This window comes from Perognathus longimembris, chromosome 19, assembly GCF_023159225.1.
Source record: "Perognathus longimembris pacificus isolate PPM17 chromosome 19, ASM2315922v1, whole genome shotgun sequence".
NCBI classification, from domain to species: Eukaryota; Metazoa; Chordata; class Mammalia; order Rodentia; family Heteromyidae; genus Perognathus; species Perognathus longimembris.
This window is the reverse complement of record NC_063179.1, coordinates 43,458,884-43,602,240: the sequence shown is the minus strand read 5'-3', so window position 1 is coordinate 43,602,240 and position 143,357 is coordinate 43,458,884. Positions and strand designations below refer to the sequence as shown.

Here is a 143,357-nt window from a genome sequence, read left to right as displayed (position 1 = left end):
CAGCGTCTCCACCCCGCACGGTGGCTCCCACGGGGCAGAATCCTCACGCTGCACTCCTCACTTAGGAGGTTCCCCCTCCCCACCAAGGCACATTTCCCAAAGGCAGAGTTCTTCTATCTGACTGGTTCGTTGCTAGGTCTGCAAAGCCTGGATCCGATCCCTGCCACCTAGCAGTCACTCAAGAAATACCTTTTGACCGAATGGAGGGGTGAGGGCCAAGGCTGGCAGCCTGCACTTCCTTCCTCAGGGCAGAGGGCTCTGTACGCCCTCCACCGCCGCCACCCCGCCTCCTCCCTGCGCTGCAAAGCCGAGAACGGAGTGAGCACCCGGGTTAATCGACCTCCCCGCCCCCCCGCACCTCTGCCCCCACCGCAGTGAATCCTCACCGGTTTGCTTTGGGCTTTATTTTTTAAGTCCCTTGGGCTAGATTGGAAAATGCCAATGTTTTCCCCAAATATGCCATGTGAAGAGGTTCAGGGACCTCTGTAGCACCCAGAAATGAAGAATTTCTGACCCAGATGTTCGCCCATATTTGCTTTGCCTATCTGCCTTTGAAATCAAATTTTTTGACTGCTCTAAAAATAGAAGCCATATCCAGAAAGAAATTGCAGAGCTGTTACAGCCAGAAGCAAAGTGAAATAGGTTAGAGTTCATCCTCCCACCTCCAGACCGCGGTGAACTCCCCCCTTCCCAGGAAAACTCCACTGCAGCGGGGCGGGGAGGAGGTCAGTACCTTGCATGCTAAAGTTCTTCCTTATAGCTCTCGCTAACCCCTCCTGCTGTAATAGGAACCAGATTTCAGGCCAAGCAGAGTAGTGCATGCCTATAATTCCAACACTCAGGTGGTTGAGGCAGGAGAATCAAGACCAGTTTGAGGCCAACTTGGATTAGATAGTGAGACCCTGTCTCAAAATAAAAGCAAAACAGAAACATGGTTTCTAGGATCAGATCTCTTGAGAAAGCAACGAACCAAGTGCTTATCTTGAAAACATTCGGATGCCTCCATGTCTTCTTCCAGGTCCTTTCAGGAAAAACAAAGTCTTCGCCTTTGCTTAGAAAGGCTGGAGGTCCAGCCTGAACTAGCCGAGGGAAAGGTTGGGAAAGACCCAGAGGAGCAAGGGCTGAAGGGAAAGGAGAGACTGGGGGGCTCCTGTCGACCCTCAGGGAGGGGCAGCAGTTTCCAACGAGTCATCTTCACGGCCTGGATATGTGGCAGGTGATGATGGAAAAACAAAGCAGGGAGTTTTCCACCAGCTTCCTCACAAGTCGATGTCCGGGGCACAGGGCTCTCCTGCCCACTGGCTATCAGGAAAGCTCACTTTCCGTTTGGGGACAGTGGATCAGCTGGTCATCTCCAGCTAGACGTTGGGCCAATGGGCAGAGACGATGGATCCGTCACGGTCCTCACAATCTCAGCTCTTCCTAGGCCATAGTCTTAAAGCCTTGGAAGTGCTTCACAAACTAAACCCACAGAGCTCATTTTTCTGAAGCAGAATAATAAAACTCCCTAGACCAGAACTAAAACCACCCCAGAATTCCTGAAATCAAATAAAAACATGACAGGCTGTGTCCTCCCAAAGTGAATCGCTTCATTAGGCAATGAAAAGCGGACGAGAATAACGCAGAGCTTATATTAAAATCTGACCAGAAAGTCTGGACAGAAATTACTCCATTAATAGTTTGGTGGTGGTGGTGGTGGTGGTTGTTTTTTCTCTTCAAGTTGCAGTTTATTTGTAAGGAGATAACCGACAGCCTTTGATAAATTGTGAAAACTTTCTAAAAGAACCAGAAGTGCACAATCGATAAAACAGAGGAAAAGCACAGTAACGTTCCTAAAGAAATGGGAGTCGGTTATTAATCACTAGTATCCGTCTCTTGCCACTGGAGCTAGTTGCAGACCTTAACTAGTCTCACCTCTCCCCACCCCCTCCATGCTTACTGAGTTCCAGCCTTTTCCCCAACTACCCCAAAGGAAGGCTACCTGAGAGGATTCATTCCCTCAAAAAACAACACACGACTAATGGAAAAGTCTCTAGCTCCCCAACTCTCTGCCTTTGTTCAGAGTTCTATAACAGCATGTGAGAGACTGGGTAACTGGAGCAACAGAAATGGATCCCTCCTACTTCTCAAAGCTGTGGGTCCAGTATGACAGCGCTAGGAGATCTGATGTTGGGTGATACTCTGCCTCATGGTGTTCAGCTGACCACATGTCCACTGCGGCTTTGGCTGGAGATCAGAAACCAGAAGCGGATGGTCTGGTGTCTCTTCTTTGGGGCACCAATCTCATAGAAGGACTCTACCCTCATGACCGCATTACCTCCCCCAATCCTCATCGCCAGATACCTTGGGATCAGAGTTCCAGTATATCCATTTGGGGGAGATGTACACAATTCATAACATCTGATTTTACTTTGTAGTAAGCTGCCCTCAGCTTCAAAGGTTACATGTTGCATACATTTCAGGACCCCAAACTCTTGAGGAATGATATTAATAATCATAAAGAAGTCAAATAATCCTTTGAAGAAGGTTGAATAACTTGGCCAAGCAAAACATATTAAAATATTCCATCCCTTCCCCTCTGACTTTAATTTCTCATGGCAGGGAGGTTATAATTGGACACACTTTTCATGTGTGTGGTTTTGGGGTTTGTTTGTTGTTGCTGTTGTTGTTTTGGCCAGTCCTGGGGCTTGGACTCAGGGCCTGAGCACTGTCCCTGGCTTCTTCCCGCTCAAGGCTAGCACTCTACCACCTGAACCACAGCGCCTCTTCTGGCATTCTCTATATATGTGGTGCTGAGGAATTGAGCCCAGGGCTTCGTGTATGCGAGGCGAGCACTCTACCAATAGGCCATATTCCCAGCCCCCTGAACACACTTTTCATAACCACATCCTTTTCCTTTCTGTTGGTTTTTTTGCTGCCCAGACTGATTGCTGTAGAATAACATTGTTACTCTAAACAGTGATGTGAGGAAGGAAAAACGACGACACTTGGAATATATTATAATTTAACCAAGTTGATAGATGTTTAGAAGGGGACTTTTTGAGTCCCAACTCACAAGGGATAATAATTTCTATATTCTTTCAAGTTACTCCATGGAGTCTCCAATGATACACTACCAAGTAGGGATGGTACACTCCGAATTTGGATTTAATTTTGGCAGCATCGGTTTGGTCTGAGGCAGAAACATCCGGACATGCCTGTGGCATCCGGAAGTAGATTTTAAACAACTCACCATACAGATGTGGGACCCTGTGGGGAGGGTTCAGGCCAACAGATGAGTCATCTTGTTGACAACATCACTCAGGGAGACCTTTGGGATGGCCACACCCTTGCCCAGATGCTCTATTTGGCTGGAGTAACTGATACTCAGGATACAGATGAGATCATCTTCAGGTTGTAACACGGAGGTCAGCTCTCTCTCCTAAACCACCATGGGATTGTGCGTGGAGGTAAATCTGATTTCTCTGGCCACAAAGAGGTGAGGAGAATGCAAACTAGATGGGGAAATTTGATGTTGCTCCCTACCTACTATTATAAAAGTCTCTACCCCGGAAATACTGGAACAGAGACGTTAACTCTCTTAATAACCAACCTCCCTGAAAGAGGTGATTAAGGAAATAAAGGCTTCGGGGACACCAAGCCTTTTTTAATGGGAGGGACTGCTGGAAATGGAATCTACAGAAGTCAGGATGACAGGGGAAGATGCGCCGGGTCAGCCCCAGCTTGGGGCTTTCCCTCTACTCTCCAGAACTCTCACTATGAACATGTATAACTCCTTCTTCCTCAACTCTGTTGAAGAATTGCTCTTCATTGTTTGGTTTAGAGAGATTCAAGGAATCCTTCCTTAAGAGAAAAGATCCATAAAATGTGTTCATCTTGAGGAATTTTAATAGCGTGTGTGTGTGTAGGCCACCACAGGAAAGGGAAATCAGTCTTCTCTTCAGCTTATTGCAGTTCCGTTTCCTAAAGTATCAAGGGTCATGAGGTTTAGCGATTGCCTATTGAGGTATCATGGACTAGGCTTCATTACAGTAAGTGAAAGTCTTTCATTAGGATCCTTTTTCTGAAAGAAAACCAAAGTGTGTATATGTAATATATGGGAACGTTTCTATACTATTTTATAGAAGTGCTGCTTGGTTTAAAATGTATTTCAAGTTGAAATGAACAGTAACTTCCCTTTCTACCACTGGAAATCAAGTGTAATTGTACACACCTATTGGGAGGTAGAGACAGGATCACTTGAGAGTAGGGCTTGGAAACCACTCCAGGCAATGTCACAAGACTCTGTCTCACAATAATGACAAGAAATAAGTGAATAAATAAGCAAATAACAAAAGTAATCAAACTGAATCTTCTGGAGCTCAGTGGTAGAATACTTGCCTAGCATGCTTAAGGCCCTGGGTAGGATTCCTGACATTACAAAATCAAAACATGTACAAAGTACGAAACAACCCTCCTAAAACTAGCTTTGTTGCCCTAGCCATCAGTCCTGCTTAACTCCAAGCTGTTCCGTTACCTGTGAAACAATTTGGAGAATGTATGGCTGTTTTGAACTAATAGCTATTACTATCTTTAATCTGATTTTTGTACCTACCCACTACAAACCAGGTCTTTATTTTGTGTCTTTATATCCTAGAACTAGAACTTTATACTATGCCTCACGGGACAGGGGCAGGGTAATGGTTAGAGACCTTGGGATCGTATGAGAGGAAGATGGCTAGGCCATTCTGATTATTGGAACACAGTCTGAAATCAGATATGGATGCCAGTGGATTCTATGCGGCCTTATAGGATACAACAAGTCTGGATGCTATTGCATCTAGGAGAGACAAGGGCGGAGGGAAGAAAAAAGATATGAAGAAAGAAATAAAGTCAAATAGTGGGTTTCGGATAGAAGAATATGGATGTGTGTGTGTGTGTGTGTGTGTGTGTGTGTATGGGTGTGTGTGTTTGTTGTTGCTTGTGGGGGCTTGAACTCAGGGCCTGTGCACTGTCCCTGGGCTTTTTTGCTCAAGGCTAGCGCTCTACCACTTTGAGCCACAGCACCACTTCCGGTTTTTTGGTGGTTAATTGGAGATAAGAGTCTCACAGACTTTCCTGCCTGGGCTGGCATTGAACCGTGATCCTCAGATCTCAGCCTCTTGAGTAGCTTGGATGACAGGTGTGAGCCAGCACAGCCTGGTGAAGATGGATGTTTATGACAACTTCTAGTCTACTAGAAAAAAAATGACAGGATGGAGTTTTTTACAACCTTAAAATTCAAAATTATGCATTAATATTCAGAGCAGCATTACTCACAACAGGCAAATGTGGAGACATCCCCCCTGGCCTCCAGCTGATGGATGGACAAGCAAACATGCCATAGCCAAACACGGGCATCTCCTCTGACAATAAACAAGGGGAAGTACTGGAAGACGCCGCAACATAGATCAGCCTCGAGAAAGCTAAGCTTTGCGGAGCCAATGCCTGCCATGGACATTGATGTACAATTTGCAACTTGGAGGGTGGTGAAAATAATGATTCCATATTAGGTGATTCAATTCAGAAATGTCCAGAAAATACAATCCCATATATGTGAGACTATGTTAGGACTCTAAACGGACCCTGTATTTCTTTTAAGTGGAGATGATGAAAATAAAGTGTAATCTAGCTGGGCGCTGGTGGCTCATGCCTGTAACCTTAGCTACTCAGGCTGAGATCTGAAGGTCACAGTTCAAAGCCAGCCCAGGCAAGAAAAGTCCATGAGACTCTTATCTCCAGTTAACCACCAGAGAACTGGAAGTGGCGCTGTGGCTCCAAGTGATAGAGTGCTAGCCTTGAGCAAAAAGAGCTCAGGGACAGTGCCCAGGACCTGGGTTCAAACCCCAAAACCACCACCACCAACAACAACAAAAGGCATAAGCAGATTGTGATGACAGTTGCACAATTCTATGACCTTACCAAAAATAATTGAACTGTACATTAAAGATGGGTGATTTCCGTACTATGAAAATAATACCTCAATAAAGCTGCTAATGAAAATGTTACTTTCTAACTGTATTAAGTACTTAAAGACACTTTTCTTTGTATAGGTGGGTTAGCCCTGGGGCTTTAACTCAAGGTCTGGACATGGTTTCCTGAGCTTTTTTGCTCAAAGCTAGGGCTCTACCACTTGAGCCACAGCTCCACTTCCAGCTTCTTGGTGGTTCATTGGCGATCAGTCTCATAAACTTTCCTGCTTGGACTGGTTTTGAACTGCAATCTCAGCCTCCTGAGTAGCTAGGATTACAGACCTGGGCCACTGGCGCCTGCCTCAAAGACACCTTTATACTGCGTTGTGAGGTTATGTTTGTGTTCTGATTTATTTTTTCATTGTAGGCAGCCAGGATTGTATGCAGATATTGCTAACACAGTAGAGCAAGCAGACTCTTGGTGTCCTGAGGAGATGTGGGCAGAGAAGAGGATCCACCTGCCTAACACACATCATTCTTGTAAGAAAGCCTCCTTTTCTCTATCATTGGAAACCCATTCCCATTCCCCAGAGGCCAAATGAGGTGTGGGAGGAGCTGGCTTCCACAGATGAGGGCTACTGAGGAGTGAAGCGGAAGAAAAAATGACTGCGAGGGAGGGAGGGAGGGAGTGCTGGGAGGTAATTTCAGTACTCACACAGGCCTGACAGCAATGACACAAAAGGATACCATCTCAAACTAGGAGAAAACTTCCACATTCCCTCAAATGGCATTGTGTCTTCAAGACAGATGGTTCTGAGTTGCTGAGAATAGCTTTACATTTACATAATGACTTTCCTAGTGTTGGTTTTTGTTTTTTTTTTTAATTACCTCCAACCAGTTGCTTTATAATAACATTGTTATTTCTAGCAAAGCCCTCCCCTTAGGAAATGGTGCCAGGCTAAGTAATTTTTATTCAGGCCAAGATACTGAGTTGCACATGTCAATCCAAGATGGCTACCCTGCTGGGCAAGTTGAGCAGGTGGATGGCGGCAGCAGGTAGGGAGGCACGGGCCAGAGGGAAATCGTGAAGCAGATGAAAAGACAAATGTAGTAATATCACAACCCCCCAGGTTTCTACCAACTTCTTAAACAGTATCTACTTTGACAGATCAGTCTGCCTTGGACTTACTGCTTCCCCTTGCCTAACAGCAAACAGCCCATCTCACCTGCAACACGGGCTCACACGGATGGCCGCTGGCTTGCCAGGGTTGGCAGCACCTGTGTCTTCTGAAGGTTTTATAAGCTTGCCTGGGAGGACAGGTGATTCGCATGATGACACCTGTAGCCTCACATGGGTGGACGGGTTGGTATTGCTTTGGGTAGTGCATACCTGCTTTCTTCGGCTGTATCTGTGAATAGTGGCCACTATCAACCAATGTAGTGATCAGAGAAAGGGAAAACTTTCCGGTTTGAACTCTTCAAGCTCTTATTTTGTTTATCTGTTTTGGAGAAAAGCTCTCAAGATGGAGCTCAAGCTCACCTGCCACGGTCTTCGTGCATCTGCCTCCCATTACAGGTGTGTTTCACCACACACCTAAGGCTAGCTTTAGAATGACATAGCTTCACATTGTTGCTCCAAGCTGTGTTTGCAGTGTGCGTTGAGCCTAGATAGTAGAAGATACTTAGGAAAGCCTTTTAGTTGCCTGAACTTCGCCTGGAAATTCATTCATTTTAAGTAAATTCATATATAAAATTTAAATGGTGAAAAAAATTGGAAGTAACATCTAGCTTATTCACCATATAAGCCTAAGCCTAGTGGTAATATTATAAACTTGGGGGTATTAAGGGTTGAGACAGAACCCTAGATAAGATAGAATTGGGGATAGCTGTTACCCCTTTTATTACATATCATAGTGAGGAAGGAGGTAGTGACCAAAGTTCGGTTTCATAGCTTGTAAGATCTTGATGAACTTTATCTCGATCAGATGTATATAAGAGCAAGAATAGGACCTGCCTTGCATTGAAGGGATCAGAACAGACCATTCCAATTTACAGTAGTGAGTCATCTGGATTGTGTTGCACTGCAGGAGAAACCGCAGACTCTCCATCTAAATGCAGAGCATAAATTCCTTGTGGAAAAGGCATTGACCTGCCAGGAGAACCTTCTGCTCCCCGGAAATGGTGAGTCAACACTGGGCCGAATCCATACAAACCTGCTGAAAGAGCCATTCCACTAAGTCCCCTCAATATGTCCTAGTCACATTTCCATAATAAACCCCTTTTTCTTCTGTTACGTCACAGCTCCCGAATGCATCACTTTTGTTAAAGTGGTAGATAAGCCCTTAGGCTTCTCTACGCCTTTGGGTCTTCATTTCTTATGTGGTAAGGTCTCTCCGAGTATGTGGAATCATTAATGCCATAAAGCCATGCCATAAAGCATGCCAACATTTGTTGAAGGAAAATGCCTCTTTCCCCTCTTAATCTGTTTTTTTGTTTTTATCAGTTCAATTCTTAGCCCGGAAACTAGAAGGTGGAAGAAAAGTCTTTTTTCTACTTATATCATGGCGCAATGGCCCAATGGCCGTACTCTTTCTAGTTATGCAAGGATTCTACAGCGCCACACAACTATAGCAGGTAAAAATTGTTATAAATCAAGCCCTCCTACTTATTGCTCTTACATCCTCCCAGACAGAACAAGACAGAGCTTCCTAACATGACAGCATATTTATTTTTAAAGAATGGAAGACATCTATCAATCTTATGCCAACCTCTAAGTCCTTGTTATTCTGGACTAAACAAATGTAGTATGCCAGCCATAACTCAAAGGACCTAAATGTTCCTTCTTGTTTAAAAGAATTTTGTTATTGCTATTCCTTAATATGTTCCTCGCCTTAAGGTACAATCTGAGTAAAAATGTAGGCAGTATCACCATCATCTTCCTCGTTAATGATGATGACAGTTATTCATGGGGAAAATGTGCAGTTCTAAGGAAGAATTTTATTTTATTTATTTATTTTTTGTCGGTTGTGGGGTTTGAACTTGGAGCCTAGGCTGTTCCTGAGCCTCTTTGTGCTCAAGGCTGATGTTCTACCACTTGAGCTACTTCGCCACTTCCAGGTTTTTCTGATTCGTTTGTTGGAGATAAGAGTCTCATGGATATGTTTGTCTGAATCAGGGAAGGGAAGGGGAATATCAAAATGGTGAGATCAAGGGAAAACCAATGTAACAGCGATACTTACAAGTCAATATGTTGGAAAGTAACTGTACAACTTGGGGGAGGGGGATTGAGAAGGGAAGGTGGGAAAAAATGAGGGAGGAAGTAGTAAGTTTGACCAGAAATGTACTTGATGCCTTATGTATGTGACTGCAATCCCTCTTGTACATCACATTGACAATAAAAATTAAAAAATAAAAGAATCTCATGGACTTTCCTGCCTGGGTTGGCTTCAACACGATCCTCAGATCTCAGCCTCCCCACGAGCTAGGATTATAGGCGAGAGCCACCAGCGCCCAGCTAAGGAGGAATTTTATATGGACCTATTGTTTGGGCTTATTTATCATGAGCAGACTGCTAGTTCCTTTCTAAACATCAATCCTCTCAACTCATGAAGCGGGGTAGGAGGAGGGAGTCTCTGCTTGCCTGTGGAAACCCAGAACATTGGTGAGATTATGTTTGTGGAGATGATGTCTTGCTACATAATGCAGGCAGACCTAAAGCTTGAGATTCGCCTTGCGCGTGTCCTGAATGCTGGGTTTCAGATGCACACCACCATTCCTGGGTGAGAATTTGGATTAAAACCATCGCCAGATGTCACCCAAAAGGAGCTCTGTCACATAAAAACTTACAAGAAAAAAAAAAAAAGGAAGTTGCTACCCCGCACTATGAAATGGGAAAACAACACGGTTTGTTCAGGTGTTCACTGAGAATGATGTGTCTACCAGTAAGAATAAGTAATGTGTCTTCTAATCCTTCCGCACTGGGGAACCACAGACAGCCCTTTCCAGGGGTGAGCCGGGCAGCAGCCCTTCTCCTCCTCCTTTCATCACCCCAGGTCTATGTCAACCATCCATCTCCCATCGGGGCTACAGTCCTGTGCCTGGAACACCCATCTGAGGTGTCGTGGAAGCTTTGATTAAACCAACTGTTGAGAAAACACAGGCAGGCATGATGTCTGCTCTCGCTTCCAGTTTGGTCTGTCGCACGCAGCCTTCAGGAATTGTGTCCTGGGCGTGTTTGGGTTCCTTTCACCACCATGCAGCCGAGGGCTGCTCTCTGTGTGACTCGCACGCTTGCCCCGTAGCCATGGGGACCGCTTTCAGAGCCGGTGGGGCTTAGAGAAGGAGAGGAGCTGGTCAGGTCAGGGGCCTTAAAAGGCTCAAATGTGCTGTGTAGAGGAAACATGGATGCCAGAAGTCAGTTTTCTTTCCAAATATATTTTATCTTGAACACATGTGGCAGGTGTGAGTCTATTTGGAAATGGCCAGGAATGTGAAGACATGCCAGTGCAAGGGCATGAAATGTTTAGTCTCGACAGCATTGGAAAGCGTATCATTGGTTGGCTTAGGTTATAAATGTTACATGTGCATGTGATATATAAGACTTAGGAAGTCTTTGTGTGTGAGAGAGTGTGTGTGTCAATACTGGGGCTTGAACTCAGGGCCTGGTTGCTGTTCCAGAGCTTTTTTTTGCTCAAGACTAGCGCTATACTATTTGAGCCACATTTCTACTTCTGGCTTTCATTGGTTCATTAAAGATAAGGATTTCACAGACTCTTTTGCCTGGGCTGGCTGCAAATACTTATCCTCAGATCTCAACCTCCTGTTTACCTAGGATTACAGGTGTGAGCCACCAGCACCGGGCTCAGGGAATCTTTTAATACCAGGACGTAGAAAACTTAAGGTGCGTGGAGGGAAGAAGGTGGGAGGATGCAGTTCAACGTCAATGTATAGATGACCAAATTAAGGAGAGCGAGGGAAGGGCTGGGCTGGGAGGGAGGGATGAGAACGTGGAAAGGGGTGACTGTGATCAGAATGTACTCTACTCATAAACTGCTTTGTGGAATGGCAACTCCTATATACAACTACTAAAAGATAATACAAAAAAAATTTAAAGGAAGTAGAAAACTTAAGGGTTCATGTCCTTTTTTTTCTAGCCACAATTTTGAAACTGCACCGTGGCAAGCTTGAATGCACTGCTCAGGGTCCGCAGGAGCACTCGGGCTTTCCTAGCCTTCAGTTCAGCCGTCTTTAGCATACTGACTGGGTTCCAGGATGAAGGGCTGTCAGGAGACTGACAGCATGCCCGTAGAAGAAGCAAGTAGGAAGGAGACAAGACATGGCTGTAGCAAGCTGTCCCTCTATATCGGTCCATTTATCTGAAAATAAAAGCCCAAATCCCCGCTAGCAGACTTCCCCTGTACATCTTATCTCATTAAATCCATGGCTACCTCAGTTCTAAGGAAGATGGGGAAGCGGCTATCTAACAAGGGTCCTGAATGACTGTAACTGGTTTAAAACAAAATGGAGATGCATAGAGCAGAGCGAAGCACATTGTCGTCCTCAGGGAACAGGATGCAGCGGTGGGAAGTGGCTGGTGGGCCTCTGTGATGGAGAGTAATGATCTCAGGAAGATTAAGCAGAGTCACAAAGCTTTGTTTCCTCTGGGAAAGACCCCGCCTCACTTCCCCTGGATAAGATCCTAAGGGGAGGAAAAGACTTCAAGGCATAACTGGGTCTTGTTCAAAAACTGAATCATTCACATAGAACCCGAATTGAAAGCTGAGGTGTATTAGGCAAGACTAGGAATGATTTTTAGCGCAAACGGTGCCCAGAGTACCAGAATTTCACATTGCTTCTCTGCAATGCAGTTTGGGAAACAAATAACAAAATTTTCTGAAAATGAGAACAAAAGCAAAACAGCATTTCTAATTCCTATGCTAAACAAAACCCAAGCGGACACGAAGGGCAGACTTGATGCTTTACCTCATGGGCATAGATGCAATGTTCCCTACATCGTTCAAATAGCTGTTCTTTAAAACAAAAGTGTAATGTCACTTCCATTTACAAGAAAAAAAAAACACACCATTAATTTGAAAAGGCAGTCACTCAAGGACAAAAAGAGTAAGCCCTTAAAACCAGCAGACCTGTACTCACAGTCAGCCTTCACTCCCATTACCAGGCCTGGCCTGTTCTGGGGCCGATGCAGCTCTTGCCTCCCAGAGCGCTGTGCGTCTCGAGGGAACCAATACACAGCCCACGTTCTCCATGGCCCGACTCTGACGGCGCCCATCTCGGCCTTTCCCTTGTTGTGTTTTGAATAAAACAAAAGCATTTGGGGCTAATTTTAATGATGAACCATAACCAATCATTTATTTCTGAGATCTCCTCCATCGTTGCTGACTGTAATTCAGGCAAGCAGTACATTTTGCGACCTCTTCCTATTGGTATTTTGTCAAGAAAGTGTGCTAAAAAAAAATACTCTCCAGGATACTTGGATAATAGCCTCCTAATTTGACGGTGACTTCACAGTGTCTATGGAATGGATTAAACCACATCTAGCAGAGTCCTTGGTATTTCCTAGGTGACGTTAAGCACTCTAGACCACTGGCCCCTGGTTCCAGCTGCTCATGTTGTCTGTTAACCCTGCACACCTTGGGCTGTAAGCTCAGATTCAGCCATTTGAGGTGGTTTTCTGGAAGTGTTGAGTCATCCTGGCCTTTCATCTCCATTCTCCACCAAGAAAGGGGTCTCTTCCCCCTCGTATCCTCATTTCTAGACTTGAAGAGCTCCTTTCTCAACCCTACGGTACAATGGGATCACACCATAGGGCAGCCATCTGACTTCAGTTGTAGGCTAGGAATCCATTATGGTGTTAGGACATGATATACCGGTTAGCCACTTGAGCTGCAGGAACCAAGAAAGAAAACTGCACCGTCAGCGCTGATGTGGGAACCTTTCCAAGAATGCCACGGGTTTTTAGATGACTGGGAGCTGTCCATGGGGGAAAATAAAGGTTCTCTATCTGCTTCCATACAGGTTATCCATCTTATAGAGCTGAACTCCACGAGATCAGAGACTGTTTACGTGTGTCTTCTGCTTTCTACCATGTCCCTAATTGCCTTTCGTGTCCTACCCATGGTAGGTGTGTTCAAGGACTATTTGCTGAAAAATGTCAACCTTTCTTCAATTCTGGAACCTGATTCCTGCTAGCCTGTGGCAGCTGGCCAGATGAAGGATAGGAACAAAGTGAACTGGGCTCTTCTAGCCTTGCTGTTTCAGAAACAGAGCTAAACAACCAGCAGCAGTTTGTCATTGGCTCTCTCTGAAGCTGCCAATACTCAGAAGGCATCCAACCACTATCCTTCTGCCTTATCTTATTCAGAGCCCCTCTCTGGAAGTGTGAGATCATTCCTTTACACCCCTCCAGCATTTCCTTCTACTGTATTTTTGTCAGAACATGGTACCCCTCTACACACAACAACACAACAATGAAGAAGGTACCGTTGTGTTATGCTGAGGGCTGAGTAGCTATGCCAAAGCATCGTGTAGTAGTTGCAATGCATTTGAACTCTGTATAAAAAGACTCCCAAATTGCAGCAGGTTGAACCAGGAAAAGGTTAAGTAGTTAACTCAGGCTCAGCATGGCAGTGATCTATGGTGTCAGGGACTCAGGCTGCTTCTGATTTGTTGTCCTACAGTATGTGATTTGGCCCAAGTTCACTTTAGATTGTGAGGTAAAACCAGCTGCATTCCAGAAGGAGTAAAAGAGGAAAGAGAAGGCCACTCCTCTTTATTTGAAGGATATTTTTCTGGAGCTGTACCATCCATCACATTTGCTAATATCCTATTGATCAGAGCTTTGTCATGGCCATAACTGGCTGCCAGGCAGACTGCAAACAATGTCATTTATCTTCTGAGCCAGTGAAATTTTTATTACTGTGCATTGAAATGAGAAGAACTCTTGGGACCATGGGTCCCAATAGCTGCGGCGTCTGGGCTGTCCACATCCTCCCTTTAGCAGATACTGTTCCCTGTACATCCTCAGGAAGCCCAAAGTCCAGAAGCACCCAGCCTTCCGCATTGAGCGCAGAAGATGACTCCTTGAGACCTGGGCCCAGAAAACACATATTCCCTTCACCCAATCCCCAGACGTAACGCTGAAGCGGGAATGGGAAAGTACAGGAAGACTTCGAATTTGGTTAGCAATAAAAAGGAGACAAGGGATGGAAAGGTAGAAGCAGACACTGGTCCACGACAGCTTTTCAGACCACGAGAAGAATGTACCCTTCCTGAGGGCTTTCAAGGGTGATGGAATCTCCTGTTGACAGTGAGGCCTATGATTTTATTGATGATCCCATTCCCTCAAAAAACTCAGAAGACTTCTGAGATTCCTGGCAAATCCTATGCATAAGTAAAAACACCCCAGGGTCTGGGTCTGGACATTGTTTTTAAGACTGAGCTCTTTTCCTCCTGCTCTCTTTACACTGCCCACCTCTTACCCCACCCTACCCGGAGTGAGACAGTGAGTTGGTGACCTAATCTGATCATATGCTCTTAATTTGATCTTTCTGGCTGGACTGGTTCCTACTGTCTAGCAGAGAACACTTCACTAAATGGGATTGGGAAAGGCTGGCAAAGCTGCCATTCAAATCCCCAATGTCTTTTATTTTTTAAATTTTATTTTATTGTAAAGGTGATGTACAGAGGGGTTACAGTTACGTAAGGGAATGGGTACATTTTTTTTGTCAAACAGTGTTACCCCCTCCCTCCTTTTCTATCAAATCCACAATTTCTCACTCCTTCATATTTGGTTTCAGAGACAGCAGACGCGATCAAACATGCAGTCCCTAAACTACATCAGCTCACCCACTGCCTCGAAGGCAAGGGGCCGAGAGTCCCGCCCCGCTGGTGTTGACACGCCTGTGTGTGGCTGCAGAGGAGGGCGGGCACCGTCACTGCGTGCTCTCGGGGGCTCCACCTCTCGTAGCTACCAGCAGCACACCCCCGTGCCTCTTGCTGCTGGGTTCTCTGTGTTCAGCAAGCCGCTCTCTTAGAGGCACACTTTCCAACAGCTGCCCTGGGCCGGCGTCCGGGCCTTCCAGTCACCCTCTGCCTGATCGTGACCTCAGTGGCTCTTTTTCTGGCGGGTCAGACAGTCCTCTCCTTTGTGTGGAGTGCCAGAGTCTCTCTCTGGGACACCCAATGTCACAAAGAAGCCCCCAAAGAAGCCAGAAGCGGCGCTGTGGCTCAAGTGGCAGAGTGCTAGTCTTGAGCAAAAAGAAGCCAGGGACAGTGCTCAGGCCCTGAGTTCAAGCTCCATGACTGGCAAAAAGGAAGGAAAGTACATCCACAGGTTGGGAGAAAATATTGACAAATTGTATAATGGATAAGGGTCTGCCACTTAGATCATATAAAGAACTCTTACAACTCAGCAAATAAAGAGTCTATTAGTCTTCTTAGAGAAGCATTGGAATATCCATTTCTCCAAAGACATACAATGGCCAATAAGCAAATGAAAATGTTCTCATATTCTTAGTCCTTAGGGCAGTGCAAAGAGATCCTACTTTGCACCTAGTAGAACAAAAATAACAAAAGTAAAAATAACAACTGATAAATCCCACCCTTCTCAAGGTGTGGGGATCTAAAGGAGAGCCTCGAAGGTGTCCACAGGGTCTGAAGAGGAATCAGATTTTTGGTACAACCTTAAGAATAGTTATCTATCTATCTACCTATCTACCTATCTATCTATCTGGTATTCCTGTATCTATTTATCTATCCATCTATCTATTTATTGAGATATCGAGATGTCAGATAGATAGACATCAGAGGTTTTGTTATTTTCTTTTTTTAAAATCAAATCTTGGAAAATCCTGAATTGTCTTTGAGGAGCAGGGACAATGTTGAAGGTTGAAAAGAGCCAATCAAGAAGAACAGAAAAAAATTCGGTAAAACTGCTGAATTGTGTGATGTATTCACATTATAAAGACCGCAGTGAGGAAAAAAGCAAAATCAGTGCCTAAAAACAAAAACAGCACATTTCTCTTTTTAAAAATGGGACTGAGCCTCCTAGTTGAGCCCATCTTTTCTCTGCATTAGATTGTTGCAAATAAGCATCCAAATGATAGAAATAAAGTTGTAATCATAATTTATCTTCACTGTTTATGCTTTAATTCTAATTAATCATACCCTTCAGTGAGACAGTTTACAAAAACATATCCATTTTTGTAAGTGTATTATGAATACCATGGAGATGATTTACTAATTTGAAATTTAAGGGCCATTATTTGACTGTAGAGAAACAAGTAGAATTTAACTCTCTACTTCTCTCCTCTTTCTCTCTCTCTCTCACACACATACACACACACGTATGTTTACACACATGCCCACATATACACCTAAGTTTAGGGGAGCAGGAAAACAATCATATTATATTAGATTTAATGGATGACTATAGAGATGATCTGATGAAGGACTTGTAACCCGGGGAAATCAGTCAGTTTCATGGGTGTTCTATGCGCTCCTTCAGTTACAGCTACAGTGTTACGGTCGTATACATGAGAATCTTTTTTCTTTTCTGGAATGAGAAGCTATAATTCTCAAGTGGTTGAGAGGCCATTGTGCTGCGGAAGTGATGGATGAAAAGCGTTGTGTTGGAGGCTTGAAGACTATCACCGAGTCCAGGGAATGGTGAGCCCAGTCACTGCCCAGATGGCCTTGGCTCCGCCATTTCCAAAAGACAGAAACAAAAAATCCAGACAGAGAAAGCAACATGGACCTGTCACGCACTCATCCACCCGAGCATCCGCGTCTTCTTGGGGGTACAGGAACAGAGCAGGGGGTGCAGGAGATCAAAGGTGGGGGGGGACTGTGGTTCTCTCGATGGAAGCTGAAGATCAACCACTGTCAGCCTGGGAGGCCTGGCTTTTAACATTTGATTTTCAGAGAATAGACAGAACATCCAGGTTTCGTAGTTCAAAAAAGAAAAAAAAAACCTCCTGAAAAGAAAGAAAGAAAATGCTGGGCACTGGCAGCTCACGCTGGCAAGCCCAGCTGCTCAGGAGGCTGCCATGTGAGGATCAAGGTTTGAGGCCAGCCCGGGCAGCAAAGTTCAGGAGACTCCAGTTAACCACCAGTAAGCCACTCGTAGCTCATGTGGTAGAGCACGAAAAAGCAGCTTTCAGCTTAATCAAGACTTTCTTTAATAGCGCTTTTATGATTCCCTGGTTAGGACCAAGTTACTTGAAGTAATCAGAAACCTGACAATTACTCATCGGAGAAACTGGAGGACAGTGTCCAGCGTGGAAGGAACTTACAGCCCCAGGTCTCCAGAACTCTCCCAGGGCCCAGGGGCTTGGCTACATGGGAACATGGGTCTCTTATAACAAGATAACTAAGTTAGGGCTAAAGGATCAGGTGGACTTGAGTGTGTCGACTTCATTGGCTTCATTTCTAAATAAAGATGACAGTGTTTGCTGTTCCTAAGTGTTGAGGGGAAAGCGGGCGAGGGAGTAGCTTGGTCCGTGTGTCACTCTCCAAGGTGCTGAAACATCAATGGACGTGGTGAAGGGGATCCAGTTCTCATGTAAAGATTCTTCCATCTTCCTGGGACCTGAGGCTACCCAGCTGGCGTATGTAGCCCCATGAGGTGGAAGTAGAGTGAGTAAGGGCTGGTGAAGGGTGGAGGAGAGAGAAGATGTCTCCGCATCCGGGTTTTTACCAAAGGAAAGGATTTCGAGAAGTGTCTGTCCACTCCGTAACTGTACAGCTGAGGAAACAGACGTGAAGAGAAAGCCACTAGTCACGTGTACATAGCATGCTCCCGTACCAATGTACCTTGAAATAAGATCGAACGAGGGAGAGAGCCAGTTGTCTGGGGTTCTTCCTCATGTTTTCAATAGAACTTTCTGCCTGTTGGGTTCTCTCCCTCACCATGGGACCTCCTAGTGGAAAAGCAACCTGAAAAACATGTTTTTGCTTGAGTGTGGAGAAGCTTGTCTTTGTGTGGCTGTCTTCCTGCTCAGGAAGGCTGTCGTTCTGCCACTTCATTGAACACAACTAATAACATTTCAGAACAGGGGGAGCAACCAGATGGCGAGGTACCCAATGGCCAGCTGTGAGGAGGTTTGGTGCAGTAAGAACTCACAACATAACCTGGTGGATTTTAACAGAAAGGACAACAGTCTGCAGAGAAAGGGAATCACACTGGGCATTTTCCTCGCCTGGAATTAGATAGGTTCGCATAGCTACATCCAAGAGGACATTCATGTGTGAAGAAGTTACACTAAACTTGCATTTAAAAGTTTTGTTCCTTTTTTATCAGCATTAATTCACTGTACAGGGAATTTTATTTTAGCATGTCCATCTATGCATAAAGTATATCTTGATCAGACTGCCCTACCTCCATCACGCTCTCTCATCTCCTTCCCCCTCCCTAAAATGATTGCTTCATTTTCACATGAATACTTGTCCATATTCATCTTCCTTCACGATCTCTATTTGCCCTTTCCCCTTTACCCCATCAAACACAAACAGTTTTACAGTCCCACCATTCACTCTCTTTCTCCATCCCCTCACCCCCTATTATTCAAAAGCTTTCAGTGAGTTTTATTTTCCATTTTTATTCATAGATATGATGTCTTTTGGTGTTTTTTTTTTTAAATTAAGTATGCTTTAAAAAAAACTGGGCTGACAGAGACATGAGTAACTTTTAAACGAGTGGTTTGTAATTGAGTCTTGATCTATAAATAGGATAAAGCCATCTGTGGGGGAGAGATCATGGCAGCTCCTGCTTGTCCTCCAGAGGCTGACAGGAACCGTGGGTCACAGATGGAGATGGCTCTGAGTGCCAGTGTCATGCGGCCTTGGTGCTCCCGTGCCAAGAGCAGGTGAGTCACACGCCCCGTCTCCCCAGAGCCCAGACAGCTCTGCCTTGAGACCTGCAATGCAAACAAAAGCCAGAAAAGGGGACTTGGCTAGCTCTTCAGTAGCCCATAATATACACAGACGCGAGGCTCGAAGCCCAAAGAAGACCCGCCCTTTCTTCTTCTAGCACCTCCTACCTACTGTGTCCAAGAGTGCTTCATATCCAGAAACGTTTTCCCCAGAAGGCAACACCAAGTGTGAGCTCAAGAGCTCACCATCATGCTGCGCAAACTTTGAACTGCGGATACGGCTCAGTGGTAGAAAAACTGAGTTTTTGGTAGGGTACAGTGCTGTTCAGAGAGAGAGAGAGAGAGAGATGGAAAGGAAGAAAGGAAGGAAGGAAGGAAGGAAGGAAGGAAGGAAGGAAGGAAGGAAGGAAGGAAGGAAGGAAGGAAAGAAAGAATAAAAGGAAGGGAGGGAGGGAGGGAGGGAGGGAGGGAAATTAAATCTGCACAGACTGACTCAGCCCAGCCCCTCCCCCAGCCTGGTGTTTTCTCTAATTGGCTCTCTCAGCTTCTGCAGCAACACCAGTGCTGCAGCCCCTCCGCCCTTCTCTTGCAGGAGAAGCACCTTCTATTTTTAATTTTCTCAATCTTCTTTTCCACCTGAGTAGACATATGATTTTCTTCCTGGTTGTAAGAAAATTCCCTCTTATGAACATGTGTTAGCAAATGGGGAAGATTCCTGACAGAGATGGGAACTTCTAGCCCTTTCTGCCCCATCCATGGAGAATCTGCAAGCTGAGATTTACCTTCGGGAACCCTGCCCTGCCTCCAGCCTCCGTGATCCGTCAGGGTCAGAGGGCAAAGGAGACCTCAACCCACCATGGTGCTCAGAGTTCCCTGCTTCAGGGTGTGTCTAACCACAGGGGGGCTGAAGGGACTTAATCAACACACTGGGGCATGATACGTGACAGGACTCGGCACTCACGCCCAGTGAGACCAAAGAAGGCTACTTAGAAGAGGAGCACTAACCTATGTGCAGCTGATCTTATCAAAAATATTTGTGTATTTATCGAAACGAACTCCAGGAAATGGACACGATTGTTTTTTCTTTGTTGCTGTGTTTGTTTCCTTTTCTTTCTTGTATGTTTATCGGGGGGCACAGAAATGGAGGGACAAAGAGTGAACACATGCAACCGTGGCACTCACTAGACATTACTGTATGTTGAAAGTGAATTATACAATGTATGGGTGGAGACGGGAGGGGAAAACTGGAAAAGAGCGAGGAAAGGGGTGACATGGTCCACAAAGACATGTATTCCTTACCTGCTTCATGTAACTGTAACCCCTCTGTACATCACCTTTATAACAGCAATTTAAAATTTAAAAAAAAACACAATAAAAAGTAAAACAAAAAAAATAATAAAGCAAACGAAATTGGTTGAGGGTGGGTGAGGAAGACTCCAGAAGGCTGAGCCTGGTTCCTGAGAGCTCCCCCTCAGGCTCCTAGACCAGACACCGTGCCTGTTCCCCCGGCAGCAGGCTGAAGCGGGCTTAATTGCTGCTGGTAATTAAGGCAGATCTATGGTTTCTGGGCATGCCCAGTGGGGGCGGGGCGGGCTGCAGGCAAGCAGTCAGAGCACCGCCATGCTCTCAGCTCGGCCTCGCCCAGCAGGGCCTGTTGCTGGGCAGTTTTCAGCACTCCCTGTCCTTGCAAACCTTTCTTTTGTGGGGGATGGAGACTTGTCTTCTCAAAGGCTCTCCAGGTAGAATTGAAGTCGTTAACCCTGAGAGTTTAGTACAGGTCTAGCATGGTGCGAAGCACTTTTAAGGAGCACAATGTGTGCATTTGTAATTGATGATACAAGATAAGATTACTCACTTAAGGTCCGTCGTGAACACAGAATGCAAAGCTAGTTCATTGGATTCCAGAGCCTGGACTTTTAGGCACCATGCTATTCTGCAGAGATTGCAAGCCGGGAGCAGATGGGCCTACAAATGCGCATAGTCCCCACGCTGCTTGAGAATATGAAACTTCCTCCTAAGTATTCCGAGTTGCTGATTTCCTTGGGAGGATGATGTGATCTGCCAGGCCCGGCCCAGTGTTGTGCATGGTAGGAAGCATTGGAACTGAGAGTAGCTGTTGTCCCATCATAAGCTCCAGTTTTTATTTATACTACTTTCTCTTGTCTAAATCCTAGTCCATGTTGCTCATTTGGGGAAGTTACCTGGCCCTTGTTGGCCTGTTGGGATTGTGACACTGGTTTCTCTTCAGCAAAATGGAATAAAATACAAAGGTAAGAGGTAGAGAGATGAGAAAGGAAGCAGCCCGTGTCTTTGCACTTGGTCACGCCGAGAGTAAAAGCTCTTCTGAGTCCAAGTCATCCCTAGTCTCCTTTCAAGCTCACAGAGGAGCAGAGAAGAGCTAGCTGGGGGAGAGAGGTAAGACTTGCACCAGAACCTTAAGAAGCATCGTGATCCTAAACAAGCAACTTGTCTGCTTTTAAGAGATTGCTTTTCGTAAAGCTTTGTCATAGCTCTGCTTTATCATCTCGGCCTGAGCTTCCAGCTGGATGGAATCCTAACGCTAAAAGCCCTGCAAAACCCTTTGTGGCTTCAAGAGAAGGAGCGTATTTGGCAGACCAGAGCTGCCCGCCAGCCTAGCCTGCTTGCTTCTGGGTAACCAGGTGGGAAATTCCATCCCAGAGTTTCAGTTTCCTGTGGGCTCAGTCTTCCCCAGGTTCTTGTAGAGTTCAAGTTCATCTCCCTACACCCACGAGCCTGACCATAAAAAGGCTCCAGTGGTATAGAGTAGGGGTCCAGTTTTGGAAGCCTTTGAGCTCTCAGTGAGTACCTCCAAACACAGGACCCATGCTCAGGTGAGATCATGAGACCTTACACAGGATGTTGCCTAGAACATACCCTCCGGGGTATCAGAGCAGTAATGAATCTGCTTAGTGACACTACAAGTACCTAGGCAGTTCCCTAACCATCCTGAAGGCTGCTGGCATTTCCACACTTTCCCCAGCTGCAAGACTCTGGCTTCTTCCACATAAACATCTGCTCTTGTCTCTTCCAAGGCTTAGGTTATCTGGGATTCTTTTCAAAGCACCCCCAAGGAAGGGCATCCTTCTTAACCCTACCGCTCTGAGCTTTCTCAGAGGCTAACTCCAATCCTCAGCAAAGACAGGTAGCAGATTTGTTATCATGTCCCTAACAGGCCCAAGGTTGAACTCTTGGTCCTTCTCTGGAGGAGCTGTTTTAGCAGGTTCTTGAGCGTTTAGGAGGTGGGACCTAACTGATGTAGGTCACTCGTGGGTGGGACCTTGGGGTTTCTTGTTCCTGGTATGCCCCCCCCTCTCTCTTCCCCTCTCCTCTTCTTCCTTTTTCTTCTTCTCCGTCTCTCTTTCCCTCTCCTGGCTTCCTGTCTGTCCTGAGGTAAACAGCTCTTCTGAACTCCATGCTTCCATCCTGGGCTTCTGTCCGAGCCTTAGAGGCCAGAGACTGAGGACTGCACTCTTGGAAATCACATTGAACTTGAACTTGAGCCACAGTAACTGTTTCCTGCATGAAGGTGTTTCTCTCAGGCATGTTGGTTACAGAGGCACAGAAGTGATTAACTCAAGACACTTATGGCAGGGGCGGGACTAGGCAGTCCTGAGTTTGGACTCGACTCTGCGGCTTGGTTTCCTATGGGCTGCTAATCCATGCACTTCTTTGGACTACTGAATCCCTCATTTAAGAAATGCAAACGACTCACTTCCTAGGGCCCAGATGGAAATTCCTTAAAGAAACGCAACAGGAAGACAAAGTGAGAATGGGTCTCTTGGCATTTAGCAAGTGTTTAATGAAGAATCTTCTTGAGCTGTGTTTCTTCCCACCCATCACAATCTAGATCACTGCTTTCCCTGGCCTTCCATGCTAGACCTCTGTCCTTCCTTCCTTCTTTCCCCCTCCCTCTCTCCTTCCTTCTTTTGCTCCTCCCTCCTTTCCTTCCTTCCTTCTCTTCTTTCTTTCCTTCCATTTCTCTTTCTTTCCTTCTTTCCCTTCCTTCCTCCTATCCTTTCTCCGTTTTTCATTCCTCCTTTCTCCCTTCCTCCTTTCCTCCTTCCTCCCTTCCTTTCTCAGTCCTTTTCTTCCTTCCTTCCTTCTTTTCTTTCTTTTTCTCCCCTTCCTTTCTTCCTTTTGCTCTCTTTCTTTCTTCCTTTCTCCTTCCTTCTTTTCTTTCTTTCTTCCCTCCCTCCCCACTCCCTCCTTCCTTCCCTTCCTCCTTCCCTCACTTCTTTCTTTATTTCCTTCCTTCTTCCTTTCTCAGTCTCTTCCTTTCTTCCTTCCTTCTTTTCTTTCTTTTTCTCCCCTTCCTTCTTTCCCTTCTTCCTTTCTGTCCCTTCCTTCCTTCCTTCCTTCCTTCCTTCCTTCCTTCCTTCCTTCCTTCCTTTGTTTCTTTCTTTCTTTTAAAGGGAATCCTATTACTTTATTTTGTTTTTGTTTTTTGTTGCCAGTCCTGGGCCTTGGACTCAGGGCCTGAGCACTGTCCCTGGCTTCTTTTTGCTCAAGGCTAGCACTCTACCTCTTGAGCCACAGCGCCACTTCCGGCCTTTTTCTACATATGTGGTGCTGAGGAATCGAACCCAGGGCTTCAAGTATACGAGGCGAGCACTCTACCACTAGGCCATACTCCCAGCCCCCCTTTGTTTCTTTCTTTCTTCCCTCCCTCCCCCTCCCTTTCTCCCTCCCTCCTTCCCTCACTTCTTTCTTTCTTTCCTTCCTTCCTTCCTTCCTTCCTTCCTTCCTTCCTTCCTTCCTTCCTTCCTTTCTTTCTTTCCTTCCTTCTTTCTCCTCTTCACTGCTAGGCGTGGAAGAATGGAACCCAGTGCCTGGTACTTGCTGGACATGTGCACTGTCCTGAGCTCCATCCTCAGCAACCAGCATGCGGTGAGGCAATGCCACAATCGGATTCTCCATCCACCCTGGGAGCTTTATGAGAGCAGGGCACACAACTGGAATCTCCTACTAGGAAGGAACCTGAGTCAGGAAGTAGAGTTCCCTGCAAAGCCCACCTGCCCTTCCATCAGGCCTGTGCCATCAGAGGGCTCCTGTGGCCAGTCGCTTCCCTTGTTTTCTTGTCTCTGCAGCTGCCCAGGAAAGCAGAGGCGCCTGCGAATGTTACTGGAGACTGAGAAGGAGCTGGGAGGCCGGTCTTAATTCAAGGTCACCCAGGGGGCAGGCACCTAGTTGATCAGGGATTAGCACAGATGTCACTGTCCTGCTAAGCTCACAGAGCTGGCTTGTTTATTTCAGAGGTAAGTTTATAGTCACTTAAGGGAGAAGAAAACCAATTTGAAGCAAGCTTTATTTTAGGATTAAAATGTGTGTGTGTGTGTGTGTGTGTGTGTGTGTGTGTGTGTATCTGGTGTATGTGTGTGTGTGTGTCTGTTTGTCTGTCTGTCTGTCTGTCTGTCTCTGTTTGTTGGGATGGGGTGTAGATCATGTCTTTAAGGGGAGGAACTCCTAAGAAAATAACAGTTACCAAAAAGTGTTTAAGGTCCCCAGAAGCCCCGAGACTCTCTACTCTCCAGAGATGGGGACAATCCTTTAAGCCAGGGATTCTGTTCTACTTAATGTATCATTTAACGTATTTGTTCATGTAGGTGATGACTCATTGCTTCTCCGAATTCTATTTTTAGCTGTTGCTTCTCGGTTGGATTTTTCCACATATCAGATGCTCAACTATGTGTCTAAGAGGACAAGACCTACCCAGGGCTGAAAAACAGACCATGTCATTTTATTACTTACAAGTTAGAAAAGGTTGTTGTGAAAATGTCTTTCCCTAGATGTGCTAGGATTGAGAAGTCAACTCAGAGAGAGGATACGAGGAAATGCTAATGGCTTTAAACTCGTGGTGAGTAGAGTCAGCTAGCTACCACCTATGTATTATAGTCTACTCTTTGGATGTAGGACTTCTGACCCCTGACCCTTGACTCTATATGGACTCTAATGGAAGCAGGAGCAGGAATAGGGAGAAAACAATCACAAGTGGCTGAGGAATGAGGTTGTGAAAAGCCAGAACTCTCGACAGGAACAGCGGCTTTGCTGAGTGGCAGAGGAATGACTGGAAAATGAGTCCCAGGAAGCCAGGAAGCTCAGTCAGACCCAGGAAAGCAGCTAAGGACCAAGAGCAAAGGGAGAAGGACGCTCAGCAAAGATCAAAATGGAAAGGAACCAACATGGGGGGCTGGTGTCACATGGCTCCTAGAAATAATTTGCTAGCATTCATTGTTCCTAATGTGTGCACGTATTTATAAATACATGCATAGAAAAGTTGTACCACCCACACACTACATCAAACTGATAACCGGTTCTAGAGAGGATAAATGGTGGAACTGGAATTAGTAAAAAATGAAAGCAATATTATACCTTTGGCTCTAAATAGTTCAGAGTTGTTTCATTGTTTCTAATAACAGCAAAAAAAAATCATATTAAATCCTTGTATTAAAAAAAGGTAATAGTGGTTTGATCCGTAGAACTTCAAAACAAAAGCCAGACAAGGCATAATTAAGAGGCAAATGGGAGAAGGCATAGACTTCATGCCAGCTGGACACTGCTGGCTACAATCCTAGCAACCAGGAAGGTGAGATCCAAGGATCAAGGTGAGAAGCCAGGCAAGGAAGAACACTCTACGTGACCCTTATCTTAAATTATCCAGAAAAAAAAAAAGCCAGAAATAGAGGATCAAATGGTACAGCAAAAAGTGTTAGGGAAAGCTGGGTGGCTCACGCCTGTCATCCTAGCTACTCAGGAGGCTGAGATCTGAGGATCCCAGTTCAAAGCCAGCCCAGGCAGGAAAGTCTGTGAGACTCAAGAAATGTACTCGTTATCTTGCTCACATAACTGTAACCCCTCTGTACATCACCTCTACAATAAATAAAATTAAATTAAAAAAAGAAAGTGACTATTAGATGTAACTTATGCTAATATCCTTTATTTCTATCCATTGTTATAATGAGCTTTTGTGAGGTTTTCCCCTTAGTCAGCCTAATTCCCAAATACTGTAAAATTCTGCTTTTAATATTACAACTCTATATTTCTTGTTGTATTTATTTTTTTTTCTTTGGCCAGTCCTGGGCCTTGGACTCAGGGCCTGAGCACTGTCCCTGGCTTCTTCCTGCTCAAGGCTAGCACTCTGCCACTTGAGCCACAGCACCGCTTCTGGCCGTTTTCTGTATATGTGGTGCTGGGGAATCGAACCTAGGGCCTCGTGTATATGAGGCAGGCACTCTTGCCACTAGGCTATATCCCCAGCCCACAACTCTATATTTCTTTCATTAAAAAAAATAAGCTGGAAGTGGAGCCATGGCTCAAGTGATAGAGTATTTATTTATTTATTTTGCCAGTCCTGGGCCTTGGTTGGACTCAGGGCCTGAGCACTGTCCCTGGCTTCTCTTTGCTCAAGGCTAGCACTCTGCCACCTGAGCCACAGCGCCGCTTCTGGCCATTTTCTATATATGTGGTGCTGGGGAATCAAATCCAGGGCTTCATGTATACGAGTCAAGCACTCTTGCCAGTAGGCCATGTTCCCAGCCCCTAGAGTACTAATCTTGAGCACAAAGAAACTCAGGGACAGCGCCTGGGCCCAGAGTTCACGCCCCAGGACAAGCAAAAAAAGAAAAAAAGCTAAGGGAAAATGCCCTAACCCTGAGTGAAAGCCCCAGTACTGGAACATTAGGAAAAAAAAAAAAAAAGACTACACGTCATGGTTAAAAACTAAAATTAGCTGGGGCTGGTGTCCCACCGCCTGCACACACACTATCTATGCCCAGTACTTGGGAGGCTGAGGCAGGAGGATCGTGAGTTGGAGGCAAGACGGGACTATCCAATTACATGATAGATGACAGATAAATGATAGGCAGGCAGGCAGATGGATAGAGAGCCAGAGCGATAAGAATATAGACATAGTATAACTAGGAGAAAAGAAAAACGATAGATAGTCTTGTACTTGAACCACATTTTTTTTTTTTTTCAGCCAGACTCAGAGTAGAGAAATTCTCCACCAGGAGAAGCCAGATAGCATGCTGAGAGGACTGGCTACCAGAAGGGAGGCTCTTCCTCAGCCAGCTAAGGCAGGCAGGCAGGACAGTGGAGCCCACGTTCGGGGATAAGAGGACCCCAGACGACGGAGTCAGGCCTGCCTACGAGGGATAAGTGTCACCAGCAAGAGGGGAGGCCTGCCGCTGGGCCTTGGCCAGGGGGGTGCTAAGAGACCCCAGTTCACACTGGCTCACACACACCTGGCCTAGCGCTCCCCCCTGGGCGGGGAAGAGCTTCTAAAGAGGAGGCTTCAGAGGTCAGTTAGCTAAGGGAAGAGAAGCCATGATGGAGAAGAATGACTCAGAAATTCAACAAGAGTCTGGAAGCAAGCGGGAGCGGCTGCTGGCACTGAACCGTGTCGGTGTGGCCTGCCCGGGCAGGGCAGGGGTCGGGGTGCTGGGCCTTCTTTGTGGACACTCCTGGCCGCCTTGGAAGATGACCAAGCACCACACCTCCATCCGCGATCTGGGAAGCGCTGGATCAAATGCCCAGCAAAGGAGTAGTGGGGGCTCCAACCCCCTCCGTTCTTTCCTACTGCGGGGACGTGGAAGTGGAGGTTCACACGGAGTCTGGTGCCAGAGACCCAGAGAACGAAGCCAAGTGGAAGGGCTCTGCGGAATGGGAGAAAGGGATGGAACCCAGGGGCACAGCCAACGGGAAAGAACCAGAACGCACCGCGTGAGGAGCAAGAAGCCTTTGCGCTGCCCCGGAGGGAGGGAGAGGCCAGGGACCCCGTGGGGGTCTGGGTGGAGACGCAGACAGCCAGGCCCGCCATGAAAGAAGGCCCCACACCAGTCCAGACTCCTGTGCTGTTGCTTGGAGAGTCCGTGTTGTTGTGAATGACTATCTTTTTTTAAATTTTAATTTATTTATTAATTGAACACAAATTTTTTTGACAAAGTGTTGTGCAAAAAGGGTACAGTTACATAGTAGGGCAGTGTGTACATTTCTTGTGATATCTTACGCCCTGTTTTTCTTTCCCTTCCCTAGGTCAGGTAGACATATATACAATACACAATGTACTAAGAACATATACAGTAGCCTCATAGCCTGCACCAAAGAAAATTCACCTAGGGCTTTAAATGTAAGGTCGACATTAGACAATATGTTGACAGTAGTCTTATATGAACGTACATACATAGCTTTTGAGCTATTGTATTCCACTGAGAGGTCAATTTTTGACCTTTATATGTTGAGTAGTTGTTTGGTTTTAGTTACATAATGTTGGGTCGCTGACCCCAATCCTGTGGGAAATACCATTTGACAAGCAGTTTTGGTTTCACAGACCTGGTCTCTACTGTCTCTCTGTCACCCCATCTTAACAGTCATATATCAGGGAGATCATGCCCCTTTGTTTTCTGTGTTCTAGGCTTGTCTCGCTCAACATTATTTGTTCAAGTTCTGACCATTTCCCTGCGAATACCAATATTTCATCATTCCTAATCACTATGTAGTATTCCATTGTGTATAAGTACCATATTTTTTGGATCCATTCATCTGTGGAGGGGCATCTGGGTTGTTTCCATATTTTGGCTATTGTGAATTGTGCTGCGATAAACATGGAAGTACAAATGTCTTTTTGATATCCTGGGACCTGCTGTTTAGGATAGATGCCTAGGAGTGGTATGGCTGGGTCATAGGGTAGGTCTATATTGAGCTTTTTGAGAAACCTCCATACTGTTCTCCAAAGTAGTTGTACTAATTTGCACTCCCACCAACAATGGAGAAGGGTTCCTCTTTCCCCGCACCCCCTCCAGCATTTGTTGTTGCCTGAGTTCAGAGTATAGGCCATTCTCACTGGAGTGAGGTGGTAGCTCAGGGTTGTTTTTATTTGCATTTCCTTTACTACCAGGAATGTTGAACATTTCCTCATATGTTTCTTTGCCATTTTTATCTCTTCTCTTGTGAAGTCTCTCTTTAGCTCCTTTGCCCATTTCCTAATTGGTTTACTGGGCTTGGAGGGGCTTAGTTTTTTGAGTTCTCTGTAGATGACAGATATCAGGCCTTTGTCTGTTGCAGTGCTGGTGAAGATCCTTTCCCATATGGTTGGTGTCTTTCTATTTTGGTGGCTATGTCCTTAGCTGTGCAGAAACTTTTTAATTTGTAGTAGTCCCATTTGTCGAGTCTCTCCCCTATTTGTTGTGCCCCTGGGACTATATTCAGGAAGTTCCTTCCTGTGCCTATAAGTTCTGGCGTCTTTCCTACTCTGTCCTTCAGTAGTTTCAAGGATTCAGGTCTGATGTTGAGGTTCTTGATCCATTTTGAGTTGATCTTGGTGCATGGTGATAGGCTTGGGTCTACTTTGAGTTTTCTGCATATGGCTGCCCAGTTCTCCCAGCACCAGTAGTTGAAGAGGCTATGTTTATTCCATTGTATGTCTTTAGCTCCTTTGTCGAATATCAGCTGACTGTAAGAGTGTGGTTTTATTTCTGGATCTTCAATTCTAATCCATTGGTCTTCTGATCTGTTTTTATACCAATACCAGGCTGTTTTTGTTATGATGGCTCTATAGTAGAGCTTGAAGTCTGGTATTGTGATACCTCCTGCACTGCTTTTTTTTTGCCTAGAATTGCTTTGGCTATTCTAGGTCTTTTGCTGTTCCATATGAATTTATGGATTGCTTTCTCTATTTCAGTGAAGAATGTGACTGGGATTTTGATAGGGATTGCATTGAATTTGTATAACAATTTGGGCAATATGGCCATTTTCACTATATTGATTCTGCCTACCCATGAGCATGGGGAGGTCTTTCCCATCTCCTTGTGTCTTCTTTGAGTTCCCTTATTAGATTTTTATAGTTCTCATTAAATAGGCCCGTCACGTCCTTGGTTAAGTTGATCCCTAGGTACTTTATTCTTTCTTTGGCTACTGTAAATGGAATTGTTTCCATAATTTCCTTTTCTGTTTGTACATTGCTGGTGTACAGAAAAGCTGCTGACTTTTGTGGATTGATTTTGTATCCTGCTACTTTGCCAAAATGGCTTATTAGGTATAGGAGTTTGGGGACTGAGTTTTTGGGGTCCTTGAGATATAAGATCATGTCGTCTGCGAATAGGGATAGCTTGATTTCTTCCTTGCCGATGTTGATCCCTTTGATGTCCTCCTCTTGCCTTATTGGTATGGCTAGGGATTCCAGCACTATGTTGAAAAGAAGTGGGGAGAGTGGGCATACTTGTCTTGTTCCTGAGTTTAGGGGGAATGATTTAAGTTTCTCTCCATTTAATATGATGTTGGCAGTTGATCTGTTGTATATGGCTTTTATTGTTTTGAGTAATGTTCCATCTATTCCTGTTCTCTCCAGAGCTTTTAATACGTATGGATGTTCTATTTTGTCAAAGGCTTTTTGGGCATCAACTGAGATAACGATGTAATTCTTAATTTTAGATCTGTTTATGTGGTGAATTACATTGATTGATTTACGGATGTTGAACCATCCTTGTGACTGTGGGATGAAGCCTACTTGGTCATGATGTATAATTTTCTTGATCAGTTTCTGGATCCTGGTAGCTAATATTTTATTGAGGAGCTTTGCATCTGTGTTCATTAGTGATATTGGTCTGTAGTTCTCTTTTTTTGTTGGGTCTTTGCCTGGTTTGGGAATGAGTATGATATTAGCTTCATAGAATGAGTTTGGAATTTCTCCCTCTGTTTCTATATCGCGGAAGAGTTTGAGGAGTATTGGTATTAGCTCCTCACTAAAGGTTTTATAGAATTCGTTGGTGAATCCATCTAGGCCTGGGCTTTTCTTTTTTGGGAGGTTCTTGATTACCTCCTGTATCTCACTGTAAGTTATTGGTTTATTTAGTTGATTTATTTCTTCTTGGTTCAGTTTGGGCAGTTTATACTTCTCTAAGAATTGATCCATTTCTGTAAAATTATTGTTTTTTTACTGAGTAGAGGTTCTGGAAATAGCTCCTTATGATTGTTTGAATATTGTGTGTACTTGTGGTAATTTTTCTGGTGGAGTCCTGATTTTACGTATATGAGTCTCTTCTTTTTTTTGTAAGTCTTGCGAGGGGTCTGTCAATTTTATTTATTTTCTCAAAGAACCAGCTTTTAGTCTTATTTATTTGTTGAATGGTCTTTCTATTTTCAATCAGATTTATCTCTTCTTTAAACTTTGTGATCTCTCCCCTCTTAGTCATTTTAGATTCGATCATTTCTTGTTTCTCCAGTTGTTTTAGTTTCATCGTGAAGTTATTCACCTGCTCTGCTTCCATTCTTTTAATGTGAGTGCTGAGGGCAATGATCTTGCCCCTCAGTACTGCCTTAGCTGTGTCCCATAGGCTTCTTTGTGATGTATTTTCATTGGTGAATGACTATCTTGGTAGTGCTGGAGTTTGAACTCAGGGCCTCACACTTGGCAGGCTGGCGTTTTACCTCTGAGGCAGGCCTCCAGCTCTGTTTCTCACTGGTTATTTTTGGCATGAGGTCTCATTTCCCCTTCCATGTACTCCTGGTCTGTGATCTCCCTGCTTTCAGCTTCCTCTCGTCACTGAGAATTACAGACACCCACATCCTCCTCTGCCTGTGGAGATGCAGCCTGGTGGACTTGCCCTCCCTCGGCTGGTCTGGGACAGTGATCCTCCCAATCTCAGCCTCCTGCATAGCCTGTGATGACAAGCCTGCACCGCTTGAAAAGGGAGTCTCAAGAGCTCTTCCGCCTTAGCTGGTCTCAAACCACAATCTTCCTATCCTCAGCTTCCCAGATAGCTAGGACTAAACGCATGAGCCACTCATGTCTGATCAGATTTCATGCTTTTTGTTTGTTTGTTTTCGTCAGTTGTGGGGCTTGGACTCAGAACTCAGGGCCTGGGTGCTGTCCCTGTGCTTCTTTGTGCTCAAGACTAGCGCTCTACCACTTGAGCCACAGCGCCACTTCTGGGTTTTGAGTGGTTTATTGGAAATAAGAGTCTCTTGGGGACTTTTCTGCCCAGGCTGGCTCTGAACTGTGATCCTCAGATCTCAGCCTCCTGAGTAGCCAAAAGTACAGGTGTGAATCACTGGCACCCGGCAATTTCATGTATTTTTGAGGATGATAAAGAAAGCCAGTTGTTGGATCTGCTGTGAACATTTTTTTTTTAAATATTGGGGCTTGAACTCAAGATCTCATACTTGCTAGCTAAGTGCTCTACAACTTGAGCCATACTCTCAGCCCTTTTTTGCTTTAGTTGTTCTTTTTCAAGTAGGGTCTTGCATTTGTTCCTGGGTCAGTCTAAGACTGAGCGTTCTACTTATGCCTCCTACATAGCTAGGACTGCATATATGTACCTCCATGCCCAATGTATTTGTTTCGGTGGATGTCTTACGAACTTTTGCCAAGGCTGGCCTCTCCTCTTGATCCTCCAAGTCTCTGCCTCCTTAGTCTCTGGGATTACAGTCATGAGCCACAGTACCCAGCTTGCTATGAATTTATAAAAGAATGTGCTCTTAATCTATTACATCATTAAGTACCTCTCGAGACAGGGCCTGCATGTGAATCTGCTGAGAAACTGCTTCATCTGAAGATCTCTTCAGACCGAATCACTTGGATGAGAAAGTTTTCAAATTCACACGGGATATAGATAGTAATTGTCCAGTAAACGTTGTTTCTCTTTTTAGATGTGCATCTCTAGGCTGATCAACAACTGCACAGCAACGCAGTGCTTGCAGTCTTGAGAGTGAATGTTCCGTTTTAAGTGAGAAAACACATTGCCTCTCTGGGGGCTGCTCAGATTTATTTTCCTAAGCAAGCTAACGGTTTGGGAATGTGTAATGAGCATTTTCCTCTAAGGCTGATCTACACAAAGATGCTCAAAGAGCAAATACTCCACTGAAAACATCTCTCTCTTTCTCCTTCTCTCCCCCTCTGTCTAATTTTATGAGACAGAAAACAGTTTCACATGGCAGATTACAAACGCAGGGTCTTGAGCTGGGGCTGTAGTTCAGGACCGAGTACTTGCCCAATGTGATGGTTTCCCAACATCACACGTGCACACACATATGTACATACACATGTGAACACACACGTAGGCACACACTTGCACATATACAAAGGGGAAGCCTGGGAGGAAACAATGGAGCTTTAGTCCTTAGTTCCATCAGAATGAAAAGAGCCTCTGTATCTTGTCGTTCTTCCATAGAGACTAGGGCAGACCAAGGAACCTGAGCAGCTCTTAGGTTCTCCATTCTGTGGGTTGCCATTGGCTGTGGAGACAGCTCTTCTGCCTCTCAGACACCAGAGGCAACCACAGTCATCAACCCGTGTGTGTGTGTGTGTGTGTGTGCGTGTGTGTGTGTGCGCGTGTGTGTGTGTGTGTGTGTGTGTGCCAATACTGGGGCTTGAGTTCAAGGCCTTGTGCTCTCACTCGGCATTTTTGCTCCAGGCTGGCACTCTACCACTTGGGTCACACCTCCAGTTCCAATCATGAACACTTTGTATTTATTTTTATTTTATTTTTTTTGCCAGTCTGGTCGTTTGAACTCCGCCTGGGCACTGGCCCTGAGCTTCATTTGGTCAAGGCTAGCGCTCTACCACTTGAGCCACAGTGCCATTTCTGGCTTTCTTGAGTAGTTGATTGAAGATAAGAATCTCTCAGAATTTCCCAGGCTGGCTTCAAACTGTGATCCTCAGCTCTCAGCCTCCCGAGTAGCTAGAATGACAGGCGTGAGCCTCTGGCTCCCAGCTGATGAACACTTTTTAAATGGCAACCTGTGCACACGCCCTGCAAATCACATCATCTTGTTTTTACAGATGCAGAAACCCAACCCACGGCTGGGACTCTCTCACCAAATACAGCTTCGGAAAAAGTAAACGACAGGTTGTTCTTAAGTATTGGAGTCGTGCTTCTTGTGCTTCTTGTTTACACAGATCCTAACAACGCCATCCGTCAATACACATATGTCGCATGTATATGCAAATATGTCTAGACGCTATACCGTGTAACTGTGTGGAGGGCAAAACACTTTTTTTGCCAGTCCTGGGCCTTGGACTCAGGGCCTGAGCACCGTCCCTGGCTTCTTCCCGCTCAAGGCTAGCACTCTGCCACTTGAGCCACAGCGCCGCTTCTGGCCGTTTTCTGTATATGTGGTGCTGGGGAATCGAACCTAGGGCCTCGTGTATCCGAGGCAGGCACTCTTGCCACTAGGCCATATCCCCAGCCCCGCAAAACACTTTTAAAAGTTAAACATGCCTTTCGGTGTGCTAGGGACCTACATTTAAAGCGAGCCAGAGGCCATTGTGTTGAGCACAGTAAGCCAAGCTCAGTAAAACAAATACTGTACATTTTCATTCATTTGTGGAATCTAAGACCAAAAGACATACACATTCATAGACATATGTGAATATTCATATATTTCACATATAATATACAATATAGTAGAATTATATATTTTATATAGTACATGTTATATATGCTATCATATGTATTCACACATCCCACACATACATACGTAGCTCTGAGACTTCCTGTTGCAGGCAGGGGGAAGGGAGAGGAAAAGGGAAGGGTGGAGGGCGAACCACATTGAAATACATGGTGTCTTCCTACGAAGATGGCATACGGAAGCACACTGAAAGCTGCTGAATACCGGGGACGGGGGGGCGGGGAGGGAAGAGGGGAAAGAGAGAGCAATCGAGAGAGGTTATTCTGATGAAAATACAGCAAGAGTCCATGTGAAAGGCTACAGTGGAAACCCATGGTACAATGAGTAAACTCTAAAACCGGCCACCAGTGGGAAGAAGGCGCGGGAATATGGTCAACACCCTGCGTGTGTGTGTGGAAAGCGAAGCACGAGACTGTTGAGATTGTGCTGAGACAGGGGAATGAGGGAGGGCTCAGCCGTGGGGGAGTACATTGTGCCCATCTGTGCAAGTGTCCCAGCGAACCTCCCCCCGTGTCACTCCTGTGAGCTGGCAAAAGAAGCCGAATCGCAAAAAAAGAGTCCACAAGTGAATTTCTTTATTTTTTTTTTAAATTGTGAAGGTGAAGTACAGAGGGGTTACAGTTACATACGTAAGGCAGTGAGTACATTTCTCATCCAACTTGTTACCCCCTCCCTTATTTCTCTTCCACCTTCCCCCGCCCAACCCCTCCAAGTTGTACCGTTGGTTTACCAGCATGTTGTCTTGTGAGTATTGCTGTTGCATTGGTTCTCCTTTTACCCTTTGTCTCACCATTTTAATGCTCCCCTTCCCTTCCCTAATTCAGACAGACATGAGTAAATTCCTTGCGGAGCCATTCGATGGGAAGAGTTGTGCGAAGCTGAAATGCTCAGGAAGATGCCCAGGTACCCCTGGCCTGCCGCGGGAGTGGGAGGAGCAAACGCCGGCGCCAGCCACTCCTTTATAAGCTTGGCTGATCAGAGGTGGACCGGGATCTGTTTATCTTGTTATATTGGCCTTCTGCTGGATTAAGTTAAAGGAGCTTTTAAAATAAACTGCAAAGCCCTTCAGACACCTCTAAACTGCGGCTGCACATACAAATAATTATGGGCAAGAACATCAACAGAGACAGCAATAGCTTTCTAAAGTCTTTTCCATGTGAAAGTGCTCCGCACATAATGACATCCTTGTTCAAATAAGATATTACTGTCTCGATCACGGCTGGCTAGAAACAGAAGGGACTTTTGCATCTGGGTATTGCTGAGGTTGCGCTGGGATCCTGAGCAGCAGAGAGGCAACAAAAGACCTCGGCTTGCGCGGCTCCGATACCCACTGGATTCGTCCCAGCGATTCAGACCAGCAAGGAATGGCCCATGCAAGTTCGCCCCGTTGGAACTTGTTTTTCTGTCCTCCCAGTCCTGGCAACCCAGAACCCTGTCAATTCACAGGGTTCAAAATCAAATCATTGCGGAGGAGCATCCAGTCCAACAGTCTTTTCCCTTTCTGGTCCGGAGTTTTATACCCCCCAGACACGAGAACAGGAAGCCCATCCTGCACCATCTTTACGGGCCCACGGGACAATCCCCTTTCGGGGACAGAAATTGCTAGACACTTTCCTCAGGGGAAGCATCCTGTAGACCATAAAAAATGATTTCTTGCCTTGATGCGTCCATTAAGAAATCGTTTGCCTGGAACCCACCCTCAGTCCCGCGATGGGCATTGTAGTGTTCTTTCAGTATTTTCCCCGGGCCGCTCTCTCCGCTACCGCTACAGAAGGCCCCTTGCCTCTGCTGTGAAGGCCAAGGTGCCGGAAGGGAGGAAGGCGAGTCATAAAAGACAAAGAGCAAGTCATTTACTCACAGGAAGACGTGCTGTGTTGTTTAGGTTTATGTGTTTTCCTATACGCATTTTTTTTTACCCTGATGATTTATTCATATTATTTCACTGAGTGGTAATAGATTCTTTAGCCCCCTTTTTCACCTTGACGTGACCTTGGATTTTATGGTATCATAACTGTGTCGATTACAGTCTCGTTGGACACAAATCAAGTCTGGGAGAGCCTGGCTGCCAGTGTGGTGGAGAGCTGCAGATAGAAAAGGAAGTGGCCGGTCAGTCAGTGAGCGGATGCACGTGGCCTGGGGGGCTTGCTGGGGACAACCTTCCTAAGAACCTTCTAGAAGGCAAGGGGAGCAGCAGTCCTGCTCTTGCTGACTCTTCCATTTGCTTGGGAAAATCAAAGCACAGTGCTATCCCTAGTCTAAACGGATCTCAGCCCCCAAGGCAAGACTTGCTGGCACCTGCAGGGCCCCTTTCCTTCCAACCCCTCTCAGTGGCAGGAGCGCCTGGGTTTTGATCCGTTTTACCCCGGCCCCTGGGCGCTCGGTCTCACCGTCGTCATAGGGGTGAGTCCTGACAAACGCAGTCTGCGGCCTGAGACTGGGCCAAGCTGGCTCAAGAGGGGGTCGGAATACAGGGGCCTTTCTGTCTTCTTCCCTTTCTTTTTGACCCCCCAAAAGTAAATTTCCGGGCTGTTCAGCCTCCTCAGCTGCAGCTTTTAGAGCTGATGCTTCCATCCTTCCTGGGGAAAAAAAAAAGACAGGAAATGCATCTGAACCTGAGCTTCTTTTGCATCTCCATCCACGGGTCACATGTCCTGATCAACCGCTGGGGTTGGGGTGCAGGGAAGAGGCATCTTATTCGAGCCCCTCAATATTGCTGAGATACGCTGAATCAGGAGGACATTTAGAAGAGCCCACGGCCTTCGGGGGCCTCTTTGCAGAGCAGCTGCCTCTAAGGAGCTTTCTGTTATAAGCCAAGGAATCCATTTTCTCCCTCAAGCACATAGAACTTGGAGGGCCTATTTGAGGCTGTGGTTTCTGAGTGCCCAGCTTTAGCCCCGTCCAGCTATTGATGAGCTGAAACGTCTTTTAGTTTCTACTGACACTATCATCTTTTGCTATTTATTTTCGGCAAATAAGGTATTATGAGACTACCGTGAATATCAGAGAATAGAAAGATAAAGCTCTGTTTCACCCCCAAAGAGACTCTCCTCTTAACTAACGAAGATGGCTCTAGTCATGTCTTTTGAGATTTTCAGTATCCAAGACCTTAGATCTTTCTCCTCCCTCCCTCCCTCCCTCCCTCCCTCCCTCCCTCCCTCCCTCCCTCTCTCCCCTCCCTCCTTCCTTCCCTCCCTTCCTTCCTTCCTTCTCCCCTCCCTTCCTCCCTCCCTTCTCCCCTTCCTCCCTTCCTTCCTCCCTTCTCCCCTCCCTCCCTCCCTTCTCTCCTCCCTCCCTCCCTCCCTCCCTCCTTCCCTCCCTCCCTCCCTCCCTCCCTCCCTCCCTCCCTGCCCTGAATTTGACTCTATTGTTTAGTTCCCCTTCCCAGCCACTTTGCTCAGCATGAGTTTCCGGTAGGTATCTCCCAGGGTCCCCCCCCAGACTCTCCCAGGACGCCAGGGAAAGGCAAGCTCCCTCCCTCCTCAGTCCTGGAGGCAGTTTGCTCTGCCCCCCTGCAGTCTGATGGTGGAGATGGGAGCGGAGCCCACAGCTGTCTCCAAAGAGGCTGCCAATCACTGCGGGGTTCAGAAAGCTGACTGGGGCCCCCCACTAGGCTTCTTTTGCTGGAACTTTCCTAGTAGCTCCCAATAAAGCCTGCGGTCACCATCTTCCCGTATCTTGGGGAAATTGAAAGAGAGATCCAGAAAACAAAAGCATCTTTTTCAAGGATCGAGACAACACACGATCCCCCCTGGCCTTTCTTCCTGTGGCTCGGCAAGGGGAAGTGTCCGCTCCGTGGCTGGATCCTCCTGGATCCTTCCAGAAATAGTTGATGCTTATGCAAATGGACATCTGTGTAGCTCCCGTGCTCCCCATAAATAATATACACTGTGATCACCGCTTGCTCTCTTCCATCTTACAACACGTTTTATTTATTTCTTTATTTATTGGGTCTTTTGAGACAAGCTCTCACTATGTAGCCCAGGCTAGCCTTTGAATTTTCATCCTTCTGTCTCAGCCTCCCAGAATGCCGGGATTACGTGTATGCAGCACCAAGCCCAGTTTTCTTATGTACAAAATGTGTAATATATAGAACATTATATATATATATACATATATATATATATCAGGGAGATCTTTTTATAGTAGTGCGTGAAGAATTCTCTCTTTTTATGTCTAGATAATATTCCACCAGGTCAAGGTGCTGTACTCTAAGGTTGGGCAATCATTTCCTGTGGTTTGTCTATTTAAATCCAGCATGGTCACTGCAAATCACTAAAGAAGCAATTGGAACTTTTAAGTACTTGGAGGTATTTTAAAATGAGAACGTTCTCAACATACAGTGGTTTATAAAATACTCAGGAGATAGGGTCCTTGACTGATCCTTTTGGACAGTGATAACGGCAGCTGAGAATTGGCTAGAATCTAGCTAGAATCTTCTATTCGTCCCCCACCCCAAAAAAAACTTCTATCCCATGCATAAAGGAGTGGTTGCTAAAATGAATTAATTCACACACTTTTACTGATTTCTTTTAAAAGATGATATTGAAAACTTGAACAAATAGCATCTTATAACAACCATGTGTGCTTCGCGGAAGGTTGTCCTAACATTGCTTTTAAAGTACTTTAGTTAACACCTTAAAGCACGAAACAAGTTGACACCTGTTCGATGCTGCCATTGCACCAAATCCGGGGTAATGCTGGCTTCGCTTTCTGGCACGCATTTCAAGATGCGGTAGGGAAGGACTCGTTGCCTTCTAATTTGGAGCTTTAAGGATTAAAACTGACGCTATAGTGAAGAACCTTAAACAACATTTTGAACGGGATTTAATTATAGTCTCCAGATCCACTCTGCCCATTTCTGGAGCTCCATCATTTCTACCACTGACATAATGACATCTATTTTTGATAGCTCTCAGGACTGAGCTCTGCCAGCCATCTTGTTGGAACAAAGGCTGTTGGAGCAAGTACTTGCAGGGAAAGGCAGGGAAGTGCTGCTGTCACTGAACTCCAGCGGACTGGAAGCAAGTGTGCGGAGGGCAAAGGCCACCCCCAGGCCTTGGGGTAGGCCCAGGTGCAAATCGGTGGCTCAGATTCCCCAACGTCCTAAGCTCCACGCTTGGTTTCCAAATGGCCTGCGTCCTGCATCCTCAACTCACCCGCTGCTGTAGCCCGTCGGAGGCCTTTGCACCCGGCCCGCCAGAGCTGGTGTTGGGGCCGCCGCCTCTGCCAAGCCGTCCAAACGCCCTCTGGGACTCAGCCCGGGACATGGCCGGAAGCAAATCAACTTCTTTCCTTCCTCTCTTCCTCTCCCCCTTCCTCTCCTGTTCCCTGTCTTTCCTTCTTTTTTTTTGCCAGTCCTGGGCCTTGGACTCAGGGCCTGAGCACTGTCCCTGGCTTCTTTTTGCTCAAGGCTAGCACTCTGCCACTTGAGCCACAGCGCCCCCTCTGGCCGTTTTCTGTATATGTGGTGCTGGGGAATCGAACCGAGGGCCTCATGTATACGAGGCAAGCTCTCTACCACCAGGCCATATCCCCAGTCCCTGTCTTTCCTTCTTTTCTGAAAGAAATCTCTGCTAGGTGGCTAAGCGCTCTTGGTCCAGTGCTTCAGCTAAGTAGATTCTCTTGTTTGGCATGTTCCCGTGCTTAATTACTGTTATTGACTTTCTACATTTTTTTGTAAACTCAACTTTCTGAATAATGAGGTTAATAAAACCGGTGAACTCTTTTACCATGGACATGGACTATTTCTATAAAATGCCAAATGTATGATTAGCTCAGATTTAATCATCTTTCCTAACGTCTTATAAATTTTTCTAATGACCCTATCCGCGTTTCCGTGAGGGCTTTACTTGCTCCGTGTTAGATTTTTAATTTCTCAGGACTTGATTAGAGTCTGTATATTTATAGCTGCTAACATTTCTGCAGTGAATTATTTCCCCAGTGAATTTGCATCTGAAATTCAACAAATCAGACATGCTAGAAGCCCTGACAGGAACGGAGATTAGCTCTGACCAACCTTGCGTCCGTCACCATCTTCACCTTAAAAAGTTTTCTGGCCACTTTTCGTTCACAAGGTCACCATGGCCCTAGATCATGTGAAATGTCCGAGGGTAGAAGGCTGGTCTTTAAAACTGCACCTTTCAGCCAGGCACTGGTGGCTCGCACCTGTAATCCTAGCTACGCAGGAGGCCGAGATCTCCGGATCCTCCTTCAAAGCCAGCCCAGGCAGGAAAATCCACAAGACTCTTAGCTCCAAGTAATCACAGAAGTGGCGCTGTGGCTCAAGTGGTAGAGCACTAGCCTTGAATGAAATAGCTAAGGGACAGTGCTTAGTTTCTGAGTTCAAATCTCAGTACTGACACACAAAAATATTGTACATATTCCCTCAGCAAACTATTAATTCAGAGCTTCCTGTAGCCCCAACTGTACACTAGCTTGAGAATTGTAAAATTCGCCAGCCAGATAGCGTGACTGCTGCGGTGTGGCTCAAAGGGCAGAGCAACAGCATAGCAAACATAAGGCGCCGAATTCACATTCTAGTCACACACACACACACACACACACACACACACACACACACACACACACAGCGCAACATAACACATTGTGGCTGGACCCACTGATTTCCTGAAGCTTATGTTCTACCAGTCCAGGAAGACATCTAAGAAACTTTTTAGCTGGGTATCGGTGGCTCACACCTGTAATCCTGGATACTCAGGAGGCTGAGGTCCAAGGATCGTGGTTCAAAGCCAGCCCGGGCAGAAAAGTCCGTGAGACTCTTATTTCCAACTTACCACCAGAAAACCAGAAGTGGCGCTGTGGCTCAAGTGGTAGAGCACTAGCCTTAGGCTGAAGAGCTCAGGTTCAGTGCTCAGGCCCAGAGTTCAAGTCCCACGGCCAATAAAAAGAAACAAAAAAAACCTTTCATCTTGTTTTCAAGAACAAATAGTCATTACCAATAGGTAACTAAATTTGGAGCAGATAAAATAAATAGTCTCAACTAGATACCATTTAAAAAAAAAAGAATCTAAGGGCTGGGAACATGGCCTAATGGCAAGAGTGCTTGACTCATATACATGAAGCCTTGGGTTCAATTCCTCAGCTCCACATATATAGAAAACGGTCAGAAGTGGCGCTGTGGCTCAAGTGGCAGAGTGCTAGCCTTGAGCAAAGGAAGCCAGGGACAGTGCTCAGGCCCTGAGTCCAAGGCCCAGGACTGGCAAAAGTAAATAAATAAAAATAAAAAAAGAGTCTATTTCTATATAAAGTGTAAATAAACCATACAAGTAGCATATACTTTTTGCTTTTCCCCAAGGTGAACACAGTCCTGAAAAAACAGCAAATCCTTTGGAGTTGAATTCCTGTATGTTGAAGAGCTCCCTAAAGAAGGAAGAACAGACACTGAAGGTCAAGATGGGATTCAGGGGAATGGACCAGGGAGAAGTTAGGGTTATCTGGGGGAGAAAATAACTATGAGCCCTGGTTTGATAAAGCCTCCAAATAAAGAACCTAGAGAAAAATGGAAGGTGACTTTAAGTGTACCCCATAGGTCAGCTGGACTGACCTGTGGCCAACACAGCAGCAGAAACGACTACTGCAGACGCAGAGTTGGAGCGGAAATGACTCGTGGCTTTCCCTCCGCAGCTGGGAAGGGGGCACAATGCAGAAGGAAAGTTCTTTGTAATTAGCATATGGAGTTTTCCAACAGGGGTTTCATTGTGACATTTCCACCCATGCATAAATGTATCTCAATCAACCTCTCCGCCCATCACTCTCCCCACTCCAGGACCCCATCTCAAAACAATTTCAACAAGTGTCATGGGTGTATTTCACACATGCAGGCAAGCTATTTGCACTCTTGTATCCTCAGTCACGGCTTCTTTAGCCCTTCCTCTCTTGCTGATGTTTATCACCAACCAAGCTTGCTTCACTTTTCTGTCATTCCTTTTTTTTTTTTTAATGTGTATTAATTACACCGAGGCTTTCACTGTGGTATTTGAGACATGCATATATTATGTCTTGCTCAGAATAACCCTCTCTGTTGGTTACAAAGAACTTCTAGGTGTAGGTGGGTAACAGAAACTCTAAGGAAGGCTACATTCAATTTGATGACCTTGTCATCAAGCCATTTCTAGGTACTTTAGTCACTTTGGGCACAGGGGAAAAATGAGGTACAGGGGAGAAATAATCTCAGCACCCAAGGCTAGCAAGATGCGGACACATCTCCTGCAATGATAATTGGTCTCCACCGAGGACCTCCTGGGGGCTTGCCACTGTGCTGAGCGCTTCAGTGGTTGTTGTTGTTGTTGTTTTAATGTCCCTCAGCACTCATTCAAAATGAGTACTCTTTTCAACCCTTTTAGAGATGAGGAACTTAAGGCACAGAGAGGTTAAGTAAGACGCTCATGCCCAGGTCAGCTGCTGAGTACAAGAAGCAACCTGAAGAAGTGAGAACCTCCGTTTATCTCCCCTGAGCTGTGGAGAGGGATTCTGCCTTCCAGAGACAAGGCTTTGCGAGCTGAGGAGAAGGAGCCGCTCCCTGCAACATCAATCCACCCGACCAGCGTGAGCGTTTCTGCAATAATGTGGCTGGTGCGTTTGAAAGAGCTAGTGTTGGACAGGGAGTTCCAACAGAAACCCGGGAAGATAAGGATAAACACATGCGCAAAAGCCCTCAGAAAAGGGCTGTTTGGGGATTAGTAACAAGGTCCCAGGGCAGCAAGGCCAGTCAGCCCGATTCTCAGCCCTGCCAAGGCCACAGGGAAGCTGGAAGGAAGGTGGCCCAAGTCACAGCACCGCAGGGTACTGTGGGCAAAGCAGCCATTTTAGAAAATGTGTTCAGGGCTTAGGGCTGGAAGAAAGATGGGGCAGGCCTTCTGGGACTCGCCTGGTTGCAGGCAGCCTGGGCAAAGAAAGGACTGGATGGGACCCATGTCCAAGAGAGTGGAGGCAACCCACGGAGGTTGACAGCCAGGGTGCCTGCCACCTGGGAGTGCCCCAACTGGCACCTCTGCCAATCCCATCACCACTCGGGAGAGGGGGGCCCGCAGTGGCCACTGGCAGAGCTGGCATTGGGGTATAATGGCAGAAAATGCTGACTTCCGTCAAGATTCTCCTCCGGCAGCCAGATCACCTCCCGATCAGTTTGCTCAGGGGCTGTGGAATGTTCCACGGTGGTGGAGGAAGATGCAGAGGAAGACGAAACCAGGAAAACTAAACCCTGAATGAGAGAAAACTTCCTCTTGCAAAAACACCAAATGCTTACAAGAGGTTTTCTTCGATTGGTCACGGTGGCCCATGTTGGTAATCCTGGAACTTTGGGGGCTGAGACGGGAGGGTTACAAGTTCTAGGCCAAGCTGGTCTATCTAGGAAGAACTTGTCTCCAAGTTGGGAGGAGGGACGTGTTTCCTTGGACAGTTCTGAGACCACACAGTGGCACAGAGGGATCTAGGGATGCAAGCGCAGCATAGTGAAACAGGGGTCCTCGCGCTGAGCGCATGCTGCTTCTCCTCCAGCGCACGCCAGCCCCCGCGGCCCGCCCCGGGCAGGCCATGTGTGGAGCACCTGCTCTGAGTCTCATGCCCCGAGCTCGTGGCAGGGAGGGCTGAAGTCCCTTGTCAACCAGACTGACATGGATCTTTCCTCCTGGTTGGGTTTCCAGATGCTGAAGAGGCCCCGGCCATCATGGCTAGAGGCTATTCCAGCCAGCAGACTGGCCACCCAGGCTTGCATAGAAATCCCTGGCCTGCCAGGCACCTGTGGCTCACGCCTGTGATTCTAGCTACTTAGGAGGATTGAGGTTCAAAGCCAGCCCAAGGAAGGAAAGTCTGAGGCACTCTTGTCTCCAGTTAAGCAAGAGCTGGAAGTGGAGCTGGAGCTCAAGGAGTAGGTTGGTTGCCAGTCTTGAGCAAAACAGCTAAGAAACAGTGCCCTGAGTTCAAGCCCCGTACCAGCAATCACTCACAAAAGGAAGCAGCCACCTGGATATAGCATGTTCTGCGCTCTATGGAGCAAGTTGGACAGGCATGTCATGTTTGCTGACACCTCGATAGCCTGTGACTGGCCGTGGGCTTTGCACGCTCGTGGGGACCGTTACAGGATTGCGCTGGGAGCCGACAGGAGCTCAGAATCGCAGGATGTGACGGAGCGTCTCCAAGCCTCAGTTTCTTCATCTGGAGGGCAGGATGCAGAGAGTACCACCACGTGACTTTATCCTCGTCTAGCTCTTCAGCTTCGTCTCACCCCTGCTCTCCTCCCGCCCTCCCGCACACACTGTGTCCCTCACGCGATGTGCTCAACTCCCCACGTTTATCTGGAAGGCTCTGCCCCCATCTCTCTATGGCTGGCTTCTTCCCACCATTGGGTTTCATGAAGATGCCATGCCTACTTTCTGCCCCAGTCCAAGTCCCTTCTCCCCTGCTTCTTCTGATTCATTATTTCACAAAATTTGCTACTCTTTGAAATGAGTGTGTGTGTGTGTGTGTGTGTGTGTGTGTTCTGCAGGCTCAGTGAGAACTCTCTGACTTTACTACCTTATCGGATCCTTGCTTCTCCATTCCCTTTTTGGCTTTATTTTTCTCCTTAGCGTTTATTCTAAAACATATTCTGTAGTTTACTCATTTGTGTAATGTGTCGCCTCTCTTCTTCCCCCTAGAATGTAGTTTAGTGAAGGCAGACATTTGCATTTGCTTGCATAACTACTGTGTGTCTGATGGCTACCACAACACTTGTACATCGCAGGTAACCAACTATCGGGAACTTTCCAGATGAAAGTGAGATACTCCTAAGTTGGGTGTAAGTGCCATGCACAAAAGAAGAGTGCAATACAAATTAAAACATAATTTGTTATGGGAAATTAAGTTTTTGAGTCCAACATGGTGTTGTGCACTTGGAACCCCAGCTATTCAGGGCTTGGGTAGAGGCAGGAGAACAGTGAGATTAGCCCAGCCTGGGTAAAGCTAGCAAGACCTTGTGTCTATAAACAAACAAGCAACCCAACAAAACGTAAGGCTAGCTGCATATTGTGTTTCACTACTTGCTCATACGTGTGAGGCCCTGGCTTCAATCCCGAGTAATACCAAAACAAACAAAACAAAGAGGCTTGATGATGAACGAACCTGCACTCGCGTAGCTTGGGATTCAGAGCCCAGCGGGCCCCTGTTTTACACTGTGGGGTCTGGCTAAAGCTTCTCCTCTCTCCCACTTCTGGCTTACAGGGTCCAGGGAGGATGAAGCCCCTCACACTGTGGCCTGATCCAGGGAACACTTGACCTCTACTATTTTCATAGTACACTGAGTCTTTCTGTTGGGTCAACTGGAAAGCTAAGGCCCAACTGACAAGTATTATAATACATTATGCTAAAGTGAAGCATTGTGGGTTTTCTACCAACTGTTAGCTCCCTTACCCTTACTCTTTGGAACTTGACCAGCTTTTCGTTCAAGATGTACCTAGAAGGGCTTTCCCAGGTCAGAAACCTCCTGGTTCTTCCTATGGCTTTTCCTATCTATCCATGTTCACTGCTAGCTGTTGGTGCTCAGTGAGCAGCTATGTTTTCCTAAACCCAGGGAATGGCATCAGGCAGAGGCTTAGCAGTGGTAGAACAGTGATTTCCCCACAGACAGGAGCCAAGAGCCATCCCAAGACTTTCTTTTCCTTTCCTTTTTTTTTTTTTTTTTTTTAATGGTGCTGGTACTAGAGCTTGAACTCAGGGCTTCACAATCTTGCTTGCTTAAAAAAATTTTTTTTTCGTACGTTCATATAAGACTACTGTCGACATATTGTCTAATATCGACATTACATTTAAAGCCCTAGGCGAATTTTCTTGAGCTTGGCCACATGGATACTGTATATGTTCTTGATACATTGTGTATTGTATATATGTCTACCTGACCTAGAGAAGGGAAAGAAAAACAGGGCCTAAGATATCACAAGAAATGTACACACTGCCCTACTATGTAACTGTACCCTTTTTGCACAACACCTTGTCAAAAAAATTTGTGTTCAATTAATAAATTAATTAAATTAAAAAAAGTTTTTCCGCTCAAGGCTGATGCTCTATCTCGAGTCATACCTCCAGCCTAGCTTTGTGCTTGTTTGGCGATGGGGAGCTTTTCATTAGGATTGGGGGTGGGGGGGGCACAGGAAACTGTTTAGCCCAGGTTCCCAGGTTTGCCCATCTTCAATGGAGGTTTACCACAAGGCCAGGATCTGGACCTTTACAATAATACACTCCACCCTGCCGGAGACCTTGGGCAAGAGAAAAAGGAAATCCGTGAGCCCTCGGGAGTGGGGACCCTTTCACTAGAAGTATCCTTTAATGTGGGTTTTGTTGGTGTGGGTTGAAAGGCAAGATGAAAGGCGGCTGTCTATGTGTATATAGCCTTAGTTAAGGTATTCCCCTCAGTAGATCTAAAATCTGGACGACTCTCTCTCTAGCCTCACACCCTGGCCTTACCTCTGCAAGGAGAGATGTGGGACACAGAGGTTTCATGTGGTATTTTTTTTTTTCAAAGACCAGTAACTTTATTCTGGGAGAATACAACAGTCCTTCATATAGCAAGATTCAAAAATAATGCTTCTAGAATTTTTAGCAATCAGCGTTGAGTTGTATATTTAAAAAAGTTTGGCTAGCATTGGTGGCTCATGCCTGTAATCCTAGCTACTCAGGGGGCTGGGCCCTGAGGATCACAGTTCAAAGCCAGCCTGGGCAGGAAACACCATGAAGACCCTTATCTCCAATTAACCACCTAAAAGCTCAAGTGAAGCTGTGGCTCAAGTGGTAGAGCCTTGAGCAGAAAAGCTCAGTGACAATGTCCAGGCTCTGAGTTCAAGCCCCAGTTCCAGCACAAACAAAAAATAAGTTGAAGTTTATTTTGGAGGTAGGGGGACAAAGTGTGATCCACAAGGTGAGATTGAGTGAAATACAGTATGAATCGTGGTGCATTTTAAGGTAGATGGGAAAACTGATGACATTGTGACAATGTAAGTACATTCATTTTATCTAAAAAATGTTGTTGCTACAGCTCTGCAGGTGGGCAGACGTCATCGTCAGCATTCCACGAGTAAAAACTGTGGTACTGGGGTTTAGGAACTCAGTGGCTTGCACTTGCCAGGCCAGTGAAATACCATTGAGCCATACCTCCAGCCCCGATTCTTGCTGGCTATTTTTAGGCTAAGGTCTGGGTTCCTGCTTTTTTTTTTTTTTCTGCCTGCCTACTTAAGGCTTCTTATGGTTTCTGGAATCAGGATGGACTTGATCGCATGTCTCTGTTGTGGAGAGAAGTGTCAATGGTACGGTGGGGAGCGCAGACAGCTCAAGTCTCTTTGGAGAGTAAGGTGTCATGAGTCACGAGGTGGTCAACATGATGTTTCTCCAGCCTGTGTATCTCTGTGCTCAGAGATACACATGCGCACCTAAAAACACGGTCATTGCGGAAAAAAAATCCTTAAAGATCTCCTAAAGGAGCAGCAACGGTGGGATGGGGAGAATGAATTGTGGTAAGCCCAGGACAAGTGGGAAGGTAATCGTCACATATTTGAGAAGAGCATCAAAGGGAAAATGCTATTTCAAGAATAGTGTGCAAAAGATTCCATGTACAAATATGTATGTGGGCACACGTTCATACACAGAGTATATGTATATACATATCTATACTATTAGAATTGATAGTGTACAGATACACTTATATTTATGTCTCATATAAACACACATACACATGAAGATAGATAGTAGTTTGGTTGGATAACAGTTCCCCAAAGAAACCACTGTTTGTTGATAGGGTTTTGTTTTGTTTGTGACTGAAAGATAATCACGGAAGATACCAACCATGCAGCTGGAAGAAAGGATCTCTTTATACCACCTGGTGTGATATCTTTCCAGTGTTCCACCAGGAGAAAAGGAGGGCAACTGCTAAGTCAAGATAATTAGATATAAGAATGATTTCTTTGACTCTAGGTATGAAAAACAACCAATACTGACATTTCAGAAGTGTCCCTCATAGAACTAACCTAAAGGTCCCAAGACAACAGCGGCCCCCGTGAGTGACAGACAGCACATGGTCAGACTTTCAAAACCAGGTCCAGCAGCTCATGCGTTCACAAACCACTTCCCTAAGTTCTTCTTTCTTCCCAGACTGTTCCTTTTCCTTCAACCAGCTTAGATCTTAGAAAGAAAAGACTTCTCAATGTTGAGACAAGAAAGACTATTTCTTAACTCTTCAATAACATAGTGCCCGAAATTACATTCTAGCATGGCTTTAATTTTAAATAACAACATGCTGTTGGAGGTTCATTTGATGTGAGATTTACTTGGACTCTGTTCTTTCCCTGTCTTCTTTTCCACAACCATCACTTTGGCGTGCTTTGTTTCCTTTAATTTGCTTTTGCTTCCTGGCATGGAGGAAGGGTGTTGCTATGGCCTGAATGAGGTTCCCCGCCCCCCCAAGGCTCCATGGGTAGGGAGTAGGCCCTCCGTGTGGCCCTGGGCCTTGGTGCAGTCCTTCAGAAGGTGGGGTCTGGAACGTGGTCCTGGGGGCTAACTGGGAGCATGACCTCAGAAGGGATTGTGGGCTCCACCGCCCCCACACCCCACCATCTGCCATCAGCCCTTGCCAGCGCTGGGGCTACGCTGTCTGCACTCTCAGCCCCCCAAGTGTAAGCTCCATAAACCTACTCTTCTTAATAAATACCCTACCTCAAGTAGGAATCTCTCCTTGGGATCTCCACCTCCCCGGAAGCTGAGTTATAGGTTAATCTTCCTGATTCCTTTTCTTTAGAACTGTATGCTTTGTCTAGGGATGAAAGGGGCTACTTTTCTAGTTTTGGGGGTGTAACTTGCTATTCTATGTGTTTGTCAGAAGCGTTGGTGGAGGTGTCCTCCGCACAGTTTGTTAAGCAGTGTTTACTCCATTTTCTGTGGAAGTAGGATAAAATAGGTCATTTACTCAACCGTGCGTGCTATGTCTCAACCAATGGTTGCATCTATGTAAAGTCATACATTCTGTTCTTTATAGTTAAACACCTATAAAGACCAATGTCCTCCCACTGTCAAAAAAGAGCAACTTGGGGGCTGGGGATATAGCCTAGTGGCAAGAGTGCCTGCCTCGGATACACGAGGGCCCTAGGTTCGATTCCCCAGCACCACATATACAGAAAACGGCCAGAAGCGGCGCTGTGGCTCAAGTGGCAGAGTGCTAGCCTTGAGCGGAAGAAGCCAGGGACAGTGCTCAGGCCCTGAGTCCAAGGCCCAGGACTGGCCAAAAAAAAAAAAAAAAGAGCAACTTGCTTGTATGGTTATAAAGCTAAGGAGCAAAGCTGTGAGGTAGCAATTTGTGTTCCTAGTCTGGGTTTGGCCACTTGTGTCTGTTTTTCAAGGCGTCCGCAATGGTTTGGGTGGCTTTTGGCCGTTGGCATTCTCGGACGATCATGGTCCATACAGACTGTCACAGTGAGAGAACGCTCCTGCTGCATCTCCATCCAGTCTCTTTTGTGAAGCTAGATGCTAGTGTGTCCTTAAGACCTAACATTTGGCGAAATCTGTTTTTATCCAAGATGGGTAGGCCTCAGACTCCTCTTGAACAAATAACAGTATGGTTATTTCATTCTTCTATTTATTAATGACTGGTACTCGTGGCTTCATACGAATAGCAAGACCGGATTTTATTTCATAATAAACCTACCTAAAAAAAAGATAAACCGAGCAAAAGAGCACTGTGGTGGTTCACCTGGATTTGGCTGGGTTGGGAGACACCTAGAAGAGTCGTGAAGCACCTTCCTCAGGGTGTCTGGCAAGTGAGTTTCCAGAGACGAGGGCAGCAGGCCTGCCCTGAACATGGGCAAAGAACACAAAGAGAATACAAAGTTAACCCCTTAAGATAATTAGAGTCTCCAGGTTTTCTAAAGCCCTAACGCTCATTCTAGCATGGAAGCTATACCGATGCACATGGCTATCCGTTCCTCTTCCCGCAGTTTTTATGACAGATGCGCATTTTGTTCCTTCCTCCAGCGTCCCCTCCTTTCACTGGGCACACGTGTGAGAGATGGCTGTCGTCTTCAGAAAGCATTTCTGGGCTTTTCCAAACATAGACAAAGGCAGTACACATCCCCACAGCTGCGTGTTTTTGATGGGCATCGTTTCCACGTGAAGTGAGGTTGCCCGTGGATGCCCCTCCCCCCTCAGTCCCACCCCACCCGGGGAACCGAGGAGCCCACCGCAGGCCCCGCGCTCCTTCCCGCTGCGGGAGCTGCGTTGGCCTGGCGCCCCAGGGAAGGGATCCGTATCGGGGTGGGTGATCTACCTGCCTGCACCTCCACTGCCCCGGAGCCCGGGCGCCCGGTGGGGGCTGGCTGTCACCCCGTGTGTCCTTGCCAGAGGACACCGTGTGTCCAAAGCCAGAGGGGACGCAGCGCACCGGGGTTGGCAGCGCTGGGACTACACGGACGGACAGACAGACAGACACGCCTTCCCCCGCCCAGCGGGCCCGGGGGTGGGGGCGCGGGGCCTCGCGTCCGCCGTGGGCGTCACAGGCCCCCCACCGATCGTGGAGGGGACCCGGGCAGGGCGGGCCGGGGGCTTCGGACGCGGGAAATGCACAGTCAGTCCCCCCGGCTCCGGGCTGGGCGTCGGCGCGCGGGCGCGCGGGCGCGGGGCGCGGAGTCTTCCCGGTTCGGGGCTGCAGCCCGAGCCCTTGGGGTCCCCCCCCCCGGCCCCCCCGCGGCTCCAGGGCCCTGCCCAGACCATTGTCCACACGCACACACACACACACACACGCACACACACACGCACACCCGGCTTCCGGGCCGCGGGCGAGATGATTTGCTGCGGATGACATCAGCCCGGGGCCGGCGGCGGCGGGAGAGGGGCGGCCGGGGGCGCGCGGCGGTGCGGGGTGGTCCCGTCCTCCCTCCCCTCCCCCCTCCCCCGCCCCCCCCCCCCCCCCGGGCCCGGGCGCGGCTCCGGGCGCCCCCCCCCCCCCCCCCCCCCCCCCCGCACGCTCGCGGGCCCGGGGAGGGCGGTGCGCGTCGGCGCGCGTCGCGGGGAGGAGGGCGCACGCAGGGGGCGGAGCCGGGGCCGCGCCCCCCCCCCCCCCCCCCCCGCCCGCCCACCCCGAGCTCATCCTTTCTCCTGCCGCAGAGCGGAGCGGAGCGGCGGCGGGAGAGGAGCAGCGGTCGGCCGAGGGCGCGGCGGGCCGGCAGGATGGCGACCGTGGTGGTGGAAGCCGCCGAGCCCGAGCCGTCCGGCAGCCTGGGCGCCCCGGCGGCGTCCCACCTCGCCCAGCCTCTCGCACCGCTTCCTCGACAGCAAGTTCTACTTGCTCGTGGTGGTCGGCGAGACGGTGACCGAGGAGCACCTGCGGCGCGCCATCGGCAACATCGAGCTGGGTAAGCGCCCCGGCCCCGCCCGGCCCCGCCCGGCCCCGGCGCCCCGCACCCGGACCCCGCACGGGGCGAGCCGAGGCCCCGGAGGGGACGGGCCCCCGGTAACCTTGAGCCGAGGGTGGCCGGGCGGGCGGGCGGGCGGGGCGGGGGCGGGCCGCCGCCTCTCCGCGAGCAGGGACGCAGGTGCCCGGCGGCCGTGAGTGGCCCTCCATCGTGCTCCCCTCGGCCGCCCCGCCCGAGCCCCCCGGGGTGGGGGTGGGTGGGTGGGGGGGAACCGGGGCACCCAGGCCCCTTCCCTTCCCCGGGGTGACGAGGCCCGTCCCGGGGCCACGCCCCGCTCCCCCGCCCCCGCGGGGCGCAGGGATGGAGAGCCGCCCGCGCCCCGCGCCCCGCGCCCCGCGCCCCGCGCCCCGCGCCCCGCGCCCCGCGCCCCGCGCCCCACGCCCCGCGCGGAGCTCGCCGCCGCTCCCCGGGAGGACAATGGCACCCCAACTTGTGGGGTGGGGCGGCTTTTCCGAAGTCTCGGCCTCCCCCGGGGTGGATGGCATGGTGGTGGGGGGGGGGGGGGTGGAGGAGGGCGCGCTCTGCGGAGGCGGGGAGCGGCTCGCGGGCGGCGCGGGGCGGCGCGGGGCGGGGGTCCGTGGGCGCTGCCGGGGGGCGTGAACACGGACCCGCCCCTGCGGCCCCACCCCGGCTGCCGCAGTGCCCACCTCCCCCCCCCCCCCGCCGCCCCGCGCACCCGGCCGCCGCACCTGCGCCCCCCGCGGGCACCGCGGAGCTGGGGGCGGGCGGGGGAGGGGGTGCCCACCCCCCTCTGCCCGGCTGGGTCGCGCCCCGAGCCCCCCCCCCCGGGAGGGACGCCCTTCCCTCACCCCGGGCCCCCCCCCCCCCCGCTCCCTCCTCTCCGGGTGGTGCCGGCGGCGTGCGCGCCCGGGGCCCGCGGCGGGTGGGCGTGGTGCGCTCCGCACTGCGGTCTCTACGGCAGCCCGGGGCGGACAAAGGGCGCGCCCGCAGCCCTCCCGCAGCCCCACCGCGCGGCCGCCCCCTCTCCAGCCCGGGGCGGGGAGGGGGGGGGGACGGACGGACGGACGGACGGAGGAAGAACCTCGCTTTTTACATGGGAAAAAATAAGCCGCGTGTCACCTGCCCCCGCGCGTGGACGCGGCCGCCGGGCGCCGGAACAAAAGGCTGCGGGGCGGGGGCCGGACCTGCACGCCCGGGTCTTTTGTTTCACTTTAAAGCACGGGTTTTCCTTTGTGTGCGTGTGCGTGTGCGTGTGCATGCCTGCGTGTGTGCAGAAGGACGGGCACCTAGGTGCTCATTTTTAGAAAAGAGAGTTTTTCATTCAAAGAAAAAAATTTTTAAAATCAGATTTCCCGAGCGCAGCCCGTGTTCGAGCCTCTCCCCACCGCCCGTCGGGCTCCGGGGGGGCCTCGCCTCCAGATCCCTCCCCAGGCCTGGGTTCACGTCTCTCCTCGAAGGGGGAAGAGCACGCCAGCCCGCGCGCGCTGGCCCTGGGTGTGGCCGCTGCGGGACTCGGCGGCTCGGGGTGGGTTTTTTTTTTTCTTTTGAATGATCTGTCGGGGGAATTGCGGGGAAATCGTGTCATCCGCGCAGATCTCCCCCACCCGTCGGGGCGGTCCCGGGGCGGGTGGGGCGGGGCCCGTGCCTCCTCCGTGTCAGAGCGGAGGAGCCCCGGGGAGGCCGGCGGGGTGAGGGGACCGGCTCAAGGTCACACGCCGACGCGTCGGCCGCGTCCCGGGCACCGGTAGGGCGCTGCCCCTCCTTTCTCCTGCTGTCAGTGCCCACCGGGGCCTCCGAGGCGATCCGAGCGCAGCGGTGTGGGGGAGCTCGCCTTTGTGCCATCCTCCTCCTCGGGTGGGGCTCGGCATCCCCTCCCCTCCCCTCCCCTCCCCACCCCACCCTCCTTGCGGTCCGCTTTGTTACCCGGCCCTTCCTCCTGCCAGCCTCGCCCCTGCCCCCGGGGGTGGGAGGGGCCGGGTGCTACCCCGGCAGCGGAGCGGAGAGATGGATGCGCCAGGCCCTGCTGTGGTGGGGTGCAGGTCGCTGCACCTCCTCGCGTTGGGCGTTTGTCTTGTGGACCTTGAAAAGTGATCTTAAGCCCTGAGTAAAAGGAGGAAGGGCCTTGGACCTAGACTGGCAGCCAGGTTAAGAATGCGTCTGCACAGAATGAACACACCTGTATTATCCAGGTAGGAAACAGACGCTCCTGGAAGCCCAGGAGGACATCCCTCCTCCTCCTTCCTTGCCTCTGTGTTCTTTGCAATCACCGTGCTTTCTTGCTTTTTTAATTCCGTAATTTGGTCAGGTTTTTTTTTTGCCTGGGAGTCTGAAATGACTCTATCGATCCCATTAAGAATCCACCAAGTGATGGGAGGAGAGCCATTTCCTCTGGCGCAGTAACAGATGTTGCTGTTCCTCTGGAGATGAGTCTCCTGGGTCCCGGGGTCTCCAATACAGCTCACCCTGGGGGGGCCTTCCAGGGCTAAGGGAAAACACAGCTCTCCCAGCTTTTTTTTATTAGATCATCTGAGATGACTTAGCAACAGGGCTTGCAAGCTGCTTCCCGGAGCCCCATTCCACGTGATAGGGCCCTGCTGGGCCTCCTGCCGAGGTCACTGGAAGCCACCTCTGTGGTGACTGATGCCTGCCAGCCATGTTGTGAGAAACCAGGCGTGGCCCCCGGGGGTCTCTGCTCTGATTGTGGGCTGCATGTAGTCTGGGAAAGCAGTCTCTCGCTCATCTGTTACTCTTTCTTCCTATTTCCCTTTCCCCACCCTTCTTAACTGGGGACCCTGTGGTTTGGATATCTGCCATCTGATTACTAAGGACTCTCTGGACAGCCTAGAAAAGCATCTGTAAATCTGTAGAGAGGAGGTAGTGATGATGTTGAAAACCACCAGGCCCGAAACTTCCCATTTGTGGATGCTTCATAAATGCTTCTTGAGACCCGAGTCAAACAGATGGTCAATCTTATTTTCTCAATTGTATTCCAAAAGCACAATGTCAGGCTCAGAATGCCCAGAGCTCGAAACAATAATGGTTTCTCGCACTCATGTAGTGTTATTGGTCTAGTACACAGTACCTTACTCCAAACCATTGTGGCTACCATCACTTCTTTTACCCCTCCCTAATTTTACCTCAGCAGGTCCTAATTTTTAGCAGAGCACCTGCTTCTTAGGTTGATTTAAATATCCAGACTACACAGACCACACACACATAAGTGCCTTGCAAACCAGAGCCTTGTGAAATCCACTTTTCTTTGTTTCCTGTTATTCTTTTAAAGAGACTAAAACAAATAAGGAACAGTAAGTGTCCCTATGATGTTCTCAGTAGTGTTAAAGTGTATCTATTCCTCTAGTTAATGCTGGGAATCAGCCACATTTGCCCTCAGAAGATAGATGTGGGTAACATTTACTGCCCTGAATTTTTTAGATGTCAATCCAGCTGATTACAATTGTAACATTCTAATGTTGCTTTATGGAATGTTTTCTGTCTAAAAATGGTAAATTAATTAACCCAGGAAAGATTTGAGAATTAATTTATATTTTCTTCTAACAAGGAAAAAAAAGTCAGCCATTTGTGATAGGGCTTAAGTGACATGGTAGGAGATGTTAAATTTATTGTTATCTTCACACTGTGTCAAGTCAAAAGCAGATGAATTTTTTGCTGGCATTGCTTAATTGGTATCTATTAAGGTCTGTGATCTAAGCTGAAATACAAGCCAGTCCTCATTAAATTGATGATTCACTGTTAAGCTTCTCTGAGGGCTTACTTTAAAAAATAACTCTAACTTTTACATTAACCAATAAATTGTTAGAAATTACACTTTGTTGGCTTTTATTGTTAGGTGTTATCTAAGACCTTGGAACCATGTGTTCAGCATATAAGATACTGTCTGCATTACATATTACACATGTGTTATGACCATCAAGTTGCTGGCTTTGGAAGAAATTGAAGGTTAGCTCTAGGGGAAAGGTAGGGAATATTTTCTTTGAAAAAGAAAGTCTCCTTACATGACCATCTCCTTTTGGTTTCTTTATTTTTGTGATCCTGTTCCAGTTTCAAGTCTTTTTTTTTTTTAACCACAGTTTTACAAATAGAATCATATAGTTTGAGCTTGATCATTTAGATATTTGCAAAAAGAACCAAAACACCCAAATGCTTTCTCAAAGAGAACATCAAAAACCCATAGAAGCAAATCAACTCATCAAAGCCCCAATAAAACACAAAGGCCATCAACATGCAATTCAGGATCATATTATTCTCCTTTTTTTCCCCAATCTAGTTGGTGCTTCATTGTAATTGTTGGTTTTATTCAACAATCCTGTAAAGCACCGAATGATCAAGGTAATCTCGGCACGGAGTAGTCTCTAGACACCGAAGATTCCAGGCTCCTTCTCCCTTTCTACCCATACTTGTCCTATACAATGTTTCCACACCATCTCTTCTTCGCTTTTGCTCTGTAGATGGCATGTGCACTCGTTGGCCTCTTCTTTGTATACTGCTGCCACCTTTGTTACCCACTGGTCATCCAGGATAGAGCCCATGATAGTGCCTACTTCTGAGGGCTGAGCTGTCCCAATACAGCAACCTCAGGGGTGCCCTTTGGACCTAGATATTTGAAAAGTGGAGGTTCTTCTCCCAGTGCCTGAATCAGTAAGGGCACAATTCTAGGTCGCAGAGGATGCTAAGCCTTAGACAAGAGCCTTGTCCCTGTTTCCCAACCCTGGGAAGACTCTCAGTGAAGGGGGCAGAGTTTGCCTTCTCTCCTCTGCTCCCACCACAGAGTAGAATAATATTTCCTTATGAGCTTTAGAAGCTTTAGAAGGCCCGATGTTGGCTTCGTCTTAGGAACAAAGGGGAAATATGGAAGCTTACTAAATGTAAATGAACTATTACTGAAAAATAGTCTCTTTTTGCTAATATTATCCAGCTGAAGGTACAAAGTAATTACTATTTTATTTCTAAAATTAGTACTGAAAGTGACCCTGTTCCTAAATTTTCCTTCCCAATTAAAATAACCAGTAAGCCCATTTTAATCTTTATTTTATAAGTGGTAATGATAATAGTGCATTGTTAAGAAATAATTTGACTGGAAATTGCTCTCTGGGAAAGAGAATCCTGAATTGTTAGTTTCACTGAAAGTATAAAAATGAGAGATTATTTTTATCAGCTGTTTACTAGCTTAATTTAAAAATTATAAAATGGGGGCTGGGAATATGGCCTAGTGGCAAGAGTGCTTGCCTTGTATACATGAGGCCCTGGGTTCAATTCCCCAGCACCACATATACAGAAAATGGCTAGAAGTGGCACTGTGGCTCAAGTGGCAGAGTTCTAGCCTTGAGCAAAAAGAAGCTCAGGGACAGTGCTCAGGCCCTGAGTTCAAGGCCCAGGACTGGCAAGAAAAAAGGAAAAGAAAAATTATAAAATGGGTTTCTTAGTGATTAGCATTTTTCCCATTGCTAAGTTATAAATACATAAATTTATATCTATATTTGTTTACCTATCTACCATCTATTTGTCTAAAGTAAACATTTAATTGCTTGTGTCATGACTAGTTAATTCAAGCCAGGGGGGAAATGACAATCATGTAAGAGCTGGTGTATGTAGGACCCCAGCTGAAGTCATTCACATAATGTAGCAATTCAGACATGACTTAAAACAAAGATGGAAACGGTTGTATGAATTTAATTTAAATACATATGTCTCATTATTAACTTATTGACCTAGCTTGGCAAGCCAGAAGACAAAGTAGAACACACAGCCTGGAGCACAGTGAATTCAGTCAACAATACCAATTAGGCAGCTCAGACAGGAACTCAATGATTCTTCACACCAGGCTACTAGATAGTGGATATGTTGAAGTGAAATATTCTAATGAATTCAGACCTGTCAAGCTCTCCAGGAAACAAAAAGAACCCATTTATCATTCCTGCTCTAAAAGATCCACAAGATCACAACATGCCTTTCAGGTTAAAATTTAAATACTCCATTAGCACAAATACAAACTGAAGCCATTAATGTTTCCAGGGAGACCCAGGAAATTCTCCCTTATAATTTAGCCTGTCCTTAGGAATGTTAACTCTTCCATACCTGACTTCTTCCCATTGTTCCTTTGAGATACTGCTGCTTCTATTCAGTGGGCATATACCTATTTGTAAATATTCCTTGTGATTGAAAAGGCCTTTGCTATGTGATCTGAGGGTATTTTAGGTGGGAAGTAGGGTGAGTTGCCAGAACTTTTTTTCTTCTCTCTCTGTTTGATCTATCTACCTGTCTATCTATCTATCTATCTATACACATACACACACATACATCAAATATATACATAAATATATAATATGTAATTATATTATAATGCATTATTATATTACATTATAATGTTATATAATACTGTATTATAATATAATATGATATATGTTTAATATAATATATGCATAATATATAATACAATGATATATATAATCTTTGGAAGATAAGAAGTTTGAATAAATCTTAGAAGGGAGTAGATACAGATACCCATTAACGATTTAGAAGTATGTTTAGTTCATTTAACCCCCTCCCCCCCAAATATGATTGCAGAGTAATGACCAATTAAATGACTGGCTATTTGTTTAGAACAAATTCACTACAGTGTTGTACCCAGAGGTTCAGCCCCCTGCCATTGGAAGCTACACAGTAAATGTCTGTTATTCTGGAGACTTGGTCCTGGCAATTGAGGATGCTTTATACAGGTGTTCATTCATACCACCAACATAGCAATCTTTTTGGAAAAACATGAGTATATGAATTACTCACTTCCCAGAGTTCTGGGCTTCCTCAGCCTTCCCTGGCTTGCTTTTCCTCTCACATGTATGCTCTTGGGGTTTCCTTCTGAGCCATTGCCTCTGGGATGAGGCGGCGGGGGGTGGGGGGTGGGAGGGAGGAAGAGGCTAGGATGCAGGGCTTGGCACAGGAAACCTCTGTCATCCCACCGTTCACCTCTGTACTCCTTTTAGTCTAGTGAAAGGAAGTCTGATCCAAAACCAAGTTCACTGCTCCCAATTCCATCCAAGTTTTATAAAGTATAAAAAGTTAACCAAGTGCTGGTGGTTTATGCCTGTAATCCTAGCTAATCAGAGGCTGACACCTGAGGATAGCAATTTGAAGCCATGTGAAGCAGAATAGTCTTTGAGGCTCTTATCTCCACTTAACCACACAAGAAAAAGAAGGAAGGGAGGAAGGGAGGAAAGAAGGAAGGAAGGAAGGAAGGAAGGAAGGAAGGAAGGAAAAATAAATGCTGGAAGTAAAGCTGTGGCTTAAGGGGTAGAGTGTTAGTCTTGAGCAAAACAGCTCAAGGATAGCAACCAGGCCCTGAGTTCAAGCCCTAGGACTGGCACACACACAAAATAGGTTGCCACATTTCTTTCTTTCTTAATAAGAAAATTCAGTACCACAAACTGTGAATGACGGTATTTCCTGCCAGATTGGTCAGACAACAACAACAACAAACAGACAAACAAAAAAAGTCAAACGAAACAAAACCCCATCCAACTGGACATCCAACTTACTAGAGAGCACACCAATTCTGGACTGACATCCAAGACCAGAAAATAAGGATGAGTCAGAGAAAGAAATCCCACTTGCACAGGACAAGATCACTCCCCAAAGGCGTGGCTTGAGTGGCGGTCCTACAGGGCCTCTTCACCTGCAACTACTAGTTGAGCTCCAGAAAGTTGGTGATAGTGTGATGACTTCTTACTTGCTCTCTTCCCATTGGTTCTATTCCCTCCCTGGGGAGATAGCCTGCCATTGTCCTAAGAGCTGTTTTCCTTACTCTAACAGCCATGCTGTGCTTACGTTCTCCCAAGTTCCATTCCTTCCCGCTAGTGGATCCCTCCCCCGTGCCCTGATGGAGGGACCTCCCCAGCCTGCCCATCTTGAGGGCAGCCACTGGGAGTCACCAAGCTCTGCAGAAAAGCATTTCCCACATAAAGCCTGAGAAATGCTTTCAGGGACCTCTTCCAAGCTGCTGGGAAATGACTGTCAACTGTCTTCCTTTTCCTCCCTAGGAATCCGATCATGGGACACAAACTTGATTGAGTGCAACCTGGACCAAGAACTCAAACTCTTTGTATCTCGACACTCGGCCAGATTCTCTCCTGATGTCCCAGGTGAGGCTTCCTTCCATTCAGTATTAGCCTAGAACTTGACAGGACATGGGGAAAGGCCTCAGCCTGGAAAGCTTTGCCTGGGGCATGGAAATACCTTCCTCTTACTGTTGAAGGAACTTTTGTATTTGCTATTGCCGTCACAGTTTAAGAAAGTTGAGTCTACATTATTGCTGTGTGTTATGTATGTTGGGTATAAAAAAAGTTTAATTGAAACATTTCTTTCTTTATTGCCATTTCACTGGGATTGCAAACTGTTAAAATGTTTATTTTACTTCAGTGAAGTTAGGAACACAGATTGGTTGTTGCCAGAATCCCGCAACTCCCTATTCTAGAAAGAGACCATTTTGGCATTTCCAAATGAAAGAACATCTCCATCTTCCCTCTGCCCAACACTGCATGGTCACCCATCTTCCTTAGTGTGGGAAAAGAGTCTGATAGACTGGACTGTTGTCACAATAGCTTTTCTTGCAAAGATGAAAAAGAATACTGTAGGGCTGGGAATATGGCCTAGTGGCAAGAGTGCTTGCCTCCTACACATGAAGCTGTCGGTTCGATTCCCCAGCACCACATATATGGAAAATGGCCAGAAGGGGCGCTGTGGCTCAGGTGGCAGAGTGCTAGCCTTGAGCGGGAAGAAGCCAGGGACAGTGCTCAGGCCCTGAGTCCAAGGCCTAGGACTGGCCAAAAAAAAAAACAAAAAAAAAAAGAATACTGTAGAATCATTGAAGGTAAGGACACAGACATTTATCAGTGGTGAAGGAGTTCCTGCCTCCCTGGGGTGAGCCCTGTCCATGTCCATGATGCTCTCTGGCCATTTATTCATGCCAGCCTATCTCATCCTTTTGGTCACATGTGGACATAATCAAATAGCATATTTGGCCTATTAACTCTCAGGATGTATTTCTTAAAGGTTTGCCATTGAGGCGATTTCACGTCTTATTTCCTATCAGTAGAAATTCTTATCTGTTTACATGTTCTTGTTCTATGAGTACTAATTGTATTGGTGTCAGCAGAGCATCGGGAATGAGATTCAGGCAGTACTTTGGGTGATTAGATCCTATTCCATTTGCCTGCATATACTGAGACTTGAATCCTTGCCTTTGGGACTCCTACTTGGTTGCAGTCACATGCCAAGAGGACTATTCACACCGTTCTTGGCATACATTCCCATTATCCAAATAAACTGCAGCTTTAAAGCATGCATCTGAGTGGACATATTTAGGAAAACTTAGCAGAAATTGCTCATTTGAAGTCAAATTTGCTGCAAAGTCCTATGAAAAAAATCAGCTTTTAAGTGACTGCACTGGACAAGAAAGAGAATGAGAAGGAGCAAGAGACAGATAGAGAAAGAGGAGAGCAATGGAGACAGAGAGGGACAGGCATGTAGAGAGACAGACATATGGAAAGAGAAGAGAAAAAGAAGAGAGAGTACAAGAGAGAAGGACACAGACAGATAGGAGAGAGAAAAGAGAAAGACTCAGAGACAGTCAGAGGCAAACAGATACAACTGGAGAGAGAAGACAGTGACACATTGACAGTCACAGAGTCACAGTCATAGTAAAACCCCCCCCCCACCCCCCGTAACAATCCAGAGATTCTCAGGCAGCACCTGCTCTACTGAAAGAAAGGTACAGTATATAGTGATTTCTTTTGCTATTGTGTTGTATTTTTATGTCTTACAAAAATCTTTTTCTCCACACAAAAAACTAAGAGAAGCACTCTTTGCCAACAGATAGGTTTGTTTCAACATGTAAGAGCCAAGCTTTTGTTCTTTCTCAGTAGGTTATTCTGGCTTTCTCACTACGATGGTTTGTAAGACTGCCTTTTGTTTTTCTTGCGTGCTTTTGCAAATGGATCGTGCGGGTCTCAGTGTCCATTCATATTTGGAATGACTTTAGACAGTGACAACTGTGTATTACGAAAGGAGAAGCTTCAAGAACTGATGAAGACCGCTTTGTGACTAAGGACCTCACTGGTGCTATTCTGAAAGCACAGGTCAGCTTCGGTTTCAGGGAAGTTGTCTGAGGAGTAGGTTAGAGGGCAAGAATCCAAAGTTGGGGTGTGTAGGGATCCCAGGCTGATCCTCACATTGAGCCTAAGGAAACATTTAACTTTCCAGGTCTAAGGCCAGCTGTCTCCTCCCCACTCAGAATTCTATGAAGCTAAACTTTTTAACTCTCAGACCCCCCCTGACCTCAGGAGAGAGAAGTGCTTCATCACATAGAGACCAGCACAAAATCCAGTACCCTGCCTTTATTCTAGGCTTCAAACAGGTTTTTTATCGTGGGTTTGTTTTTGTGTGGGGGGTTTGATTTGGAGGTCACTGGTATAAACTGAAGGCCTTTCGAAGTGCGCTACCACTTAAGCCACACCCCAAGTCCTTTGGCTTTTAGGTTATTTTTCAGATAGGGGCGTGGATTTGGTCCAGGGGGCCTCGGGCTGTGGTCTTCCCACCTCTGCCTTCCGAGTAGCTGGTGTGATAGCTCTGCGTCCTCACGCCTGGCTAGTTTGGAGAATTGGATGCGGTGGTGGACAGCGGAGTGAGAGTAAAATGGCTTCCATGGTGTGGATTAGAGTTCAGGTGGTTGACTTCTCTATTTCATATTCATGTTAGTTAACTGGACCTTTTGATACTTTCAAGAACCAGAGATCACTTGTGAAACTAATGATAGCCACAATTTGCAGCTAGTAGAAGGCCGCACAGGGAATGACTAGGCTTGGTCCCTTGCATTCGTGTAGGCCTTGGCCCGGTGGGTTTCCCTACGTCATTTAGACATCTTGGACAAATACTCTTTGAACAGGAATCGAGAATGTAAGTACATCCTCATAAGGCCCCCCACACAGGTAAGACTTGCCATGCAAAACGTCAATTTATAGTGCTCTAGGGAATATCGCCCATTTCTCTGTGTGTGTGTGTGTGTGTGTGTGTGTGTGTGTGTTGGTGGCACTGGGGATTGAACTCAGGACCTCGTGATCGCTCGCATCCTCTGCCGTCCCAGGCATGTCGCCTCCCCTCCTCCTCGTACCCCTGTTCACTGTAGACTGAGCCGCGAGCAGGCAGCGCAGAGGAGCTGCCTTTCCTAGAGGGAAGGAAGTGCCTTAGGAAAATCTGGGGTGGACAGATACCATGTCAAAACAGCCAATGAATAAAATTGACTCCTACGACAGGGAGTACCGGACTGAAAATCTCTTGATGTTCTTTTTTTCCTTCATTTTACCCTTTCTATCTGCCTATTTAATAAATAGTTAAACTTTTCGATAACCCGGGCCCTCCCAACAGGCCAGCCTCAACACAAAGAACAGATTCTGGGGCCAGGCTTCCCTCCTGGGATTCTAGCTGTTCTATCTGCTTGTTGCATGGGTTTTTTGTTGTTGTTGTTGTTGTTTTGTTTTTGACAGTTTCTTAACCATCCTGGGCCCCAGTTTTCTTGTCTGTGAAATGGCGCGATTATTCCTATCCTATAGAGTTTCCCCGAAGGTTAAAGAGAATCAACAGATGTCAAAAGGTGAAATGATGCTTATCCCATGGCAAATGAAATATCAGTTCTTATCATCTCCTTTGTCGCAAAGCTAGTCGGTGTGCGCGCGGCGATTATTATCACCCGTGTGAGAGAGATATGCGTTATCTCCTTGGCTGTTTGGCTGGCTTCCTTGTGCTGTTTTCACATTTGCATTAGAGATGCCTCTCAGAGGAACAGTCGTCTTGCGCCCTGGGAAGGGCCCGGGGCTGCTGGCCCTGAGCAGGGACGGCTCTGTTCTGGAAGCGGGGTTTGGGAAGGTGCTTGGGACGAGAACACTGTTCTGGTGGCAGAGCGGGGCCGAGCAGGGCTGTCGGCTCTGCAGCTGCCGTTCCCTCTGATGGCCCATCCGTCCCTGCGCGCTTCCTCCACTCCACTCCTCCACTCAGAATTCTTTTCTGTTCTTTCTAGTCAACCTGTGGCTGCAGATTAACTACAGACATTGCCAATTATAAGAGTTAGCGTGGGGCTGGGAATATGGCCTAGTGGTAAAAGTGCTTGCCTCGTTATACATGAGGCCCTGGGTTCGATTCCTCAACACCACGTATATAGAAAAAGCCAGAAGGGGCGCTGTGGCTCAAGTGGTAGAGTGCTAGCCTTGAGCAAAAAGAAGCCAGGGACAGTGCTCAGGCCCTGAGTTCAAGCCCCAGGACTGGCAAAAAAACAAAACAAAGACTTAACGTTTCCTGTGGTTTATTAGCTGAATGAATAGCAGGACCTTTAGGATATTTACATTTTTTTTTTTTTTTTTGGCCAGTCCTGGGCCTTGGACTCAGGGCCTGAGCACTGTCCCTGGCTTCTTCCCGCTCAAGGCTAGCAACTCTGCCACTTGAGCCACAGCGCCGCTTCTGGCTGTTTTCTGTATATGTGGTGCTGGGGAATCGAACCTAGGGCCTCGTGTATATGAGGCAGGCACTCTTGCCACTAGGCTATATCCCCAGCCCAGGATATTTACATTTTGTCATTAGTTTTATAACTCCGAGATCACATTCACCAAAACCTCCATGGGAGGTGATTGAATTTGCACGCTCATGTGCACGCGCACACGTGCACACACACACACAAGTGCAGTTTTATGTAAAAATCTGTGCCTTTCCTGTCCATAGAAGATAAACAAACCACAGCTAAGCATCTTTTGATTCATGCTGAGAGACTGCTAAAAATATCCTTCTCAGAGATTGCTTTCTTAAAAATAGAGAATTAACAGTAGCCCTTAGAATTTCAGTCATGTGAGTCCTCCTTTCTTGGACGTTAATGAGGTTCCAACAACTAATAGTTGCCAGTAGAGCGATAAGAAAATGCTGAAGTGCTTCAAGAGAAGGTGTTAGAATATTTTTAGCCTTCTTTCTCGGTCTAGATGTGTATGTTTTGTCACTGTGGAGAATTATGGCTTAATTATATGTGCTTAGAATCCATTCCTTGTTGAATGATGACCGGGAGTAATAGATGTATTTCCAGCCTTGCTCCTTAGTTTTGAACTGTGGAATAAGTTCCATTTGCATTGGGGCTGACCTAACAACCCCGGGCACTGAGGGGCAGTGGATGCTGTCTCCCCTGTGCTTTGCCGGTGGCAGGTGCCGACACCCAGGCCTGAGTTCTTGCCGCTGCCCACGTGGCTCCTTCACCTTTTCCCACTGTGTAGGAAGTGCTGGAGAAATCCTGGGACTGGAAGAAAATATCCCAGAGCTGGACTTGGGTTGACGTAACCCGCCCTGCATTCAATATCCATGGAGGTCAAGGCTGCCTGCCTGGGAAAGAGGCTTATTTTAATGCAAATCTCTAGCCTTTCTCCTCCTGGCGGCCCCCTGCCCTGGGCCTGCCTGGCTGGGGGGCAGGGGGTGCAGCCGGGTCCCCAGCTCTGCTTCCTGCTGCTGCTGCTGGGCATCCCTTTGAAGTCATCAGAGAGCCAAGCCTTCCGCGGAGGAGGCCGGAGGCTTCTCTGAGTCACCACGCGAGGCACACTCGCCCCGAGGATTACAACTCCACATCCTCACACACTGATTTTTCTTTTGCTCCGTGCAGGTGTGGCCAGTGAAAAAGAAAAAAAAAAGATAACGTAGTGTTTCCTTGTTCTGTTCTGCAGCCCAGAGTAGTTAATGATGGCTCCCTCCCGTCAGGCGAGCGGCACCTAATCCTCTTTCTTCTTCTTTCTTTTTCTGAGGACGTTTGGGTCTGTGGATGGTCATGGCAGTCCAGCCGTTGCCTCACGGCCACTGTGCAGCTCCAGATGGACGAGCGTAGGCAGGAAGGTAGAAGGAAATTGGCTGCCTGGGCTCAGTAAGCCCTCCGTGACTCCTCCCACCCCACCCCAGCCCAGCCCTGAATCAGTGCCGGGCTCTGCACCTCCTTCTTCTGGATCTTCTTTCTAGGGCCAGTTTAGCATTTGCAGTCGTGTGCTGGGTGGAAATGCTGCTAGAGAGATTGGTAGAAGACGAGGAGTAAAGCACAGACAAAGTGATTCCTTGTTTGCATAAGATTTTCTAGTGCTGACTAATAAGCAAGGAAACAGAGAGGGTTATATGGACAAGTAAGGCATCTCTGCCTTCTGAGTTAGGAAAATAAATCATTAAGAGCTTTACAAACCCGTGTGTTTGTTTAACAAAGAGTATATGCTTAGTTTACAAAGAGAGAGAGAGATACAGAAAGAAAGAAGAGAGAGATTTACTCAGACTTCTGAAGACAAGAGGCGAGACTGGGAATTATAGAAGCTGCATTTTGATTGTCTGATGGTGGACAAAGGTTACCCAGGTACCAGCTCCCCACCCCCAGTAGCAGCCTAGGACTAATTAAAGGTTGCCAGGGTAACCATCAAATATCCTGTGCCATCGTACACTGGATTTTACCCCCTTTTCTTCCCCCTCACTGTTGTCTAAGGGTAATTTCGGTTACATATGAAGTCAGATTCCCGTGGTCCTAGAGACAGGTGGGGTTCTAAGAAAGGAAGTATGCTTTCAAATGGACCACAGGGCCAGGTGCCAGGGCTTCACTCAGGCCTGAAACCCTAGCTACTTAGGAGGCTGAGATCCTAGGATTGAGGTTCAAAGCCAGGGTGGGCAGGAAAGTCTATGAAACTCTTACCTCCAACGAACTACTAAAAAGCTGCAAGTAGAGCCGCACCTCAGGTGGTGGAGCACTAGCCTTGAGCGAAAGAAGTCCAGGGACAGCACCCAGGCTCTGAGTTCAAGTCCCAGGGCTGGCTGAGTGTGTACACACACACACACACACACACACACACACACACACACACACGCTGGGGAAATTACCACCAGTACGGAATAATAAGTTCTTCAAGTGTGAGTTAAGGGATTGCCTATAGTTAGGACTGATGAAGTAAATGCGCATAGAAAAAGCACCAAAGTCTATACATGACTTGAAAATAGAAGTAGGATGTATGTGATTTTGGTACCCTGGGTATTTTATATGTGCCTACCTGATCTAGGGAAGGGAAAGAAAAATGAGGGTGTAAGATATCGCAAGACATGTATTCACTGCCTTATGATGTAATTGTACCCCCTTTGCACAACACCTTGTCGATAAAATTTAATTTTAAAAAAAGCAAATAGAAGTAGGGAATGCTCAAGGTACACAGACTTTAAAGACTCAGACTGAGGTTGTCTAGGAAGTAGCTCAATGGTTTCTTGGAGCGGGGGTATCTAGGATAACATAGGACATCCCAAGGGCTGCCTTTGTTGCCATAAGAGGAATGAATGTTCTCCGCACTTGGACTCAGCTGTGAAACCAGGGGGTTGAACTCAGGGCCTGGTCCTCTAGCCTGCCTTTTCCCCTCAAGGCTAGTTCTCTTCCACTTGAACCACAGCTCTACTTCTGGCTTTTCGGTGGCAAATTGGAGATAAGAGTCACATGGCCTTTTGGGCCCAGGCTGGCTTCAAACCTGGACCCTCAGATCCCAGCCTCCAGAGTAGGATCGCGGGGGGTGGGGGGGGCTGAGCCTGGCGCTGGCCCTTTGTTTCTCAATCAGGCAGGCATCTCCCAGGGCTGTCCCCTAAGCCACGACTCATGTCTACGACACCCGTGGCCCCCAAACATGGTCCACCAGGACATGGGCCACACCCATACTGCTTTTGGTTCCTGAAATGTCACCTTTGGGGATGTTCAAATTAAATTTAAGATGGAATACATTCGGTGGCCTCAAACCAATTATTTATTCACAACTCTGGCTGAAGGAAGAACCTTCTGAGTCCTGGGAATTACCTGTAGGTTGCGTCGATTGTGCGGCATAGAGGAGTAAGAACGGCCTGCATTTTAATAGGTATGATCGACTGTGCCTGTCTTGTCCTGTGAACCATCAATTAGCACAGAGATGGGATTCTTCTCTTGTTTGCTTGCACTAGATGCCCATTTAGAGATGATGGGGGCAACTATTCTTTTCTCTAGAATTCCAAACAGTTTCTTAGTGGAAATAGTAGGAGGCTTTGACAATTTATTGATAGTGAAATTCCATAGAAGGAGGTGACATCCTAATCCACTGAAAAGGAGCTACCTTTCATGTTATGGTGTATCTTTATAGAAGGCGACCTGTTATCAGTCTGTTTATGTTCTACAGCAGAGCATACTCTGGCTCCTAGCTCTGTGAGTCATAACAAAACTTACGAACAAATCTTGACCTGAGAGTTGTTTACAAGTGAGTTCTTAAGTAAGATAACTAAGTTAGTCTAAAGGATACACAAACTAGAAATCTGAAAGGGAATCTCTGTCAATTCTCTTTGGGGGATATTTCAAACATTATTTGTGCATAAAATCTACACTGATTATAGTGTCTATATAAATTGGGACGTATGTCTAACAAATACTAATGCACTGAATTATAGTTATGACCTGGGAATCTTGAACCCAAAGTAAATGGAAGTATTCTGTAGCTGGAAGATTAGTTTTAAACAGGGCTGTTTGATTGAGTGGCTGTTTAAAAGGTTCATCTCCTGTGAGATCAGAGCTGCCAAACTGGGTGTATGGACTTTGTTTCCTGACTGTCCTCTTCCCCGATTTATTATTTATTTTTACCAGCTCAGGGCCTGTGTTCTGCTCCCTATTAGCTACCTATTAGATGGTCTGCCAATCATGGAAAAAGGTTGTGTTGTGTGCCATACTTGATGTTAGGGGAGGCTTGAAGTATATGTGCGTAAACTTGTTTATTAATTGATTTGTTTGTGTGTGAGCTGGTACCGGGGCTTGAACTCAGGGCCTTTGGCTGAGGCTTGTCTTTTCCACTCAAGGCTGGTACTGAACCACTAAGTGTTTCTGAAGTATAACTTTTGTCAGTCATTTCCACCGCCCTCCCCCCCCCCCCCCCCCCCGCCCCAGCCAGGTTTCTGTGGGAAACAATTTGGGAGAGGCTTTGTGTTCCATGATTTGAAAAGTTCTCAACCAAATTGCCCCGCCCTAGAAATGTAGTCAAGAGCTTGTCCTCCTTCAGTTACTTTGAAGGTAGGCTTTAAAATGCCAACGACACGATTTTCTTTAGAAAATCCTCCTGTCCTGTCTACTAGGATTTTCAGTCTTAGAGGAGACCCGGGGGCTGCGCTGCTCAGATGCGTTTTCCAGTCTGGACATTCTCGGTATTCACCGTTTCCCATCTGTCTTTACCATGCAAACAAACCAAGCAAGACAGAACTTCATCGTGTTTGCACAATGCCAAACACCTGCATGGAAAGTATTTTAAAAAGTCAAGTTCGTGGGTATTTTAACGACACAGTGCCAAATGGGAGATAGCTTCGTATTTTCCTCCACTAAGACGAGTGCATGCATGGTGGAGTTTGCTGATGTTCAGAGCCTACAATGAACTGTTTTCACAGCTCTTTGGAAGGAGGCTGAAGAGAGAATCTCATGAGTTCTGGAAACTGTCTGTAGGTTGAGTGTGTTAGAAGCCCGAGGCACGTTGTTTGTCATAGAGGCTGGAGAATGCCCTGCGTTTTAATAGGCATGATCAACTGTGCATATCTTGTCCTGTGAACCATCAATTAGCACAGTGTAATTTGACGAGTCAGTACACGCCAGACGTGAATGCCCTTGGGAAGCGATGCTCAAATAAAAGTGTTACTGACAGCATACAACTTGTATGTAGGTACTCATTATCAGCAAGCCATCATTATCCAGAAGGAAAAGTGATTTTTATGGTAATGCATCTTAGGTTTTATTGTTGGTATCTAATATCTTTATTTCTTTTGTTGTTGTTGTTGGTGGTGGTGGTGGGGCTTGAACTTGGGATCTGAGCGCTGTTTCTGTGCTCTTTTGCTCAAGGTTAGCACTCTACCACTTTGAGCCACAGCACCACTTCCTGTTTTCTGGTAGTATTAATTGGAGTTAAAAATCTCATGGATTTTCCTGCCTGGGCTGTCTTTGAACCAGGGTCCTCAGGTTTCAGCCTCCTGAATAGCTAGGATTATAGTCGTGAGCCACCAGCTCCCCCCATTTCTCTAGTAACCATGTTTTGCAATAAATGAATACATTTATTCATTAAAATATAGGTGTGTTTAAACTTTAGAGTGTCACAACCTTTGAAAGAAATAATTTATGTATATTGTTATGGATAACAATATTTCTGTGGTGACAAATAAGCAAAGAGTTTGGTTTAATAGGGGATTTCCAATACATTTTTGTGGAATTATTAGTTTTTCAAGTTTTAGAGTCCAGTGGAACAGTCATTTCTTTTAAAACAGATACCTCAGGTTTGTTTGGAGTTAGTTTAGAATTCCTAAACCAAGTTTGTATATTGACCTAAGCTAGACTTACACTATTTAAAGAGCATATGAACTTAGAAATTTATTATTCTTTTTGTTTTCAATTTAATTTTGTTGTAGAGGTGAGGTACAGAAGGTTACAGCTACATGAATAAGGTAATGCATACATTTCTTGCCAAACACTGTTACCCCCTCCCTCATTTTTCTTCCACTTTCCCTCCCCCCAAATCTATTATTCTTAAATTGATGCTGATCGAAATGAGCTCTAAGATACGGAGGGTGGGGAGGAATCTATTATTCCAGCTGGGTTGCTAGAGTCTCGTGCCACCCAGCTGTTCAGAAGGATCCGGGGAGATCTAAGGATCTCAGTTGGAATCCAGCCCAGACAGAAAAGTCTGTGACTCTGACCCACAAATTAACCAGCAAAGAGGCAGAAGTGAAGGGGGGGCTTCATAGAGGCACGGAAGGCCCCGAGTTCAAGATGTAGTGCCTGCATCAAAAACAAGAAAAGCAAACCCCGTTATTCTTTCACCTTCGGACATGGAATGCTATTTTCCAAGGGAAGGTACTGTGGGGTTTGAACGCGGTGCCTTGTGCTTGCCAGTGTAGACTCTGCCACTTGAGTCATACCCCAGGCCCTGGCCATTTTTTTAAAAAGGAGATAACACATTCTTTATTTAATCTTGGCCAAAAGGCTAAGAAGCAGTAGTGACATTGTACCATTTAAACAAGTACAAGCCAAGAAAGCCACTCTCATCCAAGAGGAGAATACCCCTTGGGCCTCCCCCCGTCCCCCCCGCCCCCAACTTGGAGTGAAGTCAGAGCAATCCACGTGAGTGCCCTCTGGGAGAGTCAGGCGGACGGCCTTTCCCTTGGGCCTCAAGGTCCTCGTTAGGATGCCTCAAGGTAATTACTCCGCAGACACGATGGGTAGCAGGTGCTCATTACTGAAACGTCGGTGAGCAAAACGTTCATGTGGAGGTAGCCGGCAAATGGCCATCTCGACACCGATAAAAATGGTATTTCCATATACAACAAGGGCTAGCCCAGGATGTTAGAGTGTGTGCGCGCGCACACACACACACACACACACACACACACACACGGGAGTCATGGGTTCTAGATAGAGCAGAAGAACCTAAAACCTAAAATAAAGGAAAAAGAAATATGGAGAAGAGAACATGGACATCTTTTTTTTTTTTTGGCCAGTCCTGGGGCTTGGACTCAGGGCCTGAGCACTGTCCCTGGCTTCTCTTTGCTCAAGGCTAGCACTCTGCCACTTGAGCCACAGCGCCACTTCTGGCCCTGGGTGCTGGGGAAACGAACCCAGGGCCTCATGTATATAAGGCAGGCACTCTTGCCACTAGGCCATATCCCCAGCCCGAACATGGACCTCTTTTAGGTAACACTTTGGAGACTATTCTGTCATGTCTACATTGTCCTTGTTTGTATATAATAGCTACATTTCACTAAGTCCCAACTGTTTTTCTGTCCTGCTTCCTAGTTCCGAAAAAGTTTTTGAGGGGGTGGGGGAGAAGATAGGTTTTTTGAGACGGGGACTTGCTATGTAAGCCCAGATTGCTCTAGAACTTTCTGCGCAGTTCAGGTTGGTCTCAAACTTTGTCTTCTGTTGAATGCTGGGATTGCATGTGTTTATTCCTCCATCCAGCTAAACATAATGTTTTAAATAATTGACGTCTCCACTGAATCATTTGCCTTCAAATAAGTTAGTAAACACAAAAATCCAAACAGGATGGGGAAGGCTGATGTTGACCAGGTGCTTTCCCCTCGGGAGCTGACATGTTGAACTGAGCCTCCTTGCTACAACTCCATAAAGGTGATTTTTGAAAAGAGAGAAAAATAATCCAACCAAGATGTAAAAGAAATGAGAAGTGAAATTAACTCAAAGGCTTAATTTTTTAAAAAATACTCTCCAATGTAGCTTTAAATCCTCAGAACAACGTTTTGTAGCTATTTGCATGCACGCATGTAATTGTCAGTCTGGGTGTAGGCATGTGCCTTTCTGAGTGTATTACTTTTCTTTTAAATTATAGTTACACACTACCTCATGACATCTTAGTCCATGAACATTCATATACATAACAGTTGACCCAAGGTAAGACTATAATAGAACAAAAATCATCTTGCTTGGTGACACCATAGCTGTCCTAACATCATAGTGGAATGTATCACTGTTGGTGTAAGCCAACTTGAGACACCGCCAATACATAAAAGTATAGCTCACGCGATTGTGTATAGGACATTGTGCTTGATAATGATCAACACCAGCTACGTTACTGGTTTATGTAATTTACTGACATCCAGGTTTCATCATTACTTTAGAATACACCCCTACCTAAGAGAAAGACCTTTACTGTCCATGAGAGAGTGTCATGGTTATGACAGCAGCAGCCTCAGGAGTCGGGCTTAGCTCCCTCTTCCTTTCCTTTCCTTTCTTTGTTTCCTTATAGATCCATCACTCAAAATTTTCCCTCTCACGCTTTCTCTTCCCCTCCTTCTCCTCTTCTGTCCATTGCTTTTCTTTGTGTGTTCTTTCTACTTTCCAATCATAGCCTTCTTTTCTACAAGTAATGTTAGTTTGGGTTATTTTAACACATGACCCATGAGATCAGTGTTTGCTTTTGAAAGAAGCATTACATTACGTATTAGTTATGCCTATTATTGTACTGTATCTTATTTTTGTTTTATTTTAGACATAGAGTGGAGATTATTTAGGGCCTTTGGAATAACATTCCAGCATATAAATATAAGTGAAATAATTTGGCAAATTAACTCACTCCAGGAGTCATCAAGAAATACAATTCCATCATCAGCTAGAAATTTTCTATTGTTGGAGTGCTTTACCAGCAAATGAATTTTCTATGTTCAGGAAGCAGACTCATAACAAATTGGAATCCAGTCAAAAAATAAAAAAGTTACCATTTATGATTTAGAAAGAAAAGATTAAAAAACAACAAGCTGGATGCCAGTGGCTCACGCCTGTCATCCTAGATACTCAGGAGGCTGAGATCTGAGGGTCACAGTTCAAAGCCAGCCCGGGAAGCAAAGTCTGTGAGACTCTTATTTCTAGTTAGCCACCAGAAAAAAAGGAAGTAGAGCTGAGTCTCAAAAGTGGTAGAGCACTAGGCTTGAGCATAAAAACTCAGGCCCTGGGTTCAAGCCCCATGACGGACAGACAAAAAGCAGAAACAAACCTGCAAGTAAACTAAACAAACTTGGAATGAAAAAAAAAAATAGACTTCAAAGAGCTTAATTGAAGGGGTAGGTTTGGGGGGATTCTAACTTTACAAAATAGCCCCCCCCCCCCCGTTGCAACTGGCTCTTGAGAAGGAAGGAATGAAGATATCTTTTAGCCATAGAGATAAGATAAAGCTAAAGAGTCTTGGGATGAGACTGAGAACACAAGCGTAGCCCTGTGACCGTGAATGAAGTGATGGGGAGTCGTGGTTTGGGGGACTCCTGCTATCTCTTCGGTTAGAAAAAGTGACATAAGAAATCTGACCGTTTGCAGCCATTGCTTACATTACAGCTTCTTTGTTACAGATTCCCATTAAACCTTAAAGTGTGGCCAAGTGTTTATTTACCAGCTCTCACTAGCTGTAGAGACAAACCCCCAGGCTCTTGACAGCCAGGGACGGAGCTCTTCGGGGGCGGGGCGGAGGGGAGATAGAAAGTCTCCGCTCTTGTCCCGGTCCTGCTGAGTAGATCTGGACTGTTGTGGACAGGTGACTTCGCATTTATAAGCCTTAGCGTGTTCTGAACTTTACCAGATCCCTCTTAGGTCAATATTCTGTGATAACACCCATCCTAGTGAAAAGAGCTGTTAAAACATGAAAAAACAAAACAAAACAAAACAAAAAACGATTGGCATCAAGAGTGGAAATGTCCCTCAAATGACACAGTGTCAACCTCAAGTGAAAAAGCGTGTGAGCGTGTGCGCGAGCGTGTGAGGCCCGAAAGATGGCGTCTGTGCAAAGTTCGCACGAAGATTATGTGCAGTACGCACCTTAGCCCGGCCCGGCCAAATGTGCAGAGCTAAGAAGCGTTTCTGTATGAAGTTCTTTGATATTCTGAGGAGGGAATAATCGGTATACTTCATGTGTTCACTTTACGTACAGACCACCTGACTGTGGACTCTGGTCCTGTGTCAGAGTCTGAGGTTCGAAACAGTGAGCAAAAGGAATTAAGGAGACCACCCCTGCACGGTCGCAGGGAGGAGACAGATATTAACACATAGCCACCAAGATGCATCCGAGACTGCCAGGTAGGAGGGAGGAGTACATACTGTGATTCACCAGCAAAAAAAAGTGGGCAGTGGAGGTATGGCTCAAGTGGTACAGCACCATCTTTGAGCAAAGCAGCTAAAGGACAGCCCCTAGGTCCAGAGCTCAAGCCTCAGTACCAGTCCAAAAAGAGTTTTTAAAATAACTGAAAAGAAAGGCAAAGAACACGGGAACTCATGATTCATGCTTTGGGCCGTTCATTCAAGGAAGTGAGTAGTAGAAACGTTAGCCGTGCTGAGAAGGCTGAGTCAGCATGAATCAGCCCTCAGACGGCTGTACCACCGGCCCTTCTACTAAAGAGTCAGCCCACAGCATTACTGCTGGACTGTGGTTTCTTCAGGACACGACTAGTTCACTATTGGAAGTTCCATAGAGCCAGATTTTTAAAGGTTCTCTCTCTATAATCAGGACCTTTTTTTTCTTCTCCTTGGTGCCCGTCCTGGGGCTTGACCTCAGCCCTTGGGTGCTGTTTCTGAGCCTCTTCTCTCAGGGCTTTTGACCACTTGGCATTCTGCCACTGGAGCCACAGCTCCACCCATGGCTCTTTTCTCTTAGTGGTTAATTAGAGATAAGAGTCTCGGGACAAAAGTTCAGGCTGGCTTTGACCATCATCCTCAGGTCTCAGCTTCCTGAGTACTCAGGATTACGGGTGCGACTCCGTGCCTGGCTAATCCCTGTCTTCCTTATGATGTGTGTGTGTGTGTGTGTGTGTGTGTGTGTGTGTGTGTGTGTGTGTGTTTAAATCTCTTCCTATAAGTTCCAGCTCCCACCAAAGATAGTACCACATTCACTCTTACCATTAGGGTAGGAAAACTATGAATTGCAGCTTTCTTTCTCTTTTTATTTTTGCCAGTCCTGGGCCTTGGACTCAGGGCCTGAGCACTGTCCCTGGCTTCTTCCCGCTCAAGGCTAGCACTCTGCCACCTGAGCCACAGTGCCCCTTCTGGCCGTTTTCTGTATATGTGGTGCTGGGGAATCGAACCCAGGGCTTCATGTATACAAGGCAAGCGCTCTTGCCACTAGGCCATATCCCCAGCCCAGCTTTCTTTCTCTTTTACCATAGTTTTTGCTGTTTGTTTTTCGTTTTTGTCAGTTGTCGGGCTTGAACTCAGGGCTGCTGTCCCTGAGCCTCTTTGTGCTCAAGGCTACTGCTCTACCACTTGAGCCACAGCACCAGTTTTGATTTTTGAGTGGTTAATTGGAGATAAGAGTCTCACGGAGACTTTTCTGCTTGGGTTGGCTTTGAACCATGATCCTCAGAGCTCAGCTTCTTGGATAGCTAGTATTATGGGCATGAGCTATGGGCACCTGGCATTTTTGCTATTTTTTTCTTCCCTCCCTCCCTCCCTCCCTCCCTCCCTCCCTCCCTCCCTCCCTCCCTCCCTCCCTCCCTCCCTCCCTCCCTCCCTCCCTTTTTATCTTTTTGTCAGCCATGGGCCTTGAACTCCAGGCCTGGGTGCTGTCCCTAAGCTCTTCAGCTCAAGGCTAGCACTCTACCACTTGAGCTATCACACCACTTCTAGTTTCTGGTGGTTTATTGGAGATAAGAGTCTCATGGACTTTCCTGCCTCGGCTGGCTTTGAACTGCAATCCTCAGATCTCAGCCTCCTGAGTAGCTAGGATTACAAGCGTGAGCCACCGACATCTGGCATTTTTGCTGTTTTTTGATTGTTTTGTATGTGCTCATCTTGTCTTTTGTGACACCTACATTTGATTTGATTGAATGAAATAAATGTAGTTTTACTTCAATGGTTTCTTAGAGACATGCATACGTAACCAAAGCCAGTCTCTGGCCAGTGTAGTAATCCTTTGGTTTGTGCTCCTTTAGTATTGTCACTGCATGGACTCCAGCACTGCATTCACCGGCCCATTGTTCTCTCCAGGAAGGCCCAGTAGGAAGGGCTCACCCTACCGCCCACCTCCCATATCCTGAATAGTAAGCCCTGCAATTACAGCACATACTGCCTTTATCTTCAGCCCCTGTGGAATGACGTCACTGCATGTCAAACAGGATTAGAAGGGAGAGAGAAAAGTCCTGACATTCTCATTCCCACTGAGCGTTTCGTTTTGCTTTATTGTGTTCATACACACAGTAGTTTCTGCTACTTCATAGGAAAAACTTTAAAACAAAACGAAGCTAAGCAAAACCCAAAGATCAAGTAAAACTCAAAAACAGACTTGCAGACACGCGCTGGCTTCATGAATAGAGATGTGCGCCTCAGTGCTCTGTCAGCCAGCCAAGCAGCCAGGACACAAGGCGTGCGGAGGGAGACGTTGCCTCCTGGTCTTACAAAAGCACAATGCCATTCTTCTCGACGCCCACGATGCCCTGGGACCTGCCGCTTGAAAACACCCTGAAAAATGAAGGCAGAGATGGGGCCACTGCGGGGTAGGATGGGAAACACAGGCAGCTGGAGCCGTCAAACCTCTGAAATAGTTCACTTTTTCAAGATGGCATTGATGAGCTGCATCCTCCAGTCTCATTTGTTATGGTTCATGGTTAAAAACTCAAGGCCTGAAGTGCAAGTCCAGGGTCACAGATCTGAGTCCAGATTTGATCGGATCGGTCATTTCCAACTCCTCTGACAAAAGTAAACATTGGCCAAGGCCTGGTGTCACTTGCCTGGAATCCTAGCTACTCTGGAGGCTGAGATCTGAGGATCACAGTTCAAAACCAGCCCAGGCAGGAAAGTCTGGGTGGCTCTTATTTCCAGTTAACCACCAAAAACCCAGGTGTGGAGGTGTGACTCAAGTAATATGGTACTAGCCTTGAGTGAAACAGCCAAGAGATAGCCCCTAGGTCCCAAGTTCAAGTCCCAGTACGGACCCATTAAAAACAAACAAACAAACAAACAAAAAACTTAGGCAGAAATTCCTGGTTAAAAATTGTCCCAAACACTGATGTGAAGCATATCAAATATCACTTATCTTTGGTATATTAAACGTTGCTGTTTATGAATTTGTAATTTTCCGTTCTTTCAAAGTTAGTTTTGCTTTTGGTACAACTGAAAAGAATATGCACTGGTTTTCAGAGTTTCACATTTGATCATTTCTGTTCATAGCTAGATTCCGATTTCTACATCTCCTCCTGCTCAAAGGATCAAGTCCCCCTTACTGTTATTGGGGACCACGTTTCTGGCACCAAATTGACTGGCTTACTTAGAGAGGTGATTTGGGTTTTATGTATATCAGAACTCTTGGGGATTGAGTAAAAATAATACTTTAAAAGTATCAGCCTGGTGTATTCCTAAACATGGCTTCTTTTTATGTGGCTTCTGTTTTCAACTCAGCGCCTTGCGCTCTTTCTTGGTGTTTTCAGCTCCATGTATGGCTTTTTGTGGTTTTAGTTGGAGATGAGGCTCTCATGGATATGTTTACCTGGCCTCGCCTTGAACTGTGATCCTCAGATCTCGGCCTCCTGAGTAGCTAGGATTATAGGCATGAGCCGCCGGCACCTGGCCGGCTTCTTAGAAGCATAGTAGCTTTCTGTTTTTATCTTCCAAGGGGTGTCAGTCCACATGATGTTGGATCCGGTACTTGGCTGCTTGTCTCCGTGTGTGTGAGTGAAACCATTGGTCCTATTACTGTGGTTGGGTGATCTTCTTGACAACCCTCGTTTCTGTAGAACCTTTGAGTGTATTGTGTTTCCCAGATCCATTTCCAATCATACAAATAAGGAGTGAACATGCATAGTACATAGTGTTTCACATAGGCCACAAATTAAATCCTAACTTCCAGTCCAATTACATGAAAACTTTATGATCCTTTAAGACCTCTCTGGTCAGATCCATCTTCATCCAGAACAACTTACTTGGGCAAATCAAGCAAGTACTGATTTTAAACTCTGTTGGAGAAGCTTGGTTTAGAGACGTATCTTTGTTAAAATAAATAGTAAGCTTTCCCCCCATTAAGCTGATTATTTCATTTGGATTTTTGATTGGTCTGATTTCTTAACACAAGATGTACATACCTATGTCCCAAACTGGCGCCAGAAGTGACTTTGAGATGATTCAGAGTTAACCCTTGGCTTTCGCTGAATAGTGTTTGACACAACCACAGCCCCTTGTTTAGGTGGAGAAAAATCTCAAAAGCATTTAAGTGTGATCAGAGATTCCTAGTCATAGGATCCATGGGCTTGAAATGTTGTAAATAGTTCCAGTCAGCTGTTTGTTCTTTGTTTCCAACATTTAAAAATAATTGGTATGGGAAAAGTATTAATAAGTTTCCTACTTTGGAAACAGGAAGAATTAACAACTATTCTGATTTTTACCAGCAGGTGGCATGGCTTTTTGCTATGTTGGTGATGATGTAAAACCAATATACTTTTTATTAACATTAAACTGTCCTACAATTATTTCCCAAAGCATTTTCCCATATGTAATAGTCAGAGGTTAATATCCTTATTATATAAAGAGTTCTTACAAATAAATGAGCAAAACCATAACCTTTCAGCAGAGAATTGGGCATAGGACATGAACATCCAGTCAACATATATGAGAGATTGGGAAAATACAGACACACAAGTGTTTCATAAGTTTATAAAAAAATTATAGCTTTAATCTGGGTACTGTGGCTCATACCTGTAATCCTAACTACTTAGGACGCTGAGATCTGAGGACTGGAGTTCAAAGCCAGCCCAAACAGGAAAGTCAGTCAAACTCGTATCTCCAACGAATCACCAGACCATTCAATCAATCAGTCAATCAATCAATAATAAGGAATAGCATCTATTAATGAAGCAATATAAATGAATACAAGAAGATACAAATTTGAACCTATGAATCACAGAGCTTTTTTTTTTAAAAAAAAGATCAAACTTGTCATTAGCAAAGAAGGAAAGAAAGACTCCTTCATATTTTGTTATTTGTGTAGAAACAACCTTTCTAGATATAGTTTTTAAAAATGTATATCAAGCATCTTAAAAATACTTACACACTTTTTCTCAGTAACTCCCTCAAGGAATTTATTGTATGGAAATAAGTGGAGATATACACAAAATTTATGTAAGAATGACAACTTCCACATTATTTATATATGGGAATATATAAATATATATATATGGAAAAAACTAGAGAACACTCTTGAAGTCCTCAACAATAGTGTGTAATTAATGATGGTAATCAGTAGGACTCGATAGTCAGCCTATAGTATAAGCCATAAATTAATGGCATCTGCTCTGTCGTGCAAAGTTGGACAGAAAATGTCCAGGACCCAAAACTTTGAGTTTGAGCACAATTTAGTACAACAAAGCATTTTTATATTTTCAGAGACCCAGATTTTAATATATAAGTTATTACAGCTATAAGTGAACAGTTTGTAGTCAGGAGAAGAATACAAGCATTTTCAAGAACAGCGTGCCTAGCTCGCATTTGAGGTCCGAATCTCTGTGGCTTTTGTATTTGTCTTGGAAATGAGATTCGATAGTAAGTTCTGGGTGTGTGTAGGGGGGAATTAGAGCCAGCTTGAGCCTGCCGAGGTTAGAAAACGCCTCTGATACTAACCTCAGAAGCCACAGACCAGTTCGTAGTGGAGCAAGGACAAGAGACCAAAAGCCACAGATGTCAGCCTGAGTTAAGGGCTTTAGAAGAGATACAGAAAATGGCCATGCACGGATGAAAACCAAACAAAACTCATCTAGGACCTCGGCTCTGGAAACCATGGGCTGAGCGGGCGCCTCTAGAAGGATCTGTGTCTCTCCAGGCCTGCTGCGCTGGGAGGGGACTTGCAAGTCTGGGTTTTCTGTTCTGGTTGCTCTGCAGTAACGTTTTGTACTTAGGTTTGGGCGAGTCACCCACCTCCCTCAGAACTCTTGACTTTTCTCCCAGTCACTGGGGTGACGGTGTTGCTGCTGCTGCTTCTCCTTCTCTTCCTCCTCCTCCTCCTGCTTGGCATTCTGATGCAGTTTCCGGCTCTATAGGCTGAGGTGTGAATCTGGGCGTCCGTGCGCTACGGAGGCAGATGGAGGCCTCTTCTGCATCAAACCCTTGGAGCTGGCGAGTCTGGAGTCCTCAGGCCCGGGTCACGTGTGAGTCATAACTTACCATGGCATACGCCTTGGACAGGGCTGTGGACGGTGAGAAAGGTAGGTCAGCTCCTTCCTGGGCAACACCAACCCAAAGCAGAGAAACAGGAAAGGAAAACAAGTCCTTTCTCTGGTAATCTTACTGTGATGAAGACAAAAATAATGTGGAAAAACCATGTGAAAAGATGAGATGTGAAGAGGTTGAGTGTGTGGTGTGTGTGTGTGTGTGTGTGTGTGTGTGTGTGTGTGTGTGTGTGTGTGTGTGACTCAGTGATAAAGCACTGGCCTACCATGCATGAGGACCTGGATTCTGTACCCAGTACCACAAAAGACATGCAGAAGGAAGGAAGGGAGGGAGGGAGGGAAGGAGGGAGGGATATATATGTCTTCACTGTTTTCAAATAAGAAGGATGCTTCTGAAAAGACCTGAAGTCCGCTCTAGAAGCCATCGTTCCCCACCTGTGCAGATGAATGAAATCACCATCACCTTTAGACTATGTGGAAAAATAAAAGAGCCAAGCCTTGGGCCTGTTCTCTTCTTGTGACAGCCCAGTCTTAGTGTTGGAGTTGTGAATAACGGGCGCCAGTCAGGCAGGACCCCGGGATGATGGCTGGGTGCACTGTCTACTTCCTACATCACTGCTGGACCACTCAGTGGTGTTGGGTGCCACCGGCACGCCCCCCCTCCCCCCCGACAATATCCTATGCGTTCTCTAGCACCTGTCTGTGTCTTTCAGGGCAAGGTAAGAACCAGCCAGGCCACTGCAGTGTGTAGTAATCCTGGGCCTGGAGTTTTGCTCCCACCTTGGGCCATGCCGCTTCCCGGGGTCCCTTCCCCCTGCCCTGTGTGCTCCCATTTCTTCCTCTTCTGTCCTCGCTCTGCCAGTGGCAGTGACATTGTGACCCCTCTGAGCCCTTCAAGCCCCCTTTGCGGGGTGGAGGGCTTAGTAGTGGTCCCTGTGCTCCATGATGAGGTGATTGGAACAGGACTCAGTAGCTATGAGCCTCGGATGCTCCACTGGAAATAGATGAGTCGACCTCAGTTCAGAACCTTTGTCGTCGTCGGCACCTTGCCAGCAGATCCACCTTGACTCTGGGCCCCGAGGGTTTCTTGGAATCATGACTCCCAGGGACCAGAAGGCAAGGTGGCCTTTGCCCACTCGTGGCCTGCAGGATCTGTGCAAGGCTAGGCCGGGCTGCCTGGGAGCACTCCGGAATCCTGACCGGGTGCAGCGGCCCCCGAGGCAGCACTTAGAAACGGTCGGTCTGGGAAGGCCTTATATGGAGAGGTTCTGAGACGATGGCATGTTTGGCTTGTAAGAGGATCACAGTTTAAAAAAAGAGAGAAAAGGAAGAAAAGCCCAAGGCAATGATATCATGTTACTAAGAGGCTCGGTTGAAAAATAAAATATTTCTTCCTGTCATTCCTGCCCTAATTCTGGATTCTGGTGATGGCAAAGCCCCCCACCCGCTGCTTCCGGCCCCGCCCCGCCGCCCCTGCCCCCCACAGTCTGTGTCTTGGGGCCCAGGAAGCTTGAGTGGCCGACACTGCCGGCCCGTTGGTCCCAGCGAGGCTCTGCAGAGAGGCCGTAAAACCGCAACGCCCTGCCACGTGGTTCTGCAAATGGCGGGTGCTTCTTTCTCTTCTTCTGGAACTCGGCCCCCCTGCCCCTCAATTCTAACATGCTGACAGGGCAAAAGAGAGCCGAGCGGCCTTCCCCGCCATGGGCTGTGGTCTTGCTCACCGTGGCTGACGTTCAGCTTTACAGCAGTGCCCGGCTTAAAGACTGGTCAGGCCTTCCTCTGCCCATCCTGTGACACCCCCCCCCCCCCAGCTCCTCAGGTGGCCGGACAGACGGTGACTTAGAGCTCTTCTGAGGCCAAGCGGAGGGGAGCGATTCACGGTTCCTCTGGGAAATACGCGCTGAGTCTTCTGTGCAGACAAGACTCCGAGGGGAATCCGTTCTGCCACTGGCTTGGGCCTGAGTTTCCACTTCCTCTTCCTAGTTGGAGGAGGGGGCCAACTACCTGGCCTGACACAATGACATGCTGAACCCCCCAAACCACCTTGATCGCCAGGACAGAGATGGAGAAACTGTACAAGGGCATTTCTAGGCCAAGGTATCAGAGCTCACCGAGACACAATTAAGTGGAAGCAAATATAAAGAAGAGATAATAAAGAGTAATAAGATATAAAGGTAATAAGAGATATAAAGGAGATAATTGAAAGGTGTTTTAATCTTGTGCAGTTCTTGTCCAAAGATGATTTTAGAAGACTTAGGACTAAGTAAGGAAATACGAAATAGAGAAAAAGAGGGGATTTCTCTAGGGGAAAATGTTACCATTGGAACAAGAGAAAATCTCTAGCATAAAAGAAAAGAAAACAAAAGACAGGAAAAGGTGAACTGCCTTTCAGCATAAGATGTGGAAATAAAGACTGGAGAAATAAAGGCATGGTGGTGCTCGCGTTTAACCTCAGCACTCGAAGGCTGACGGGAAGATCATAAGCTTAAGGCTAGCTAGTGAGATCCAGTCTCAAAACCAAACAAGAATCAAAGTGTAGGACAGAACCGATGGCTGATTTCTGTATGGGTTCTAGTTCATATTTCAGAAAGTTTCAGATGCAATTTTTACTTTCTGTTCCTTAATAGACAGTAGCGGGAATGTAGGCATAGAGTTTGTAAGTTATTTGAGAACAAACCGTACTTATTCTAAGGCCAACTTCCTATGTCTTCTACCAGAAATTAGATTTTCCAGTTCTTATATGAAATCCATACTGAAAAGCTTGATTGCTTTGGTATCTTTATTACATTTCTAATGAGTGATTCTACTCTGTATGGTCTTAAGAAAGGTGTGTGTGTGTGTGTGTGTGCTGTGTACAAGTGAAGCACAAAGACACATTCTAAGTGTTGACAAAGATCACAGATAAGCTGTATGGTTTGATGAAGGGTCACAGGAAAGAAAATGTAAAGTTTTAGTCCTGCGAATTGAGTAACAAAGGAATCCTCTACTGTGCTGACATGGCAAATAGAAAACAGAGTATTTACTGCTGCTACCCGAATAGCAAATGAGGACATTTCCCTAGTAGAGCCGAGGGGCGGGCGGTGTTGCAAGGCCTTAGGGGAACACAAAGCAGAATCCAGCTTTCTAGAAACGGAGTCCAGGTCATCCGTATGAACCTGGGCCACATCTGGTGCCGTCAGCACTTCCCGGTCTCTTCGGAGAGGACCTGTGAGTTCCCAGGAGACGACAAGATGGCTGGCCCGGCTTTGGTTCTTTACATCTTTGGAAAAGCCGGTCCCTCCTCCCTGCTGCCTTCCTTCAGTGGGTTCCTTTCTGATTTTCCTCCAGTTGCCACGCTCGGGTGGCTTCCTGGTGCCAGAGGGTCTGGCAGTCAGCATCTGAACGCAGCGTGTTGGGAAGGCTGGAGCTTTCTAGAGGTTCTGAGGGAGACTGCTCCTCCGTGGCGGTCTCCCCGAGTCCGGCGGCTGCGGGCCGTCCTGGGTGTCCCTTAGATCGCAGAGCCGTCTCCCCATGCATCTGCCCGTTGTCTCTTCTTGGGAGGACACCCGTCCCTCCCACGTCACCTCATTCACTCCAGCTGGTGGCACAGATAAAGACTACGTGTGACAACGTGGGATTGTCCCCGCAGGGTGCAGGGGGGTGTGGATTTGCAGGGGACATGCTTCCATTCAACACTCTTGCCTTCTACTTTGGTGTCCTTGAATCTGCTGTAGATCACAGAATCCAGTAGCTACGCCCATGATACACCCCCACCCGCAGAGGGAGAGGCGGCAGAGGGGACGCCTTGAGCCTTGGTGCCAGGGGTCTTCTTTGCTTGCCTCCTTACGGTTTAAGCGCAGTGACTTGGTCTCTCTTGCCTCCTCCAAGCCTTCTCCTCCACCCCTACCCTGTTCCTGTTCTGTTTTCAAACGAGGCTCTCAGATGCTTTTCTTTCAGTTGGAGCGGCCAGATGAAGGACTTCTGACACACCCAGGGAGTCTTGAGCTGGGGTCTTTCCGACAGTGCGTTTCAGGACACTAGGGGGGTGGAGGAGGGCTGGTCCTGATTCTTCCGCTCCCGAGCAGAATCCAGCATGGTGGCTCATGACGACAACCTCAGCTACCTAGAAGGTAGACATAGGAGAATTGGGGTCCGAGGCTGGCCCTGGGAAAAGTGTGAGACCCTATCTGGAAAGCAGGTTAAAAATAAAAGGACAAGGGACTGGTGTTGGTGGGTGGAGTGATTGCCTAGTAAGCAACAAGCCCTGAGTTCAAACCCCAGGGCCACCAAAGGAGCAGTAGGAAAGAAATGCCAGAGGAGAGGCTGCAGGGAGAGAGGCTATCTTCTGACGGAGACACAGGTCCCTCTTTCTCTTGGCCATCCGAGCTGCCAGAGACTGCTGCTTGTGTGCGATTCTAAAGGGCCCGTCCCTGCCTATCTCTGGCAGGCCCGTGAATTGCACACTGTTTTTGTGAGAGTCACACGCTGCCCAGCTGTGGGGGACACTGTCTGGCACAAACTTCTTCCACAGTTCAGTTTATTGGTATTTTTTTTGGGGGGGGGGGTGGGAACCACCTCGTGTAGACTTTACTCCCTGGTCTGTTGAAGGCTGGGGGGAGAAAGTGATGGGAAGCCCAGCCAAAACCGCTCCTCAGCCCAGGATGCAATTATAGAAAGATTCTCTTGGGGATTTGGGATCTCTTGCATCAACCTTTGTACTTCCCTGCCGAAGGAAAATGGGAAACCCCAGAGAAACGCAAGGGAAGCAGAAGATATTAAACAGAATGATTTTAATTGTCGGCAGCAGCTCACGTACTTTACACGAAAGAAGCGCCCCATTTTTACTGTCAGACACCTGTCATGACTGAATAGTTCTTTTTTTCCTCTCTTGACGGATGGGGGTCTTCAAAGCTGTTTTTCATTCGCAGAATGCTAGCGTGCTAAATGCTTTGTCGTTCTGATGGAGTATAACACACAGATGGGCGTGATTGCTCAGTGTTTGCGTCATCAGCGAGATTTGGAATGGGAATGTTGCACCACTTACAAGTGGCCTAATTTCACCTGACAAATATCCCAGTCAGACTTGCGGCAGCATTTCCCAGAGGAGCGGTGGCGGGCTGGTGGATTTCTAGATGGCCCCAGGCGGTGGTGGTGGGACACAGAGCCTTGCTGAATGAATCTCTCACCGATTACGTGATGCCCAGCGGTCCCGTTCAGGGGCGTACTCTCCATCTTGATGATGCTCACCTCTGTTGTTTTAGAAACGTCGTGTTTATTGTACATGGGGCGTGAAGGTCAATTAAGCCTTTAGGCATCCAGTCAGACCCTGAGACGCGGGCAGTTTGGTGGACTCTTCACCCAGCCATGAAGGCAGATAGATTGGGCCAAACGAGAGACTCACTGCACGTGGTTTGGGAGAGGCCGCCCATGTTCACCCAGACGCTTCTGTATTCAGAGAGTCGCGTTCACGACAGAGTCGCGTGTTCAGGGGAGCCGTTGTAAGAGCCCCGGCGATGTGTCATTTGCGAGGAAGGGAGGCTGCATTTTTTTCATGAACTCATTAAAATCAATTTATTCCAGCCCAGTGTGATGCTAGCGTGGAGAGTCTGAATAAAGCCCCAGGGCGGGCTCTCAGTCACCCAGGCCATCTCATTTGGACTAGATTCCTTTTTTTTTTCTTTTTCTTTTTCATTAACTCTAAAAATAATTTCAGGCAGGCCATCTTTCCAGGGATCTGTGTGCGTGACTCGTGTTCTGGCGTCGTGGGTTTGTTCTCAGTGGAGTTGGTAGTATTTCAGACTGGTGATTGACTGTGAGTCTCACCTGCCTCCATGGTTGTTTCCTTCCCTTCCTTCCCTCTCCCATCTTCCTTCCCCCCCACCTCTATCCCCACCGTTCTTTTTCTCTCTTCCTCCCCTTTCCTTCCCCCTCCATCCCTTCTTTTTATCCTCCCACCATCTCTTTGTGTCAGAGTCCCAACCTGTGGCCCCGGCTGGCCTTGAACTTAAAGACCTCCTAGCCTCCTAAATGAAATGCTGGGATTACAGGCATGAACCACTTGTGTCTGACTTTGACCTTGATTCTCTTTTTAAGTTTCTTTTTTATGCTCGTCATCTTTAAGTAGTTGTACCCAGGGGTTTTAATTCAACATACCCATCTATGAATGCAATGCATCTTGAGCCCTTGCTATTTACCGAACACTCACTGAGTGTGGGAACTGCCCGAAGCCATTTTATACACAACTAATATAATCTCCAACTCTCCTGCCCCCCAGATTAAGTTACCCCTCCCTATTTGACCACGAGAAAGTAGGGGCGTGGCAAGTTCACGGTCCCACAGTCAATGAAGAGGGGAGATAGAGCCCAGGGACTGGCAGTCTTGAGCCAGTGCTCAGTGTCCACTTCCAACAACCCTCCAATCTCCTGGGAAAATCATTGAGGAAGAACTCCTGAACCCCAAGGCGAGGCTCCAGGTACACCCTGGAGGTCTTGTTCAGCGGATGCAGGGCACAGAGACTGCTTCTCACCTGCCATCTCAGCTCCTTTCCTAGCCAGCTAGAGTCCCCAAAGCAGAGCCTGGTTGACCGTGGGATGTACTAGCGTGTGCTCTTACTACTGACTGATAGAAGAATACATTCCCATCAAGCTTTTCTTGTGTGTGTGTTGGTCCTGGGGCTTGAACTCTGGGCCTGGATGCTGTCCCAGAGCTCTTTTGCTCAAGGCTGGCGCTCTGCCTCTTCAGCCACAGCACCGCCTCTTCCGGTTTTCTGGTGGTTAACTGGAGATAAGAGTTTCGTGGACTTTCCTGACGGGGGTGGCTTTGAACTGCGATATTCAGCTAATCTTAGCTCAGTAGTTAAGATTACAGGCGTGAGCCACCCATGCCCAGCCTAAGGTTTTCCTAAAAAATAAAATAAAAACACAGCCTGGGACCCACCTGCTGGCATTGTTCTTAATAAAGCTGTGCCCGAAGGGCCTGGCTTTGTCCCTGGACCAACATCTAGAAGCACACCTGTGGCCCATCCCCTGTTCTCGGCTAGTGTGAGCTCCTGAATGAGCCCTTTTCCAGTAACTAGGGAAAGGAGGGAGACAGGCCCCGGGTGAGCCTGCTGGGGCTGGAAGCCCGGGGTGAGGCCGGCGGAGGACACTTTGGCCACACACTGCCCACGGGGGATGGGGTGGCCTGGAGTCGGGGCCTCCCCGAGGCTGCCCAGCCTCTCCCGCCGCACACGGAAGGCCCGTGGTGTGGCCTGGTGGCCAGCTGGGAGGGAAAGACTTAGGATAAGACACATCCACTGGGGATGGTAACATGGACTCGCGTTTGCAGCTATTGCTGGGGACACACGCTACCGGAAAATGCACCGGAGGGGATCAAGTGTGATGGCTGATTTGTAATTTTTGCTGTCTGATTTGCTGATTTATATAGACTGCAAAACAAAGTCCCCTTCTAGGACCCAAAAGGAAAGTGATTTCCTTCCTCCTTCCCTCCCTCCCTCCCTCCCTCCCTCCCTCCCTCCCTTCCTCCCTCCCTCCCTCCCTCCCTCTCTTCCTTCCTTCCTTCCTTCCTTCCTTCCTTCCTTCCCTTCCTCCCTCCCTCCTTTCCTTCCTTCCCTCCCTCCCTCCCTCCCTCCCTCCCTCCCTCCCCCCTCTCTTCCTCCCTCCCTCCTTCCCTCCTTCCCTCCCTTTCTTTGCTTTCTTTTTTGGTGGTGTTGCATCTTGAACCCAGGGCCTCAGATTTGTTTGTACACATGTATTCTTCCACCTGCTCTATGGCTCTCAGCTCTTTTGGCTTGGTTCATTTTTGAGATAGTTTCATCTTTTGCCTAGGCCAACCTGAACCCTGATTCTCCTGTTTATGCGTCCTGTTCCAGCTAGGATGGCGGGGCTGGACCACCCCACCCCGCTTATTCTTTTGAAATGGGGTCTTGAAGATTATTATTATTATTTTTTTTTGCCCGAGCTTACCTGGGATTTCAGCCCCTCTGGTTTCAGTTTCCAAGTAGCTGGAATTACAGGTGTGAGCCACCACACACAATTGGCCTTCTGAGGTCTTTTAATTATCACCATCCCATCAGACTTGAAAATAAATGTCCTGTTTCTAACCTGTTGATGCATCTTCTCTTGGAAGAATATGGTGGTTAAGCCTGTTGAGACCTTGGAGGGATGGTAAGCAAAAGCTCAGATGTCTCTTTTTCTCAAAGTAGACGTTTGTTTTTCCGTGTACTCTCCGCATGGATTTGATGAGCTCTGAATTTGACAGGAAGTGTCTGGCCATTTGTTGGCTTGGTGAGAAAGAGTGTTAGCTCATTAGTGAGACTCTCCGTTGAGATTCCAAAGACTGGAGAAGTCGACTTTCCAGGCAGAAGCCTTGCGGACGGGATCTGTGTGCTCTGCACGGGAGCCCCCGGCCGCCGCTGCCTCTGAACTGTGGCCATCCCCGGGGTGAAATGCGGGCGGGGCGGGTGAGGGCCTCCTTTCTGCTCTAGTTCCAGCTGCATCTGACTGAGATCCACCGGGGCAGAAGTGGGACTGTGAGACTCACGCAAGAACTTGAAATGATTCCCAGAGCTGACCTCTCTATGGTTACCTTTTCTTCCTAAATATTGAATGCACCGTGGGGAGGAAAATCCTCGGAAGGATGAAGTTCATGTTAGGATTTGGCTCTGTGTGTGTGTGTGTGTGTGTGTGTGTGTGAGAGAGAGAGAGAGAGAGAGAGACAGACAGACAGACAGACAGACAGACAGAGACAGAGAGAGGGAAGGAGGGAGGGGAGGAGAGAAAGGAGGGGGAGGTACATCACATGGGTGTTATTTTCCAGCGTAAGAGCTGGGCCTAAAGCAATTTCTGCATCATTTGAACACTTAGAGTGTCAGCCTTTTCTTTTAAAAATTGGTTAATATTTATTCCTACCTAGTTTTAATAGAAATGAATGTGTTGTCTTGATAGGCATTAAAAGGAGACCAACTCACTTTAGACACCATTATTTTCTAGATCTCCATATCTAGTTTTGACTGCATGCTAATTATTATTATTATTTTTTTTTTGGCCAGTCCTGGGCCTTGAACTCAGGGCCTGAGCACTGTCCCTGGCTTCCTTTTGCTCAAGGCTAGCACTCTGCCACTTGAGCCACAGTGCCACTTCTGGCCATTTTCTGTATATGTGGTGCTGGGGAATCGAACCCAGGGCCTCATGTATACGAGGCAAGCTCTCTTGCCACTAGGCCATATCCCCAGCCCTGCATGCTAATTATTGAGCCAGAGTTCACTTAATATTTTATACCGTTACTCTTCGAAGCACTTACTTTGAATTTCGGTTTAGGTTTTTCCCTGGTGGTCACTGGCATTTGGTTTTAAGCATCAGTAACTGGCTACAACCTGTTCTGCCTTCTTTTTTTTTTTTTTTTAAACCAGTGAGGGATAACCTAAGTCTAGAAAGAACAGATAGAGGCGGCATATCCACCTCTGTGGAAATAACTAGAATAACTTCAGTGCACCTCACCGTTGGCGGTGCCCTGGCCTGTGGTGGTGCGGATAGGCAGGAGACCCGTGGGCAGCTGCCGAGCACTGTGTTTGCAAAGCTTCTGATGGTTGTGAGGACGTTGCTTACCGTAGAATAGTACATGGAGAAATACATAGTGACCTCGCGCGTCACTGCGTAAAAATTGCCTGCTAGAAAACAATAGATGATGAAAAAGGAATAATGGCTCGGTGCTGGTGGACCGTACTTGCAATCTGAGCTATCTCGGAAGCTGAGACCTAGGGAGCTAAGGTTCCTTAAGTCCTAGGGCTTTTATCTCCAGTGAACTAGCAAAATGCTGCACTGGAGGCATGGTTGAAGTGGTAGAGTACCAGCTATGAACAAACAAGCTGTGTAAGTGTGAGGGTCTGAGTTCAGACACAGTATCACCAAACAAAATGGTCAGATACATAAATAAAAATTGTGAAAGATAAACACTAATGATCGTTACTGGGTCAAGTACTTGTTGACTTGAAGCTGCTTGCTTCATTGGTAGCATTGACGTAATCCAGAAAGAGACAGGAGCTGACCATTTTCATAAATCTTAGCCAGGTGCCTGTGGCTCACGCCTGTAAACGTAGCTACTCAGGAGACTGAGATCTGAGGAGCACGGTTTGAGCCAGCACAAGTGGGAAAGTCTATGAGACTCTCATCTCCAATGAACCACCTAAACAAAGCCAGAAGTGGGACTCTGGCTCAAGTGGTAGAGTGCTAGCCTTGAGCAAAAGAAGCTCAGGGTCAGTGCCCAGGTCCTGCGTTCAAGCTCTAGGGCTGGCACTCCCAAAAATAAAATTAAATAAAATAAAATGTATAATAACTCTTTAAAGTTTTTTTTTTTTTTTTTTTTTTTTTTTTTTTAGAAAAAGTGGTCTCTTAAGATTGAAAGCATCATGTTCCCAAACTGGTAGGGCTGAACTGGAGAGGGACACCAGGGCTTGGCCTCCCTCCCTCTGGGTTTTGTACTCTCCCCTTTGTTTGTAGGGTAATCAATAACCTCCGTGACATGACTGTATTTAATCACCTCTGTCATTTCAGGGGACTTTATTCTTATTTTTGTATGAATTTAGATTTATAGAACAGTTGCAGAGATAGCACAGAGTTCTTGTCTTCCCCTTTGCCCAAGTTCCCTACCCTTAGAACTCATCCTGTATCTTTTTAAAAATCAAAACTAAGAAATTAACATTAGTACAATGCTGTTGACCCAAGCACATATTTTGTGTCACTGTCTCTAGGTGGCAGTTCTTATATAATCAGGCAGGAGGAACGTGTGTGGTTTTTCCTTCTGTGGATCTGTTTTCCGTTTCCATTTCTCCTCCGGGGGTGCGGCGGGAGTAGAGCGAGTGGCAGGTAAACCTTCCCCCTCCTGAAATAAGATCTCTCGTTCTACACAGCCCAGGGCCGTGACCCCCCCCCACCCCCCCGCCCCACTCCCTGATCATTCTGTGAGGGAGCACATCCACGACGGAAAAACTGTAGGATAAGGAAAGTCTTTGGGGAAATTCCAAACTATTTCCGACTGCATTTCTTAGCCTAGTGTAGAAATGATGTTAAATGAGGAGAGCAGGGTCCACCGAGCCCTTTGCAAGCACGGTGGTGGTGGCAGCCCTTGGAGATCTTGCTGGAACAGAGAGCCGGAATGTGGGTCCACAGGGAAACCATCACGAAACCACGGCCGACCGGAGTCTGGGAAGAAAGCTTGTCTAGGGCCCCAGGAGCGAATAGAAGAAACCAGAATGTAGTCAGGAAATTGCACTGCGGCTACGTCTGGCGTCTGGACCTATATGCATTTTGACCAGACTGTAGCCACGTCGTTGCTGAACTCGCTTGTGTTTGCTTTAGATCTGTGTCTGCCGGGTCTTTGTGTGCAGATCTGTCTTTCTTTCCTTTCCCTTGCAAACATGAGACCTGCTCGCTGGGCTTGGTTACCTAGCGACGGGCTGCGTGGCGGGCGCTCCCTGACCAGATTCTCACGCAGACAGCCGGGGCCCGGAGCCAGTGGGGGTGCGTTTCCTCTCTGGGAAACGGCCGTGGGTACGCAGGGACCACGTTTGACTTGACAAGAATCACTCACCGAAGTCACTCACGTAAAGGTATGAGGTCTTTTTCTGGTAAGTTCTGGAACGGCAACGGCGATGGTGTTTTGCTATTTCTGTGGGTACGAATCTTCCAACACAATCTTACACAAAAGTCAATCAGAGGCAAGCAGGACTGAGTCGCTGTGGTGGTGACTTAGCTGTGACAATGGGTTACAAGTGGGTGTGTAAGTGTGACCACACACCGTGGAGGCACGTGGCTCTGGTGGTGGGTAGGAAGGTGTGTGCTTAGCAATACGAGCTCTTCACACAGAGGGTTCCCCGCTGTCCCCCCAATCTCAGCCCCCGCCCCACTACTGGCCTTCACCCATCCCCTCTTTTGTTCAAAGCCCACGGGGGTTGGAATAACAAATGAGAGTAGAAATGACCTAAACACATCCTGTTCTGTGCTGTGGGACCTGGTGTGCAGCATGTTGCACAAAGAACCCTCCAGAAGCCTTGTGCTATACTATACACTTAGGATCTCCACGTAAAAACATCTTCCCTGAACAAAAAGATGAAAGGCTGGGGCGTGGTGCCTTGCCTTACCAATTTGAGGCTCTGAGTTCAAATTCCAGCACAGCACCATACACATACACACATATATACACACACACGTATGTCTTCTGCTGTATGTGGCAATGCACTAAGGCTTATGGGTTCTAGGCCAGCCTGTCTTACATCGCAAGACCCTGCCTCAAAACAACAACGATTTTTCTCCCTAGACTGACAAGATGAACTTCAACATACAATTTCTCAGTTAAAAATATAAACTTAGATAAGAGAAAACAACTTCTGACTCACATCCACAGGTGGAATTTGTAGATGGTTTAGTGGTCCTGTAAATCTCTCCTTTGCTGAACCAAAGCAGGAACAAAACAAACTCAGGTTAGTGTGACATGCTGACTGTTTTTCTGTATTATTTTGCTTTGAGTCCCCCTGGGGAATCTCTCTCCTTTATTCCTCATCTCCTGTGCACTTGGGTCACATCTCTGTCACGTGGTGATGCAGTAGGCAGCACCAGTTTCTAGAAAAACTCTGCCTGTGAAGTGTTGTCCTGGGCAAAGCGAGCAAGCAGGACTTGGGTCCAGAGCCTTTGGATGGAACCCCTCGGTGCCCGTGCAGACGGGGGGACTTCTCCCCGAGACGTTGGGATGACGTGTTTTTGGACCAGTTGACTGTGTTGGTTTTGGTCTCTTTCCAGTGTACCATTCACAACTCGCTCTGTTTGTAAACAGACATGGAGGTGGTGGCACATGGTGAAGACAGGATTGACAGGTTGCCGTTAATGTGCCCGATACAGATGGCTATGGGCAGGGAGAGGCGGAACCCAGTGCTGCAAGAGTGACATTCTTCATCCAGCCAGGCCTGACAACTGCTCAGCCCCCTGCCCAGCGGAGGGACGGGCTCTGCCAGCCAGGATTTTTCTGACTAAACCAGCGGTCCCTGCTCAGATGCAGAGGTGCAGTGGAGCGAGGCCTCTGGGCCTGGCAGCGGTGTCACTCATGCTTCCTGACCGTTCCCAGCTTGTGTAAGTCAGGATTCCCAGAAAGCTAGACCCCATAGGAGGCCGCATGCGTAGATACTTTCATCTGTATGGATGTGTACCTCTTACGCACACACACACACTTATGTTAGGGGACACTAGCAGTCCCACAACAGGTTGTCTGGAGTCTTTTGGGTGTTGAAAGTGTGTGTCAGTCCAGCTTCAAAAAAGCCTCAGAAATAGGGAAGGGGCTGGGAATATATGGCCTAGTAGCAAAAGTGCTTGCCTCCTACACATGAAGCTCTTGGTTTGATTCCCCAGCACCACATATATGGAAAACGGCCAGAAGGGGCGCTGTGGCTCAAGTGGCAGAGTGCTAGCCTTGAGCGGGAAGAAGCCAGGGACAGTGCTCAGGCCCTGAGTCCAAGGCCCAGGACTGGCCAAAAAAAAGCCTCAGAAATAGGGAAGCTGGTGGTGTCTGATGCTTGAAGGCCAGAACAGGGTCGAAATCCTGCCGTCCCCAAAGCCAGAGAGTCTGGTATTCTGATGCTTGATGGTAGAAGAAGGTCCAGGAGAGAGAAAGAGACAAAGAAGGATGGACGGACACACACACACACACACACACACACACACACACACACACACACACACCCAGTTTGCTCTTCTGTTTTATTGTATGGAGGCCCCATTCACCTGCCTGGAGGAACGCGCTCTCCGCCGCCTCAGGAGAGAAGTCCTGAGTGCTTCATCTGCTCTCCAGGCGTCCTTAATCCAGCCGACCTGGCACTTCGCGTCAACCGTCACATCCACCGGGGGGGGGGGGGTGCCCTGCACCCGTGGGCTCGGTGTTTGCACAGGGAGGGCGTGGCTCGCCGGAGGGGGGCTGGCGGCTCCCGTGGACGGCGCGGGAATCCTCACCACGTCTCGTCGCTGCCTTGGCACTGGACCGTGAACTAGCATATTGTACTTTTGCAATATCTCATCGCCACAGCTGGCCTCACGGACCGAAGTCGTTGAATTCCTCACGCGCTAATTCTGTGTTTTTCATGTCTGGATCCTCCTAGACGGGTGCAGAGGACGTAAGTTCTGAGCTAGGAAGCTTGGATGTGACCCCGGGGGAACTGGCGCTGTGGATGAAGTCTTCAAAATGGAGATCGAGAATGGGACTTGGGGAGACTGCGTTGGCAGGAAAACGGAAGCTGTGGTTTTTGTGTGTTTTTGTCCCTCAAAGTTTCTAGTAGTTATACTAATAACAAAAAGATGTGGCGGGTCAAATTTTTTTTTAAAGAATCTCTCAGTCAGTAGGGCGTATGCAGTATCTAACTGTGCGCAAAGGTAATGTCCTTCGTTGAGAAATTCTGCGATCTCCACGTTGTACCCCTCCCGCAGTGGGCTTCTCCGTGTCCCCAACTTCAGCCATCGTGACGGCCGTGATATCCTGGTGGCCCCAGTGGAAACTGCTGGCAACTGTGTAAATCACTTGGTCGGCTGCCAGCCCCCCCCCACCCCCCCCAACACACACACACTTTAGAATGGCCTTGGGGGAAAATGGTGAAAAAATCCTAGAGGTGGTGGAAAGCTTTCATTTTGAATGTGTGTCTGGCCCCTGAGGGTGACCCTTCCTCTCCCCGCCTTCTCCCGCCGCCAACTTCCTGTGCTTCGGAAGCGCTGATGTTTCTTTAGGCCTCTGCAGTCACCCTAGCTACTGTTTCCACCGTCGATTGCACTGGCTTCTCCCCCTGTTCAAGATGGGAGGGGAGGGCGCCCCGGACAGGCAGGCGGAGAGGCCAGGCCCGCTCCGGGTCCGGCCGGTCATCCACCACGCCCTGCTCTGTGGCCTCCCTTCCTTCGGTGCCATGTTTCTTCAGCCCACTCTTGGGCTGAACCTTCCGCTCAGGAGAAAAAGGACGAACTTCGTCTGACTAAATGCCACATTTGCTTGTGGACCGAGGAGACGGGAAATGGAGGCAGGACATTTCCAAAGCTCATCCTCTTAGGAAGAAAAAGGCAACTTGACCATGAGATGACATGGCCACCGAAAAGCCACGGGGAGCCACGGGGAGCCGCAAGCGCACGGAAGAGGATGGAGTTGCTGAGAGCTGTAGGAGGAGAGCGGCTGATTTCTCATCTGCCAGAAGGGTGGTTCAAGTTCAAGGATGTTTGCGGCAAATCACATTTGTACGAATGCATGTTCCCAGGTCACCTCTTCAGGCCTCAGATGACCCGGCAGGTGAGAATCACCACGACTCCCATGGCATTCAAGGAAACCAGGGCGCGGTAAGATTCAGACTCAAACAGGATCCTGATTCTAGTCCCCGTGTGTGCATTGCTGTGTTAAGGCATGACCACAGCGTGTTCACGGACATGCATGGATGTACAGAGCAAGAGCAAAGTGCCCCGAGTTGCCTCTGGGAGCAGCACTGGGCGCTCAGCCAGCCCCGGCTCCGGCCCTGTGAGCCCCTCCCACTGCGGATGAGAACTGGGAGGAAGCCGTCCGGGACCAGACCTCGGCCTTCCCTGCCGCATCGCTGCAGGCGCTTCTGTAGAGGGTCCAACCGGCCCGGGACGCGGGGACCAGCACTCAGTACTTAGTTGAATGTCTGCGACACAGATGGGCGAATGAGGGATGCCTTTAGTTGTAACTGTACCCAAATCCGGTTTATTTCCTTTATTCCTGTCCTGACCTACTTTTCCTACCCGAAGATGTTGCTTGCGCTCAGCATGGATCAAGTGGGAAAACCAGTTGGTCGATTCCCAAGACCAGCAGCTGAGGGCTCCGAAGTGCCGGCGCTGGGATGATTGAGTTGCTTTTCTGTCCGATTGTAGGTTAATCAAAAGCCTTTGTCACTGCTGTTTTAAACACAAGTCTCCAATTTATTATTTAGCCTGTTGCTTTTATTAACTTATTTGAGATGCAAATAGCTGCAAAACACAGGCCCACAGCTGCAGCCGGGGCTGCAGAGAATGAGAGCCGAGGGGAAAGAGGGTGTGGGCATTCAGAGGCCGGCCAGCCAAGGGCCGCCTGGGGACGCTGCCTTCCATCGCGGGGGGCAGAGCCGGGCGCAGGGCAAGTCGGGGACAGCACAGAGAAGGAATTAGCGATCTCAGTCCCCGAACGCGGAGGGAAAAACATGGCTAGCAAGCCGATAGTTGCTTGGTGTAAGATTCCCGGCTGTCCCCTAATGGGTCATTGCTCTAAAAGCAGTCCCCAGCCTTTCAGTAACGGCTTCTGGGTGGTAAGGCACGAATGGTAGAGATGAGAGACATAACAGCATGCCGAGTGTTTCTTTAATGCGGCTTCGCACAGCGCCAGCAGTGGCGTTATTGAAACAGACACTAAATGTTCCTTCTGGTATTTGATGGTCGTCCCTGCCATCGTGTGACTCTTCAGGAGTGGTGGGAGGACCGCTAAATGATGCAAACGCAGGGCACCGTGAAATCTTGGTGGTTCAGACATTCGGGGGGAGAAAAGCGAGAAGTGGCCAGGGGCTGGTGGCTCACAGCTGTCATCGTAGCTCCTGAGGAAGCTGAGATCCGAGCACCAGTGTTCGAAGCTAGCCCAGGCAGAAGAGTCCACCAGACCCTCATCTCCAGATAAGCAGCCGAAAAAAAAAAGCCAGAAGTGGAGCTGTTGGCTCAAGTTGTAGAGCACCAGTCTTGAGAGCAAAAAGCCAAGTGAGACTGTGAAGGTCCAGTATTGGCGTGGGTGGGGGACAGGGGAGGGGGAGAAGAGTAAAAGTGTGTGTGTGTGTGTGTGTGTGTGTGTGAGAGAGAGAGAGAGAGAGAGAGGTGTGTGTGTTCAGAAAACGTGGCAAGGCTGGGATTTGAACTGAGGCTTCCCAGTCTCCGAAGTTCTTGCTGCTCCCGGGATAAAAGGAGTCCTATGCTATCAGGACTGAAAGGTAGGAGCGGATCCCAGGCGAAGAAGCGAGCCTTCTTTGGAGAAGCGTGTGTTGAGGATTCTAGGTAAAACCTTGTGTTAGGACTGACGATGCCAACCTTCCTCAGGTGGGTGCTTGGGTTCTCTTTGGAGAGGACACGGATCTCCCGAGTGCGGTGTTGCCGGGCAGGCGGGGAGTTGTGTCCCGCACCGGTGTGCGTCGCTCGCTGCTCACTTCTGCGCGGGTGGGAGGTCACGGGCCATCTCGTCTCCAGGCTGTGTAGATCCGGGTGTCTGCGGAAGTTGACCAGCTGGCGCGGTATGATTGGTAAACGCCAGTCCGGCAGTGATTTAACTTGCTCCTTCTCATTCCTGTAATGGGGCTGAAAAGTTGGCATGGATGGATCTTAGAGGAAGCCTTTAGGGCGGCCATCAAATGATGGGCGTGATAGCGCATTTGGGGAGCTCTGACCGGAGTGTCGGGGGGCCCCCTGGAGCAGAGAGGTTTCGTGTTAAATTCACATTTGCGTCTGAGTTCAGTTTTAAGGGGACCCGTTTTTCAGGACTGAGTGGTGTGAGACCCAGGGCTTAGGCGTCGTTCTTTGTGTCTTGTGCCAGGACCGGGGCTTGAACTGAGGGCCTTAGCTTTTTCACTCAAGGCTCGCGCCCTGCCACTTGAGCCACAGCTGCGCTTCTGGTTTTGGCTGGGTGATTGGGGGCAGTTGAGCCGTGATTCTCAGAGCTCGGCCTCCTGAGCCATTGGCATGGTGGAGTCCGCTCCTCCTGAGTCAGCCGCGTGGTTGTTCAAATCGAGGGGGCTGGCGGGTGGGGCAGGCAGCCTCCGTCCGCTCGTTACATCTTTGTAGAGGACAGGCTCCTCTAGAATTCCACCACACCGGGCTCCTTACCTGTCACCTTAGGCAGCGCCTTGTGCAGCCAGTGTTAGGACTCTTAGTCATTATGCAAGAGGGCGAAAGATGTTTCTTAATAATGGGAAGAAGTTCCAGTTACTTAAAAAAAAAATTCTTCTTCCCTCCTTTGTATTTTCATTTCCACTTTAAGTACAAATGAGAATTGAGAAGCCAGGAGAGAAGAATTTGTTTTTGTGGATTAGGGACAGGGAACAAAGGGTGGTTTTTAGCTCTATGTTGAAAAAACATAATAATAATAATAATCCTCCTTCCTAAACCCCAAACCATTTCCTGTAGCTACTGCCTAGCCATTTTTGAAAAGGCCCTGAAAAGGAAATAACATCTTTAGTCAGGAGCAATAGTAGTATTAGGTCTTTTACTACACGTTCTATTTTTTTTCTGTGAGCCTGTGCTTATTTTGCCAGCTAGAAATAGCTGAAGTTATTTAAACAACCATGACTATTGTCTAGGAAATAAGTGCAGGCTGGGAATAGACTGGCTGATTACACTGCTTGGAAATAAGCCTTTTTTTTTTTTAACTCCTTTTAGGTAGGAAGGGCTGGTGGTTGTGCCTGTGATTATTCCATTGTGACTTCTCTTCACATGGATTTGGTTGCCGAAAGCTGTAATCATTTTATTCTGTGTCATTGTAAGCCTAGTAGAGTAAGCAGGGCTAGTCTTATTCCTTGAGACAGATCAAAGTCTGATGGGAAATCTCTAATCCTCTGAAAGCAGAGAAGAGGCAAACAACAGGGCTTCCATCCCTTCCACCTTAGGGGCAGAAATCCTTGGTGTAGCTTGCACAGATTCTCACAGAATTTTGTCTCTGGGATCTTCACAAATAAACTATCCTGACCGTGGACATGGAGACTGAGTCTCTCAGTTACCTGGATGAATATGACTGGTTAGCTTTAGGTCCAGAGTGAATTGGGGATTTTCTCAGGCTGAGATCTTAGAAGGAGTCCTGATCTATTGCTTAGGCCTCTGACCGGAGCCGCACAGTGGCCCTGCGTACACCTGTTTCTTCTTCTTAGGGTTTTGAGAGACCTGCCTTCAAAGGACCCTAGGCCAGAGCCTGTAACTCCAGTTACCCTGGAGGTAGAGCGAGGACCGTGGTTCAGGGCCAGCATAGGCAGCAAGTTTGTGAGATCCTACCTCAAAGAAAGAATAAGCTGGGTGAGATCGTGCATGTGATGGTATATAAGCAGAGAGACTGAGGTTTAGGGTTGACAATGGGGAAAAGCACAAGACGACCTGAAAAATATAACTAACAAGCAGGAAGGGTAGGAGGCATGTCTGAAGTAAGTAGAGCAGTACTTTTTTAATGAGTAAAGAGGCCCTGAGTTCAACCCATAGTAACACACACACACACACGCACGCACGCACGCACACACACCCCCGCAGGGAGACAAAGAAGAGCCAGCTCCGAGGCGGCAGGGGAGTAGCTGAGGAACACAGGAAAGAAGGGCTTTGCTAAAACATAGTACCTGGGTTTGAATCTCAACTTGGGTGCTCCTCAGCACTGGAACTTTGGAGCAACATCTCTGCTCCCCAATATCTCCATGTGCTCAACGAAGGCAACCACACAAGTCATGTCAGAGATTAGAGTTAATATTGTAATAGGCAAAGAACATGCAATAAGCAGTCAGGAGAGAGTAGCAGTTCCGGCTTTTAGGATTTCTGGTACTGGCATTTCCTGTGTCCTTTACCGGTGGTCAGGATTGAGGCATGCCACTTAGCAAGCCAGTGTGATTAATTCATATGTGAGCTGAGGAGAAGGGAAGAATCAACGCAATAGCAGGATTTTATTTATTTATTTTTGTTTTTGTGATACCAGTCCCAGGGCTTGAACTCGGGGCCTGGGCACTGTCACCTCCTTATTATTATTTTTTGAGGGGGAGGGGTTGTGTGTGTGTGTGTGTGTGTTTATTCTCTCAAAGCGAGCACTGTGCCACTTTAGCCTTCATTTACAGCTTGTTTTTTAGTGCTTAGTCGGAGATAAGAGTTTCTCAGAGTTCACTGCCCCAGCTGTCTTCAAACTGTGATCCTCACACCTCAGCCTCCTCAGTAGCTAGGATTCTAGGTGTGAGCCACAGGTGCTTGGCAGACGTGGTTTCTTTCCCCCTTAACCTGACCATTTCAAGACCTTGGTGCCCACAGACTTGTTTTCTAAGTGACTGCTGAAAATCTTTGATGAAGGGGCCACGGAAGGTTTGAGAGAACATCTTCTTTCTCGTTTCGTGGAGGGGAGTTGAAGATGAAATGGCTTAAGAGAAAAGAGAGACACGCGAAAGAGTTAACTAAAAGCAGATGGCTCCTTTGTTGACGAGGCCCCATCCGCTCCCTGCGGTTACACCGACGGCCGTGGCGGCGCTGTAGAGATAGTGCTAACGGGGTGAGGATTCCCGAGGCCTTGGCTTCTTGCACGGCGTGCCTGCTCCGGTGACCCCAGGGTGCTGGCTGGGCACAGGCGTTGTGAGCCACTCCTCATAGGAGGGGCTTTGGAAGTAGTAAACCAGTGCCATTAAAACACACTTCCTCTTCCACTCGGAGCCCTTTCAGCTGTGTGAGTGCACGTGGGTAGAATATCAATTACAGCACAGTGAGGTTTTGCTCCGGCGTGATCATGCCACGGGGCTGGAAGCCTTCCTGCGTGGTGGGGAGGATTTTCATGTCGCCCATCACTGGGAGTTTGCCACAAGGGGTCTCCAAAGACTAGAGAGCAAAACGTAGAGAAGGAAATAGGACAGGCGTAGTGGGCATACTGTGTTAAGAGTTCCCTGCCCCCATTTGAAATAGTTTTGGGAATAAGGCAGTTATATTTTCTAGAATATTCCTCTCCCAAAAGCACGGAGGAAGTGTGACCAGCTCTAGGCCAACAGTTTTACCTAAGAGGATGAGATTGTCTGGTTTCGCCATCACCGCACCCAATCAGTAACCTAAGAGCTGACCTTAAATTGCTTTTCTTGAAGCTGATCTGCGGCTTTCAGTAAGGTGCAAAGTGATGTCTAAGTTAAGAGTCAAAGGCGCCTTTTATGCCACTTGCAATGCTATGCCTTGATAGGATGCTCCTGTTTCCCTTGCGATAGAGGACAGATGCGTCCAGGTCAAGTACCCTAAGTTCCCCAAGTCTTGTGGGAGCCACCACAGTCTCTGCAAGGGTTGTTTCCGGGGAGATGGACTTGGCTGTGTGATTTTGGCTCAATGACTTACTCTTTCTGACCCTTAATATCCTTGCCTATAAAACGGGGATATACAACGGATCCATTCAAAATTCCCATTTCTACAGGCCCGGGCTTTCTCTTTGGACTGCATTGCCCCATCGCAGAGGAGGTGTGTACCATGGCGTGGCACTTCCTTGCTGGCTACTTGCTGGCCTCGTTTGCTCCATGAGCCTTTAAGTCCTTTCTAGATGCCATCCGATGCAGAAAGCCTTGCAAAGCCAACCTCATCTCCACTCTCCCTTCTGTCCTTCTTAAGTGCTTTACCTTCCCTGCTACGGTTTGTTCCTGCCAGAAGCAGGGGCTGTCTGTCTGTCCCTTCATGCTGGCCTCCCCCCACCCCCTCCCGCCCCGGGGAAGGATGGCCCTGTTACTGTTTGGTGGGTTGAATCACACCCAGCACAAAATAAATAAAGCGAGGTCTTTCCCAGTTTGGGAGGTCTGTTCTTCCACTAGCCTCTGGTTCCTTTCCATACCTCATGGATTCTCCCTTTTCCTGGCATAGAGGTTTTTCTTCTTATCCCCAACGGCTTGCTTCCCTTCCTTTCTCTTCCTTTCCCTTTCCCGTTCCTTCCCTTCTCCTTCCTTCCTTCCTTCCTTCCTTCCTTCCTTCCTTCCTTCCTTCCTTCCTTTCCCTCCTTCCTTCCTCCCTTCTTTCTTTTCTGTTCTTTTCCAATTTGTGAAAAGCCTGAATGATTCCCTCATGTTACTGATCCTAATGGTCATTATATTGGTAGATGACATCACTAATTTAATTCAGGATCATTTTGAAGTCTAGAATTGTTTCCTTAGGATGCTGTAAGAAGGTGAGCCCACCACTCAACATAGAGCAATCTCTAGAACAAAGACTCCCAGTCTGCCTGGCGATCAAAATCTCTCCGCCCTGGGCTGGGGGTATGGCCTAGTGGCAAGAGAGCTTGTCTCGTATACATGAGGCCCTGGGTTCAATTCCCCAGCACCACATATACAGAAAATGGCCAGAAGTGGCACTGTGGCTCAAGTGGCAGAGTGCTAGCCTTGAGCAAAAAGAAGCCAGGGACAGTGCTCAGGCCCTGAGTCCAAGGCCCAGGACTGGCCAAAATAAAAAAAGGACACAAAATCTCTCCGCCCCAGCGTTGAACTTTCAGACCTCAACTCTGCCCAGAGAAATTCTGATCAGGCAGATCTAGATTAGGCCCAGGACTAAATACATCACTGTCACTGTCAGTCTCTATTTCTAATGGTCTCCAGGACCAGAACCATCATTCTGTCACTGCTGGTGGATTGGCCAACTACTTCAGTTCCATAGCTGTCTTCACAATGTATTTTGCTTTCTCATAAGGGGTCCGGCCCCATTCACCTAGCTCTGGCAGTATGACTAGACTGGAAAATAAATTGTCAATCAGATTTAGAAACCCATAGTTGAGGTAGAATCTAGCATATACTAGCATATCTAGTATACTTAATGACTAGATTAAACCAGAACAGGTGGACTCCTCGCTTGGGTATAGCTATTTTAAAAACATGGATGGTGATTTTGAACCTCTATCCGTTTGTGCTCGCATCTGCTCCATTTGTAAAGCCTCTTTAAAACTATTCAGCACCCTTTTATTTAATCCATATTATTGCACTCTTTTCAAAACCTAGAACCACAGTCTCAATTAGGAAGGTCTTTCCTCACAGTCATCCTTACTGATGGATAATTAATAAATGGCACACTTTTCTTTGTAAGAAAGCACCAGATGCCATCTTGAGACTTGATCTCCAACATCAGAGCCCTGTGGTATTTGTGCAAATACGAATGGCCCCAGGTGCCAGGCGCCAGGGCTCAGGAGGGTTCCCCGAAGGGGCTGAGCTCTGCAAAACCTGCACAAGCAGGGACAGACGAAAAAGATAGGAAGAGATGAGGATTCTGGGTAGAGAGCATGACATGTGCGAAGACCCAGAAAGACCAGCTAGGACGACGCAAGTTCTGGTAAGTGTCAGCAGTTTTCTCTAAGAGGAAGTTGAGGTGGGATGGGTGGGCCAAGTCCTGTCTCCTCCCCGGAGTTGTGTGAGCTTAGCTTGTCTTGAGGATACACAGGTCTACATTTCCCACGCGTCTAAGGAGCAGAGTGACAGGCGGTGGTGCGGAGCACGAGGCCTGTGGTTGTCCCTAACGCACATGGCGCTAACGCTTTAAAAAAATCCTTTTATTTACATACTAAAACAACTACTTATTCCTTCTATCACCCCCTGAGGGAGATGTTATTAGATGCAGATGAGGAGAGGCAGCTTACTGAGAAGTTAGGGCTCCTTCCCGGAGTTTAGCAAAGCCGGTAAATGGTAGAGCCGGAATTTGAACCCATCACGTCCGGTTCCAGAGTCCGAGCTCCTAACCATGAGTCAAGGCGCACATAGAAACATCTTTCTGGCTGTCGTTTGTAGCTTGGGCGGGATAGAGGCAAGCCAAGAGCCCAGAAGACAGACGAGAGGCCTGAGGATACTTACCGTGTGGAATACTTTTTGATGTTTTGAGCTGTGAACCTGTGGTGTTGTGTGAGATACCCTAGCTGGGTGACTGTCATTCTTTAAATCAAATGTCAGTTTGGAAATCCCTATGTTACGTAATAAAACCCTCCATTTCGGCCATGTCCTGGTTGCCTGGGGGTAGATGGGCATATTGTTCTTCTTCTTTTTTTTTTTTAAGTGTGCAAACCTAAAGTCGAGGGAGAAAAGCAGTGGGACAAGTATTCTAGTCCCATTTCAGTTAGGGATGCGCTCACAGATCCTGCTCCGGAGTGGAGTAGAATCTCTCCATTGACCTAGAGGTCAGGTCCCATGGAGGGGTCTCCTTGAAGTGAGAAGAATAACGGTCTCTTTTCTTCAAGAATACGTCTTGCAGAAGCACTGCCTAGACGACAGTAACTCTTGACACCTGCTGTCCATGTAGGATGGCCTTGGCTGAAGATGCCCAACGCAGGATTAGAGAGCGTGCCGGCATCGTGACCAGGGCTCTCTGGCCCCTGGCCTTCTGCATGCCAACCCCACCTTTAGGATCACAGCAGAGGGTTTGCCGTCCCGTTTAGGAAAGATTCCCAACTTCCAATGCAGCCCAGGGCGCAGGTCACGGTTTTCTTGGCTCAGACTTCCTTTGTCCTTGAATGAGCCGGAGCCAGGACCCGGGTGAGGCTCTGCCCGCTGGCTGCGAGTCTCTGAAGGCGAGGCCAGGCCTGGACCCTGCGGCCCACCCTCCCTGCATCCCGTTCTTGCTTCTCTGCCAAGCTGCCCGGAAGACGAAGGCCTTCTCCCTCCTCAGCAACCGCTCTGCTCACCCTCAGCTTTGAGTCTCTGTGTCTTTCTTTTTTCAGAGCTGGCTCGCTTACCTGTTGGCATTCTTACAGACAAAAAAAAATGGCCTTCCGACGTATGATACTTCATTTAGGACAGAGCAAAGACGAATGTATTCTAAGAACTTTGATTAGCTTAAGCTAGAGAACTGCATGCATTCCACGTATACACAAATACGTGGAACAGCCCATGGAGGAAAGTGTAAGGCCTAGAGAAGTCACTCAAGCAGGCTCCCTTTCTTATGAGAAATGGTCATGGAAATTCAAATGCAGGGACTTCCTCACGAACAAGTTTTCTCAAAGTCCTCGGATGATTTTCCTCTTTCCCTGGACTTATTCTACCCTGAAATTTCAGCCTGCCTCCTCGCTCTCTTCCTTCTTCCTCCCCTCCTCCTGCCTTCCCTGCCTTCCCTGCCTTCCTCCTTCCCTCCCTCCCTCCCTCCCTCTGGAAGCACGGGGAATGGAACAGAGCCATAGCCACAGCCTAAAAGAAGATGGAAAAAGTTAGACTTTGCTGGGCTCCTCCGCACCATTTCGGCCTCCAAAGTTTCCTATCTGTGTCTAAGAAGAGCTAGCTAGCATCTGTTGGCTCAGAATATGGTGTTCACTTAAAGATAAATTTAAAATATATTATTAAAGTGAAAAATGAACCTGTTTTGGGAGCACGCTGTGGAGCTCCACTAAGAGTGACCTTGTCAGACCTGGTACTTGAGTGTCAAGCCAAAGTGAAGGCTTTCTTCATTTGGGAGCGGAAAATGAAGGGCCGACTGAATAATGGGAGGCAATATCCAGTGTGTTTGTGAGGGAACCTGATACACCTAAGTCTTTCCTGGCATCTCTGAACATTTTGGGGTCCTAACCATGTAAAAAGAGTTGGATATTACCCAGGCACCAGTGGCTCGCACCTGTAATCCTAGCTACTGAGGAGGCTGAGCTCTGAGGATTCCATGGTTCAAAGCCAGCCTGGGCAGAGGCGTCTGCGAGACCTTTATCACTGATTAGCCACCAAAAAGCTGAGAGTGGAGCTATGGCCTAAATGGTAGAGCACTAGCCTCGAGTGAAAAAGCTAAGGGACAGTGCCTAGGCCCCGAGTTCAAGCTCCAGGACTGGCACACACAAAAAACAGCTGGGCGGTGTCACTTTGGTAAGTGACACTAAGGATGGCACGTGAATGTGTTTTTGGGGTCCCACAAGTCACCTTGTGGTCAGCTCACTTCTGAAGGCTGTCTGCATTCGTAGGGTAATCCTGTTCAGAAAGGGGATGGGTTGGGTTATAACTAAGGTAACTATAGTTTTGGTTGTCCTGTTTTGAAAAAGGCTGTGTTTAGCAGGCTCTGATCTAGACTCACACAGACTTACACAGAAATTGTTACCTTCACAGAAAGTTCAAGTGAGACACTGTCCATGGAGGTATGTGAAAGTATTTTGTTAACTGATATATCATAATTTTGTTGGAGATAATAATCCATATAAAATTTTAAGTACTTTGTATTGTTCAGTTATGGGATAAAGAGATACGTTAACCACTATCAGAATTGTGGGCAAAGAGACAACTCTAGAAGTTGGAGTAGCCAGAGTAATATTCCCAGAGGAAATAGCATGTGAGCTGGATCCGTTAAGAATGAATTCAATTTAAATAGATCTGATGTCTTAATTCATGTTATCATTAAAAATGCCCTGCAAGCAGCCTTCAAACAAATGATCCCACTGGGATAGAAACATGTATGTAATGGTGAATTGGCATTAATATCTGATTAGCATATCAGTATTATAAATTACTGGTTTATTTCATGTAAGCTATTAACATGCCTCATTAAAATGATATGCTGCTAGCTAAAAAAAGAACCAGAAAAAACAACTCAGTGGGTAGCTAGGCCCTGGTGGCTCATGCCTATAATCCTAGCTACTCAGGAGGCTAGATCTGAGAAGTGTGGTAGCCAGCCCAGATCTGTGAGATTCTTATCTCCAGCTAACCAACAGAGATCCCAAAATGGAGAAGTAGCTCAAGTGGTAGAGTGGCAGCAAAAAAGTCAGAAAAGAATGCAATGCCCTGAGTTTCAGCCCTAGCATCAGTAACCCCCCCCAAAAAAAGGCAAAAACAAACACCCTACTCCCCTCCCAATACACACACAAAACTCAGTGGCTAACTTGAGAAGTCAAGAGCTTACATTTGACCACCAGAGTCTACTTCATCATGGCTCTGAGTTTGCAGCAAGCTGGATTCTGTCTTTCTTCATTCTTTCTAAAAACAGTAGAAAGGGGCAGCAAGAAGATTTACCTGCATGTGATGTTTCTAAGAGAATACTGCATTTGTTCAATATTTTCCTGCTAAAATACCAGGCTGGATTTAGCTAAGGGAGGAGAGCTGAAGGGTTTAGTTGGAGAAAATTGTTCTATTTCCTGCCTCTCTGCCCACTGAGAGGAATCAGAACTACCTCATATAATTAATACTCAGTGGCTCAGTGACTGAAAACATGGTCCGGGCAGCCGCCTTGCCACTTGGTTGTAGGGTCCTCTTTAATGTTCAGTGAGAAGGGCTGAAATACCCACCTCTGGCTTTTGTTTGTGGAGCTTATCAAGGGTCCAAAATGTATTACCTTTCTGCTGCCACTGAGAACAACATGCAGAGCAGAACAGGTAAGGTGGAAGGGGGAGGGGCTTCTTTCTCTGCTTAAAATGAGACAAAGGATCACCTGGGCACTGGTGGCTCAAGGCCGAGCTCTGAGGGCAGAGGTTCGAAGTCGGCCCAGTCAGAAAAAGTATATTATCTCCAATCAACCAGTAAAAAGACAGAATGGGGACCTGGCTCAAGTGGTAGAGTGCCAGCCTTGAGCAAGAAAAGCTAAGAGGACAAGCGTGCAGGCCCTGAGTTCAAACCCTATGACTGGCACAAAAGAAAAAGAGAGGAGAGGAGAGGAAGACAAGTGAGGAGCGTAGGCAAGAGGAAGGAGGGAACCTTGAGCAGATGTGATGGTCTTCGTGGGGCTGTCGGTGAGCTGCGGTAGAGATCTTGAAAGACCGTCCATAGGCCTTGGTTTAAAGAGACAGGATTAAAGCTGGAAGGTCCACGCTTGGAATTCACTCACACCTGACTGAGAGGAGTGGAGAGCCAGGCTGCAGAGGGGAAATGAAAGGGCCCAGGAGCTCCACCCCTGGTGTGCAGAGAATCACCCTTCAGCCCCAGGCCAGGGAAGGCCGAGGTCAGTGAGCACCAGGGGTGCTGGGCTGGGCAGCCAAGCGTCCGGCCTTGGGTGGAGGGCATAGGCGGAGCGCAGTGTGCCAGTGCCCGAGGCAGGGCCGTCCTGCCCCTGTCCCCTGCCCCCCGCCCCCCATAACAAGTAATGCAGTTTCTTTTTTCAAGGCAACTGGCTTTGGGGGTGAGTAATCCTGAGATCATTTGTTTGTGGCAAGAACACATGAATGCACAAGGTCAACCGTTTCCATGGATTTGCTCAATAGCAGGAGTTTGATGGCAAATTAAATGCCAGATAGACCTGTCACATGATTTCAAGCATCAGTACTTGCTAGGAGAAGGGATGGGGGAGTTAATGACCCCATTGCCTCCTGAGGGAAGTCATCCTAGCAGAATGTTCAGGCACTGGGATCGCAAGTAACACACACCAACAGCGTGAGAATGGCTTGAAGCAAAGCCACTTACCATATTGTCGTTGTCAAGAGGAAATGTACCCTCACACTGACTTGTTTCTCAAAGAAGGGGTCCCCGAACCCATCAGCATCACTGGGAGATTGCCGGAATGCAGAGTCCCAGGCCCCCGCACCGCCCTACTGAATCCAGGTTGTGTAAGGGTAGGCCGCGCAGATTTGCCTTGGGTCCCTGTGGCGACCGTGGGAAATGCTTGGTCTGAGACCTTCCACGCTCGTTTTTCTCCTCCCAGGCCCAGAGCAGGGTAGACGAAGGTCAGACCAAGAGCGTTTAGGATGGCCTTTAAGACCAGGTATGAGCCGGAGGCCGGCGGCTCGCGCCTGTCATCCTAGCTACTCAGGACGCTGAGGTCTGAGGATTAAGGTTCGAAGCCAGCCCGGGCAGGAAATTTCAGGAGACTCATCTCCAATAAATCGATTCAGAAAAAGCCAGAAGTGACATGGTGGCTCAAGTGGTAGAGTGCTTAAACAAAAGGTCGGGGACAGCTCCCAGGCCCGGAGCTTTCATGCCCCAAGCCCCACCATTAAAAAAGAAAAGGACCAGGTATGAGTTCTCCTTAGATTATTTAATGTCTACCCTGCCTTGCCCCCAGTCTCCTCTGTGCAGACGTGACTTAGCCAGAGGTCAGGACAGCACTACAGGTACGGGTCCCCTTGGCGTGGGGCAAACATGAACTTGCTGTGTCTCCATCACCTTGCTCTTGCCTCCCCCGTAGGACCATTTCCCAAAGCTGTGGCCAGCAAGAGGTTCTTCTTGTGCTCTTCAAGGGCATCGACGGAATGCACGTCGTGCTCCCGGCCCTCTCTGTCATCGAAGCAGCAGGTCCACACGTGGGCCTGCTTACAGGGCCGAGTCACCTGGTGACCCCACAGGCCCAGGAGATACATAGATAGAAACCGACCTGGGTTCTCGCTGCCATCTGCCTACCTTCCTCCCTCTTTTAAAAGGGCAAAGCCAGGCCTGGTGGTCCAGGCCTGTAATTGTAGCAGAGGCAGGGAAGTCCATACGATCTAGGCCAGCCTGTACTGCGCATGTTAAAGGCCACTTTAGGCTATGTAGTGAAGGCCTTGTCTCAAAAACAAAGATTCAGGGCTGGGGATATAGCCTAGTGGCAAGAGTGCCTGCCTCGGATACACGAGGCCCTAGGTTCGATTCCCCAGCACCACATATACAGAAAACGGCCAGAAGCGGCGCTGTGGCTCAAGTAGCAGAGTGCTAGCCTTGAGCGGGAAGAAGCCAGGGACAGTGCTCAGGCCCTGAGTCCAAGGCCCAGGACTGGCCAAAAAAAAAAAAAAAAAAAAAAAAAAAACAAAGATTCAGCTGTGGTCCTGGGCTGCACAGCCTGCCACCGGCTTCTGTCCTAGGCCCACGCGTGACGGTGCAAACCTCTGTGCTGCCATTGCTTCCCGGCCCCGTTTTCCGCATCTGTAAAAGGGGAGCAGCGTCCTTCTGATCACACGTTAAATGAAGAAACAGACACACTGGCGTCTTAGGTCAGTGTCTGACCCACGGCAGGTGTTCAATAGAGCATAACCACTTGTATTATTTGTTCCTTTATCAAATATTGATTGAGCCTGTGCTGAGCATCAGACTCCGTTTCAGACCAAGATTTCCTGACTTAGAAACAGTCAACCACTTTGAAGCTGTACTCATTTCAGAGGAGGATAATGTCCCACTCACGCTTCAACCTCTGTACTGTGTATAAATGGATTACCCACTTTCCTGAATTAAATTCCAGAATACTGTGTCTGCTTTAAGTAATTGACAATCTCTGGATGACATCTCAGTACAAAGGTAGGAGAAGACCATTGAGAATTCTAAAACGTTCTCTGAAACCTACTGCCATCTCCAGAAAATTAGATCTAGGCAGGTGGGGTGGCTCACACTTTTAACACCAGCTACCCAGGAGGTGAAGCAGGGACAGGAGAATCAGTGGTTAGAGGACAACCCCAGCACAGTTACTGAGACCCCATCTCAGGGACAAAACACAGAAATGGAAGGGGTGGGGCGTGGCTCAAGGGGTGGAGCGCTTGCCTGCTCCTACCTGCAGGTAGGCCTGGTTTCACTCCTTAATACCATGGGGGAAATGGATTAGGTCTAATAGTCAAACCAGAGCTATGTTGGTAATTTCCTGGGTTTGCTCAGTACTTGGCAAAGTACCTAACAAATGGTAGGTATTCCTCAAACTACCCCCCCCACCCCCAAATATATGTCCCAAATTCTGGAATAAAACTTATCTCAGAATTCTAGTGAAAATATATCTGAGATAAGTCTTATTTTTTAAAAGTTGAGGACTTGGAGCTTAGACACCCCCGAGACCCTCGGAGATACAGCGCGGGCGGTGAAAGCAGCGGCATGGGTTGAAGACCCAGTTTCACAGGACATGGTGTCTCTGGGATCAAGACAGTCAGCTCCTCTCAGACAGTCGCCTGCCAGCCTGCATTCCCCTGAATGAATGCTAACCACTTGTCTCCGTAGCAGGCAAGGGAGATAACGTGGCAGGCAAAGTGATGTGACCTATTAGAAGGCCCAAGGTGCATCGCCAGGGTAGGGTTTGGCCTCCTCTCCTAGAGGAACCTACATTTGTAGGAAATGCCTTTGGCATTTGTACAAAGACAAGTGGGTCACGCATGTTACCTATGGCCCCTGCTGTCTCCGAGGCTTCCTCTTCTGTAGACACACACACACACACACACACACACACACACACACACACACACACACACACACACACACGTGTCCTCCCCTGGGCTCCCTCGGGCCTCCCATGCTTTGCCTTGAGGAAGTTCCGAGGGCTCACGCTGCCGGAGTGACCGGTTGCCTGGAGGCTGGTGGGGAGGGCGCCTCCTTCTGGCTGCTGGACTCTCCGCATCCGAGAGGCAGGGAAGGGGCTCTCTGCCTGTACCTGAAGGACAGGAGCATTTTCCTTGGTCTCCGGGAGTCTTGTTGAGGGACCAGGGCACTGAGAGCACCCCCTTCTCGCCTCAGTTGACGAAGCCTGCACACAGTAAAGCTCATGGTTTGTAATCACGAAGTGAGAAATAGATGGGTGCTGGTCTGGGCTGGGCGAGCCTGGGGCTGGCTCCTCTGGCAGGTTAAACACTATTCTGTACTAGTGTGCTTTAAAAATAAATTATAGTATCCATACATTGTTGAAGGTCTGCCCTCCAGGCTGGTACCCACATTGTTGTTGTTATTATTTCTTCCTGAGAGTGGGGCTTGGACCCAGCGCCTCACTCCCTTGGCTTTTTTTGCTCACAGCTTGTATTGTACCACTTGAGCCACAGCTCTAGTCCAGCATTTTGATCATTAATTGGAGATGGAGTCCCTCAAGCTTTTCTGTTCAGGGTTGGTTTTGAACTCTGCCTCCTGGATAACCAGAATTATAGACATAAGCCACCAGTGCTTGACTTGGTGCCCACACTGGGCCTTTATGTTCTTCTTAGGGATTCTTCAAAGTCTAGATTCTCATGCTTTTTCTTTGGGTCTTACAAAAAGAAAGGAAGAAGCCAGGCATCCTCGCTACTCAGAAGGCTAAGATCTGAGGATTGAGGTTTAAAGTCAGCCCAGGCAGGAAAGTCCATGAGACTCTTATTTCCAGGAGAGGAGACTTGCAGGAATATCGGTGGGAAAGGTCGGGGACAACTTGGCTGGTTGTTTAGCAGAGACAAAGAAGACCTTGGCTGGGGTGTGGAGGAGGCCAGGCACCTGCTGGAGGGGCGAGCCAGTGTCCTGCAGTCCAGCAGGGGTGGGCTGACCACTGGTCAGCCCAGGCTGTGTGTTTAACTGTGGAGGGCTTGTCATCAGCAACTTGAACATCTTGAGGCTGGACAGGACTGTATCCTAGTACCCCAGCCCGGATCTGTGAGTGACGTGGTAGAGTGACTTTGCTTTTCTAAGGAATTAGACTATTTGAGTTCTTCCTTGAATCTACTGCACTCCAGTGAATGCATTTGTATATACGTTCATACCATATTTACATATTTATAAGTTTATAAGCTAAATCTAGCTTCTACATATAGTGGAAAACATGCATCCTTTGTCTTGCTGGGCCTGACTTAATTTTTTTCTTTTTTGGTACTGGGGATTGAATCCAGGACATTGCACTTGCTAGGAAAGTGCTTTGCCACTGAGCTACCTCCCAGCTAGACCAATTTTTTCCTAGGTCTTTTCATTTCTTTACAGATGGCACAGTATTATTCCTTCTCTCTTTTTTCCAATATTCTTTCTAAGGGACAAACCAAATCCTCTTATCATCTGAAAGAAAACAGCCGAAAGCTCCAGAGATCATCCCCCTCCCAGTAAGCATCTTGTCCCAGTGGTAAACTGATGGCAACTTGTCCCAATGGGAAAGTGATGACAACGTCTCTGGAACATCTCCAGAGACACAAAGACTGAGCTAATAGTCTACCTGTGACCTGAGATTGTCTTCACTGCGTATACTTTTCTCATCCCCTACCCTGATTCTCCCCGTTTAACCTGAATCCAACGTCTGTCACCCCAGACGTTGGCTACCATGTATAAATCACCTTCACCAAGTCTTTTTATCTGGCATGGGGCAAGAGTGGTCTCCCTGTGGGCCTCCCGGATTTGGGACCTGGAGTCTAGAAGCCAAGTTTCACTATTGAATTGCCAATTGATCCAGGTAGGGTGGCGCCTCCCACATAGAAAGTCTTTCTATGAGAGCGTCCCCGGGCAGATCGACTTGTGCAGATGTTGACCTCTGCGGTCCCGGTCCCCTCTGAAACACCAGCCTGAAAACGTTGTTTTCCGAGTCTCAGGCTGGGCGCTGAAGGGAGGATAAATGGGAAAAGACGAGCAAGGTGACTTGAAGTCAAACTCCCTTCAGGGTTGAGAGCTCTACGTCCCTGGAGAGGGGCTGTGTCACTTCCTAGTAATGAGCTCCCCACTTTCTGTGTTGATACCGTTGGTCTTTGGGGATTCTGGCCATCGAGATACCGAGTCCCCTAGCACCTTTGTGTTTTGTTTTTTCCCCGGAGTTTTAGTGGCAGGGATAAAGAGACTGGGTTGTCTGCCCTGCTCACAGTCCTGCTGTCCCTTGGGGCCGAGGTGACTTCTTGCTCCAAGGAACAAGGAGATGGATCTTGGAGCGTCTGGGTTGCCTGAGCCTCTCCCGAGCCCTAACGCCAGGGCACCTGGGAAGGAGAGCTGCTAACAGTGGCCGCGGTGACAAGCAGAGCAGCTCAGGAGGACCAGGCTGGCCACGGTTCCCCCATGGCTGGTGCCTCCCTTGCCCCTGAGAAGGGAGCTTAGAAGCCTCTTCCTGCCGGGCCAGGGTCCGCTCAGGGTCACCAGTTTCATCCCTTTCCACACAGCCTCCATTTCTGTCCACACAGACCACACATCTGCTTTCTGTGTCCTGTGGGTCCTTGCGGGAAGGAGGCCTGGAGAGGATTTCCACTGAAAGCTGTAATTCCGAGCAGCTGGGGAACCTGTGTGTAATTACCTGCTGGTAATGTTCAGTTTCTGCACAGCACACCTTTCATTTCTTGCTTTTTTTTTTTTTTTTATCCATTTAGCTCCGTTTTACCTAGGGAGTGTAACGGTCTTAAGATTTCCGTGTCTCCGCGTTGGGAGTTTTGATAGTATTGAATCCCAATATCAAATGCCTTTACGTTATTATTATAATTTTTTTTTTTTGGTAAGAGAGTCTGCTCTGGTTTTCACCTGGAAAGAGGCTGGAAAGAAGGTGGTAGCAAAGGCAGCACCGGGGTGGGGGGGGGAGTAGAGGACCTCCCCAGTTCAGCCCTGTTCATGAGTGAATCGGGACCTTCACCTTTTCCCTGCAGAATAGAAATTTAAGGCTTTCTTTATTCTCCTTCAAGTGCGATTGTTAGAGAATGCTTGCAGAGAGATAATTTTTTAGGGAAAAAAGTTGTAGAAATATAAAGTTGAGGCTGGTGGTTAGCCATGGAAAGGAATGAAAATAGTCATTCTCGACACCCAAGGTTACCATCCTCTTCAGCGCAGGAGTGAGGCTCTTTCCAGGGTGGGCGCGGGCTCCAGCCCGCTGGCCTGGGGGCTGGCCTGGGGGCTGGCCTGGGGGCCGGCTGGCCTTCTCTTCTGTAGCTCTGGGCTGTTGCATTAGCGGCCACCTGCAGTGTGTCAGGCCTGCTCTGGCCCCCGCCCAGCCCCCGCCCGGCTGACGTTAGAGGCTTAACCCGAAGTTAGGATCTTCCAGCCAGTGTTCCAGGGCTGCTGTGTGGGAGAGAAAAGTCAGCCGCATGTACAAAGTTCTCAGCTCGGTGGGGTTTTTGGTTGTGGCTCTTTGCTGAATCTAACCGTAGTCAACTTCTGAAAGGGACCGAAAGAGTATTCTAGAATCTTATAAACATAGGAAATAGCATTTGGCTTTAAGACTTTTTTTTTTGCCAGTCCTGGGGCTTGGACTCAGGGCCTGAGCACTGTCCCTGGCTTCTTTTTGCTCAAGGCTAGCACTCTGCCACTTGAGCCACAGCGCCATTTCTGGCCATTTTCTGTATATGTGGTGCTGGGGAATCGAACCCAGGGCCTCATGTATATGAGGCAGGCACTCTTGCCACTAGGCCATATCCCCAGCCCAAGACTTTTTTTTTAAATTTAGTGATTCGTTTATTTGTTCATTTATTCAACTACTATTTTAAAATTACTTGCGTGTGCACGTGTGTGTGTGTGTGTGTGTGTGGTGTGTGTGTGTGTGCACCAGTACTAGGGCTTAAACTCAGGGTCTGGGTACTGTCCCTAAGCTTTTTTTGCTCTAGGCTAGCATTCTACTACTTGAGCCACACCTCTACTTTTGGCTTTTTGGTGGTTCATTGGAGATAAGTATCTCATGGTGTTTGCTGTCCAAGTTGGCTTTGAACCTTAAGCCTCCGATTTCAGCCTCCCGAGTAGCCTGGCTTCCACAGCTCTTTAAAGCCATGTGCAGTCATATGTAGATAGATGTAGTTTGCCAGACATCAGGATAACTGAAGGGCACACACAGCAGCGTGCACAGGGGGATTTCATGGCTGTATCTCCACACACGTTTACACCATATTCCAAACCATCTCATTCCGTCTATCACCCCCACCCCCAGTAGCATTCCCAACAGGTCTGGTTGTTTTGTTTTCATAGATGCAATGAATCTGTACTCCCTGCTAGCCCAGCTCCCTCCCGTCAGCCCCCCCGCAGCCCGGTGGCTCACCGGCAACCCCTGTGTCTCTCCGCATCGGTGCTGTTTCTCTAGGCGGCTCTCAAGTGAGCTTGCAGTGTGGCAGTTACCCACTTGTTTTCCATTCTCTTCTTGCTTTCTCCTCCTGAGCAGTCTCTAATAGTTTGCTTCATGTTCTCTGTTTAACAGTACACATAATTAAATCTATATTTCATAAAAGGTAGCACCTAGTATATGTTTGTAATGCACACACACACACACACACACACACACACACGTGTATTTAAGATCCTTTAAAGTCATCTTGGGTACTGAAACGTAAACTACTAAACTGGCCCCAGCTTGAAAAGCTTCCTCCGTCAGATGTTGGAGTAGAGACTCATTCCAGTGGTAGCCGACAGCGGGGCTGGCTTCTTTCTGAGCTGCAGACGTGGTGAGCACAGACAAAAGCCCCCTTGTCTGCCGGGACCTTGGTGCCTCCGGGGGCCCCCCAGACTTTCCTGCTTCTGACTGTGCGGGGGTGGGGGGGGAGGGCGGGGGGGGGAGCAGGCCCTTTCTGCCCTACCTCAACCGCCCCGCGGCCCTCACCCCACCCGCCCCTCACGCCACCCGGCCAGGACCGGCTACACGGTCAGTCACACGCAGCCTTGTTTAGGAAGACATTTTCTCAGGCAGCCCCGGGGGGGCCGGTCATTCCCTCCGCAGGCCCGGCCTGGTGGCCCTCGGGACGGTCTCAGCACTCGCTGGTGCCGCGCGGTGGCTTCCCCGTGGGGGCGGGCGAGCGGGGCGATGGGAGGGAGGTGGCTCCCGCTTCTTGGGAGCCCCTTGCTGGCAGGGCCGGCGGCCTCTCCTTCGGAAGGCCTGGCCTGGTTCCCGGTGTGAGGCACGCTGCAACTATGCCCCCCCCCCCCCCGTCACGGAGAACTGGCACCCGCAGAGATGTGGCTCTAGCAGGCACTGCCAACCGAGGCCTGGCCCCCGGGGACGTGGTCCTGGGGAGGAATCTGTGGTCAAGAGTTCAGCAGCCATGAGATCAGGAGGTCTCCCCACCCCGGCCCCCTCCCCCCCCCCCCCGCCCTTTGCAATTCCCTCCTCCATTTAAATCAACCCTATAAAAAGGCTTTTGTTCACGGAGCGGCCAGAGCTTCTTGGGGGCGCTGGTCATCCCTCCCAGGACCGCCACGACGGGCAGAAGGAGCACCGTTAAGTTGAATCTCTAGATAAACTGGCCCGCACGTCGGCTTGGGAGGAGAGCAGCTCACCGGCCGCTGTCACGCCGCGTCCGATGCAGCCAGGGAGGAAGGGGACTTCCGGCGGATGGTAGGAAGCCCTCCCTCCCTGGCCAGGAAGCGCCCGGTGCAGGGGGCAGGGCGGGCGGGCCGGAGCTGGTGCAGCTGGTGTTGCCTGTTTGTGGAGTTGTCAGGGTTGGAGGCTGCAGGTGGCATCAGGCAGGACAGGGAGGGGCTCTGATTCCTCTCGTGGAGGGGGAGGGGCTGCTTTGCTGGTGTCCTCTCGTTCCGCTTTGCTTTTGTGAATCCCTGCAGGGCACCAGGCATGTTCCCAGGCATGGTACTGCCCGACTCCGGTATGGAGAAATGACCATGGTCTTCTCTTCTGTCTTAACCTTCATCCTTCTTTGTCTCCACGGCATGCCACTACTTGAGCCATGTCTCTACCTCCAGCTTTTTATTGGTTAGCTGGAGGTCAGCGTCTCAGATTTGTCTGCTGGGCTGGCTTCAAACCGTGACGCTCAGATCTCCGCCTCCAGCGCAGCTAGGACTACAGGTGTGAGCCACCCATACCTGGCGTCAGCTTCATGCCTTTGCCTTTAGCATTTCGGCACGTGCTTATCAAAGACAAAAACAACCAAAAAGCCCCAAAGTAATTCCCAGCAAATTATCAGCTGTAGCATCCATAATGAATGAATTTTCCCCCATAGTTCAGCTTCTTCTCACGAGCTTCAGCTCTCTTCCTGAGTTCACTGTGTGCTGTTGTTCTGACTTCAAGTTTCTTCACCTTTAGGAGGTTGGACTAAGACATCAAATACCTCTACTTAACTTTCCTTTCTTTTCTGTAAGTGTCCTGCCCACCTTCATTTTTTATTATTGTCCCCCACCTTTCTTTGGTGGGGGTCAGTACACTTCCCCTTAATGCTTCCCAGTTTCTTGCTTCTTTGTGTGCATGTCTGGTTTTATTCCTTTGATCTGGTTCCCAGCTCCTCCTTTGGCATTGGATGTAGTGCTTGCTGCGTGTGTTTTTGCAAATCCTTCCCCAGTAACCCAGCGTAAGGAGGCCGCCAGGCAGCTCATCCAAACCCTCCCTACTTTGACCTCTTACTACTTACTTGTGTGACTTTGTGCTCATTAATTCTCTTCTTTTGACTCACTGTTCTCTCAGTGACTGGGGGTGGGGGGTGGGAATAAATGGTAGCACCTATGTCATAGAGCTCTTCGGGGATTATACAAAGTCTCAGAACAGTGCCCCACGCAGGCATTGTTGAGTTTGGGCTGCTGCCGTGTCTAATTAGCATCTACTGGTAACTCCTAGCTGTCAGGGAAGCAAGGAGGAGGAGAAAGGGCTTGCTTGATGGTGGTGCTGGTGTGGTAGAATTTCAGCTCTTTGATGATGTAAAGGAAGAAAGCTTAACTAACATGGGCTCCCTGAAGTGCTTGCTCTCTTCCTTTCCCTCCCTCCCTCCATCCCTCCCTCCTTCCCTCCTCCCCCTTCCCCTCCCTCCCCCTCCCCTCCCCCTCCTCTCCTCCCTCCCCTCCCTCCCCTCTGTTCCCTCTCTTCTTCTCCCCCTCCCCTCCCCCTCCTCCCCTCCCTCCCTCCCTCCCTCCCTCCCTCCCTCCCTCCCTCCCTCCCTCCTCCATTTCTCCTGCTCACCTGCATTTCCAGGCAGCAGATAGGCTCTTGTCCTTGTCCTGAGGAACCGCCTCCTCTGTTCCTTTTCAGAAACTCAGGCGACAGCAGCGCGCGTATCTCCCCAGCTGTGACCACGGCAGCGTGGCGGCTCCCGCCTCCCGGTGGAGCGCGGGAGGCACGGGTGGAAGGCCATCGCAGGCCTGGTCCGCAGGCCGCGGCCGGTTCAGCCACCGTCGAGGGCTGGGAGGGGTGGGAGGCCGCTTCTGCGTAGCCAGCGCCCGCCGTGGCTTCAGCCCTTGGTAGCCAGGCTTTCTCATCCCACGCAGCACCTTGCTTTGTTGTTCGCTACCCATTCTGCTTGTTTCGCAGGGAGGCGGTTCAGCCACTCTCTCCAGCGGCAGGCTTGTTCTCCACTTTTCCATGAGCAAGTGAATTCATTAATGAAAACCCCAACAAAACCTAAGCCTGCCTCAGACAGCCATTGGAGCTGCCGGGGCTAATTGTTAGTCCTGGTTCCTGGATGTCATTCATTTTACAATAAGGCTCCTAATTAATCTGGGCCCAGTTCTCACCAGAAGAAAGGCTGATAGGGAGACACATCCCCCATTACCATGAGAAAGGAAATGTCAAGAGCCCTGTTGAGTTTTTCTGGCATGCACTGCCTCGTCTCTGATGGAAACGTTCGGCCATTAGGGCCGGGGGCTGCTTGGGGAGTGTGAGAGCCTGGGGAGCCGGGGCCCCACAGCCCCCGACAGCCCGGGCTCTGAGACGGGCCCGCGGCCGCCGTCCGTCCGTCCACTCTCCGCCCCTCACCACCGCGTCTCCCGAGGCAGTGCCTGCGTGCGGAAGAGCCTGGTGCTGCGCGAGGGGCAGACATTCCCCTGCCATCCCAGCACCGGGAGGCGGCTTCCACCCAGCAGAGAGAGCTCAAGGCCTCTTCTTTGTGTGTTTCTGTGCCTGCAGGACAAAAGATCCTTCACCACCGAAGTGACATCTTAGAGACGGTGGTCCTCATCAACCCTTCCGACGAGGCAGTCAGCACTGAGGTAAGTCTGGGGGGGGGGGAGCCAGAGTGGGAAGCGGGAGGAGGGGGGAGTCCGGGGCCTGGGGGTGTTTCCGAACCCTCCCCCCCCCCTCCGCCGTCAGCTGGATCTCTGATCAGCGCCGCCTCGGATCATCACCCTTAATAAGGATGCTCTGTAGCTGGAGCCATAATGTTGTGTTGAGGCAAAGGAGAGTGTGGAACTTGGGGCGTCCGTGGGGCACCCCTGTTGTAGGAGCAGAGACAAGGAGGTAGCAGAGGAAATAGACTTTCAAGTTATCTATATCCTGGGACATAAAGGAGAGGAGCTTTTTGAAAAAGTAGCATCCCAGGTACAGGCTCTGGTGCAGTAGCTCCTCCTCCCCAGTGCTCCTTCTCCCCAGTGCTCCTCCTCCCCAGTGCTCCTCCTCCCTAGTGCCTCCTCCTCCCTAGTGCTCCTCCTCCCTAGTGCTCCTCCTCCCTAGTGGGATTCGAAGTGCCAAGTCCTCAGGGGGGGCCGTGGGATAGCAGGACTAAAATGCCAGTACTGGTTAGGGCTAGTATATTGTTAATTTTTATAAAGGTGATGTACAGAGGTGTTCCGTTATTATTGACACAAGAAATTATTGTTAGCGAGTCACTGGAGCTTTAGAGCCCGCTTAAGAACTTGGCCGAAGCCAAGAATCCCTGACGACTACCCGGGCCAAATTGCTGTTAGTTGCACATCTTGCAGACTGAGTTGGTTCTTGGACATTAAAGTAGCCAAGGGTGCTCGGAGCACTATTATCTATGGTGTGTGTTGCCCCTGCATTGATCCATTTCTGGTAATGTTCTGCCTTAAAAAATTGGAACATAATTCATAATATATTCATATTAGAAATAGCCTTTTAAAGTCTGTGACCCAATAATTTCTGGTTGATTTACAAAACTGTACAACCATCCCCACTAACTAACTCTTTTTTTTTTTTTTCCCCAGTCCTGGCCTTGAACTCAGGGCCTGAGCTGAGCACCGTCCCTGGCTTCTTTTTGCTCAAGGCTAGCACTCTGCCACTTGAGCCACAGCGCCACTTCTGGCTGTTTTCTATATTTGTGGTGCTGGAGAATCGAACCCAGGGCTTCATGTATACGAGGCAAGCACTCTAGCCACTAGGCCATGTTCCCAGCCCCTGGCTGCTCTTTTGAGTGTCATGATGTAGCCAATTTTGACCCATGGCTAACCTGCTTTAGCTTAGCAGAACCTCTTCAATAATCCAGCTAAGAATGAAGTTGCAAAAAAAAAAAAAGAAATGTTAGGATCGCAGTCTCTCTGTAGCTAACAAAACTCATAAGCAATTAGGATTGGAAGAGAGCTGGAGGATTAATATGGCTAGATAAAATGCCTGTGAGACATTAAAAAGTGAAAGTTTGTTGTTTTTTTAAAAGGGAAGTCCTGGCTTACCAGTAGATTGGATAGGACTGAAGCAGTTGCTTGTGTGTTCTATGATTAGTCTGGAGGGCTCTTGGGCACTGGGTCATGGTGTGTGTGTGTGTGTGTGTGTGTGTGTGTGTGTGTGTGTGTGTGTGTGTGGTGTGTCCCAGGACCTTACATTTGCTGGGCAAGCCCTCGACCACTTGAACGATGTCTTGGGCAATGGGTCGCGTGTGTGTGTGTGTGTGTGTGTGTGTGTGTGTGTGTGTGTGTGTGTGTCCCAGGACCTTACATTTGCTGGGCAAGCCCTCGACCACTTGAACGATGTCCGCAGCAGCCTGCTCACTTCTGGGCCCGGTGTGATGTGTGGCACGTTCGTAGCATGTGCGGAATGCTCGTGAGCTGGGCTCGGAACCAACGTCTCGGTGCTTCCAGTGGCGTTCCTGTGGACGTCCAACTGGCTTCCTGCCACTTGAAGTTCACCCAGAGTTCCTCAGTGAAAGCCGTTTGCAACTGAGCTTCCAACCTTGCTATTCAGGGGCAGGTTTTTGTGGTTCAAGTTCAGTGTCAGGTGCCTGGCTGACTCCCCCCCGGGGGGGGGGGCTGCGTGGGGGTCCATGTGCTCGCTCCGTGGCTGGGGAGGGCTGGATAGGACAGATGAGTGGGGGCACTACTTGAAACCTGGCCTTCCAGAGAGGACATTGGGGGACCTGGACTGTGCATGGTGATATTCACCAGGCTTTCCTGTCCTCCGGACGCCAGGCTGCGAGCAGATGCTTACCGACAGCTGTGCGACAGATGCTAGCCAGCTGTGGAGATGGCTCTTGAAACGGGGAGGAGAGTCGGGGGGGAAAGCCAGTCGCCACGGCGGTCGCGATGGAAGCAGAACTTGGAAAATGGCATTCACTGGGGACCCAGTGGCCACCCTCATTAATTCTGAGGCTAAGCCCGACAGCCAGGGCTCTGTCCAACCCTCCCCGCCCCCATGCCAGGGGACGAAATTAGACCCTCAGGAAATGAACGCCCTTCGTTGGTCATAAGCTGTGTGTTTCCAGGGCTGGTGCGGTGGTGGAGGGGGCCGGGTCGTGGCGGGGGTCGGGTCGTGGCGGGGGCCGGGTGGTGGAGGGGGCCGGGTGGTGGAGGGGGTCAGGTTGTGGAGGGGGCTGGGTGGTGGAGGTCGCCGGGTCGTGGCGGGGGCCGGGTCGTGGCGGGGGCCGGGTGGTGGAGGGGGTCAGGTCGTGGAGGGGGCCGGGTGGTGGAGGTCGCCGGGTCGTGGCGGGGGCCGGGTCGTGGCGGGGGTCGGGTGGTGGAGGTCGCCGGGTCGTGGCGGGGGTCGGGTCGCGGAGGTCGCCGGGTCGTGGCGGGGGCCGGGTGGTGGAGGTCGCCGGGTCGTGGCGGGGGCCGGGTGGTGGAGGTCGCCGGGTCGTGGCGGGGGCCGGGTGGTAGAGGTCGCCGGGTCGTGGAGGTCGCCGGGTCGTGGCGGGGGCCCGGCCCTGCCCACGCTCACACGCGGTGCTCGCCGTTGCAGGTGCGCTTGATGATCACGGACGCCGCCCGCCACAAGCTGCTGGTGCTCACTGGCCAGTGCTTCGAGAACACCGGCGAGCTCATACTCCAGTCCGGCTCTTTCTCCTTCCAGAACTTCATAGAGATTTTTACCGACCAAGAGGTGGGTTCCAGTTGCTTGGTGACTGTTTTGCCCCAGGCTGCGCTTTGAAAGGAGGGGAGGGGGGAATCCCAGCCCCTGTGAAATCCACCGCGGTGTGACGCGTGCCGTGGTCCTGTGAGTGGGTGCCGGGGATTGGAGGGGCCTTGCTGGCAGGTGGTTGGAAGCGCCTCTGCCGTGCCGGAGACAGAGATGGGGCGGTGAAGGGGCTGAGCTGCCCAGCACCGACAGAGAGCACACGGGATAGATATCTGTGACAGAGCCCCAGGGGAAAACCCAGGCTTCCTGTTTTCTGAGAGAATATTCCAAAGATCTCGTGGACCTTTGGTAGTCTTTCACCCCCTTGGTCTTTTCTGGTACATTCACCTAGTTTTCTTGGTCTAATTGTTTCTAACTTCTCTTACTTCTAATGCCTGGTGTTGGGGTTTGAACTTGGGCACGTGGGTTGTAGGAACGGCCCACAAAATAGAGAGCGAGCCAGGAAAATAGGGTACATCTGTGGCCCACAGAAAAGTGGGCGAGAGCTGGATCCTTGGTGTTTCTCCTACATATACCGTGCTTAGTCAAAGATGATGCCTTTGAAATATCGGATATTGATGGGAGCTAGTGATGTGTGGTAAAATTAGATGAAAGCTTTGGATGTATTTCTGCTTGAGCATTTATCTTCGCTGGCCACTCTTCATATACACATCCCTTTACACCGAGTGCATTTGCTTGTAGCAATGAGAGGAATGGTTGAGGACCACTACCTGGAGCTGAATGGAGAAGCGGAGGGTGGGCGGATAGACGTCACAACCACGTGACCTGTTCTCCACGGCCTGCGTGCTGCGAAGGGCCTTGCGTCTTCTGGAGTTCAACTCCTTTCACTCCTGAGCTTTATAGAGAGGTGGCTGTGTTCCTGACCTCGCAGACAAGAGCAGTAGGGAAACCACGGAGGCCTCACTGGTCAGATGATTGAGGATTCTTCCTATGACGCTGTGGAAAGGGACATTCTAGTTAGCTCTTGGGGACTTTGCCGCAATCAGGCGTGGTGTTGTCTATGTCTGGGAGCACACGGCCCTGCTGCCCCTCCTCACTGCTGGCCTGTGTTCACCAGTGTTAAATGAAAGCTCCTCTTTTTCCTACCATGGGCTCTCTTCTTCTTCCAAGGCTGTTGGAGTCAGGCTCCATGCCCCCTTCACTCACAGGTCTGTAGAGGCCCAGGAAACCGTGGCACAGTTGCACTGACATCGGAGAGCCTGAGCTGTGGTTCTCACTTGCCAACTGCTCCAAATGATGTCAGCATCGTTTTCAAGATTCAGTCTTCAGAGCTGGACACAGGTGGCTCTCGCCTGTAATCCTGGCTACTCAGGAAGCTGCCATCTGAGAATTGAGGTTCTAAGACAGCCAGGAAAGTCGATGAGACTCTGATCTCCAGTTAGTGACCAAAAAGACAGAAGTGGGGCTGTGGCTCCAATGGTACAGCAGCAGCTTTGAGCAAAAAAATTAAGGGAGGGGATGGATAAAAATTTTTATCTTCAAGTGAATCTCACACCCTGAGCCAGGGCAGTCGGCATTTATTTAGTAGCTCAGGTCTCTCTCTCTCTCTCTCTCTCTCTCTCTCTCTCTCTCTCTCTCTCTCTCTCTCTCTCTCTCTCTCTCTCTCTCTCACTCTCTCTCTCTCTCTCTCACACACACACACACACACCACTTCATCCACATCTTGTTCCAACTACAGGGGAGAGCTGCAGAGGTCCGGAAGTGGCCTGGTGACTCCGCTTGTAAGCTCACTTTTGCCCTGACCCCCTTAGCTCATTTGTGTGCACATGGGCACATTTCTGCATTCCCATTCCGTTCTGTAGTTTGTTTCTAGTGGCTGGCTTCTCCCCATGTTGTTGCTGTTGTTGTTGGTGGTGGTGGTGGTGGTGGTGGTGGGGTGTGTGTGTGTGTGTGTGTGTGTGTGTATGTGTGTGTGATGCATTTGCCATAGCACCAAATAAGAGGAATATGTAAAGCAAAGCATTTATCATTGCCAAGACTTGATTTAAAGAAGGATCATGTTTCTTCCATCTGGATCCCAAGTTAATATTCCCCCTTTTAAACAGGACCAGTGGTCTGAATAGCTCTAGTTAAGTCATTTTCACAAACCATGGAAGCCAAGCTCTTCTTACACAATGGGCTGTGCCTATGTCAGATGTTATCATTTATACGAAGAAAAAGAAAGACTTACTTGAGCAATTTGGGGTCTGTGGAAGGGCAGTTTGCCCAGGGTTTGTTTCCTTGTATTGGTTAGGCAGGAATCACCAAGGCCCAGAGACAGGGTCACAGAGTGCTCTGCTGCTTCCTACCTGCCACCTGGGTGGGAAAGGACCCTAGAGTTTCTCTAACAGCCTCCCCCATCAGCGAAGTCAAGGCAGGAGAGAAAGAAGAAGGAAGAGAAGACACCAAGTAGATTTCCCTCCCTCCCTCCTGCCCCAACCACAGCCCTGCAGAGCACTGAAGTAGATTGAAAACAACTGGAGTGTATTCACATGCTAATTAAAAAGCTCCTTAGGTTCCTAAAGTTTCCTTGGTGACTCTCCTTTGTCAAGAAATGAAGTGTTACGGTGTTTAAAGGGGAAATCTAAAAGTTCAGCCTTGGGTATGCTTTGGTGACTTGGTTATCAGACAGGTGGATATATGAGTGCAGAACCGGGAAACTCAGGCTCGCAGCTGGAGATATGGATTTTTAACCCACTTGTATAGTAGAATATTTATTTATTTGTTTGTTGAACAATACTAGGGATTAAGCTCAGGGTCTCGGGCTTGCTAGGCAGGTGCCCTACCACTCGAGGACCCCCCCCCTGCCCCCCTAGTCCTTTTCTTTTGTTTTCCTTTTGGTCTAAACTGGCCTGAAGTTGCTATGTAGCCTTCAGCTGCCTTCTCCTCGTGTCCACTTTCCAAGTGGTGAGACTACAGATGTGCACATCCTCTTTAAAGCGCAGAAGATCGCTGTGATCCACAGAGGAAAGTGCGTCCAGAGAAGGGGCCGGGTGGAGCCTGTCCACTGAGGCCAAGGAGAAGGAGCCAGCAGGGGGGATTTTAGTGTTTTGTTTTTGTCTAGTTTCTCTGAAATGTCTTGGCCTGGGTTGGGCACATAGCTTAGCGGTAGAACCCTTGCCTACCATGGGCAAAGCCCTGGGTTCCATTCCTGCACCCCAAAGAGAATAGGTAAGTTAGTACATGAATACAACCATGAAAGTGTCATGACTTCAACTGGACACCATATTCCAGAAGTCATCCCACCTGATTCGAGTTGCGTGACTCCGTGGCTTCTATAGCTTCCAATGCAGCCTTTTATGAAGGAAATCTCAAAGTAACGGTTGGCCGTCGCCCCACACAGTTACACGTCAGTGGCAAAGACGGCGAGGGAGCCGGCTTGGAGAAGCTAGCAATTTACATGATTCGGGGGGCTCCCGTAAGGGAGCGCGAACACCGTTATTAAAACACTCTGAACTGCAGAGCTTTAGTCGAGGACCAAGCCAGGCAGAGTCCTTGAAGTTTAAGCTTCTTTACTTCCTGATAAATCCATCTGACTGTCAACTAAGATCCCCGAGGTTTCCCCACGGCTGTGGCTGCTAAGCCCTATCTCCCGGAGTCGCTCACGGTGAACCTGACCGCATCCTTTAGAATGCCATCCTGTGAGGGGCGCCTTCGCTGAGGTCAGCCCTCTGCCAGGAAGCGTCCTGCCCGCCTCAGTTCCGCCAGCCCCCGTTCGGCCCCGCCCCTCCTCCCCCTCTGCACTCGACTCCCAGGACAGAAGGGGGCCCGGGAGGGGGAGCGGGGCAGCTCATCAAGCCCTCCCTCCAGGTTGACATTGTCACACTGCTTATCCGCCTGTTCACCAGTCCACCCCGTTTTGCTATCCCGTGGTTCCCGGTGCCTATGAAATGCCTGGCTAAAGCCCCCAAAGTACACTGTCTACAGTATTTCCTCTCCAGCCGAGTAACCTAATTTTTAAAATTAAAAATGTGGTTAGAAGGCCATCGTTTAGTATCATCTTGCAGCGAGGCCATTCATTTCCTTTGTCTTCCTCTTCCGGTCTGCCTGCATCTAATCAGGACTAGTCATTCACAGGCTGGATGACTAATGGCCACGGAGCAGTTTCTCTCCTACCAGTCTGCCATCCATCTAGGTAAGGGCCACAGGGACTCCAGAGTGCGCCCTCCAGGAAGACAGAATCAGACAAATTGAGAGCACTCCAGCCTGGTACATGGAGCCTGCTGACCAGTACTGGGGAAACTTGCATTGCCTTGGACAATAACACTAGTAGTATCACCACAGCCTCAGTGAGTGAAAGCAGGGGGATTTGCAGAGGTCTTGCTGGGTAAACCTCTTGGGTTTTCGGTAGTGTGTGCTGGTGCCAGAAACTAGTCTTTTTTTGTTGTTGTTGTAATAGGCAATCTATAACTTCCTGACTTCCAGGGAAGAGCCTCCTGAGTCTTATTCTTTTGTACCTAATGAATTCTAAAAGCGAACTGATACCTAAATTCCTTTAATGTGCTCATCAAGCCTGTGTGTGTGTGTGTGTGTGTGTGTGTGTGTGTGCGTGTGTGTGCGCTGGGGGGGAGTTCAATGGATCAAAAGTAGAAGTTTTATATCCGTGATGACGTCATTCACGTGTCTTTCCCGGTGTTTGTTTAATATATTTTGTTTTGTTTTCGTGTTCTTGTTGGTTTTCACGTGTGTGCTGGTACTAGGGTTTGAACTCAAGGCCTCCCCTCTTTGGCTCAGCCTTTCCTCTCAGCTGCTGCTCTACTTGAGCCACACCTCCAGCTCAGGTTTTTGACTGGTTAATTGAGCTGTCTGCCCCTGCTGGCCTTTCAGCCACCACCCCAAGTCTCACCCTCCTGAGTAGCCAGGATCACAGGCATGGGTAGTTTGCTCTTGTTGTTGCTTATTTTTTGTTGCTGTTCTTCGTACTGGTCCTGGGCTTTGAACTCAAGGACTGGGCACTGTCATTGAGCTTTCTTTTTGCTCAAGGCGAATCCTCTACCACCTTAGCCACAGCTCTATTTCCCACTTTTTGGCGGTTAATTGGATAATCTCATCAAGTTTTCTGCCTGGGCTGACTTTGAACCAGAATCCTCAGTGCTCAGCCTCTGAAGTAGAGAGGATTATAGGTAACAGTTGAAAGCTTCCTCTTTTTTAACAGGTTTCAGGAGAACTATTCAAAGCACTTTAAAATTGCTACGGCCCAAACACGCATCACTGGCGACTGGTTTGCGAACCAGAGCAGAGCCTTAGCGCTCCCCTGCTGGGCCGGGGCGATGGAGGAAGGGTCCAGAAGCGGGGTGCTAGCAGTGTCGGAAGGGGGAAAGAGGGGGGCTCAGGACAGAGGCACCTCACCTTGTGGTGTGCAGACGTGTCTGCATTTACACATCCAGCAGCGACATGGTGCTTTTCTGGAGTTCGTCCTCCGTGTAGTGCCGTCACGGGTCCTGAAGTCACTGGGAATAGATGGAGCAGTGGTGATAGCCTCATCAACCTCGGTTGTTGTTTTTCCTTCTTTCCTTTCCGTCTAGATTGGGGAGTTGCTGAGCACCACCCATCCTGCCAATAAAGCCAGCCTAACGCTGTTCTGTCCCGAAGAGGGAGACTGGAAGAACTCCAACCTGGACCGACACAATCTCCAAGACTTCATCAACATTAAACTCAACTCAGCTTCTATCTTGCCCGAAATGGAAGGACTTTCTGAGTTCACTGAGTATCTCTCCGAATCCGTGGAAGTCCCGTCTCCCTTTGACATCCTGGAGCCCCCCACCTCGGGTGGATTTCTGAAGCTCTCCAAGCCCTGCTGTTACATTTTCCCGGGCGGCCGGGGGGACTCCGCCCTGTTCGCGGTGAATGGGTTCAATATGCTCATCAATGGAGGCTCGGAAAGGAAATCCTGCTTCTGGAAGCTCATCCGGCACTTGGACCGAGTGGACTCCATCCTGCTCACCCACATTGGGGACGACAATCTGCCCGGCATCAACAGCATGCTGCAGCGGAAGATCGCCGAGCTGGAAGAGGAGCAGTCCCAGGGCTCCACCACCAACAGCGACTGGATGAAGAACCTCATCTCCCCCGACTTAGGAGTCGTCTTCCTCAACGTCCCTGAGAATCTGAAAAACCCAGAGCCCAACATGAAGATGAAGAGGAGCATCGAAGAAGCGTGCTTCACGCTCCAGTATCTGAGCAAGCTGTCCATGAAACCAGAGCCTCTGTTTAGAAATGTAGGCAATGCCATCGAACCTGTCATCCTGTTCCAAAAGATGGGAGTGGGTAAACTGGAGATGTACGTGCTTAATCCCGTCAAGAGCAGTAAGGAGATGCAGTATTTCATGCAGCAGTGGACGGGCACCAACAAAGACAAGGCTGAACTGATTCTGCCCAATGGCCAAGAAGTAGACATCCCAGTTTCCTACCTCACGTCAGTCTCGTCCCTCATTGTGTGGCATCCAGCCAACCCTGCCGAGAAAATCATCCGAGTTCTCTTTCCGGGAAATAGCACCCAGTACAATATCTTAGAAGGACTGGAAAAACTCAAACACTTAGACTTCCTCAAGCAGCCCCTGGCCACGCAGAAGGATCTGACTGGCCAGGTGCTCAGCCCCGCTGTGAAACAAGTGAAACTCAAGCAGAGAGCTGACAGCCGCGAGAGCCTGAAGCCAGCGGCGAAACCGCTGGCCAGCAAAACGCTACGCAAAGAGTCGAAGGAAGAAACGCCCGAGCTCGCCAAAGCCAGCCAGGTGGAGAAGACGCCTAAAGTTGAGAGCAAAGAAAAAGTCCTAGTGAAAAAAGACAAGCCCCTGAAAACAGAGACCAAACCTCCAGCGGCAGAAAAGGAGGCGCCCAGCAAAGAGGACCAGGCTCCTGCCAAAGCCGACGTCGCCGAGAAGCAGGCCACCGACGTGAAGCCGAAAGTCACCAAAGACAAGGTGGTGAAGAAGGAAACGAAGGCAAAAGCCGAAGACAAGAAAGAGGAGAAGGAAAAGCCCAAGAAAGAGGTCGTCAAGAAGGAGGACAAAACACCGCTCAAGAAGGAAGACAAGCCCAAAAAGGAGGAGGTGAAGAAGGAAGTCAAAAAGGAGATCAAGAAGGAAGAGAAGAAGGAAGTCAAGAAGGAGGTTAAGAAGGAAACGCCGCTGAAGGACGCCAAGAAGGAAGTCAAGAAGGAGGAAAAGAAGGAAATCAAAAAGGAGGAAAAAGAACCCCGAAAAGAAATCAAGAAACTCCCTAAGGATTTAAAGAAATCATTGACGCCGCTGTCCGAAGCTAAAAAACCGGCTGCCCTGAAGCCCAAAGTGGCCAAGAAGGAGGAGCCCGTGAAGAAGGAGGCGGCTCCCGCCAGCAAGCTCAAGGACAAGGGGAAGGTCAAGGTCGCCAAGAAGGACGGCAAGGCCGCCGAGCCCGCGGCCGCCGCCCCGGCCCCGGCCGCCGCCGCCCCGGCCAAGGACCTGGAGGCGGAGAGGTCCCTCATGTCGTCCCCCGAGGACCTCACCAAGGACTTCGAAGACTTAAAGGCCGAAGAGGTCGACGTGGCCAGGGCCGCCAAGCCCCCGCTGGGCCTGGTGGAAGGCGAGGAGAAGCCGAGGGACGCGGAGCCCGTGGAGGCCTACGACCTCCAGAAAGAGACCGAGGTCCTCAAGGGCCCGGCCGAGTCCCCCGACGAGGGGATCACCACCACCGAGGGGGAGGGAGAGTGCGAGCAGACCCCCGAGGAGCCGGAGCCGGCGGGCAAGCGGGGCGCGGACGACATCGAGAGGTTCGAAGACGAGGGCGCGGGCTTCGAGGAGTCCTCGGAGGCGGGCGACTACGAGGAGAAGGCGGAGACGGAGGAGGCGGAGGAGCCGGAGGAGGACGGGGAGGAGCGCGCCGCGCGGGGGGGCCCCCCGAAGCCCGGCCCCGCCGAGGCCGAGGCGGACGCGCACCCGCGCGGGAAGCGGGAGTCGGTGGCCAGCGGCGGCGACGACCGCGCGGAGGAGGACCGGGACGAGGCCGTGCCGTCCGAGGAGGAGGAGGAGGACGAGGAGGAGGAGGACGACAAGGCGGAGGACGCCAGGGAGGACGGCCGCCAGCCCGCCAAGCCCCAGGGGGAGGATTACGTCATGGCCGTGGTGGACAAGGCCGCCGAGGCCGGCGGGGCGGAGGACCGGTACGGGCAGCCGGGGGCCCAGCCTCCCGCCCGGGAAGCCGCCGCCGCCTCCTCCATCCACGACGAGACCCTGCCTGGAGGCTCCGAGAGCGAGGCCACGGCCTCCGACGAGGAGAACCGGGAGGACCAGCCCGAAGAGTTCACCGCCACCTCCGGCTACACCCAGTCCACCATCGAGATCTCCAGCGAGCCCACCCCGATGGACGACATGTCCACGCCGCGCGACGTCATGAGCGACGAGACCAACAACGAGGACACCGAGTCCCCCTCCCAGGAGTTCGTCAACGTCACCAAGTACGAGTCCTCCCTGTACCCCCGGGACTACGCCCAGCCCGCAGCCGCGGCCTTCAACGGCTTCTCGGAGGGGTCCAAGACAGACGCCACCGACGGCAAGGATTACAACGCCTCGGCGTCCACCCTGTCTCCCCCCTCCTCCATGGAGGAGGACAAGTTCGGCAGGTCGGCCCTGCGCGACGCCTACTGCTCCGAAGAGAGAGAAGGGACAGCCGCCATGTCGGACGTCGGAGCGGCTGCCTCGCCAGTTCCGGATGAAAGACTCAGCCCCGCCAAGAGCCCATCGCCCAGCCCATCGCCGCCGTCGCCCGTCGAGAAGACCACCCCCCTGGGGGAGCGCAGCGTCAACTTCTCCCTGACGCCCAACGAGATCAAAGTCTCCGCCCAGGCAGGGGCGGCCCCGGCGTCCCCCGAGGTGACCCACGACGTCGCCGGAGAGCACTGTGCCAGTCCCGAGGAGAAGACCCTGGAAGTGGTGTCACCGTCTCAGTCTGTGACCGGCAGTGCTGGCCACACCCCTTACTACCAGTCTCCCACCGAGGAGAAACCGGGCCACCTGCCGCCCGAGAAAGCACAGGCAGCTCCCGTGAGCTTTGAATTCAGCGAGGCCAAAGAGGAGAACGAGAGGGCTTCCATCAGCCCCATGGACGAGCCGGTGCCCGACTCAGAGTCCCCTATCGAGAAGGTTCTGTCTCCCTTACGCAGCCCTCCCCTGATCGGCTCCGAGTCTGCCTACGAAAGTTTCCTAAGCGCGGAAGGAAAGGCTGAAAGGCCAGCATCTCCAGACCAGGGAAGTCCCGTTTCGGACATGACCTCCACTGGTCTTTACCAAGACCGACAGGAAGGGAGAAGCACGGACTTTATCCCGATAAAGGAAGACTTCGGTCCAGGAAAGAAAACCGACGAGGCGGGAGCCACGCGGTCCCAACCGGCACTGGCTCTGGACGAAAGGAAGCTGGGAGGAGACATCTCGCCCACACCCATCGATGCCAGTCAGTTTGGCTCCTTCAAAGAAGACACCAAGATGTCGATTTCTGAAGGCACAGTCTCAGACAAGTCGGCCACGCCCGTGGATGAGGGCGTGGCCGAGGACACCTACTCCCACATGGAAGGCGTGGCCTCCGTCTCCACCGCCTCCGTGGCCACGAGCTCATTTCCAGAACCAACCACCGACGACGTGTCCCCGTCCCTGCACGCCGAGGTCGGCTCGCCGCACTCCACGGAAGTAGACGACTCCCTGTCCGTGTCCGTGGTCCAAACGCCTACCACCTTCCAGGAAACGGAGGTGTCTCCCTCCAAGGAAGAATGCCCGAGGCCCATGTCCATTTCCCCTCCAGACTTCTCCCCTAAGACCGCTAAATCCAGGACGCCCGTTCAAGACCACCGATCCGAGCAGTCTTCCATGTCGATTGAGTTTGGCCAGGAGTCTCCTGAGCACTCGCTGGCTATGGACTTCAGCCGCCAGTCCCCAGATCACCCCACCCCGGGCGCCGGCGTGCTCCACATCACGGAGAACGGGCCGACCGAAGTGGACTACAGCCCTTCCGACGTGCAGGACTCCAGCTTGTCCCACAAGATCCCGCCGGCGGAGGAGCCTTCGTCCACGCAGGACAACGACCTGTCTGAGCTCATCTCCGTGTCTCAGGTGGAGGCCTCCCCGTCCACCTCCTCCGCTCACACGCCTTCTCAGATAGCGTCTCCTCTGCAGGAAGACGCGCTGTCTGACGTCGTCCCTCCCAGAGAGATGTCCCTGTACGCCTCCCTCGCCTCCGGGAAGGTCCAGAGTCTGGAGGGAGAGAAGCTCTCTCCCAAGTCCGACATCTCTCCGCTCACCCCCCGGGAGTCCTCTCCCTTGGATTCGCTCGGCTTCTCAGAGTCTACCTCGGGCCTGGAAGAGTGCACCACGGCCTGCCAGCCCCCCTCCTCTCCGCCCCGAGACGCCAGGACCACGGAGTCCTTGGGCTACCGGGCCTCCATGCTATTCGACACCATGCAACACCACCTGGCCTTGAACCGAGATGTGACCCCAACTGGCGTGGAGAAGGACAGCGGAGGAAAGACACCTGGCAACTTCAGCTACGCCTACCCGAAGCACGAGGAGAGCACCAGGTCCCCAGACGAAGACGACGAGGACGAGGACGAGGACGAGGAGTGCTATGAGAAAACCGCTCGGCCCCCAGACGCGGGGGGCTACTACTACGAGAAGACCGAGAGAACCCTGAAATCCGCCTGTGACAGCGGCTACTCCTACGAGACCATCGAGAAGACCACCAAGCCCGCCGAAGACGGGGGCTACCCCTGCGAGATCACCGAGAAGACCACGAGGACCCCCGAAGAGGGCGGCTACTCGTACGAGATCACCGAGAAGACCACCAGGACCCCGGACGTGAGCGGCTACAGCTACGAAAAGACCGAGAGGTCTCGGAAGGTCCTGGATGACATCAGCAACGGCTACGACGACTCCGAGGACGGAGGCCACACCCTGGGGGACTCCAGCTACTCCTACGAGACCACGGAGAAGATCTGCAGCTTCCCCGAGTCGGACAGCTACTCCTACGAGACGTCCACGAAACTGACCCGCAGTCCCGAGAGCACCACGTACTGTTACGAGACGGTGGAGAAGGTCACCAAGACCCCGCAGGCCTCCACCTACTCCTACGAGACTTCCGACCGCTGCTACCCGGCCGAGAAGGCGTCCCCGGAGGCCCGCCAGGACGTGGACCTGTGCCTCGTGTCCTCCTGCGAGTACAAGCACCCCAAGACGGAGCTCTCGCCGTCCTTCATCAACCCCAACCCCCTGGAGTGGTTTGCCAGCGAGGAGGAGCCCGCCGAGGAGGCCGACAAGCCGCTCGCTCAGTCGGGGGGAGCCCCCCCGCCCCCCGGAGGGAAGCTCCAGGGGCGCCAGTGCGACGAGACGCCCCCCACCTCGGTCAGCGAGTCCGCGCCGTCGCAGACAGACTCGGACGTGCCCCCGGAGACGGAGGAGTGCCCCTCCATCACCGCCGACGCCAACATCGACTCCGAGGACGAGTCCGAGACCATCCCCACCGACAAGACGGTCACCTACAAGCACGTGGACCCCCCGCCGGCCCCCGCGCAGGACCGCAGCCCCTCCCCCCGCCACCCCGACGTGTCCATGGTGGACCCCGAGGCCCTGGCCCTCGAGCAGAACCTGGGCAAGGCTCTGAAGAAAGACCTGAAGGAGAAGGCCAAGACCAAGAAGCCGGGCACGAAGACCAAGTCCTCCTCCCCCGTCAAGAAGGGCGACGCGAAGCCCAAGCCCCTGGCCGCCTCCCCCAAGCCGGCCGCCTTGAAGGAGTCCTCGGAGAAGGCGTCCCGCATGGCCTCCCCCAAGAAGAAGGAGTCCGTGGAAAAAGCCACGAAGACCACCGCCACCCCCGAGGTGAAAGCGGCTCGCGGGGACGAGAAAGACAAGGAGACCAAGAACGCCGCCAACGCCTCGGCGTCCAAGTCGGTGAAGACCGCCGCGGCAGGTAGGCGGCCCGGGCCGTCGGGGAGCCCCGGCCCGCGCCCGGCCTTCCCGCGGGCTCCCCCCCCCCCGGGGAGCGCCCAGCCCCTGGCCCCACGCAGCTGGGATCCACCCAGCTTCAGAGCGGAGGGTGGATGCTTGCAGTGTCTGCTTCAGGCATGGCTGGCCCCAGAATCCAACGGGGGCGACCCAGGCTGGCCCTGCCCAGACGCCGAGGGAGAACCAGAACTCCAGGACAAACCTGGAACGACCAGTTTAGGCTCAGGATAGAGAGGCTTTTCTTTAATAAAAAAAATAAAATTAAATAAATAAATATATATATATATATTTTTTTTTGTGGGGGGGCAGTCCTGGGCCTTGGACTCAGGGCCTGAGCACTGTCCCTGGCTTCTTTTTGCTCGAGGCTAGCACTCTGCCACTTGAGCCACAGCGCCACTTCTGGCCATTTTCTGTATGTGTGGTGCTGAGGAATCGAACCCAGGGCCTCATGTATATGAGGCGAGTACTTTACCACTAGGCCACATTCCCAGTCCCCTATATATACGTCGTAACTTTTAAGATTTTTCTTTTAAATTCAGGCTCTCACCAAGAGTTGGGGATGTGACTGTGGTAAATTGCTTGCTCTAGTACACACAAGGCCCTGTTTTTAATCTCCAACACCACAAAAACATAAATAAAACAACCCACTAGTTTGGAGACACATCCCCAGAGAAAATAATGTTTTGTTTTTACTCAATCAGTTAAATAAAACTGTAATTTGAATTGACCAGGGAGAACCCTGTACCCATTAAAAGGATAACACCTCAGGCCCCTTTTGGGAGTGGGGGACACAGGAGTTTGATCTCAGGGCCTCACACTTGCTAGGCAAGCACTCTACCACGTGAGCCGGGCTGCCAGCCCTGCTTTTGGCTAGTTATTTTGGAAATAGAGTGTAGCAAATGTATCTGCCCATTTTGCCCTCAAACTGTAGTCTATCAGATCTTAGTCTCCTGAGGAGCTAGAGTTATAGTCATAGCCACCAGCACCTGGATTTTGTTTCTTTTTCTCCTTCTTCTCCTCTTTCCCACTCCCCCAAATAAGGTCCCACTGTGTAGCCCAGGCTGGCCTTGAAGTTGTCATGTTCCTGTCTCAGTTCCCTAGTGCCACCATGATAGGCATGTCCTACCGATGGAGATGCCGAATATGATTTCAGGTTGAAATTCCCTGTGGAGGAACAGGTGGCTCTGGCTTCTGGTCCTTCCTCATTTATTGTTGATTCCCACATTTATCTGCTTCTCAGCAGTGACTTGGTCGAGGACAGAATTGGTCTCTAGCAGCTCAGCTTCAATGAACTACTTCCATCATTCACAGAGATTTGTGTTACTACAATTGATTTCCTTTAAACAATTGGCTAGGGAGTTTAGGTTACACTTCATAAAGTAATATAACTCGACCCAAACATAGAGGGCAAAAAGAATTTAAACATTTCTTTCATTTATTAGGGCAAAATTGAGAGATGACCCTGCAAGTCTCTCAAATTCCGTGCATTATTTGAGTTACAAGTTATTTATACTTTATGGGGGACATAGAGTTTATGATTCAGTTCTTATCAGATTTGGTCTTTTTACATACACAAAGAAAACAAATTTAATTTGTTCATGCTTAGAGTTAATGTAAAAACCACCAAATAACCCCATGGTCTGAAAGTGTTGACTGACTTGCATTAGAAGAAAGCATGAAATCCTTTCAAACAGCTAAATAAAATCCAACTGAAATAGCCGACCAAATTTACCAGAACATGCACACCACAGCCTACACGAGTGACTTGGAAAAGAAAAAGAAAGCACTGGGGGGCATTTAAGGAGCTAATTTAAAGCTGAAGTAATGAGTTCACTTTAGTTTAGTGTGGCAGGGTACGGTGGTGTATATCTTTAATCCCAGCACTAGGAAGGCTGAGGCAGAAGGACCAGGTGTTGTAGGCCCGCTTGGACTATATAACTGAGACCTTGTCTCAAAACAAAAATAAAATAAAATTTACTTGGAAGGTATTTTTAGGTTTCTAAAGATGCAAAAGTTATGCTATCGGCTTATTTTTAAAAACAAACCTGGGTGGCCTTTTGACAGTTTCCAGGTTGTGCTTCTATGAACAATAGTCATTGGATGTCAAGGAAAAATTGTAGACATTTTTAATTTTTGGAGTGGAAACTTGTGAACAGTAATTGAGAATTCTTTAGGAGATGCCCACATGGATAGTATGAGATCTGTCAGATTAGGTTCAATATAATGCTCTCTGTCAATTTATTTATAAAATGAATTCCTTTGTCCAAATAGCAGTTTGACCATTTCTCACCACCAAAAGTAAGAGTGGGTGGCTGGCAGAATTCCTAGTGGTTCTGACTCCAGGGTAAAAATGTCCACCACCCATGGAGAAGTGAGAGAAGGTCAATCATGTCACATCTAACGTAGCATTTTCAATAGCTCTATAGCAACGGGCTCCCAAACCAGCCGCACATTAGAACCGACCACCTGGGATGCTTTTCAAGGACAGTGGTGCCCAGCCCCCTCCCCCATCCAGTTGTCACGCTCTGGAGGACGAGGTCTTAGCCACAGTAAGTTACACAGTGGGATGAAGAACCGTTGTTGCTGAAAGCTACATGCACGGTTTCAAAATCCTTCAACTTGTAAGTGGAACAAGTTAGCAAGCTAGCTCACACTCAGAGTGCCCGACGACGTCGGGGTTCATCCGAACCCTCACGTTTCCCAGGCCTTTCTGATTCAGCCTGGTCAGTTTGGCTTCAGGATGGCTCTTCCCCAGTCTCGCATGCCCGGATTGGGTAGCAACATCCTGGGCTTTCGGAACGTTCCTTTGCCCAGGGCTGATGTCCGGTCCTGTCATCTCACTTGGCAGAACTCTGTGCCAAGGAGAGAATACAGCTCCACCAGGCCGAGGTGCGGCGCGCCCTGGAGATCACATGGGGAGAAGATCTGACCCGCTGACTAGGCCAAATGTTAGGGTACGCTAGGTCACCACGGGCAAAATGGCCCTAAACGATTAAATGAGGCTGCAGGATGAAAGAACTACCAAGACCACTTAATAGCGTTTCCTGATGGCAAGTGCTTCCTTTCCACTTGGGAAACGTTTCTTCGATCACTTGTAACTAGGATGCGGCTTCTTTGGAAGGTCAGTTTTCCTATGTCGTCCTTTTAAAAAGGCCTTAACATGCTTCTTAGGAGTTTGTCCCCAAAGAACTCATCCCTTCCTCATTTCTCCTCGTGGTGAAGGATCTTCCCCAGCTGCTCGCGTCCGATGCCTGTCTGTGGACCGTGTGGCGGGGGGGGGAGGGGGGGCCCTGCTTGGGGACGGCAGGGGAAGGTGTGGCTGGGTGTACCGTGGCCGTGACCCTGGCTTCGTCTTCTGTTTAAACCACAGGACTGGGAGCCACCAAGACAGCCAAGGCGTCGTCGGCGCCGCCCGGCCTGCCCGTGTACTTGGACCTGTGCTACATCCCCAACCACAGCAACAGCAAGAACGTGGACGTGGAGTTCTTCAAGCGAGTGCGGTCGTCCTACTACGTGGTGAGCGGGAACGACCCTGCGGCCGAGGAGCCCAGCCGGGCCGTCCTGGACGCCCTGTTGGAGGGGAAGGCCCACTGGGGCACCGACATGCAGGTAAGCGCGGCCGGGCAGCGGAAGGGATCTTGTGTTAAAGGGTTGTGGTCGCTTAGTTCCTTTACTTTGTTTTCTGTAATAGTGGGGTGGTTTTTTTTCTTCTCCCTGATTCCTCCATGTTGGACTGTTGAGAATTGTGTCAGAAACAATTAAGTACCTCCTTTCAGACAAAAAAAAATAATAATCATAATATATGGACGGCTTGAGCCAAGCGCTGGTGGCTCATGCCTGCGATCTCAGCTACTCCGGAAGCTGAGGTCTGAGGATCATGGTTTAAGGTCAGCCTGAGGAAGGAAAGTCTGTGAGACTCCTTCCATCTCCAGTTAACTACCAGAAGCAGAACTGCGGCGCAGGGACAGCACTAGGCCTTTGGGTTCAAGCTCATGATCAGCACATTGAACAAGCACACAGAAGCCGCTCACGCCTGTCATCCTAGCTGCTTAGGAGGCCGAGAGCTGAGGATTGCGCTTTGAAGCCAGCCCAGGCAGACAAAGCCAAGACTCCTTTCTCCAATGAACCACCCCAAGGCTGGGAGTAGAGGTGTAGCTCAGGGGGTAGAGCAACCCGCCTTAGTTCTGACTTGGCCCTTACGACCGCGTTTTCTCTCGCCCTGTAGGTGACGTTGATTCCAACTCATGACTCAGAGGTGATGAGAGAATGGTACCAGGAAACCCACGAGAAGCAGCAGGACCTCAACATCATGGTCTTAGCAAGCAGCAGCACAGTGGTCATGCAAGACGAATCCTTCCCTGCATGCAAGATAGAACTGTAAAAATCATGGCCGGCCACGCCACAGGAGCTGAACTTTGTTTCCAGAGAATTCTTCAATTTGAAACTACCTTTTCTAAAACATCCATTCATCTAATTAAGTCGCCGAACAGTTACCTGCCAAATGCTACATACTATGTCACGGTGATGCGAGTCACTGATCTCAGTTTTTGCCGATTGCTAAGGGAAATAACAGTATTCCCACAATAGGGTTCAAGTTACTGCAAAATGACCTACCCACATTCATCTCTGCTGAACATTTGAAAACCATGCACTAGCGAACCCAACTGTGACTTCTGCTAGGTGGAGGCATTTGTCTTAGAGAGAGAGAGCGAGAAAGAGGGAGCGAGAGAAAGAGCGGAGGAGGGTGAGGGAGAGAGGGAAAGAGTGAGGGAGTGAGCGAACAAAGAGAATGCAGGAGAGAGAGATAATAAGAAAGAAAAAGAATGCAAGAGGAGAGAGTTCTGGTGAGACACCCAGAGAGAAAGAAGAGGGCTGGGTAGGGTAAAGAGAAGATAACCAACCATTAGGTCCGCGTTTACTCAGGCCACAGATGTGCTGTAGTCTACACAGGCGAAGTTTTCCATTGGTGTCACTCTGTGACGTCACAAAAGGGTCTTAGCTTTCTGAAGCAAGTTGGTTGGAGCAAAGAAAGAGCAGAAACTTGTGGTGAGGGCTTGTGAGGTCTTTTTTTCACGCCTTAATTAAGCTCCTTCGGTTTGAAGGCTACACGCTGACAGAAGGTAATGTGCGTAGACTGGAAAAGCAAGTGGTTTGAGCCCCATTCCGAACTCTCGGACTCGATCTCACGAGGAGGCTGATCTCTAAGGCATGCTCCCGGCGTCTGCCCACACTTAGTCCACACTGCGACAGTTGACCTGCACGCATGCAGCAACACCCAAGGCCACCCGTTAACCGAAGCAAATACCAAAGCAGTTGGGAGTACATACGGTAGACAATTTGCCTTAGGAAGTGACTTGAATGTACAAAGATACTTGATGCACTTATTTTTTAATGTGAGACAGCAAGTTTCTGAAACCTCCATGTGGGATTATAGATACTCCCGTTAAAGGAGCAGGTGTGCATGTGTGGAGGTACTAGAAGCCGATCTCATTGGTCCAGCAGTTTGAGGCTGAGACTTGCGTTTTGAACACCACTTGGATACAGCTATGGCCCCTCAGCCACACAATCTGGGCCTTCCATAGCTTCTTTACCACTGCAAGTTCAAGAGTGAAATGGCTTCTAGGATCAGAACTGAGAAAACGGAATCTTATGATGGAAGAAAGATCTCAGCAAGTGTACAGTATTTACCTTCCTTTGTCTTACATTGGCTTTTTAAAATTTCCATTGATTTCAACATAATTACGGGAACACGTGTACAGAAGAATTTTTTTTTTTAGCTACGTGAGAACTTTTCATAGATGAACTTTTTAACAAATGTTTTCATTTACAGGAAAATGCAAAGAAAAATTTCAAGGGATAGTCCTCTTTTTTTCTTCTTCAGTGTTTCGTAAGACAAAAATAGAAGTTTTTTTTTTTTTAAGTTCTGGCAAGATTCAAGTCTTATATTGCAGTAATATTTATTAAAAACCTGTAAACTATCAGGAATAATGAAACCTCCTACCCATTGATACCCATGACATAAACATCTATGTCCTATCGAGAACGGGGGAGAATAGCTTATAGGCTACTCTTGAGGGCCCATCCGATCACACAGTGGTATCCTACATCCTTCTGTCAAGATCTTCAACCATGAGGTAAAAGAGCCAAGTCCAAAAGAACCCGTGCGGAAATTTGCTTTGGGATTTTTTTCTTTTCATGGCAGGGGTTGGGTGAAATCATAGATTGAAAACAGCTGACTTCCTGCCTCTTGCATTCCTTCCTTCATCACATCCCTCACTGTGTCGCTGGCGCGCGCGTGACCCTGGGGAGGCCGAACGTGACGGAAGCGCCGTTCCACGTCCCGGTGTTGGGGGGCGGCAGCCCGCGGTGCGGTCACGTCCTGTCACCTGCGACGCAGAGACCTAGCGGTAGTGACCACTGACCTCATTTCGTTTTCTACGCTAGGTATTTATTTCACGATGAACACTTTCATTTAGCCGTGTCTGTGAAGTGTGTGTTTGCACTGCTAATGATGACGAGGATTGAAACAAAGCTTCTCCAGGTCCTTTTGCAGAGGACCGCGGCAGTCTACTTAATGCTGTGAATTACATTTTCCAAATGTTTAATTTTTTTAAAGGAAAATTAATATTCTATTTTTGTTAGGCTTCTCTAGGAATGCGGTTTTTATTTATTACCCCATTCCCCCCCCCCCCCAGTTTTTGAGAATAATACATTACAGGTACAAAACTCTCATACATGATAGGAAAGTCATTGTAATGAAAATAGATTTTCCTGAATATAAATGCACCCACTTCAAATTCCTTTTATGAGACAACTAACAAGGTATTCTAATGGTTAGCTGTTGAATTGGTCCACCTAATCATGGAAAGAAAAACAAAATAACTCTAGCCTTCTTGTCAAACCCAGGCCTCTGGTTGATTTTTCTTCGATAGGAGACAAAGTTATCTTCCAGTTTTCCAAGTTAAATATATTTAACATACATTATTTTGCTATAAAAATACAAGCATTTTAGAAGAATAGCCAGTCTTTAGTGAAGACTGTATTCTGTTCCTCCTCTCTTTTGTGTTTCTTTCTTTCCTGCTAGTAGATTTAATGGGAAAATATTTTTAAAAACTGTCACTTGTCAGCTGGCTCTTTTTCCTACGAAATCTATCAGTACTCTACTACTCCCAACCATTGTTCTCAATGATGACCACAAAACCTGAGTAGAACAGGAAAAGTTAATATTTGCATTACAGGTTGTTCCTGTCCTTCCAGATGCCATTCCTACCTGTGTGACTGACCTAATTTTTACTAGTTCTATAAATACACAATTAATTTAATACCAATCATCACCAAGTGCCATGTACATTCATGGTGAGAGCTAAAAACCAACACCGACTTCTAAGAGCTTTGTTCGTACTGATTCTTTGAATCCGGTTGTACAGATTGAATATTCGAGTGGAAAGACTCGCCACTCGGTTTAAATGATAAGATTCTCTTGAGATGGCACTCATGATTATGACTTTTTTGGTAGTATTCTTAAACAAAATTCTACAGAGACTAAACGTTAGAGACGATCTCCATTTTCAATTTTAACCAACGCTGTCCCCTTTCCCGAAGTCCCCCAGCCCCGTGCATGCTCTCTCCGCCTTGTGGTGGGACTGACCCTCCCTCTCCAACACCGTTTTCCATGGAATTCAAAAGATTTGTTTCCCTTAACGTTACATATCATAGTGAATGGTTTCCCCAGTGCATACGAGTGTTTTAAGTGTCTCCAATAGCTGACCAAGTTTAGGAGCGTCCCAATACTCATTTAATAAGACTTAATCACTTGCTAATGGCAATTTTATCCCCTTCCATTTTTCCCTCTGTTATCAAAATTTCAGCTCCCTGGAGCTGCTCTACGATTCTGGAATTGCTTTTCTTGCTTCTCTTTAGTCATCTGTCACAGGAGATTTCCTGCGCCATAAAGATATTGCAAGTTAGGATAATGATTTCTTTTTTGCGCCTCAGATTTAGGAGAAAAGATCCTGTTTCCATTGGAAAGGAACTGTGAGCTTTTATCTCTTCACCAACGGAACCACACACCCAACGCAGCCTAGAGCATTGCTACCACAGCAATTAGGTTACTCACCTGGTATTAACACTATTCACTCTTATGAAAACTGTGACTTTCTGCAGTTTATTTAAAAGGCAGCATCACAAACTGAAAAGGAAGGGAAACCAACAGCTTCTCTGCGCTAGTTTGGAGCACCCCCAAACAGGAGCCTTGGGGAAGAGGCTCAGACCAGCTGCCCTTGGGACAGCAAGCAACTTGGAGTCAACACTTTCCAGTCGTGGAAGGAAGCGGCCTGAGCCAGGCCGGGCTGAGAAGCATTGCGCACTCTCTCTTGTTCTGAATGGTGTTTGTGTCAGTCTGCAGCTGTGTATGGTATTGTCTTATAATCCTGCATCACTTCTATCCTATCCAGTCATATCTAATGTAGAAAATTAGTTTCCAGTGAAAGTAATATGTAGTGCTTTTATGATATTTGTGTGCAATATCCCCTCTTCCATTGAGGATATTTGATGTAAAGGAAAAAAAAAACAAAAACAACTCAGTTCCACAATAAAATACAAAAGTGGCAAAAGTTCCCGTGTGTACTGTGCAGTCTTTGTGGTTCTGGCTGGGTTTTGCCGTCCACAGCAAGGGTGATGCATTCGTTTTTCTCGGGATGGACTTCCTGGTTTCCAGGGAAGAGCTGCAAAACTTTGCAACCGCTCCTCATTGGCCTTCACTAGCCAAGCCTCCCAGGGTGCTGTAGTCTAAGGTCACAAACTGGGAGGCAAGGGAAAGAACAGTTACAGTCTTCACCTACCATCTTTTCTCCTCAGTTGTAAACCA

At 48.7% G+C, this 143,357-nt stretch overlaps 1 protein-coding gene across 1 annotated transcript; it reads left to right on the top strand.

Annotated features, from left to right (window-relative positions):
• The first annotated feature begins 51,424 nt into the window (after positions 1 to 51,424).
• Positions 51,425 to 143,107, top strand: Map1b (microtubule associated protein 1B). The gene is given in 8 exon segments (XM_048368164.1): positions 51,425 to 51,508; positions 51,510 to 51,624; positions 59,697 to 59,798; positions 119,379 to 119,461; positions 122,373 to 122,513; positions 128,054 to 134,456; positions 137,862 to 138,100; positions 138,717 to 143,107. Coding segments are annotated over 8 exon segments (7,308 nt in total). The 5' UTR covers positions 51,425 to 51,439; the 3' UTR covers positions 138,873 to 143,107.
• The last annotated feature ends 250 nt before the right edge of the window (positions 143,108 to 143,357 follow it).